This window comes from Manis javanica, chromosome 13 (genome assembly GCF_040802235.1).
Source record: "Manis javanica isolate MJ-LG chromosome 13, MJ_LKY, whole genome shotgun sequence".
Taxonomy (NCBI): Eukaryota; Metazoa; Chordata; class Mammalia; order Pholidota; family Manidae; genus Manis; species Manis javanica.
In genome coordinates, this window is record NC_133168.1 from 90,171,708 (window position 1) to 90,275,877 (window position 104,170).

General features: G+C 52.1%; 3 protein-coding genes across 8 annotated transcripts; all 3 read left to right on the forward strand.

Moving 5' to 3' along the window:
* The first annotated feature begins 7,729 nt into the window (after positions 1-7,729).
* On the forward strand, positions 7,730-54,968 carry SIN3B (SIN3 transcription regulator family member B). 5 transcript variants are annotated; one of them, XM_037022204.2, is made up of 22 exons: positions 7,730-7,886; positions 8,138-8,244; positions 9,467-9,620; positions 15,947-16,147; positions 17,477-17,590; positions 20,224-20,367; positions 34,448-34,531; positions 35,029-35,151; positions 36,315-36,404; positions 36,756-36,874; positions 40,340-40,547; positions 41,372-41,488; positions 42,687-42,925; positions 43,557-43,740; positions 45,685-46,288; positions 46,401-46,570; positions 50,648-50,821; positions 51,158-51,250; positions 52,366-52,460; positions 52,678-52,882; positions 53,100-53,343; positions 54,208-54,968. In XM_037022204.2, the coding sequence occupies exons 1-21, from the start codon at positions 7,779-7,781 to the stop codon at positions 53,328-53,330; spliced, it is 3,564 nt and encodes a 1,187-aa protein (XP_036878099.1). In that variant the 5' UTR covers positions 7,730-7,778; the 3' UTR covers positions 53,331-53,343; positions 54,208-54,968. The 5 variants fall into 5 exon arrangements, with proteins under 5 accessions (XP_036878099.1, XP_036878097.1, XP_036878100.1 ...); XM_037022202.2 differs by having other exon boundaries at positions 53,100-54,968; XM_037022205.2 differs by lacking the exon at positions 34,448-34,531 and having other exon boundaries at positions 53,100-54,968.
* Positions 54,969-57,859: 2,891 nt separating this feature from the next.
* Positions 57,860-60,437, forward strand: F2RL3 (F2R like thrombin or trypsin receptor 3). The gene is made up of 2 exons (XM_017659963.3): positions 57,860-58,318; positions 58,536-60,437. The coding sequence occupies exons 1-2, from the start codon at positions 58,210-58,212 to the stop codon at positions 59,600-59,602; spliced, it is 1,176 nt and encodes a 391-aa protein (XP_017515452.1). The 5' UTR covers positions 57,860-58,209; the 3' UTR covers positions 59,603-60,437.
* Positions 60,438-85,247: 24,810 nt separating this feature from the next.
* LOC108410041 (cytochrome P450 4F2-like) lies at positions 85,248-101,669 on the forward strand. 2 transcript variants are annotated; one of them, XM_073220215.1, is made up of 14 exons: positions 85,248-85,381; positions 85,452-85,593; positions 86,143-86,341; positions 88,264-88,408; positions 91,138-91,188; positions 91,277-91,404; positions 92,382-92,503; positions 93,333-93,603; positions 94,337-94,403; positions 94,607-94,736; positions 100,400-100,533; positions 100,648-100,712; positions 100,894-100,976; positions 101,397-101,669. In XM_073220215.1, exons 2-14 carry the CDS (start codon positions 85,574-85,576, stop codon positions 101,572-101,574), a joined length of 1,593 nt encoding a protein of 530 aa, XP_073076316.1. In that variant the 5' UTR covers positions 85,248-85,381; positions 85,452-85,573; the 3' UTR covers positions 101,575-101,669. The 2 variants fall into 2 exon arrangements, with proteins under 2 accessions (XP_073076316.1, XP_036878104.2); XM_037022209.2 differs by lacking the exons at positions 85,248-85,381; positions 85,452-85,593 and adding an exon at positions 85,756-85,763.
* Positions 101,670-104,170: the final 2,501 nt, after the last annotated feature.

Here is a 104,170-nt window from a genome sequence, read left to right on the forward strand (position 1 = left end):
AACTGTAACTAACCAGACTGTCACAAGAGGATTGGAATATACAGCCCCTCCAGTTGCAACAGGAAGGAATTTATATTACATTATAGAGAGTTTTAAACAATTGAGATGTAACTGACATACATTACATTAGTTTCAGGTGTACGAAATAATGATTCTATATTTATATATATTGCAAAATGATTGCTACAATAAGTCTAGTTAACATCCAGCACCACACATAGTTTCAAACTTTTTTTCTTGGGATGAGAAGGAAGATCTAGTTTTTTGGAAACTTTCAAGTATACAATACTGTATTGTAAAATTATAGTCACCATGCTGTATATTACATCTCCAGGACATATTTAAAAATGGAAGTTTGTACCTTTTGACCCCTTCACCCATTTCCCCCCAGCACCCTCCCACCTCTTGCCTCTTGCAACCACCAAGCTGTTCTCTGTATCAATGAGTTCAGTTTTTTTTTAATTAAAAATAATTTACTTTATAGTTGACCTTGAATAATGCAGGAATTAGGGGTGCCAGCTCTCTGTGTAGTCAAAAATCCATGTATAACTTTTGACACCCCAAAAACTGCTAACAGCCTACTGTTGACCAAAAGCCTTACCGATAAAAAAGGGTCGAGTAACACATATTTTATGTCATATGTATTATATACCATAATCTTATAATAAAGTGAGCTAGAGAAAAGAAAATGGTTTCTCACATTGTTGCAAATCTCCAGAAAGTTTTCCAATATATTTATCGAAAAAAATCCACGTATAAGGGGACCCACATAGCCCAAAGCCCTGTTGTTCAGGGGTCAACTGTATTTTATTTTAAAAGTCTAGAGACTTTTATTTATCTACTTACCTCAACTTGAAAATGTTCAAACAGAATATTTTCTTACATTCCACAGAGTTGCAATGTGAAGACAATGAATATGTATTTGCTCGCCGCCGTGGAGATTCAGTGAGTGCTCTCGGTGCCCTGTCACTGCTAATCTTCAAAATGCTTCAAGTGAGGGCTGGGACCAAGGCGAGGTGGGTGAGGTACTCATCTCAGGGACGAGTTTAAGGGGGCCCCAAAGAACTCAACTGTCAGATAAGTAATGTTCCATTCCCATATTTTAAAATCAATCAATGGAATTGAACGGCATATGAACAAAACATCAGCATTTTCAATAAAGATTTAAACAAGGATATCGTTTAATAGGCATCCTTAGTTTTCCTAATTAGCCCTAAAATGTCTTTTAGAGCTGTTTCTTTCAAACTCGGACCCTATCAAGGTTTGTTCAGGCTTTGCATTTGCCTATTTTGTAAAGCAGGAGTCACCAGTAAACTACGGCCGGCAGGGCCAATGCCTGATTTTGTAAATAAAGTTTCACAGTCGCCTGGCCCATACCCATTCATTTACATACTGCCTGCAGGCTGCCTTCATGCCACAGTAACAGCATGTATGACTCCAAAGCCAAAAGTATTTACAGTCGGGCTCTTTACAGAAAAGTATGCTGATCCTAGTCTTAAGGCTTGATTAGATACAGGGTAAACATTCTTTTAAACAGATTTTATTTTGTAAAGCAGTTTCAGGTTCATCATAAAATTAAGTTGGAAGGTACAGAGATTCCCCATGTACCCCCTGCCCCAACAACACATGCACAGCCTCCGCCGTTATCAAGTGTTTATTTGTTATACTTGGCGAAACTGCACTGACACATCTGTTTAAAAAAGAATCAGCAGACCCCAAGTCACTTGGGCCGAGCCCCATGTCAGCAAAAGACTGCACTTTTAGCTCCCTTCCAGGACCGCAGTCTTAACTGGTTTCAGGCTGGGATTTCCTGGTTAGCAAGAGTGAGATAATCTGCCTCATAGACCCCTTCCCTCCCTCTGCAAAAAATGAGGTAATCTGCTTCTTCCTTGTCCCTGACCCCTTCGGCCAATAAAAGCCTTCCACTTGGTACAGCCCCTGGGAGCACCTTTCTGTTTGCTAGATGGGACGCTGTCTGGCCCATGAATCACTGAATAAAGCCAATTTGATCTTTAAATTTCCTCAGTAGGATTTTGTTCGCACCTCATGATCACAGGCCAAACCTTTTTGACAAGCCTACTTCGTAAAGAGTATTAGTTATCTATTGCTGCATAACAAATTACCACAAATTTAGCGGGTGAAAAGAACAGCCATGTAGTATCTCGCAGTTTCTGTGGGTCCTGAATCTGGGCTCCGTGTGGCTGGGTTCCCTGTCCGGGTCTCACAAGGCGCCCACTGGGCTGGAGTCTCACTGAGCGGATCAATGGCCTCTCCACTTACTCAGGTGGGCAGCACTGAGCCCCTCCAGCTATGGGACTGTGGGCCTCGGCCCCTAAAGGCTTCCTCGCGCCACAGGCAGTTTGCCACTTTAGCTGTTTCCTCCATCAAGGCGAGCAGGGTGGCACCCCTGTGCTGCTTCGAGGCTCTGACCTCCAAACTCGTTGTTAAAGGATGCTCCTGATTAGGTCAGGCCCACTTAGAATAATCTCGCTTCCAAGGAACTAGAAATCAACTCGTTTGGGATCTTCACGACATCTACAAAGTCTCTTCACCTTTGCCAGGTGGTGTAACCTAATTGCAGGAGTGACATCCGTGATACTCAGGTTGTGCCCACACTGCAGGATGGGGGTCAGATGGGGCATGCACCAGGGGTACAAATTTTGGGTCCCATTTTAGCATTCTGCTCTGGACTTTATAGAGATTTTGGCCATGAAGTTTGCCACTTGGGAAGACCTAGATGAGCTCCAAATAGGACCTTTGGATCTTTTTAGCCAAAATACTGTCCAGCAAACAGCTTGCCTATGAATCTTACCTTAATGCAATCAAACTTGTGAAGTGGTCAGGAAATTTGTGCCTGCAGGCTGGTCTATCTAAATTGTCCATGCTAAGGTTTTCAGTTTAATCTGTGTAGATGAGAAGAGTAAAGAAGAAAACTTAGCTTAGCCATTTTTAATGCTTTATAAAAATAAGAATGAAAAGATGTGTATTAGTACTGTCCATATATATGTTGGCCACACGCATGCACGCATACGCTGGGGAACAGGCACACACGTGTGTGTGCACACCCAAGGTGGAAGAGGCGGCTAGTTTCCTGTTCCCCAGGGAGTGAGTGCAATCTCTGACCACAGGAGATCCATAACAAGAAAAAAAGGAAAACTGAAAATGACACTTAAAATTTGAACAGAAGAATCACACTCCTCGGAGGAGGAGACATTGTGGGAGGATCCTGTGCCATGTCAAATGGCCACACACTCAGCCGGTCCTCGAGGACAGTGTCTAGTAAGTTGCCAGGAGGTGTTGGTGTGAAAATGACTGTCCAGACACCTGGTGGCCTCAAAGGGTTCAGGCCATCTCGGCTGCTATTCACACAGGAAAGCGGTGAAACTAAGCAGGGTCCTTTTCTGGACTGGCAGCCATTCATGCTTCCTCCTCGATCATCCCTACGTGTATCCAGCACTACATCCTCTGTGTTTTACCTTCCAAATGGCACCCCCTTCCATCCCCTCCTCTCCACCACCACTGCTCCCATCCTGGTCTGAGCCACCATCACTGCCCTTTGCCTAAATGATGAAACAACCTCCCTGCACCATCCCCGGTTCTTCTCCAGCCACGTCTCCGCAGAGCAGCCAGAGCATTTGCTTGCAAATTCAAAACAGCTCCAGTAGCTCCTTGCGTAAACTGTGCAGGGTCTCGACCAACATAAAATGCCGAGACCAACATTTTTAACCTATCCCGTAAGGATGAATGGTCTGCCCCCTCCAGCCTCTGCATACGTATCCTGCACCCTCTCTCCCACCCCACCCCAGCCCCGCTCCTCCACAGTGAGAGAACACTGATCTTCTTATTTTTATTTTTTAAAGTTTAAATGTACCAACCTCTTTCACATTGCAGGGCCTTTACACAGCTGTTCCGACTTTTGTAGTGGACAACTACACGTCCTTCAGGACTCAGCTAGAATGCCACCTCCCATGGGAAGCCTTCCTAATCCCCTGATGGACTGGGCTAAATCCCCAGAGTGGTAGCTTGTATTTTTCAAAAGTGGTCATGGCATTATTTCCTGTTCCCTGTGCTGTTCCAGAACCTGGTCCTTCTGGGTTCCTGCACCCAATTCCAACGTGTGCAACCTTTTGAGGGTGTTTTCTTGTGCACAATGCCAAGCAATTCTCGAATACCAGCGGTGCCCGAGAATTCAGCTCAATCCTGACACTACCTGCCCGGAGACAGCACCAGATATCCCTCAGGTTAAGGGCTCCATCCTACAAGACTGCCTTCCACCCCCGACTCCAGATGCCAGTCTCGAGTCTCAGGCTGTTACTTGTGCTTCTGACGGACCAACTACAGATTGGAAATTCCAGTGACCCCCTCCTTCGGTTCCATTAATTTGCTAGAGCAGCTCACAAAACTCAGGAAAACACACTTATGTTTACCAGTTTAATAAAGGATACTGTAAAGGATACAAGTTAACAGCCAGATGAAGAGAGACACAGGGCGAAGTACCAAATAAAGGAGCCTCTATCCTCTGGAGCTTGGGCTGGACTGCATGGCATGCGGAAGTGTTCTGGCACCCCAAGTGTGGAAGCTCTCTCTGAGACGGGCAGGGTGCCTAAGGGAGCAAAATCCTCTGCTCTTGAATTTTGCAAAGGCTTCATTGCATAGTCATGATTGACTAAGTCACTGGCCATTGGTTGATTCAACCTCCAGCCCCAGCCCCTCTGCCCTCTCTCCCCTCCTAGGGGTTGGAGTCTGAGGGCTGAGTTCCCACCCTTTTAATTGTATGCTCGGTCTCCCTGGCAACCAGCTCCTGCCCCTGGGTGGGGTTCAAAGGTCTCTCTGTTAATATAACAACACATCCGTTTCACCTTTTGGCTCTGAAGCATTTTTAAGAACTATGGATGAAGACCAGATAAAATAGAGAAATATATTTTGGTCATTTGATTGATCAAATGTACATTTCTTATAAATCATTATATCACACCTGGTCACTTCTAGGATCTGGAGTCTGTTTACCCTCCTTTTATTTTAGTTTATTTATTTTTTTTAGTTGAAGTAAGTTGACATGTTTGCCCCCCTTTTGAACTTGGGAGGGACTCTGTAAAAGCTACAATAAAGAGAATGCAGTGGAAATAGTCGGCCCCTCCCTGCTTCTGACCTGCAGATAAGGGGGGAGACGCGATGAGATATCGAAGATCTGAAAGGACCAGCCATGGGACTCGAGGCTTAACCGCCCAAGAGTGGTGCTGAGAGGGGACCCTTCGTGTTTATTGAGCAAATAAATTTTAACGACAACAGAATTCTGTGGTGGGGGGGCTTGATACGCAACCATTAACTAACTCTATAAACTTAGTCTTCGGCAGTCTTCAGTCTCCTGGGGCGCGACGTCTTACGTGGCATTGAAACAATAGCAAGGGCAATTCGGTCATGGAAACTGTTTTGGTCTTGTTTGTTCTGTTCTTGATTACGTATCAGGAATTACAGGAAAAATAACCAAGTCATATATATTTATACATTTTATTTCTGTATTAACCCCACAGAGAATGATTCTGTTTGACTTCTGAGGTAGGATTGGAAAAGGCCGTGGCATGCACCTGGCTTGCCTGCTGCTCTCAGGGCAGTTGTTCTTGCAATGAAGCTGCCATGTTGTGAGGAGGCCACATGTAGGTGCTCCTGGCAGTAGCCCCAGCACGGGTCTCAGCCTACAGTGAGCAGCAACTGACAGACGCCTAAGTAAGTAAACCTTCAGAGCCTTCCAGCCCTGGCTGTCCAACCACCCAGCTGACACCAGGGGACCAGGCATGGCTGGCAAAGCTGCCCAGTTTGCAGATTGGAGAGTGACATCAACGGTGCTGCTGTTGGACCCCCAAAGATCAGGTTCTTGAGTTTCAGTGTTATAGACATGAACACTGAGCTTGAAAAAAAAGAAAGCAGGCCGAGCTTATTAGAGATAGCTTGTGTACAAGGGAGCAGACAAGAAAGAGGGATGTCGCATTCCTCAAGGGTGTTGTGCGTAAGGCTTATAAAGGCAGTTTCAGAGGGTGCAGGGTCGGGAGGAATTACGGATGGATCGTTTCGCGATGTCCTTTCCCTCACTCAGCTTCTGTTACCACCACTTCATGGCCAGTAGAAGCTGACTCACCGGCTTTCCCAAAACATGGTCAGGAACCTCCCTTTCTGGTGTTTTTATAAGATAAGCGGACATGACAGAATTTTTAAAATAATTTCTCTCTCTCTCCCAATGCAACAATTCTCCCTGCGAAACAGGGACTGGTCATTGATCCTTGGGAGGGTTTGCTCTGGCTTAAGACATGGTCGGTTGCTTGTTGACTATATGGCTGGATTATGGCTTAACATAAATTCTTCTTAAAAGACACTTTGGGAATTTTTATCTTTTAACCTATAAGCCCCAAGATGGAGGTTTAATTCAAAAGGGAAATCCTCTTGCTCTTCCCTGTGGTGGCTTGCTTTCATTGTCATTTTTAAGCCTCTGATTCTTGGGGGAGGTCTGTTACACAGCCACAGTAACTGGAACATAGTAACTGATACACACGGTGCCTTCTCTTTCAAGTATCTATTACAGCTGAAACTTTATGATTGTGTGTGTGTGATTATTTGATTCCCATCCTGCTTGAAAGACAAAGTTTTAGGAGAGCAAAAGCCTTGTCAGTTTTGTTCACCATCTTATTTCTGCCTGGCAAATGATGCACTCATTCCCAACATAGTCTCAGCTTTCCTGCACCTCATCACATTAAAAGACATGGCATTTGATTGGTTGTTCATTCATTTGATAAATACTTATTGATGTGGCTCTGTGTCAGGGATTTGTGTTCAAGGAGAAGCACAAAAAGAGAGGATGTCTGAGGGATTGTAGGAAGGCAGAAGAGGGGTCAGTTAGGCTGTGTTTTGAAGAGACAGAATGGGCTCTGGCAAGGGAAATGTGTGCTGATGCATGGGGCCAGGAAGCAGCAGGATGAGTAGCACTGACAATCTGCACAGCGAGAGGATGGGTAGAAAATTCTGCAAGAAAAGGTTTTAAGGGCCAGGTTTTCATGGCCTTCAATGCTGTGTGGAGGTGTTTAGATTTCATCTCAGGAGAAATGGGAAGACAGGGTTTGATCCCAGTTCTTGATAGCACTGGGGCGGAAAAACTGGTTAGGATGCTCCTGTACTGCTCTAGGGGTGGGGGGAATGGTAGAGGCAGGACTAGGTAAGTGAAGATAAGTGAAGAGCCATTTCGCAAAAATTCACGGGCAAAAGGCCCTGGGTCAGGGTGCTAGGGGCCATACCCCATTGCCACATCAACCGTACAAATCAGGGGACCACAAACATGTTTTAGTAAATACATCAGGCTCTGCAGATCTTAGAATCTGGTGCAGCTACTTACCTTGATGCTGTAGGGCAAAAGCAGCCACAGACAGGTAAATGAGTGGGCATGCCCGTGTGCCAATCAACTTTATTTTACAGTCACTCAAATTTGAATGTCAGAATTTCCATCCGTTACCAAAGAGTGCTCTCTTTTGCAATTTTTCCAACCTCAAAAGATGTGAGAACCGTTCTGAGCTTGCTTGTGGGGCCGGACAAAAGCAGGTGGCAGGGCTTGCTCGGCTCACTCGCGCCGTATAAGGCTTTCGTATTTTCGACTTCAAGGGGAGGATCCCCGGAGAGAGTCCCTCCGGAGCTCCGCCCCCGAAGCGTCGCCAAGCCCCGCCTCCAGCAGGAAGCTCGCGCATGCGCGGCCGGGCCCAGGGCGGGGGCGGGGCGGGGCCGCGGCTACGACTTCCAACATGGCGCACGCTGGCGGCGGCGGCGGCGGCGGCCCCGCAGGCAGGGGGCTGAGCGGCGCCCGCTGGGGTCGCGCGGGCTCCACAGGCCACGAAAAGCTGCCGGTGCACGTGAGTGGCGCCCCCGGTGTCCCCCGGAGAGTCCGTCCCCCGGCCTTCAGCAGGCCGACGCTCCTTAACCGGCCCCGCCCGGCCCCAGCCCCGGCCCCGCCTCGGCCTCCCCTCCGCACCGCCCGGGACCCCCGACGCGTCCCCTCCGCCCCTCGGGGCCCCGGTCCGCGCCCCTGAGCCCCGGAGCCCCCCGCCCGCCTGCGGTCCCCTCCGCCTCCCGCCACCCACCGGGACCCGCCCCTTCCCCGCAGGTGGAGGACGCCCTCACCTACCTGGACCAGGTGAAGATCCGCTTCGGGAGCGACCCCGCCACCTACAACGGCTTCTTGGAGATCATGAAGGAGTTCAAAAGCCAGAGGTACCCGCGGGGCCCCTGCCCCGCCCGGGGGGCCGCCCTGGGCCGAGGCCCTGTCCAGCCCCGTGGGAGCCCCCGACCATCCGAAACCAGCGGATCGGGTGACCTGACGCAGGTCCTGGGCGCTCCCGGAGCCTCAATTCCCCCTTCGAAAACACGGGAGTGGGGACGACCCCCCTGTGGAGCTGCTGCGGGGGTTCCTGGCAGGAGGGCAGGAACGGGGAGAGGCCGGAAAGGGGGGCAGGACGCGCGCAGAGCCGGATTCCGCCTTCGCTCAGAATGTAGATTGTTAAAATGATTTTGTTCATCCAGGATTTTTTTTTAAGCACCTCATGAAAATGTTTATCTTGATCACTGAGTGTTTTGGCACCTTCCCCTCCTAAACTCTTGTCCCCAAGGTGAGTGGGTGCCTCCTCAGCCTCATCCTGGTCCCAGGCCTGCTCTAAAGTCAGGAGCGTGAAACGCTGGGTAATGGACCTGACTCCTAGAAAGAGTGGGTTAGAGATAGATTGGGGGGTTCACAATTGTGCCCGTGTCTGTCAAGAGGCTCCCTTAGACTTAAAGTGGGCCAGGGGCTTGCCCAGAGCCACCATAGGGGCAGAGGCAGGACCAGACTTGGTTCCACCGACTCTTAGAGTCTCTTGTGGCACATCCCACCATGCTGCTTCCCTTCTGAGGAAATAAGGCAGGACCAGCCGGCCTGGTTTCCTTTCAGGGGCACCCTACAGAGGCCCTGGGGCTCTGAGAGCCACCATGAGGAGGCCCTCTCTCTCCCCGAGCATTTGTATGCAGCATATTTGCAGGGCCTTTGATTTTTAGGCCTTGCTGTCCATTGCTGGGATTGGTGTCTGTATGATGGCTAATCCCTAAGTCAGACAAACTGAGGGGATTCATTACATCACTTGGAGGGCTTTGGCCTCCTGCCACTTCTTGGAGTCCAGGACTTGGAGTTGGCCCTCCTGACGTTTTCAGAACTGAGCCCTCGTGCTTAGCGTATTCTGTTCTGGTGAGCTGTGCCGTGTAAATATTCTGTGGTCTCCCCAGGAGGTGAGACCTTCTGCTAAGGAAGTAGGTTCCCTTTGGCAGAATCACACTGCTCAACTTTTAGGGTGTTTCACTGTCCACTGGAGAAGCTTGTTAGGTGGCATTGCCAGGGGTGTGGGGAGTAGATTTCACTTTTTATTTGCTCCCTAAGATGCTTGCCCACTCCTGTTCTTCGTTCCAGCATTGATACTCCTGGGGTCATCCGACGTGTGTCGCAGCTCTTCCATGAACATCCTGATCTCATTGTCGGATTCAATGCTTTCCTTCCCCTCGGATACAGAATAGACATTCCCAAGAATGGCAAGCTAAACATCCAGTCACCTCTGTCGAGCCAGGTATGCTGCCGCAGTATGGGGAGTGATCTGGCCTTCGGCAGCCCGCCCTCAGGCTGGGCAGCAGTCTCCTGTATTGCATTGCCAGAGGCCAGTGAAGAGCTGATGATCTTCTACATACCAGTTGCTTCTGCCACAAATCAAAATAGATTGAAACGCTGACACGGGCAGGTTCTACATCCCAAATTCATCCATTTTGGAGGCTTTAAATCAAGAGAGGATGTGTTTGTGTGCGTCAGAGAGGCATTCTCCTTTTATGTCCAGTTGAAATAGCAGCAGCCAGACCAGCCACATTTGTACCTGGGCATGAGGTCTCTGATCATTCTGGGTGCCCCTCGACCAAGCAGTGGCCGGGACGCGTGGGTGGATACCTACCGTGGTCGTCGGTGTGCGCATTTAGTCACCATGAATTCGGCTCCCCACTTGGGTGACAGCTTGCTGCCTCCTCTGTGTCTGCTCCCTTCTTGCTAACCCCGCAGACCCCCTGAGAAAATGAAAGCCTACTAGAGCTAGACTTTTAGAAGGTAACCACTGTCTTTTCCTCCCTCTGGGCCATGTTGTCATTTGAGGCATAATACTTCTCTGCAGGGGATTGTCCAGTGCATGGGGCTGTCTCCACCCACTAGGCCCTCGCCCTATGGACACAGCCAAAAATGTCCCCAGACATTGCCAAGTGTTTCCTCGGAGCAAAATTGCCCCCATTGAGAACCAGGGGTCTGAGTGAACTACCTCTTCCAGCCTCTTCATCTCTGCCTCGGGTTTTAGCAGGGATGTAAAATTCTATCCCAGGAAGCATTTTGTAGGTTTCTTTTCTGATGAAGTCAGTTGCAGTGTTGTATCCATTAGGGAGTCAGATTTGGAAGGAGAGCAGTGGGAGGCAATGATACGGCGACTGGCCCCTGCTGAGGGGGACCCCATGTAAATTCTGCCTTTTTCTGTACATGAGGCAAGCCTCACCACAGGTATGTTGTCTTTTTAAAGCCAAGGAGTGCATCTCCCTTTATTTTTCTTGCTTAGTTTTTCTTTTTTTCTTTTGGTATCGTTAATATACAATCACGTGAGCACCATTGTGGTTACTAGATTCCCCCCATGATCAAGTCCCCACCACATACCCCATTGCAGTCACTGTCCATCAGTGCAGTAAGATGCTACAGAGTCACTACTTGTCCTCTCTTTGCTATACTGGCTTCCCCATGCCCCCTTTCCCCTCCACATTATGTGTGCTAACCGTGAGTGCATCTCACTTTTAAAAAAGGAACTTGTAAACTCAGCTCCAAAGAGCTTCCATTTTACATTTGCAAATGGAGCTCCAGGATCCAGATGTCACGCTAGTGCCTCCAGATGATGAAAGCCTTGGCAGGATTAATCTTGGGAAGTCATGGCCGGGAAAGAAAACCAAGCTCATTTGTAGCAGCAGAGCACTTGTCTGAAACACCAAGTAAGCCACGGGCGGTGTTGCCATCCTGCACGAAGGAGACAGAGTCGAAGATCTGACTTGCTCCCCACATGTGGAAATGACCTTTCTCAATCCCTGACTGTCAGTTTCTCCACACTGGGGACCAGATCTCAGCATGAACCGCACCACGGACTCGTTTGGAGCCTGCCCTTCCCGAGAATAGCCCCAAGGCCCCTGCTTTTCTCTGCACTCCGAGGGGTGCTCTTATACTGCTAACAAGACCAGCCCAGTCTGGTGAGGCCAGCCATTCCTGTGTGGCTTGGGTGGCAAGGGTCCCCTGACTCCACGGGGAATCTCCCCTAATGGCTACCTTGCAGGGCTTTACAGTCTCTCAAAGCCCAGAAACCACCACGTCCAGGGCCCCTTCCTCAGCTGTCCACTTGGTATCTGTCACCATCAGCCGACCAGGCCTGCTTCTCCCCAGCCTTTCACGCCAGGCCCCGAGGAGATGCCCTCTTGCCTTCCTTGAGTCCTGAGAGGCCACTATAGCCTGGGAACCTCACAGCGCCCTGCATGCACCAGGGCCCTGGTGGTCTTTTTTAATGGGTTTTTCTAGCTTCACTGTTCTGAAGTGCTGCTTTATTTTCATTTTTCCTTCCGTCAGCTGCAGACTGGGAGGGAGTAGCTCCTTGGTGCTGAGGAAGAGAGAGGAGGCCCAGGCTTTGGGGAGCCCCTCGCACAGTGTTCTCTGCCTTGGCACTTCTGCTGCTGGGCCAGACGATTCATTCTTGTGGGCACCACACTGCATTATGGGATGCCAGGCAGCACCCCTGTTCTTCCACCAGATGCCGGTAGCTCCCCCAGCACGACAACCTAAACTGTCTCCAGACTTCACCAAGTGTTTCCTCAGGGGCAGAGTCACCCCAGTTGAGAGCACTAGTCTAGAGGGGAGGGGGGCCAGGGGTGCATGGCAGGAAGGCAGATCCCTGCAGGGGCTGTGGCCCCCATGTCCCCGATGTTTCACAGCTGGTCATCTGGGTCTCAGTGGCTACATCACCTCCTCAGCCCGCACTGCACCTGCAGGTTATCCTCACCCTGCCCCATTTCATCTATTTTGAAACAGTAAACGGAGGAAAAGGGAAGAAAAATACACTGTTTTATGTTGGTTTGCCCTCCCTGGCAGACTGAGTCCTCCCAATTCAGCAGAATCCTCATCTGTCTTGTTCACAACTGTGTCCCTGCCCGGGACAGTCCCAGGCACCTGTTGGAGATGCCAGACCTGGATATTAGTGGGAAAGCGGGGAGTCTCCGCTCCTGGGTCCCGTTCAGGGCAGACCCTGCTTCCTGGGAGCCAGCCCTTAAATGGCTGGCTGGGACAAGGGCTGGCTTGGACACAGGCAAAGAAAAAGTCTTTAGGTGTACAGCTTGTGATATCGGTGATTCCGTAACGTACAAAGGAAGGCCTCTTTCTGCTCTCTGGGAGAGGGTCATTCGGATGTCCAGGAATTCCTTGTAGGTCACCACTTCTGTTTTTATCTTATATTTGTAAACCACCTTCTCCAGGCCAGGCCCTGGGGTTTATTCAGAGGCCTGGCTTTCAGAGGGTGTGTGCAGTAAAGGTAGGGACTTGTGAGATTCAGATGGACGGATAGGAAATAAGTGACAGTGTTCAGCGTGGTGAGCAAAAGGTGGTAGGGGGCAGAGTTTGTGGAGCTGCCAAGGGCAGATGCTGCATGAGATGTGGGGGCCACACCTTTGTCTTCAGCGGGAGTAGGGGGAGGTGGAGGTGGGGGTGTCCCCAGTGGGGTTGTAGAGGCCTGAGGTGGCGATGAGTGGTTGTGTGTGAGAAACAGCCAGGAAGCTGGTGGGATTTGGAGCAGAGGGCTAGAGAGCGAGGCAGGAGAGTGGGAAGCCAGTGGAGATTCCGGAAAGGTCCCTCTGACTGGGGTGCTGGTAATGGACTGAGTGGGCAGGAGTGGATCTGGGGAGGCACCCAGGCAGAGTGGGTGGTAACACAGACCAGGGCGGAGTGTTGGTGAGAGTGAGAAGCCGGGAGATCCCAGGATGCCTGAGCTTCTGGGTGAAGGTGCAGCCCCTGGGGGTTGTGGGGCAGGCGGGGGGCTGCCCTGTGTCTGGAGTGTGCCCCCTCATAAGGGGTCTCTAGTTTCTGGGTGGGGCTGTGTGTGGGCACTCCCAGGCATGAATTGGCTGTGCAGGGCAGCCCATCAAGGTCTGGGAGGTCTTTCTAAAAGTGACCAGACCAGGCCACCCAGGGCGGACAGAGATGAAAGAAGACTGGATTGTTCCAGAACGTTGAGAGCAGGGGTTCACTCATGACCTAAAGCCAGCTTGTGTTTCTGTTGCTGGTGGCTTTTCCATTTTCCAAAGATTACCTAAAAAAATGTCTCTAAAATAACAAAAAATTCACGTTTTCATTTTATGACCATTTAAAGTGTGCAGTTCAGTGGATTTTAGTATATCCACAGTATCTTGCAACCACCACCACTAATTTTAGAATATTTCTGTCACCCCCAAAAAGAAACCGGATCTCCCCAGTTCTCCACTCTCACCAGCCCTTGGCGACCACTAACCCACTTTCTTAATCTAGATTTGTCTGTTTGGGGTATTTCACCTAAGTGAAATCGGCACGTACATAGTGTTCTGAGCCTGGCCCTCCCTCCGGCATGGTGTGTCCGAGGTTTACCCTGCGTCGCAGTGTGCGTCAGGGCTCTGTTCCCTCTACAGCCGAGTCCTGTTCTGCTGTGTGCATGGACCCCATTGTGTGCGTCCGTCTCATCTGCTGATGGACCTTTCGGTTGTCATACCTTTTGGCAGTTGTGACTAGTGCTGCTGTGGACGTGTGTAGAAAGATTGGTTTGCACGGCTATTTTCAGTTCTTTGGGCAGATGCGTCAGCGTGGACTTGCCCGGTCACGTGATGACTGTGTTTCACTTACTGAAGAACTGCCAGACTGCCCAGCATGGTGGTGGCCCCATTACTGTCTGGCCTTTTTGGCCAAGCCCTGGTCTGTAGGGGTGGATCCCCATCTTGTCACAGAGGCTCATTCCAGGGCATCAGAAGCAGCATGTGCTGCCTGAAAATGCCCCTCCTGGTGAGCACACAGCCCCCACCTATGCCCCGGCTCCTCCTCATTCCTTCCACGGCCGAGCCTGCACACCCCAGAGGGACATGGTCATCAGTGGGCGCATCCCCAGAGTCTCTCAGAATAAACGCCACTGCTTGGAGGGAAATGGTGTTGAGAATTGTGGCTGTTCTGGATCTTCTGTGACTGTTTTCCTCAGCTCAGATTTCCAGAATCACCTCGGTTGTGGGCTGAACTGTGTCCCCCTTCAGTTCTCATGTTGAAGTCCTGACCCTCAGTGCACTGCAGTGTGACTGTATGTGGAGACGGTGTTTACAGAGGTAATGAAGGTAAAATGAGGCCCTTAGAATGTCGCTGAATCCAAGCACCTGTCCTTAGAAGAAGGGGAGGTCCGGACCCAGATACCCAGGTGTGTGGCTCAGAAGGATGGCCACGTGAGCACACAGGGAGGAGATGGCCGTCTGTGAGCCAGGAGGCCTCGGGGGACCGGGGTCCTCTTGGCAGCTTGGCCTTGGACTTGCAGCCTCCAGCGCTGTGAGGAAATAAGTGTCTCCTGCTAAGCTGCCCAGCCTTCAGTGTTCGGTTGTGGCAGCGCAAGCAAACTGGTACATCTGTCCAGGCGGTGGTGAGTGTGCCCGGTAGTCACCGTCCCATCGGAGGCTGCAGGCACCTCGTGCCGGGGACAGTGTGGCCACCACGGGCGGTGGAAACAGTGGGCGTGTTTGTCCTCTCTTCCATTCACCTGTCGTCCCCAGGAGTGGGTGAAGTGTGCTCTGTCCCAAGCACTGTCCCGGGCCCCGGCCATACAGCAGTAACAGAACAGTTTGCCCTGATGGCGTTTGCCATCTGGCCAGGGGTGAACAGATAATGAAATAGGTAAAATATACTGCACGCAGGAAGGCGATAGGTGCCGTGGAGAAAAACAGCAAGAAAAGGGCTCGGGGCGCTTTTGGTTTGGTGCAGGATGGTTCCAGAAGACTTGCTGAGATGGTGTCCTAACAGAGATCCAGGGCAACCCTGACAGCTAAGTGCTGTCTAGGGAATAGACTGTCATCAGAACTGCTTGTACTGTTCCAGTTTAGAAACAAACACCGCCTTCGGGAGTGTGACCTGTCCCACTGTGAGTTAGTATTCCACGTGCACAGAATAGAGCCATGCGTGTCTGTTGTCTGTTTTTGTTTGTGCTGACAGAGAAGCCCACAACAGTGGGGCATGCTTGGTGACTGGTCAGGGCCTGAATCTTTTCTCTCAAGTGACTTGTCCAGGGCTGCGTGCCCGAAGTCCCACAGTCCTGGCAACCTGGGCGGTGGGCGCCCCTCTCCTTCAGAGTCCCAGTTTTATACACCCTGACTTAACCATTGCTCTGACAGCTGGTGCTCTCACACCTGAAAAACGGTGTTGCTGAAACGGGCTGGCAGAAAGCGTGGGAAGACTTCTGACAAACAGCCCAAAACTCCACTCTGAAAAAGGCTTAAACAATCCACTTGTAAATTTCTCCTGAATGCTGATTTCTTAAAATGTAGTGTACATCAAACTTTAGTGTTCTCTGAATCGCTTCAGAAGGCTCAGGCGGAGATGAGCTTGTGAGGCTCTCTGAGGAACGTGCAGACACGCAGACTACCGAGGGAAGAGCTGTCTGCACATGCTGTGTGTGGCCCCCCTGCTGCCCCTCTCCTGGCCCCCAGAAGAAATCTCCCCCTGCATCTAATTAAAAAGCTTGGCTCTGTCCTAGCTTTCCCTTGTTCCCATACGGACAGCAGCTCTGCCTGGCATTTCTCACAATCTGTTCCCCACGTCAGGCCTGACGGTAACTCACTGTCCTGTTGTCAGGAGAATTTGCACAACCACAGTGACTGTGCCGAGAACTTCAAGCAACAGATGCTGTATAAGGAGGACAAGCCCCAGGTGCCCTTGGAGTCGGATTCTGTGGAGTTCAACAATGCCATCAGCTACGTGAACAAGATTAAGACCCGCTTTCTAGACCATCCAGAGATCTACAGGTCATTCCTGGAGATCCTGCACACTTACCAGGTATGAGGCCTCAAGTTGTTCTTTTTTGTGGGTGTTGGTGGCATCACCCAAAATTCAGGTGCATCTGAGGCATTTTCTTGTCTGAATTCATGAAATTCCATAAAACTGATTAGCTTTTCTTTGTGCATCAATTTTTTTTAACTGTGATAAGTGTCCATAACATAAAATGTAACCATTTTAAGTCCAGTGGCATTCAGAACATTCATGATGTGCAGCCGTCCCCACCGTCCATCTGCAGAATTCTTTTCTTTTTGCAAAATAAACTCTGTTTCCTTTTAACAGTAACTCCCCATCCACTCTCCCCAGGCCCTGGCACCCCCTGTACTTCCAGCCTCTCTCTGAGGGTGACTCCCCTAGGGACCTCACATACCTGAGGTCATACAGTATTTGTCCTTCTGCATCTGGCTTGTTTCACTGGGCACAGAATGTCCTCCAAGTTCATCCCCGCTGTAGCAGGTGTTGGGATGTCCTTCTCTTTAAGGCTGAATGATACTCCTTTGCAGGGATTCACTGCATCTGGTTCATTCATTAATCCACTGATGGATGGTTAGGGCTGCCCCCACCTTTTGGCTCTAATGAATAATCCTGCTGTGAACGGGGGTGTGCAGATACCTGTTGGAGCTCTGTTTAGTCTTGATCTTAAATTGCTTCTTGAGGCACCTCTACCCCGAGGAAGTACTAGGAGACACACATTAGAGGGATTGAAAAAACCTAAGAAGACAGTCTTCTTTTTACAAGATGACTTTGCTGTTGTGTAGACGATGCACCTACCCTTTATTTATGCTGACTACCACTGGGCTCTGTGCCAGGCACTGGGGCCACAGAGATGGCTGCTGCTGCTCAGGAGTTCTGTCTAGAGGTGGAAGAGACTTAGAGAAGGATCTGGATGGAAAAAGAAAGGAAGTGTGTAGAAAAAGTATGTTGGGGTTATTAGCAGTTGCCAACCCATGGGGCGTCAGGGAGGGTATATTCGAGTTATATCTTGACAAATCTGCAAGAACCATCAGCTGTTGGGTAGATTCTCCCAGTGCTGGGGACAGCCTGCGCAAAGGCCCGGGGGCCAGCAGACAACCAGCTCTAGGGGACTGGATGGAAAATGTAGGCAGGCCCGTGGCCTGGGACATCCATGTTGTCAGACAAGGAGCTCAGACATGGAGCTGCCGCCACCTTTTCTTTTTCTAAGCAGCAAAACCCCACTTGTAAAAATGAAATCTGCACAACCTTGATAAGCAAAACAAAGAGTTGGGAGTCTTTTTAGCATACACATTTAACATCAGCTTGAAAGCATCTGCACCCTGTAAACACAGTGGTGCTATTTTGATTTAACAGATGTGTGTCATCTGTAGCGCTGGTGCCATGCATGGGCCTCGTGGACTCAAGTCAGCATTGAGAACTTCCTGCTTAAAGATGAGTGGTTGCCAAGTAGCAGCCATTAAACCTCAGGTCTGTGTGGAGGGATGATGTTTGTGGTCATGGAGTTTATGGAGCCTTCACAGGTTCCACAACGTTGTCACGTCCTAGCAGCTGGATGGATCACTGGAGAGAAGACTGGGACATGTCTGTCCTTTTGACAGGAATCTGGGGGCCAGAGAAGTTAGACTGACTTACTCAGGGTCATAGCGATGGGGCAGGTACAGCTCAGCGTCCTCCGGCCAGAGGGGCTGGGAATCAGGTGGAAATGCAGGTGCCTGGGCCTCACCCCAGAGTTGGGACCTGCCCGGCCTGGCCTGCCATTTGCATTTTTAATAAGCCCCGGGGGGATTCTGATCTTTGGTCATCCATTTCTTGAGAGCTTGTTTGGAGGTTCTCCCAGGGGAGCGCAGCTACTCGTATACCCTTGACCGAAGAACAGTCCTCCTCTATCGGGGAAGGTTGTCCTCTGCGACCGAGCATGGAGCTTCGGGAGGGACACACATGGAGCCATGAGGGAGGAAGGGGACACCCGCTTGGCCAGCCAGATCGGCCGAGTCAACCCTGGCAATCAGTGGGGTGACAGATGTCGCAGCCAGATCGCCCTCACATCCTGGTCATCCATTTCTTCAGAAGGAACTGGAAGTCTGAATTCTTGTGCAAATTATACTGATTTTAGAACATTGTCTTGGACTTTCTAAAAGATACCTTAGGGCCAGATCAAGCAGCTCCAGGTAAATCTGGCCGTATGCCCACTGTTTGTCAATCTCTGTTTGGCTCTGATTCAGACTCCAGTCCTGCTGTCCGCCCCTTTGGAGCCCTCTCCTCACCTCCCGGAACCTCAGGGTTCTGACCGTGAATTGGTCCTAAATGCAGGTAGTGCTGACCCCTGGGTCAAGTGCACACAACTGAGGTCATCAGTTCAAGCGTAGCTCTTTCCTCGGGTCAGCCGTGGGCAGCTGCTCCCCGTTTTCCAACTTGATACGTATGTCCTGTGTGGGCCTTTTTTGCCCTGACCTGGCATGTATACAGGCCCTAAAAGTGACAGTGCTCTGCACATGTGCACAGGGCTCCGAGGAAAACAGGGTCAAGGCACAGCACTCAACAACTGCGTTAGTGATGTGGAAAAAAAGAGGTAAGTTCTTGCTATAAACAGTGCCATTGTGCACACGCCAGGTAACTGAGCATGACTGTGACGACACATCCAGCTCTTGACCTTGGAAAAGATCTGAGGTGTGCACGTGGGTGTGGGCAGGTTGCAGCCTACAGGTCACTGTGGGGACCAGGACACTGCAGCCCCGGACAGGCCGGGCAAGATGGCTCCCAACAGCTGAAGGAGTACACGTGGGCTCGACATGGCAGGTGTATTCCCACATGCACAGTTTTCTGCTTTCGGGACAAATTCCTGCCCACGCAAACGCCAGGTCCATCCCCCACTCACATTGCTTCCCAGCATGTGTTCACACCCAAACTGATGTGCATGTTGAGAACAAGTGTTAGAGCAGAGCTGGCTACCTCTGCTGGAAAATACCCAGTGGGTACGTCCCTAAATCAGGGTGTGCACCCGTCATGGGGCCATAGATGGTGCCAAGTTACCTCGGCACCCACCTTCCTTTTCACCTGTGCCTGAGGGTGCCTGGTTCCCCACATCTGTGTTAGAAATCACTGGAATTACCAGGCCTTTTTATCCTTGTCAGTCTGATAAGCAGAAGATGCTTGGTGCTCTTTTAAATTGTATTTCTCTAAATATCACTCAGTTTGATCATCGCTTTCTGTATATATACAGATCATTTGTATTTATTCTCTGAATTGAGTGGTTTTTGCCTGTTTTCTTGTTGGCTTTCAAGTGTCCCTGAGATTCTGTGGGGCAGGTTTTTTCCCTCCTAAGTAGGTGTTGTATGGGGCACTGGCCTGGAGGGGCGGGGGGCTCCAAGGGTTTTTGGTGGGCTCTAGAATCCCTTCTGCAGCTTCAGGGTGGGCCTGACCTGCCAGGTGCTCCGGGAAAGCCCTGGCACTGCCGCCTCTCCTTCAGCCACGTTCTCGTGTGTGTAGCCGACAGAGCCACCTCGAGTCCTGCTTGCTGCTTCCCACTGTCCCGCCCGCTCCTCTCTTGTCCTCTTGTTGCTTGAAGCTCGGGTGAGGCCGGGTTCCTTCGGCCCTTGGATCTTGGCAATTCTGGGTAAACAGGTCCCTTGCCCTGGACGTCTACTCCCTTCCATCTTCACCCTCTTCCCTTGAGGCCCAGCGCTAGCTCTGTGCTCCCCTGCCCAGTGGAACATGCTCCCTTACCTTTGGGAGGGCCATGGGTTCGTTGCTGACCTTGTACTTTCCCATTCAGAGGCCACTCCAGAGCTAAGACCAGGCCCGTCCGTGACCATGTCCCTGTCCGAGTGCCCTCCACACTCCTGCACTGGGCCTCCTCCGTGGCAGTGCCTCTGCTGTGACTGGGGCTCAGACTGTGCTGTGGGCAGGGCCAAGACAAGCACCCAGGACTGTCCTCCAGAGCAAGGACCCAGCACAAAGCGCCCTGACTGGTGGCAGGACTGGGCTCTGCTGGCCAGTTCTCTGTCTCTGAGTCGCCCCCCATCTCTTCCATGGTGGGATGCCTGAACGTCACACACTGCGTGTCCTGTTCCTGGGCTGCTGACTCCTTTTCCCTCTCCCAGAAAGAGCAGCTGAGCACCAAGGGCCGGCCGTTCCGAGGCATGTCCGAAGAGGAGGTGTTCACCGAGGTGGCCAACCTCTTCCGCGGCCAGGAGGACCTGCTCTCTGAGTTTGGGCAGTTCCTGCCTGAAGCCAAGCGGTCCCTGGTGAGTACAGAGCACCCACCCTGGCTTGGGGGCTGCCTTCTCAGCCAGGACCCTTTGCCTCGGTGCGGTCCCCATGGTCATGCCAGGCTTGCCTGCCCCCTAGGATGGGCTGGGTCCCCCCAGGAGCCACATGTGGTGCAGGCTCCAGTCCATGTCAAGCTGGAACAGATCCTGAAGAGAGAGTGTCTGTGCAGACAGTGTCTGGGGGGTGAGGACTGGTTTGGGAGGTGGAATGAATCCTCTGTCGGAGACCTGCCTGTAACCAGGGCCCTGTGGGTGGGTGCAGGTGAGGCTCAGGCCCACCACCTCACCCCCTCTGGAGGGACCAGGTGGGAGTGGGCTGAGGCTTGGCATGCCTGGCAGCAGGGTGGGGGACAGAGAGCAAGGGAGGGGCCTGGGGCAGGGAATTGGGGGCACAGCCTGCACCATTAGCCTTTCTTCGCCTACTCTGCCTTGAGGCCTGCCAAGCTCCTTATTTCTTTTTCTCTACTTTTCCATGAACATAAGGCTTAAAAAGTTGAAGTAAAATTTACTTAACAAAAAATTCACCATTTAAAAGTGTATGGTTCAGTGGCATTAGGTACATACACGGCGTTGTGCAACTACACCAGTTCCAGTTAGATTTCAGAACGTTCCTATCACCCCAAGAGGAAACCTGTGCCTATCAGCTGTCCCCCGCCCAGCCCCTGGCAACCACTGATCTGCTTTCTCTCTCCGTGGATGTGCCTGTTCTGGGCATTCATATACATGGGATGACACGACACGCGGCCTTCTGTGTCTGGCTTCTCGCAGTCAGCGTGATGGTTTCGAGGTCAGTCCACACTGTCATGGGTGTCAGGGCTCTGTTCCTTTTTATGGCTGAGTCATATTCCATCGTGTGGATGGACCATGTTGTGTTTATCCGTTCACAGTTAATAGATGGGCATTTGGGTTATTTCTGCTTTTTGGTGATTGTGATTAGTGCTGCTGTGAACATTTATGTGCAAGGATTGGTTTGAACATCAGTTTTCAGTTCTTTTGGGTCCATACCTAGGAGTGAAATTGCTGGGTCATCTAGAAATGCCATTTAACTTTTTGAAGAACTACCAAACTTTTCCACAGGGACTGCACCATGTTATAGTCTCAACTAGCAACATATTAGGGATTCATTTCAGTGTTTCCACATGCTTACCCACACTTGGTATTTTCCCTTTTTTTTATTTTAATTCTAGCCATCCTAGTGTGTGTGTGTGCTTTTGATTGGTATTTCCCTGATGACTTATAATACTGAACATCTCATGTGCTTATTGAGCATTTGTATGTCTTTGAAGAAATGTCTCTTCAAGTCCTTTGACCATATTTTTACTTTGTCTTTTTGTTGTAGTTGTCAGAGTTCTTTATATATTCTGGACATGAGGCCCTTGTTAAGTATTTTCCTCCAGTCTGTAGGTTGTCTTTCACTTCCTTATTACTGTATTTTCTTGTTATTTCTTATTACTATATTTGCTTGTTACTGATGCACATGAGTTTTAAACTTTGATCCCCTTACCTGTTTTTTTCTCTTGTTGCTCATGCTTTGAATCAAATCTCAGGAACCATTGCCAGATCGGAGGGCATGAAGGCTTTTTATACTTTAGCTTTTATGTTTAGGTCGCTGATCCAATGGAGTTCATTCTTCTGTGTGGTGTGAGGTAAGGTCCAACTTCATTTATTTGTATCCAGCTGTCCCGGCACCGTTTGAACAGACTTGTTCCCATTGAGGTTCTTGGGACATCCTTGTTGAAAATCAGTTGGCGTACACGTGTGGGTTTATTTCTGGGCTCTCAGTTCTAATCCATTGATCTGTGTGTCTGTCCTTAGCCAGTACTACACTGTCTTGATTAACTTTGTATTAGGTCTGAAATCAGGGAGCATGAGCCCTCCAACTTTGTTCTTCTTTTTCGAGATTATTTTGGCTCTTCAGGCCCCCTTGCTCTTCCATGTAAATTTGAAGATTAGCTTTTTCATTTCTGCAAAAAAGGCCCCTGGGATTGTGATAGGGAGTGCGGTGACCTTCAGCCTTGGGTGCTGTTGCCATCTTCATGATATTCAGTCTTCCAATCCAGGGAACACAGGCTCTTTCCATTTATTCAAATGTTTAATTTCAGAGGCACTTTCTTATAGTTTTTGGTTGTGTACATCTTGCACCTCCTCAGTTATAAATTTATTCCCAAGCATTGTTTTCTTTTTGATGGTGTCAGGAACAGAATTGTTTTCATGATTGCACTTTTGGATCGTTCATTGTGAGTGTCTAGAAGTAGCACTGATTTTTGTCTGTTGATTTTGTGTCCTACCACTCTGCTGAACCTATTAGCTTTAATAATTGTGGATTTGTTAGGAATTTCTATGTAGGAGGTCATTCCGTCTGCTGATACAGTGTTCCTTCTTCCTTCCATTTTGGATGCCCTGTGTTTTGTCTTCTTGCCTGGTTGCTGTGGCAGAACTACCAGCACTATGTGGAATAGAAGTGGTGAGAGAGTGGTATCCTTATCTTTTTGCTAATCTTTGTCACTTTTGAGTGTGCTGCAAGCTCTGATTTTTTTTACAAATACCTGTATGGGATTGAAGAAGTGTCCTTCTCTTCCTAGTTTGTTGAGCCTTCCATTTTCTTTTTTTATTTTAATTTTAATTTTAATTTAATCAAATGTACATCACAGTGGTACAGCAGTCACCCACCCCCTCCCCCAGCTCCCACCTACTTCCCTCTCCCTTGGTAACCGCTAGTCACTTCTCAGTGTCTATGCGACTAATGCTGTTTTGTTCCTTCTGTTTTGCTTTGTTTTTATATTCCACAAATAAGTGAAATCATGGTATTTGTCTTTTCTCCACCTGGTTTGTTAAACTGAGCATAATACCCTCTGGATTCATCTATGTTGTTGCAAATGGCAGGATTTCCTTTTTTATGGCTGAATAATATTCCATTGTGTATATGTATCATGTCTTCTTTATCCATTCATCTACTGATGGACACTTAGGTTGCTTGCATATCTTGGCTGTTGTAAATAGTGCAGCGATAAACATAGGGGTGCCTATGTCTCTATCTCTGACTTCCAGCCTGCTTCTTCAGGCCACCCTGGCCTGTGAGTGAGGCAGGGGGTGTTCCTAACTCTCTCTTAACTTCATCAGTTTCATGGAACCTGATGCACACCACTGCAAAATAGGAGATCCATGCTTTGCTCTGATTCCTGACTAAATGCTGAGTGCTGTGCTCTTTATCTCATAAAATGTGTCTGAGCACCTGTTAGCCACTTAAAAGACGATTAGCGTCAGCTACCAGTCTTAAGTCTCTGATAGAAAGGCTTGGCCCCTGCGAGAAGTATACAATATTGTAAGGTTATGCAGCTAAATTTATTTTAATGCAAGGAAAGAAAATAGTCAAAAGTCCTGGGAACTACTACAATATGGAACTAGTTTTCTAAATTATTTTGGTGGAAATCTATTCTTATGGGGCTCATCATTTATCTTAAAAAATTGGGAGGTTTTTAAACTAGACTCCCTGAAACAGAAGAAAGTTATCTTCTGCAATACAGCCTGGCTTTGAATAACTGGTGCTAGAATTATACTTGCGTTTCATTTCCAGCCCCCTGGACACACACAGTCCCTATCGGTACAGAGCCTTCGTTGGCCCTGTTTGTCTGGGGCCATCTGAACCTTAACCCAGTTATGTAAACTGCTCGCCCTTAGAATGTGTTCTTGAAAACTGAGATACTTTTAATCAAATAAGCTAGTAAGAAAGAAGGCAATTGAATATTAGTAACTCGAATCTTTGTATCAGTTTATCTGTCTGTGTATATGTTGGTATTCTACAAGAATTTGCGTCATAGAAATAACCAATCTTCTCACATTTTTCTTCTCTTTTCTACTTCCATAACTTTTCTTCCCTCTTCCTGAATACGACCCTTTTTCTAGAGTTTGTGTCTCATACATAGAATTGTAGTGCATCAGAGGCTTTCCAGCTAATGAAGATACCTCAAGACAAGTGCCGGGCATAGTAGCCATGAAGCATAAATCTTCAAAAAGGCAGAAAGCTAACCTTTTCAAGAATACTACCTTTCTCTCACTTACCAACTTTACATCTCCCTGTGTAGCCCCAGAAGATGGCTGGTTAGCCAGAGACGGGTAAGATTCCTCAAGGGAGGAACAACCTAAGACAGGCACAGTTGCAGGGGGGCCATCAGGTGAGAAATTGGGGGTCAACAGAGGTGAGGCTTAGAACCTCACCCCCCCCCCCCAGTTTTGAGAGAAAGCTTCTGCACCCATGGCTCTTTAGTTGCCATTGCCCAGCTCAGATCAAAATCCAGTCTATAGGCATAGACCTGATCACCTGCAATTACCCTCTGTTTGCACTAAATCTGTTTTCTGTCTTTATTTCACATCACATAAATTCAAGAAGCAGACTTTTATTTCATACTACAGATTTTGGAGAAGTAAACTATGTTAAAATCCTTCTGTTAGAAACTACTTGCTATATTTTTTATTATATCTATCTACTACTTAAAAGGGGGAAATGTGGGATTAATGGGATTAATACATAAATCAAGTAATACAGAAATCAAATGTACAAATACATATGACTTGATTGTTTTTCCTACAACTCTTGATGCGTGATCAAAAACAGAATGATTAAAGCCAAAGCAGTTCCTACAACTCATGACCACCCTCACATGGTTTCGGTGTCCTTGAGGAGCATCTTGCCCTAGGGCTAGACTCAAGGTCGGATAATGATTGTGTGTTGACCATGTGTTGAACCCCCTACTCAGAATTCTTGAAATGTTTAAGTTCATTTGCTCAGTAAGTACGAGAAGTGCCTTTTTGGCATTATTCTTGTGCTGTGGTGCCTTGAGTGCCCTGGCTGGCCCTTCAGATCCTCAGCATTCCGTCGCGTTCCCTCCAAATCTGCAGGTCAGAGGCAGGGGGTAGTTGACACCCTCTCTACCCATTTTGTTGAGAGTTTTCATCTTGAATGGATATTGAATTTTGTCAGATGCTTTTTCAGTATCTATTGAGATAGAAAATCATGTGATTTTTATCCATTTTGTTGATACGGTGTATCATATTGATTGATTTACCAATATTGTATCCCTACTTGCATCCCTGGAATAAACCCCACTTGGTCATGATGGATGATCTTTTTGATGTATTTTTGGATTTGGTTTGCTGATATTTCATTGAGGATTTTTGCATCTATGTTCATCAGGGATATTGGTCTGATTTTCTTTTTTTTTTGGTGTGTTTGTCTGGTTTTGGTATCAGAGCGATGCTGGTCTCACAGAATGAGTTGAAGTATTCCTCCTCCTCGACTTTTTGGAATGCTTTAAGAAGGCTGGAGACTAGCTTTTTTTTTTTTTTTTTTTTTTTTTTGAGAGGGCATCTCTCTTATTTATTGATCAAATGGTTGTTAACAACAATAAAATTCAGTATAGGGGGGTCAACGCTCAATGTACAATCATTAATCCATCTCAAGCCTAATTCTCGTCAGTCTCCAATCTTCTGAAGCATAACGAACAAGTTCTTACATGGTGAACGAATTCTTACATAGTGAATAAATTCTTACATGGTGAACAGTACAAGGGCAGTCATCACAGAAACTTTCGGTTTTGATCATGCAATATGACCTATAAACAATCAGGTCAAATATGAATATTCGTTTGATTTTTGTACTTGATCTATATGTTGATCCCCCATTTCTCCTACTATTATTATTATTTTTATTTTTAATAAAATGCTGAAGTGGTAGGTAGATGCAAGATAAAGGTAGAAAACATAGTTTAGTGCTGTAAGAAGGCAAATGTAGATGATCAGATGATCAGGTGTGTGCCTATGGACTAAGTATTAATCCAGGCTAGACAAGGGCATCAAGACATCCACGGATGCAGAAGATTTCTCTCAAAGCAGGGGGGGTGAGGTTCTGAGCCTCACCTCTGTTGATCCCCAAATTCTCACCTGATGGCCCCCCTGCGACTGTGCCTGTCTTAGGTTGTTCCTCCCTTGAGGAATCTTACCCGTCTCTGGCTAACCAGTCATCTTCTGGGGCCATACAGGGAAATGTAAAGTTGGTAAGTGAGAGAGAAGCCATATTGTTTGCAAAGGTTAGCTTTTTACTTCTTTGCAGATTTATGCCCTGTGGCTTCTATGCCCAGCACTTGTCTCAAGGTATCTTTACCACCTGGAGGAATTATGATACTCGGTAAATTCGATATGAGGCACGAATTCTATTTAAGGGTTGTAATTAGGAAGGAAGAAGAAAAGCTATAGATGTAGCATACGAAGGAAACTTGGGAGGATTGATTATTTCTTTGACATATCTTCTTGTATAGTACCTTAAGTATGTATAGGTTTTAAACTACTAACTAATTTGCACACATATATTAACATAATAGGAATACGGTGACATAAACAAAGCAAATCTATAATTACCATCCATCTCCAGTGAAGCCAAGAAAACCATTTAGGCACCCTAGGGATTTGTGAAAATTTATCTATGATATGATGGATATTGTCCAACTGTACTTGAACCATCAGACAAATTAAAGCAGCCCATTTCTGGGATCTGTTCACATCCCATATGTTCTTTTAACCATAGATAGTCTATAGTCATGAGATTTTGGAGTGCTACAACTTGCACCCCTCCCAACTCCTGGTTGAGTTCCAACAGTACAGATCCGGTCAAATTCGTTGTCTCACTGTATGCACATGCCAGCCTAGACATCTCCCTCCTCATTCTTATGGCAAGTCCAGGAGATGGTGGGCTGGATGCAGCCACAACCGCAGCATCGTCCGAATCCCTGTGGAGGCTTTTTGATGATCATCCCCCGGCACAAGTCCTCCAGAGAGTGCTGATGCCAGAAGCTCCTCCTCATATCGTATCTTAGTTCATTTTCTGGGTATCCAAGCTAGGCCTTGATCTCCCCCTTCGCAAGGCGCTGGTTCCTTGCAGGTGTGGATGTGGTCTGGATGTTGTCCTGTGTCCTGTGGTCTCTATTTTAGGAAGATTTTTCTTTGTTATATTTTCATAGCTCTATGTGTTTTTGGGAGGAGATTTCCACTGCTCTACTCACACCGCCATCCTGGCTCCGCCCCCGAGACTAGCTTTTTTAATGTTTGGTAGAATTCAGCTGTGAAGCTATCTGGATCTGGAATTTTGTTCTTGGGGAGCTTTTTGATTACTAATTTGATTTCATTGCTGTTAATTGGTCTTTTTAGATTCTCTGTTCCTTTCTGGGTCAATCTTGGAAGGTTGTATTTTTCTAGGAAGTTATCCATTTCTTCTAAGTTGTCCAATTTATTGATATATAATTTTTCATAGTATTCTCTAATAATTCTTTGTTTTTCTGAGGCATTTGCTGTGCTTATTCCTTCATCATTTCTGATTCTGTTTATGTGTGTAGACTCTCTTTTTGTCTTGATAAGTCTAGTGAGGGGTTTATGTTTTGTTTATTTTCTCAAAGCACTTGTTCTTGGTTTCATTGATTTTTTTCTATCGTTTCACTCTTTTATTTCTGTTCTGATCTCTATTATGTCATGTCCCTCTTTCTACTGACTTTGGGTTTCATTTATTCTCTTTCTAGATTATTTAATTGTGATTTTAGACTGCTTTTTGGGATTGTTCTTGTTTCTTGAGGTAAGCCTGTATTGCTGTGTACTTTTCCTCTTATAACTGCCTTTGCCACCTCCCACAGATTTTGGGCTTTTTTTTCTTTTCATTTGTCTCCATGTTTTGCTTAATTTTTGTTTTAATTTGTTCATTGATCCATTGATATTTAGAATCATGTTGTTTAGCCTCCATGTGTTTGCAACTTTTTTTGTTTTCTTTGTGTAATTTATTTCTAGTTTTATACCATTGTGGTCTGAGAAGCTGCTTGATACAATTTCAGTCTTTTTGAATTTATTGAGGCTCTTCTTGTGGCCTAGTATGTGATCTATTCTGGAGTACGTTCCATATACACTTGAGAAAAATGTGTATCCTGCTGCTTTTGGATGGGAGTGTTCTGTTAAGATATCCGTTAAGTCCATTGATCTAATGTATTGCTTGGTGCCTCTGTTTCCTTATTCTGTCTGCCTGATCTATTGATGTGAGTGGTATATTAAAGTCTCTGAAAATAAATGTGTTGTAATATATTTCCTCCTATAATTCTGTTAGTATTTGTTTTACATATTTAGGTGCTTCTATATTGAGCACATAGATATTTATAATAGATCCTCTTGTGGTACTGATCCCTTTATCACTATGTAATGTCCTTTGTCTCTTGTTATTTCTTTTGAAATCAATTCTGTCTTATATAAGTATTGCTACTCCTGCTTTTTTCTCTGTGTTATTTGCATGTAATATCTTTTTCCTTCCTTCACTTTTAGTCTGTGTATGTCTTTGGGTTTGAAATGAGTCTCTTGTAGGCAGCATATAGATGGGTCTTGTTTCCTTATCCATTCTGCCACTCTATGATTGGTGCATTCAGTTCATTTACATTTAAGGGGTTAATTTATAGATATGTACTTAGTGTTACTTTATTGTTTTCTGCTGTTTTTTTAGCTCTTCTCTGTTCCTTTCTTCCTCTCTTTTATTCTCTTGTTATTGATGGTTTTCTTTAGTGTTGTAATTGGATTTCTCTCTTTTTAAAATTTTTGATTTTTGTGTGTATTTATTGTAGGCTTTAGTTTTGTGGTTACCAAAGGTTCAAGGATAACATGTTTATTATATAATAGTCTATCGTAAATTGTTGATTACTCTAGTTCAAACACAGTCTAAAGGTACTTTCCTTTCCCCTTTTTCTTCCTCCTCCTCATTTTTTGTATTAGATGTCATAATTTGCACTTTTTGTTTATCCCTTGACTGATTTTGTGTATAGTTGATTTTGCTGCTTTTGTTTTAATTTCATACTTGCTTGGTAATTAATTGGTCTGTTTACCTTTACTGTGGGTTTATTTTCACTGGTGAGAGCTATTTAGCTATAGGGTCATTTCCATCTAGAGCAAGCCCTTTAACATATCATGTAAGACTGGCTTAGTGTTGGTAAATTCCTTTAACTTTTGTTTATCTGAAAATTGTCTAATACCTGCTTCAAATTTAATAATCTTGCTGGGCGGCAGATTCTTGGTTGGAGGTCCTTCTGTTTCAGTACATTAAATATATCCTGCCATTCCCTTCTGGCCTGAAGAGTTCTGCTGAGAAGTCTGCTGACAGCCTGATAGGATTTCCTTTATAAGTGATCTATTTTCTGTCTGGCTGCTTTCAACACTCTCTCCTTATCCTTGATCTTTGCCATTTTAATTATTATGTCTTGGTGTTGTCCTGCTGAGGTTCCTTTTGTTAGGGGATCTCTGTGCTTCCATGACCTGAGTGTCTATTTCCTTTCCCAAATTGGGAAGGTTTTCAAGAATTATTTCTATAAAGAGACTTTCTATCCCTTTGTCTTTCTCTTCTCCTTCTGGTACCCCTATTATGTGAATATTGTTTCATTTGGATTGGTCACATAACTCTCATCATTCTTTTAGTCCTAGACATCCTTTTTTCTCTCTGGTCCTCAGCTTCTTTGTTTTCCTGTTGTCTAATTTCTGTTTCATTTACTGTTGCCTCTGCATTATCTAATCTACTTTTAAATCCCTCCATTGTATGTTTCATTTCAGATGCTGTGTTCTTCAGCTCTGAGTGGCTCTTCTTCAGGTTTTCTTTTTGTTGAAGTCCTCCCTGAGCTCTTGAGTATCTGTGAACATGCTTTTTACTTTTATTTTGAAATCTTTATCAAGAAGATTGGTGATCTCTGTTTCATTTAGCCCTCTTCCTGGAGTTCTGTCTTATAGTTTTGATTGGATCACATTCCTGTCTGCTCATTTGTTCAGGGATTCTGTCTTTCTTCCATTGTATTAGATATTTCTGCTGTGCTTTCTGGTCTAAGAGTTACAGCTTTATGAAGAAGGTGTGCTGTGGTGCCCAGAAGCTGAATATTCTTTATTCTCTAGTGCCTGGTTCTATTTTGTGGGGACCCCAGTTGTTGGCATGCCGTGGGTGGGGCGCCTTTCTGGCTTCTGTAGTGGTCTCAGTCCGGGTGGGCAGTTTGCTTGAGCCGTTGCCTTCTGCTCAGCTCAGGAATCTCTGCTGAGCTTGCTGTGGGAGGGCCTCACTCTGCCTGGCCTGCAACAATGGCAGGGCTGCAGGGTTAATGGGGTGGGCAGGCCAGTGTGCCCCAGCTGGTCACATAGCACCAGCCCCAGCTGGTTTGGGCACCCACAGGGAGGAAGAAGCTCTTGGGGGTGGCTCCTCCAGGCACCCCTCTAGTTGGGCTGAGTTGGAGACAAGGAAACTGGGAGAGTGTCCGTCTGCCTCAGGCAGCAAAGTCAGGTGCTGCCTCTGGGCCAAGTGGGTTGGTTCCCAGCAGTGCACAGGGAGGTGCCTTGGGGCGGTGTTGCCAGCAAGGGGGATGGAGCATCTGGGGCTCCTGAGAGTTCCCGACCTGTTTGGCCGAGGAAGGGCTGGGGGGAGGATCTTTCTCCTGAGGAGAGAGCTCTGTCAGACCCTCACCCCTCGGGTCCCCTCCCACTGCTCGCAAGTGTTTCAGACCAACAGCTCTGCTTTGGGTCTCAGGACTGGTGGAGCGAGTGTGCCTGCCTTGCACACTGGCCGGGGGCTCCACCTCTCAGAGTGTTTCTGCCCTGGTGTCCAGCCCCACTAGTCACCAGACCCCAGTGCTCCCAGAGCAGAGCTCCAGGGCCAGGGGTGCAGCGCTCTTGGGCACCTACCTGCTCCCCGCCCCATTCCCCTTCCTCCCGCCTGTGGGCTGGTGCTGCAGGAGGGCTGGGGTCCCGTCTCCATGCTGCTGCCTTGCCCCTCCCTGAGTGGGCCTCCCTCCGCCTCAGGGGCAGGCGTCTGCCCTGTGGTCTTCAGGTTGTTGTCTAGGTGCATTGCTGTATTTTCTTCTTTTATGTGTTTTTGGGAGGTTTCTGTCTTGCCTTCCTGTTCTGCCATCTTTAATCTGATCAGACCCATTTCCTCTTTCCTCTTTCCATTCTTCCTGTTTGCCATGGATGAGGACTTTGGGTGTGAGCACACAAGAGCTCCCAGTCTCCAGGGTGCTGCTTCTGGATGAAGATACAGCCGGGGTGGGGGAGGAGGGCGGGGTGGGGCCTGGGCGGAACCCCGGGAGCACAGAGCTGCAGTGCTTGCTCTGCCTCCTTGGGCACTGCAGGCAGGCTTGAACCAGTTGCATCACCAGCTGGGCCTGGGTTCCTCTCTCACAGCGAGATGACTGGCCCTCCTGCTATAGTGGGTACTTGTTGAGCCATTGGCCTTCAGGTGCTCCCCAAAGGGGCCCGGCAGGTGCCCAGTGCTCTGGAACAAGTAAGGGCAGCTGGTAGGAGAAGCAGGCATAGAGTCTCTTCCCATACCCACTTGGTTAACTCCTCCTGGTGCCAGATCCCCCCAGAACGTCCACCCAGTGGGCAGGGCCTCTTCTGTGTGTCCCTGGGCCCAGTCTCCCATGCCTGGCCTGCAGGAGGCCCTGCGGGAGTGCCTGGACGCAGCCCTGAAGGGGAGCTCACCCCACCAAGGGTGTCCGCACCGGGCCTCTCAGTACACCCCAGCTCCTCACGGCCCCACCCTCACAACCAGCTTCCTTCTCCGAGGCCTGTGTGGGTGCTCTGTATTGCTCTGGAGTTCACGCCCCTGCTTGTTCTTTTCCCCCTTTTCCCAAACACCGTCCTTTGCAGTACTCTTGTTTTCCTCCTCTGCTCCTCAGAGGCCCTCATAACATTGGCTTCAGGGGCCCACCGCCTCCCTCACAGTGCACAGTCTGCCTGTGTTGGTGCAGCCTGAGGCTGTGGGCACTTGATAGCTTGAGCTGCATGCTGTCACCCACCTTGCAGCTGCATCTCGCCCCCACATACTCCTGGTGAATTATCTTTGGGAATCCTCTCGTATCTGGGACTTGCATCCCAGCTCTAACCTTGGTGCTAGTGGCTCCTCCCCACAGGGGCATGGGTGCCCAGTGGCATTCCCAGATGGCCTTTCCAGAGCCATTAACGTCAGCACTGAGCAGTCCTGGGGGCCAACCACAGGGGCACGGCAGCCCACCCGCTTGGCCTCAGGGAAGAGAGGCCTGGCCAAATCCTGGGCTAGCTCTCCCTGTCTGGGTGGAATTCACGGGGTCAGGGACCTGCCCTTTGTCCACACCCTGGGGAAGTTTGAGAGAGCAGCCCCATCCTGACGTTAGGTGGTGGGGGCAGAACCTGGAGCAAGGGCTCAGGACTCTGCCTAGTAGTCTGTGCTGCTTTGTCACCCCGCTGCAGGAGCCTGACAGTCACTTCCCCTAGCCTCAGCTCTGGGAAGTGGTCGTTGGGGCATCTCTCTCCTAGGAATCTCTAGGAAGCTGGAGATTCCTTAGAGATTGCTTAGTGAAGTGCCTGGCCGAGGCTGCATGGGCACCGGCCTTTGCTGGGGGTCAGTAAAGTGGGTGGAGAGCCCTGTCTGCTAGAGCTGTGGGGAGTGATCCACAGCCAACACTTGGCGGCTCATGAAACTGGCAGCCCACGCTGCCCTCCCAAGCTGTTTGCAGTTTTGCAGTGAGGGCTGCCTTGCCTAAGTCCCCTGAGTTTTCGACTTGGTGTGTCAGGTGGGCAGTGAGTAGAACCTCTCCTCCCCCAGTGGCCGTGGTTGCAGCCCACATTGTGGACATGACTCAGCATTTGCAGATTTTGGACACTGACAGAGCTGGCCCTAGAAAGAAAAGCATTTCACTCAGAAAAGCACCTGCCCACAGTTTCTGTAATTGGCATTTGTTATCAGTTCAGCCAAGTGTTTTAGTTTATATTGGGTAATAAGGCCTATCTTGTACATTTTAAAAGATTGAGTCCATTTCTTACTAAAAATGCCCATATACAATCTATTGTATAAATAGATCCTAATATGATCCTTCATAACAGTTTTTGGATTTCTATTAAAACTGCAGGAAAAAGAAACTGAAGATGAAACTTGATATTGTCCTTAGTAAACTCAACCATTTGGCCTAGACCAGGGGAGGACAAATTTTCTGTCAAGCCCTGATAGTAAGTAAGCATCTTAGGCTTTCCGGCCAGGCAGTCTCAGAGCAGGAAAGAGCCACGTATGATATGTCAACTAATGGCTGTGGCTGTGTGCCAATAGAGCTTTACCAGAAATAGGGCGAGCGTGGTGGTGAATATGCCAGCCCCCAGCTGATTGGTCTTCAGGGGTCTATAGCTCAACCGTTCACAAATTAGGACATTCAACTAAAAAGTAAGAACTGTCTGCAGTGTTAGGGGAAAGCTTGCCTTGCAGCTGGGGGAGCAGTTGGCTTTCCCCTTCAGGCCCCCTGTCCTTGCCCAGCACATAGTGTCAGTGGCCACCTCTTCCTGTTCTAGCATCTGTCAAAAGATGAGAATTTTTCCACTTCAAGTTCTTGGAGTAACTTTGAATCTTTACCTAACTGTTCTCCAAAGAAGTTTAACTCTGAAGGGACAGGTTTTGCCTTTATCATTATTATAAAAATTGTATGTGCTTGTGAGAAAAATCAAGCATTAGTAAAGTTAACAAGTATGAAGAGTGAACTTTGCTTTCCTCGGCTGTTTCCCAGCCATTACCCTCAGAGTTGAGCACTCACAAGGCTCTTATATTACGTATCTTTCTAGAAATTTCCTTTGCATATGCAAACAAATGTTTATCCTTTAAAAAAATGAGTTGGCATCCTGTTTATTCTACTGCTAGGGTTTGTTTTCTTTTTCCTGCAACAGTGTCAGATAGGTCTGTTCCTAGCAGGGACCCTGAAGACCCAGAGACCCAGAGCGAGCCAGAGCTTGCTCGTTTCTGGTAGCTGCTGGCTGTTTTGCTTGGATGCACCACGACCTATTCCCCGGCCCACGCTTAGGGCTAACAGTATGTGTCCAGGTCCCTTGGTGGGGTGGCTCTCATGTGCCTCCCTGGCCCTGCCCACATCCTGCAGAAAGCTGAGGTCTGCCTGTCTTCTCCCACCCTCTGGCTTTCTGGCACATTCACACAGATGTAAATCCTGAATAGGTACTTCTAGAACTATTCCTTGTAATTATTGTCCACACCCTGTAGATACCCACCTGGGACAAGTGTCCTGACCTGTCGATTGCTGGCCAGCGTGGAGCGTGGGAGGACCAGAGGAGAGCCCCTCATTGTGTAATGACACTCTCCAAGATGTGTTTTTTCATTTACAGTAAAGAACACCAGCTTGGCTGGGAGCTCCCCGGGGCTGTGACCTGGCAGCCATCAGCTGTTGGGGCTTTGCACACGCCAGTCCCTTTGCCCGAACCGCTGTTCCTTTCTGGGGTGTGTGTGAACATGTAGTCAGACCCCCCGCTGTTTGTGGTTGGCTGGATGCGTGCAGCATATTGGTACCGACCCTGGTGTCCACACCCCCTGGCTCTTCCCCACCTGCTGGGACCCACCCCTCGTCTTGGCCTTCTTTGTGTCTTCTGCCAGCTTCATGGGTGCTCAACTGTGACGACAAGGGTGCATGGTCTTTCTTCCAGAAAGTGTGAGCATCTCAAGTGCATGAGCCCCCTCCCCGGAGGACAGGGCCCCTGGCAGCTAGCACCTACTGGGGAACACAGGCTGAGCAGAAGGCCTGGCAATGTACCTGCAGCTCTGACCACCTCCTGTACTTGTGTCCTCAGTTCACAGGAAATGGGCCATGTGAAATGAACAGTGTCCAGAAGAGTGAGCACGAGAAGAGTCTGGAACACAGTAAAAAGCGCACTCGGCCCTCACTCCTCCGTCCCGTGTCTGCACCAGCCAAGGTAGCTGCCAGCCATGCATAGCCATCCACAGCCATCCACACGTGTGGGTGCCCAGCAGCTGGCCTTCTCTGTAGATGACCTGGGTGGCAGCCTACAGAGGCCCCAGCGGCAGGCCTGGGGCAGGCGGTTGAGTCTGGTCCCTGGTCTGGCTTGAAATTCATGGGCTGTGGGCCTTTGGGAAGTCAGCTCACCATCAAGGTGGTTGTCCACCCCCTTTCCCCGGCTCTCACACTCGTTGTGAGGAGGAGTGTTCCTTTCTCCTGGAGAGACAGGGCGTGCTGTTGAATCCACTCCTTTTTTCACCATCACGACTCTTTCCTAGGCAGGGATGCCCTGTACAGTTGTGCAGGTTGGGCAGTGCACATTGCCTGCTCAGGGGTGCCAGGCTGAGATCCAGCTCCAGTGGCATGCATCACCTGTGATGGTGATTTTCTATCTAGTTCCATCATTCCTCATGCATTTACTAGTTGGCTTTCTACTGTGAGGAAGAGCTTTCCCTTCACCCTTCATTTGGTTACCTGTATCGACATGGACTCAGGGTTGTGATCTGTGACGGTCCTTTTTTGTCTTCATGTCCAAACCATCTCAAATTTGGCCAGTGGGGCCCTTCAGGCTGGTTCCTGTGTACATGATTCTTATGGCTCTTGGGAGATGGTTTCAGCTGTAGAGTAACATCCCACACATCTTGGGAGTCCCGTCAAGTTCCAGCCTAAAGCCAGTGTAGAGACAAAATCTTCACAGAGATTTAAAATGGGCTTCTCTAGGATCCCCCCAGTACTGTCTCCTTCCGGTCACATCCCACAGGACAAAACAAGCAGAGGGGGAAGTTTCTGAAACTGTGACCATGCACACTTCTCCCTTGATATCTCGACTTTCTGGTGCCCCTACCTGTTATTAAAAGCCTAAACTGCCTAGAGGTAGGCCCCAGGCTGTCGGTGGAGTGGTCTTGTGACCTGCATCCTTCACTTGGTCACAGAGGCTGAGTTGGGTGGTCCTGAGTTCATCTGTGGGGGTCCTGGGCAGACTCAGCCAGTAGCTTGTGGCAGTTCCGGTTAAGAGAGCCCGGTATCGGCAATGCCATGACTCAAACAGGATTCTAACAAAGGTGAAAGGGGCTGTCTGTGGGGCGCATAGAGCATTCATCATGTGATTTCTCACCACAGAAGAAAATGAAACTCCGTGGTACCAAAGACCTGTCCATCGCTGCTGTGGGCAAGTACGGCGCCCTGCAGGAGTTCTCCTTCTTTGACAAGGTGGGCCATGGGGCTAGAGCCCTCTGGGCAGGGGTCAGCAGAGCAGGTGACGAGGGCAGGCCTCGGTTCCCAAACCGGGTCTGGGACACACAGCTGCCCCTCAGAAGCCACGTGGCCATGGTGCACCAGCGGCGCTCCTGGGGCCTCCCACCCAGGGTCACACCCTGAGGCAGCAACGTGGCCTTGTGTGCTAGCTGTTGAAGCTGCGAATCGCTGCATGGAGCATTGCCCTGCAGACCACAGCCAGTCATTAGTTCAGCTAGTCACTTAGCACTGCCTGAACTAATAAAAAGGCAGAGCAGAATGGGTCAGGCCTGGCCCCCAAAGGCCCCCAACCGGCTCCCCCTGTAGGTGCGCCGGCTGCTGCAGAGCCAGGAGGTCTACGAGAACTTCCTCCGCTGCATCGCGCTCTTCAACCAGGAGCTCGTGTCCGGCTCTGAGCTTCTCCAGCTTGTCAGCCCGTTCCTAGGGTGAGTGACCCTTTCTCAGGCCCCCCACATGGGTTGTGTTCCTATAAACTCCCTGCACCCCTCCTTTGGTTATCATTCTTAAAAAAATGATATGTGCTTTTTTCAATTTTTGTCTTTAAATTAAAATGGTCATGGGGAAGATTATAGATTCACCTGCAGTTATAAGAGAGAAACCAGAGAGAGTCTGGGATCTGTGCCTGCCCAGCAGTGTGTAGTCAGGATCCCAAGCAGGATGTCAGCTCACCCAGCCCACCAATCTATCCGGGTTTCCCCATATCCAGTGCAGGGAGAGAGAGAGAGAGAGAGAGAGAATGTGTGTGTAACTCTAATTACTAATCTCCTGTGAAGGTTTGTGTGTCCACCACCACAGTCAAGACACTGAGCCGCTTCAGAACCACATGATTCTTGTGTTGACCTTTAATGCCCACTCCCGTGTCCCTCCCTGCCCAGCCTCAGACCCTTGGCAACCACTAACCTGTGCTCTGTCTCTAAAACTTGCATGGCAGAGGTGCTCCAGAAACAAAGTCGTGCAGCACTGAACCCTTTGAGTTCCGGGCTTTCTTCACTCAGTGTGATTCCCTGGAGATTCAGTTGACATGTGCTTTTAAAAATCCTTCTGGAGGATCAGAAATGGCCGGGAGGGATGCAACTGCCGCCCAGAGAGAAACCCTGTCGGCATGTCAGCACCCCGCGTCCAGCAGGTCCTGCTGTGGTGTGTGGGCAGAGCAGCTGCCAGAAGGGTGGAGATGTTCTAGGGTAGAGAGTTACATGCCAAGCGTCCCTGGGAGGGAGTTCGGCGGCCGCCAGCATCACTCCCTGCCTGCCAGCCGCGTCACGTTGGGTGGCTTTCTTAGCCAGTCTGTGCCTGGGTTTCCCTGCTGTGCAGTGGAGATTATAAAGGCACCCATGCAGAGTCGCGGAGAGCTCCAGGTGGGCTCTACCTGGAGGACTCTGAATGTAGTATCGTGGACAGGGTGATCACACATTGTACATGACTATATGCAGGATCTTATGTAACCCCAAAGACAACCCAGGGCCAGTGCTTACTTAACCCCTCCTATTAATTAAGAAAAAAATTTCAAACTTCTTTCTTCTAATGTAAAATAAAATGCAGATTCCAGAAACCACATGCCAGAAGAATGGCCAGATGCACCATTATTAGGCAAACCCCCTCGTGCCCACGGCCACAAGTGAACCTCCACCAGCCTGCAGAAAGCCCTTTGTGCATCCACCTGCTGCAGGTGACCTGCACTAGTTACCGAGGGGGCACCGATGCACAGCCCCGGCTGGCTTTGCTGTTTAGGATTCCTGATGGGTCTTGTCTCTGCTTCCCATCAAATGCCTCACTGCTCCTGTGTTGTGCCCCCACACCTTGGGTGGGCTTTGCCCCCACGTCTTCATGGCGCCACTCACCACGTCCATCAGACGGAAGGAAGTGGCATCCGCTGACTTGTTTCTGTGGCTGGTTTGTTCATTCATTCATGGGGGATGGAAGAAAACAAAGACCACAAGAGTATTCACCATTTTTGGGGGGCCAGGGGTGGATGCCAGATTTCTCTCTTCATCCTAGGGTCAGGCAGTGAACTGTGTTCCTATCTCAACAGGACCAGCTGGGGACCAAAATAGGAAGGGGATCCATTTGCTTCCCCCCCCCCCCGCACTTTTTTGTTTTTAAGCATCCTATAAACTTACAGACTTAGACATATTTGATGTGGTTCAGTACATTTTAAAGATGAGGAAGCCCAGGGCCAGAGAGCAGACCTCTTGCTTTCTCTGAGACAAGCTCTTGAGAGATCTCTGCATGGTGACGGCTGGGCCCTTCGCTCACTCTACGTTCTCCGGACACTAGTGTGGCTGTTGAGTCACAGCAGCGGCCTCACACTGTCAGGCTGGCCTGCAGCATCCTTTCTTTTTTAACTCTGCATTTCTTAGACCTCAGGATCCTTTTTAGCAAGTATGTAGTATTCCCATACTTTGTGTGTATCGTGGTTTTCTTAGCAGGAACTGGAATGGTGGCCTCTTGCCTCCACTTCTCCCTATGATCAGTGCTGAGGTCGTGCTCTTGGCCTGGGATACTCAGAGGCTGAGTTAATAAGGTCATCGCCCTGAGAGAGCACACACATCAGGGTGACCTTTCACTTGGGTTAACTTTCTCAGGAGGCGAAAGATGTGTTACTACTCTGAAGAACCACCCCGAGCGGGATGGCAGTGTCACATAGTCACAGCCAAAGCACAGCTGGCTTTTTCGCATGGACTTGGGATGTGCCCACGTGGAGTGCGTCGGCAGAGCTCAGGGTCCCGTGCCCGGAGCCTGGTGCCTGGCTGAAGAAAGGGTGCCCTAGTTGGGAAGGTGAACTGCTGTGACCAGGGAGGGTCCTATGGAGCCGGCCTGCAGCATGTGAACCCTAGCGGGGTGCACGACCAGCCGTGTCCGAGTCAGTAGTCTGCTTCCTGCCAGCAAAGCTGAAGTTCCTTGGTTTGTAAGATGTCCATCCTCCTTCCTGGGTTGTCAGGAGGATGTGGGAGAAGCATAAAGGAACACAGAATGCTAGGTGCTGAGCAGGCACAGGTGGCCATTTTCCTTTAGCACGTGGGCAGCAGTGAGAGTTTCATAGGGCAGCGTGCACTGGAAAGTCCAGCATTTCTGCAGCAAAGGGCAGAAGTGCAGCGGACCTCTACTCTCATCTCCACATTATGTCCTAGCGTTCACTTCTTGAGGCCTCATTTTGCAATTGTAAGCTTCAGTCTGGGTTGTCCACCCAGGGGCTGCTGATCTCGGCAGCCCAGAGAGCTGCCACCTGGTAACAGAATTGGTCGGCATTGGGCTGGAGTTGGGTGTGTCATGGTTAACCATCCTCTGCAGTGTTCTCGTGATGTGCTTTTATCCCTGCTGTGACCTCAGGCATCCCCTGTACTGATTTTGTTGACATTTTCCATCCTGCTCTTCTGTTTGTGGTTTTCCTTGTGAAGCGAGTTGGCACAGAATGCTCGCATGTGGGGCACAGCCTGTTAGCAAGGCCAGGGTATGACTGCTCAGCTCTGGGTTTGCTGTGTTCCAGAGCAGCCATAGGCCATACAAAGTGAATGGACGTGACTGTGTGCCAGTAAAACTTTATTTACAAAGATCGATGTAGGCAAGTTGTCCATAGTTTGCCAATCCCTGGCCTGATGCCCAGCCTTCTTAATCAAGGAGCATCACAGACCCTAGTTGCTGCCAGTCCGGGGTATCCTCCTGAGTGTTCCAAGGCCTGGTTGGTGATGGAGGTGCAGGGTGGGGCTGGGATTCACTCACACACTGGAGGGCTTGAGGCATGTCTGACCACGTTCCGCTTCTCGCCTCTCCTCCCAGATGTTGAATTCTGACTATCTCTAACTGCCATTGTCTGTGAAGCCATTCTAAAATCCCTGGACCACTCTCAGAAAGCCCCAGGGATGCTGACTTACTGTTTGTTTCTATTTCTGAAGGAAATTTCCAGAACTCTTTGCACAATTCAAGTCCTTCCTGGGTGTGAAAGAGCTGTCATTCGCCCCACCCATGAGCGACAGGTCTGGGGATGGAATAAGCCGGGAAATTGACTACGCATCTTGCAAGCGCATCGGATCCAGCTACCGGGCACTCCCTAAAACCTACCAGCAGCCCAAGTGCAGTGGGCGGACTGCCATCTGCAAGGAGGTAGCACTTCCCATGGGTTCATGTCGGCCTATGCAATGCATGCTCCCTGCCTGCCCCGTAAAAACACCTGTTACCCTTGTATTTTGGATAAAAGACTGAGTGTTGATCCCCCAAATACTGAATAATGGATTGTGCCGGGACATAGAGAAACAGAATGCCTGAGCAGAAGTGATGGTTTCTTACCCAATTGGTAGTCTTGGCAAGTTGCAGGCACATGGCACTGGTGTAGGGCTCGGCATATGTCGCCATCATTTACAGTTAGCTTGATTTCTGCCATGAGCCTGGGCTGCCCCAGATTCACTGCCTGTGTGTGTTTCCATTTAGCTTGACCGTTGAGCACTTTTTCAGGGTTAACAGACAAGCTGTTAATGCATTTCCAGAGTTCAACAGCGGCTGCTGGGTTTTAGAGTATAGCACAGAGGTCAGCAGACTACAGCCCAGGGGCAGATCTGGCTCACCCCCTGTGTTTGTAAGTAAAGTTCTATTGGCCCACAGTCATGCCTGTTCATTGACACACAGCCTGTGGCTGCTGAACAAGGCCAAAGGCAGAGTAGTCCCGACGGACCTTTGGCCCACAAAACCTAAAATAAATGATCATCTGGCCTTTTACAGAGAAAACTTGCCAACCCCTGAAATAGAATGATTTGTTCACTTTACCGAAGTTTTATGTTCTCTGGAAACCACTTTAATTTTACTCTCTGTATGGTAAGGCAATTTCTTGTAGAATTGGGATTGTATTGTCTTCTCCTCTGTGCTGGACAGCACGTGAACGGCTCTGGCCACTGGGGCCTGCCACACCGGTCTCAGCGTCCCCCTTGGTGCAGGTGCTGAACGATACCTGGGTCTCCTTCCCGTCCTGGTCGGAGGATTCCACCTTCGTCAGTTCCAAGAAGACGCCCTACGAGGAGCAGCTGCACCGCTGTGAGGACGAGCGTTTTGAGGTGCGTATGTTGCCTTCACAGGGCCCTTCTTGGCTGGGCCTGGGTCCTGGTCGGGAGAGGGGAGGCCCAGTGTGTGCACCTGTCCCCATTCTCCTAGCTTCTCTCCTGCTTGTCTCCTCTCCGCTCTGGGACGGATCCTGATCCTCCATAACCGCTCCTTCTCTGGATGGCCCATCCCCCAAAAGGAGATACTCAGTCTCCTTTTGAAAGTTCCAGAACCCCCTTTCTTCTGCCTCGGTGGCCTCTGGTGGCTAGGTGATGGTATTGTCTTTGTTTTTAAAAGATATACATTTAAATTTAGTTAATTAAAATAACAATTTCTTTATTTAACTTTTTACTGAGATCATTGCAGACTTACATGTGGTGTAAGAAATAACATGGGGTTATCCCAGGTCCCTTTCTCCAGTGGTAACAGCTTGTAAAATCTATGGCATGAAGACATAGCCAGGATGTTGACGCTGACTTAGCCCACGATCTTACGTCTCCCCAGCTGGACTTGTACCAGTGTGTGTGTGCCTAAGTGGTGAGTGTGTGTTGTATTATGCACGTGTGCGTGTGTGTTTAGCTCTGCACAGTTCTCACTGGTGAAGGTTTGTACCCTCTGGCTGTAGCCACTAGTTTCCTTCCCCCACCACCGGGATCCCTCATGCTGCCCTCATGCCCCACCCCATCCCTAACCCCTGGCAACCGCGGCCGCCACCATCTCTGTCACTTTGTTGTAAGTGGAATCACACAGTGTGTAGTCTTTGGGGACTGGCACTCCATCAGCTTGTGCCCCTGCGGAGTCATCCAAGGGTGTGTAGACCACAAGTCCCTCGTTATTACTCCCAGGTGTAAAGCGCCTTTGATGCCCATGAAGGGGGCCCTGCGGGCTGTTGACCTCTGCAGGTGGGTCCACAGGTGTTCTGGCTACTGAGCACTCACATGGTGTCAGGACCCACGAGTCTCAGTCCTGGGAGCTCTGAGTCCTGCGTCTGTGCCTCCAAGTGCTGGGGTTGGACCCAGCCCTGGAATAGCCATACTGGCTCTGAGTCCCAGGACCCTCATCAGGCTGCCGTTTCCTGATGTCCATCACCCCCTCAGAGATGTGGGACTTACTGTCAGCTCTGTCTGGGTGCCCCTTCCACCAGCCCAGGCCTGTTCCTGGGCCCCCGCTGACTCCACCATGGCCGACCCCTTCCTGCCTTCCTTTTCATAGTTAGATGTTGTCCTGGAGACCAACCTGGCCACGATCCGTGTGTTGGAAAGCGTACAGAAGAAGCTCTCCCGGATGGCACCCGAAGACCAGGAGAAGTTCCGGCTGGATGACTGCCTGGGGGGCACATCAGAGGTGATCCAGCGCCGTGCCATCCACCGCATTTATGGCGACAAGGCCCCGGAGATCATTGAGAGCCTCAAGAGAAACCCCATCACCGCTGTCCCCGTGGTCCTGAAGAGGTGCGCTGTGGGTTCCGGCTACCCCACCTGGCTCTCAGTAGTGCTGTTGGTCACAGGTGTAGTTGTGAGGGGTTCCCTGGGGCCCCTCGCTGGTCTGCCATGCTTTCCAGTCTTCATCTCCCTGTCCACTCCCCGGAGGAGAGCAGAATGTTGTCTGTGTCCTTCCAGAACATTCTGCCATGCACGCCATCATATGTACACATAAAAAGTAGCTGTTTCACAAATGGGACCGTCCTATACCACCGCTTGCTTTTTATCAGTAACACGTTTGGGGAGCCTTTCCACGCTAGTGAGCTGGTGGTGGTGAAGTGGGGGCCCTGGAGTTTGGGGCCCAGCCCCTTCCAGGGCTCAAAGCTGAGCCAGGGAGCCCCGTGGTGAAGCCAGGAGCTACACCGAGTGCTCAGCACCGTAGGCCAGGACAGGGATGGCGTTCTGGGGCAGTGGAGTTTGAGAGACCATAGCACTGGCCTGGGGATTGTGTGAGGCTGTTGGCCCCCGCCCTCCCTCATCCACCTGCGCTAGGAGCTGGCTGCCCTGAGCGTAGAACACGCTTGGCTGGTCCTGCGCCGGGATGCTGCGGGCAGGGGGGCGCCTGGGCTGTGCCTGTGCTGAGCCCCCTTGGCCCCTGTAGGCTGAAGGCCAAGGAGGAGGAGTGGCGGGAGGCCCAGCAGGGCTTCAACAAGGTCTGGCGGGAGCAGTACGAGAAGGCCTACCTCAAGTCTCTGGACCATCAGGCCGTGAACTTCAAGCAGAACGACACCAAGGCCCTTCGCTCCAAGAGTTTGCTCAACGAGATCGAGAGCGTCTATGACGAGGTGAGGGTCAGGGGGCCGGACCTCTGCCTCTGCCCAGCAGTGCCTGTGGAGGGGTGAGGATGGATGTTTCTGGGCAGGCTGGAAGAGGATGGCAGCCCCTCTGCCCTTGTCAGCCAAGGACTGTCCTTCCGCATCCCTCCCTGCTTATCCCCGGGACCTTGAGCACCATTCAAACCCCCAGAGGGAATATCCCTACTAATCCTGCCCCACAGACCTTACTGTGTGGTGCCATTATCATCCTGATTTTAGTGGTGAGGGAATCAGAGGCATGCGAGGTGGCCCCTTGCCAAGATGGGTCACAGGAGACCAGGGCTCACCTCTCAGCCAGCTTTGGCATGTTGAGGTTCAGGGTTGGGCTCTCAGGCTTCGGGGATTTGAGCCTTTGAAAATGGTGCAGGGAGTGAGTTACATGCAGGTGCCTGCCGTGGGCAGCCCTTCTCCCCCAGGCTGCCACTGCCACTGCTGGGCCCACCCCGCAGCTGGTCCTGCCCCCTCACTTTAATTCTCAGGTGGGTCCTCGAGGCAGGAGACACCATCTGCCCATGGGCTCTGTGGTACGTCCTCAGAATGACAGTTAAAAGTGTGGCTGTGAAATTTACTGTGGTCATTCCCAGCAGAGTTCCTCGGCTCTATCCCTGGGGGGTGAGGAGGAAGGGACGCACACTCAGTTCAGGACAGGAGGTGGGCCCACTGGCCTGGCTGTTCAACATGTGCAGGCCCTTTGTGCACAGGAAAGTGAGATCCCTGTTCCGTTGTGAATTAGCAGAGCATAGTTCTGTGTTATGAACATCCAAAAAAGGACTGAGAAAGGGTTTTGAGGGTGTTGGCATAAATGAGACAGGGCTGTGGAAGCAGGTCTTGCTAACAGGTCAGTGCGTGCTTGCAGACCACCTGGAGGTCCCCACCAGCAAGGAGGAGATATCTTGGTGGCTGCAGGATTCACAGTTAATAGGGGAGCACAGCCTTTGATGGGATGAGATGCGTGCGCGCCCTGGGAAACTGAGGCCCTGTGGGACAGCAGAGGAGAGCCCGCTTCCCTGTAGTCATTGATCCTGCGGGTGCTGGAGGAGCCCTGTCAGTGCCGCACCTGGGCTGGTCACCCAAAGGCCGAGGGATGCCCAGCCTTGCCCTTGGGAGCTCCCTCCTCTGCAGGGACGGGGACCCTCACTTTTCCTAAGAGCTTGAGTGTGTCAGGCCTCTACCTGGTGCTCAGGATTGGTGCCACCCAGGAGAGAGCAGGACGGCGGGTGGGGGGAGGGCTAATGCCCTCGGGCAGCTGGAGGTGGTCCAGAGGAAGTGTGATTGTCTTCAGGATTGTAAGGAGAAAAGTCAGGAACTGGATAAAGACCGGGGGGATGAGTGGAACCCAGGGCGGCGGTCTCCCAGGCAGGAGAGCAAACGGGAGCAGGCAGAGGCCCGGCACACAGCAGAGGGGCCAGTGCCGAGGTCCACTGGAGGTGGGTGCGGCAGGAGGTGCTGCAGGGTAGGGTGCCGGGCCGGGGTCCCCTCCCATGCAGTGTGGGGCAGCCAGGAAGGTGCGGTGGGCTGACTGCCCCTGGCCAAGGGGCTGGTGGCAGGTGGGGAGCCGCAGGGGTAGGGGGTGTTGGGGGTCAGGGCGGACCATGTGCGAAGGGCCGAGGGAGAGGAGGGGCTCACATTTAGGCAGTGGGAAGACTGAGTCCAGTTGAGTGACTGAACATTGAGTGACTGAATATTGGTGGGTGGGGAGGCCCATGGCCCACCGGGGCCCTCCCCACCCCCAGGGGAGCCTGGTCGGCCGGCCCCTGGTAACAGGGGTGCTTCCCCCTCATTTGTGCTGGCCTGTAGGCGGGGGGAGGATGGCCCCGGTCAGGCCCAGGTCCGACCAAAGTGCAGTGCCTGTGGTGCCTGGCTGGCGTGTCTTGGCGGGTCGCCTCCTGCCTGACAGCCTCCCCATCCCCCCAGCACCAGGAGCAGCACTCGGAGGGCCGGAGTGCTCCCTCCAGTGAGCCGCACCTCATCTTCGTGTACGAGGACAGGCAGGTCCTGGAGGACGCGGCCACGCTCATCAGCTACTACGTGAAGCGGCAGCCCGCCATCCAGAAGGAAGACCAGGGCACCATCCACCAGCTGCTGCACCAGTTCGTGCCCAGCCTCTTCTTCTCTCAGCAGCTGGACCTGGGGGCATCCGAGGACTCAGCCGACGAGGGTCGGGGCAGCCCCCCGGGCCAGGGAGCAGACCCTGGCGACCGGAAGAAGCTGGTGCCTGCGCCGCAGGGTACCCCCCCAGAGGAGAAGGGGGCCACGGGTGAGGTGCCCGTGGCCGAGCAGCCGCCACAGCCGCACAAGCCCCTGGATGATGTCTATAGCCTCTTCTTTGCCAACAATAACTGGTACTTCTTCCTGCGGCTCCACCAGACCCTGTGCTCCAGGCTCCTGAAGATCTACCGCCAGGCACAGAAGCAGCTGCTGGAGCGCCGGACTGAGACAGAGCGAGAGAAGCTGCTGTGTGAGGGCCGCCGGGAGAAGGGCGGCGGCCCGGCCATGGAGCTGCGGCTCCGGCAGCCCAGTGAGCCCGGGCCCAGGGCTGGGCGGCTGACGGGAAGTGCTGGGCGGGCGGTCACTCCCCACGGAGGCTCCTGAGGCCTGGCCCCGGTGACCGTGGTCCCCGCCACCCACAGGTGAGGTGGAGCTGGAGGAATACTACCCGGCCTTCCTGGACATGGTGCGGAGCCTGCTGGAGGGCAGCATCGACCCCACGCAGTACGAGGACGCTCTGCGGGAGATGTTCACCATCCACGCTTATGTGGGCTTCACCATGGATAAGCTGGTGCAGAGCATCGCCAGGCAGGTGAGCCGTGCACCGGCCCCTCCCTGCACCCCCACTGGCCACAGGCCCTGAAGACTGCCCCTCCTTTCCTTCACTCCCATGCCATATGGTTGGCCTGCGGTTGGCTTTTTTTTTAGCTATGTCACAATTCAGTAGCATTTAGCACATTCTTAAGGTTGTGCAAACACCACCTCTGTCTAGTTCCAGGGCATTCCATCCACCTGCAGGAGACCCCATCCCCATGAGCAGTCACTCCCCCTCCCCCTCCCCCAGCCCTGGCAGCTACTGATCTTTCTGTCTCTGGATCTGCTTGTTTTGGACTTTTTCCTTAAAATCACACACTACAAGGACCTTCAGGTCTGGCTTCTCTCACTCAGCATGATGGTTGGGGGTTCGCTCGTGTGTGGCCGGTCAGGACCCCACTCCTTTTCATGGCTGAGTAATAGTCTGCCATCAGGATAGATCACACCGTGGGTATCTGCCCACCTGTGGGTGGACACCCTGGGTTACTGACACCTTTTGGTGACTGACTGGTGCTTATACAATCAGCCATACAAGGGCTTGTTTGAGCCTTTGTTCACAAGCCTTTCTATTTTATTTTGGTATCATTAATGTACAATTACATGAGCAACATTATGGTTACTAGATTCTCCCCATTATCAAGTCCCCACCACACACCCCATTACAGTCACTGTCCATCAGAGTCACTACTTGTCTTCTCTGTGTTGTACAGCCTACCCCGTGCACCCCTCCCCCATTTTCCCCCTTATCCCTCCCGCCCCACCCCTCCCCCAGTCCCTTTCCCTTTGGCAACTGATAGTCCATTCTTGGGTTCTTTGAGTCTGCTGCTGTTTTGTTCCTTCAGTTTTTGCTTTGTTCTTATACTCCACAGATGAGTGAAATCATTTGGTACTTGTCTTTCTCCGACTGGCTTATTTCACTGAGCATAATACCCTCTAGCTCCATCCATGTTGTTGCAAATGGTAGGATTTGTTTCTTTCTTATGGCTGAGTAATATTCCATCGTGTATATGCACCGCATCTTCTTTATCCATTCATCTACTGATGGACACTTAGGTTGCTTCCATTTCTTGGCTATTGTAAATAGTGCTGTGATAGACATAGGGGTGCTTGTGTCTTTTTCACACTGGGTTGCTGCATTCTTAGGGGAAATTCCTAGGAGTGGAATTCCTGGGTCAAATGATATTTCTATTTTTAGTTTTTTGAGGAACCTCCATACTGCTTTCCACAATGGTTGAACTAGTTTACATTCCCACTGGCAGTGTAGGAGCGTTCTCCTTTCTCCACATCCTCGCCAACATTTGTTGTTGTTTGTCTTTTGGATGGTGGCCATCCTTACTGGTGTGAGGTGATATCTCATTGTGGTTTTAATTTGCATTTCTCTGATAATTAGCAACGTGGAGCATGTTTTCATGTGTCTGTTGGCCATCTGAATTTCTTCTTTAGAGAACTGTCTGTTCAGCTCCTGTGCCCATTTTTTAATTGGCTTATTTGCTTTTTGTTTGTTGAGGCGCGTGAGCTTTTGTATATTTTGGATGCCAGCCCTTTATCGGATCTGTCATTTATGGATATAGTCTCCCATACTGTAGGATGCCTTTTTGTCCTTCTGATGGTGTCCTTTGCTGTACAGAAGCTTTTCATTTATGCTTTTGTCCCACTTGTTCATTTTTGCTTTTGTTTCCGTTGCCCAGGGAGATATGTTCATGAAGAAGTTGCTCATGTTTATATTCAAGAGAGTTTTGCCTATGTGTTTTCCTAAAGGTTTTATGGTTTCATGACTTTACATTCAGGTCTTTGATCTATTTCGAGTTTACTTTTGTGTGTGGGGTTAGACTGTGATCCAGTTTCATTCTCTTGCATGTAGCTGTCCAGTTTTGCCAGCACCAGCTGTTGAAGAGGCTGTCATTTCCCCATTACACAAGCCTTTCTTGAGGGAACTTAGCTCACTTCTGCTAGAAAGTGAATACCAATGACATTCCTTAGTACTGTTTGTGGTGGTGAAAAGTCACCCGCAGCTGAAGGTCAACAAGGGGAAGTTTGTCATGTAAACAAACAGCAGAAGCCCAGGCGAGTCAGGGTGGCCAGGGGACGTACGTGGGTCTCACGCAGTCGCCACTGGAGCTGTTGTCCAACTGGGCTTTTGTTTCCTGCTTATCAAGTGAGGCTGATCACCGTAAAGTAGAAAAGAAGCTGGAAAAACAAGAGCATAATTACTATCCTACCCAGATAAGGTCACTAGAAATACTTCAGAAATGGCATTGTCTTCCAGAAGCTCCGTAAGAGCTTGGAATAAAGTATATACGGAAAAGTGCCACAGTCCTAAGTATGCAGCTCAGCGGGTCTGCACTAATGGACACCCCTGCCTGTACCCGTCCCAGCCACTCCCCACTCATGGGCACCCACTGCCCTTATTTTTTATGCTGAGATAGAGCCTCTGGTATGGAGCTGCACATGAATGGTATGCAGCATGTCTGGCTGTGTCCAGGCAGCGTGGTTCTGCAAGATTGCTCTCTGTTGAGACACCCGTGGCTCATGTATCCTCTGCCTGGGATGGATTCCCAGGAAGGAGCCCCATTTGGGCCCTTGGGGCTTGTGGCCTGTGTGTTTGCACTGTTCCCCTGTGGCAGGGTGCAGACCACAGGCAGCCTCCACGGAAGCTCTGCATTCCCGCCAGGTGCTCAGCATCAGTGGTGCCGCATCCCTCAGGGATGCATGGGCAGTGGGATGCATGTTGCAGCTTTCTTGCATCTCCCTGTGGCTCCTGGGGTGGGACCTCCCAGTACCCCTCCAGCTGCGTGGATGTCCGGCCTACCTGCACTGTTTGCCCTTTGCCTTCTTGGTGAGTGGGAGGCTTTGCTTCTTCTGGCCAAAGGCACACGAGCACTGACCGCTGTATGCCGACACCCTGACACTTGTGTTTTGGGCTGGCCTGCCTGCTTCCCGTTGCACGCCAGGCCAGGTCTCTGTCCCTTCCCGTCGTCCTGTAGTCACAGCTGCTGCAGCTGGGTGGCAGGGAATCAGGCCCGGGCAGCATGGAGAGAGGATACCTGTGGCCCAGCCTGTGGCTCTCGGCGGCAGAGACACTGGGGATGCCCGAGAGCTGAGCATTCTGTACCCCAGGCAGGGGGGCAGCCTGCCCACAGGGCCTCATCTGTAGCGCCAGGAAGGTTGGATCACGGGGCACTTTGATAATGATTTTTTTAAATCCTCCTCTCCACCAGTGTGCCTTCTAGAACCTGTTTTAAAATAAGGGAAAAGGACCAATAAAAACGGAGGTTTAGCTGAAGGCCTGGTTGGGACAGGACCCCAGCTGAGGCACCACCAACCTGCCCAGAAACCCACGGGGCCCTCCATGCCCAGTCTGCAGCGTGCCAGCTCCGGCCCTGCTCTGTGCTCACTCTCTTCTTTTTAATCAGCATTCCTTGTTTCAGTGATGGCAGCCAGTGCCTCCTGGGAACACACTGTGCCAGGCACTGTGTGAGACCCTGTGTCTCCCCGTCATATTTATTCAACAAAGCAGCGTATGGAGAAGAAACTGAGGCCACAAGTCTGGCGGCCTGCCTAGGCCCCAGCTAGAGCTCTGCTCAGACTCATGCCTGCCCAGCCTGCCCCACCCGCCCCTGCTGTTCCCATTTCTCGTCTCTTCCTAAACTTAAAAGGCTTAGAGTATGTTCATGGAAATTAAAGGAATTACTTGGGTTTATAGGTAACCATTTTGAGAAAAACCACCACCTAACCACACCTGTCACCACATGACCTTTAGGTGATTCCCATCCTGATTTTGGCACATTTTCCTCAGTATGTTTTCTCATGCCCAAGTAGGGTCTGCTGCTCTGGTCTGGACTGGTTTAGACCAGCTTGCTCTGGTCTGGTCTGCTCTAGCTTGGTCTGCTCTCGTCTGGTCCAGTGCACAGCCAGCACAGGCCACCTGCACAGCCCCGTGGGGCCTCGCCTTCGACCCCTGTGTGGCCTCCTCGGGGAGGTCGGGGGGGTGTTGCAGCAGGCAGTGGGAGTGGTGGCTGTGCCTCCCAACCCTGGGGGTCTCATGCCTGGCCCCCACTGCTCTCCTCCCCACCAGCTGCACCACCTCGTGAGTGATGACGTGTGTCTGAAGGTGGTGGAGCTCTACCTGAATGAGAAGAAACGGGGTGCTGCTGGTGGGAACCTGTCTTCCCGCTGTGTCCGTGCTGCGAGGGAGACCAGCTACCAGTGGAAGGCGGAGCGGTGCATGGCTGACGAGAACTGCTTCAAGGTGAGGCAGCACAGCGTGCCTGGCCCCACACAGCTGGGGGCAGGAGGGCGCTGGGCCCACGACAGGACAGGACAGTCACTGTGCCGGTGCTCGGTCTGGACTATGGCTCAGCCGCAGGCCGGCCTGGGACCTTGCACACCTTTCACTAGGCTCCTGGATGCTGGCCTCAGCCTCAGGTGCTGCAGGGCCTGAGGTACACACCCAGCACATGGTCCCTCAAGGATGGGGGAGCCTTGGAGGCTCGTGAAGAAGGGCTGTGGATGATCTTTCAGCCCTGTCCTGTGCCAACCTAGGCTGTTCTCACAGCTTCTGCTGTTCATCTCTCTCCATCCCTAGGTGATGTTTCTCCAGCGTAAAGCACAGGTCATCATGACCATCGAGCTCTTGGACACTGAGGAGGCCCAGACGGAGGACCCTGTGGAGGTCCAGGTGAGGACCGTAGCCCTCTGCTCTGTGCTCTGTGCTCACTGTGGGTGCTCCCACCCCTTGAGCCCCGTGCACACACTGGTTAAGTACAGGTTGAAAACGTCCACCCAGAGACGCTGCACCATGAGGCTGAGTGCTTTCCTTGGAAACCCAAGATGGGGTGGCAGTTGCAGAGGACCCTTCAGGAGTTGCAAGGAAACAAGAGCCAGGCCACCCTCCCCCAAAACTCTGGCTCCCCGCTCTTCCCACCTGCTGCAGACATCAAGATATCCCCATTGGACCGTGGCCCCATCACTCAGACCCTGTGGCCTGTGGTGACCTTTGCACTCCCTGTACATAAGACTCTGAATTCTGGGTGTCTATCCCCCACCACCAGGGAAACCTGCCTGGCGCACTTTCTGAATTGCATGCTCCACCTGTGCCCTTGGCGGCTAGGAGCAGGCCCAGGAGGCCCTGGCCCCACCATAGCCACGGGAAGTCCCTTGCAGCATCCTTCCCTGCCTGCTTCAGGGCTCCCCACACAGCAAAACTGTCCAAGACAAAGGAGGGCAGAGGCCTGCACACCCTGCCCAATTTGGGAGTTCCCAGCAGATCTGGGTTTGTGAAGCTCAAGTGTGGAGGAGCCTCTGGCTTTAACAGGGTGGATGCAGGGTCCCCTGGACACAGGGAGCCATGCCCACCCTGGACCTGGGTGGGCCCTGCGAGCCTGCCTTTTACCCACTCCCACCTCCTGCCTGGCTTTCCCTCTGCCTACCTGCTGTTTGTTTCCTTTTGTCTGTCCGTGTCCCTTGGACCCTGCTGTCCTCTGTTGGGGGAGGGCATTCCCTGTGTGAACTTGTTACATGATAGACATAGAAAGGCCATTACACAACAGGGGTTCAGCCCCTAAAAGCACTAAAGGCTGTGAGTTGAGTTGTCTGCACTGGTGTGCAGGTCCTGCTCTCACTGGGTCGTTTGTCAGGAGCTGCAGGCTGGTGGTTTCCACCACGCATCAGCTGCCATCCTCCCAGTGCTTTGGGATGATGGGGACAAAATCCCCAGGAGCCCTTGAGCTTGGGGTCCTGCTGAGAGGTCTGCAGCTCTGATACCATGGGCCGTGTGTCCCTCCTTTCCCTCAGCACCTGGCTCGGTATGTGGAGCAGTATGTGGGGACCGAGGGTGCATCCAGCTCGCCCACCGAGGGCTTCCTCCTGAAGCCCGTGTTCCTGCAGAGGTGAGAGGGCCCGCAGCACCGGGGAGGCCCCCTCACCATCACCGGCACTGGGGCGGGTGTCACTGGGTCTTAGAGTCTCCAGGGCTGAAGGGGTTGGTCGCATTTTCCATCCCTTCTATGTGCATTTCTCCAACCCCTGGGAAGCTGGATGTCTCCCTGATGTTTGTGGGCCACCAGGATTTCCTGGTGTGCAAATGCTCTCCTCTTCTGGCCCCAGGAACCTCAAGAAGTTCCGGCGGTGGCAGTGTGAACAGGCGCGCGCCCTGCGCGGGGAGGCCAAGAGCTCCTGGAGGCGGCTGGTCGGTGTGGAGAGCGCCTGCGACACGGACTGCCGCTTCAAGCTCGGTACCCACAAGATGGTGTTTGTTGTCAACTCCGAGGACTACATGTACCGCCGTGGGACCCTCTGCCGGGCCAAGCAGGTGCCCCTCCCTGCAGAGTCCTGGGGACTTGGAGTTCAGCCTGTGGCCATCTGTAGGGGTGCCTGGGCCCCCTAGATCCAGCCCATAGCCATTTTGGGGTGTCTGGGCCCCCAAAATCTATCCCATGGCTGTTAGAGGGTTCCTGGGTCCCTCAAGATGCAGTTACAGCCATTCTGGGGCACCTGCGCTACACTGACTCCCATCCTACTCTCTGCAGGTGCAGCCCCTCGTCCTGCTGCGCCACCACCAGCACTTTGAGGAGTGGCACGGCCGCTGGCTGGAGGACAATGTGACCATGGAGGCGGCTGGTCTGGTGCAGGACTGGCTGATGGGTGAGGAGGACGAGGACATGGTGCCCTGCAAGACACGCTGTGAGACGGCGCACGTGCACGGCCTGCCTGTGACCCGCTACCGAGTGCAGTACAGCCGCCGCCCAGCCTCGCCCTGATTCGCCGGAGCGGGTACCTCCGCACAGCTTGTCGTCGCTCCCTGGGCCTCAGTGTCTGTCAGGGGCCTTTCCACGGATAAACTGAGGGGAGCCGAGCGTCCTCCAGCCTTGTTGCTCGGGTTGTGAGCTCCACGGAGGGTGGGCTTGGGTTGGCTTGTGGCCGCACGCTGCCATCCTACTTGGCTGCCCAGCTTCCTCTGGGCTCAGCCTGTGCCAAACCTGAGCTCCCCTGCACTTGAACTCTGGGGTTCAGTCCCTGCATGTGGGGGGAGTCAATGTGCTGGCCACGAAGTGAGTGAGTGTATCATGCACCTGCTGGGCCAATTTTTCATGTGCCAAGTCCCCAGGGGGGCACCTCTGGTCCTTTGGCCTACTAGGTGTCTGGAGAAGTCAGCCACACGAGGACATACATTTGGGAGGGGGTTGGAGTGGAGTCAGGTCTGGAGGGACCTGCTTGAAAAACAAGCATGTCCTTTCCAAATGGTTCTGAGAGCTTCTGAAATCATTGTCCTTGCTTGGTGATGCCTGCATCTGGTGGCTTAGGCATCGGCTTGGTCCAGCCAGTGCTCAGGGGCCTCCATCACTTAGAAATAGAGAAGAACCCTTTTAGCCAAATAGCAGGATTACACTGGGACGTCAAGACGTGGAGTGGGTAGGCAGCAGAACTGCCTGCAGGACCCCACTCTGGAAGAACGACCCCACACCCCATGTTGATCTGGCAGCCAGACTCCAGGTTCAAGAGGGGAGGGGCTCAGCCTGGCACTCCCCTGAGCTCCAGAGGTCCCCCCGGGAAGGGCCCTGGGGCTCAGCCCTGCACCTAAGGTGGATGTTCAAGAAACATGTATGCACATGCTTATTTATTCCTTTATGCTCTTAGTGGTTGTACCTACTGCGACAGCGAAGTCCCTGCTTTCCAGAGGGTGAGACCCCTCTTCCTGGATCTCTGTGTGCTCCTGACCTCGCTGGCCCTGCATCCTCCGCCCAGGGAGCGCACGGGTGTGAGGCCAGTGTCCTGCCGAGGCTTCCAAGGCTTTCTGTGCTGAGAATGCCAAGCAGTTCAGACCGGGGACCAGCTCTTTATACTGCTTGCACTGTGAGAAGCCCTGGACAGGCCGACACCTCCAGACAGAGTGGAGTCTGCTGATGGGTGGGCTGGGAGCTCCCCCAGATGGCTTCCTCTTTGTCCAGCCACAGCCCCTATCCTCCTGCAGCTGAGCTGTGCCAAACCCACAGTTCCAGGAAGTGGAGACATGTTTCTAGAAGTTACCTGTGGAACTCGAGGTTTATGAAGCCTTTGACTCTTGGCCTGGCTGATTCCAAGGCCGGCTTGTCCCACCCAGGGTCTCCTTGACCCGGTTTTCTCAAGTGTAATCCAGGCACTTTGTTGGCACCCTTGTTTTATAAGAAGGGAACTGATCACTGGCATTCCTGACCCAGACCCTCCTGGCAGGCAGCTGTCCTCCTCTGGGGCCTGGGGTGCAGGCCAGACCCCGCTGGGCCCCCACCCTGCATGCCGCTGGGGAGCCTCTTCTGTTTTTGAAGAATCTGTTCCAGGGCTTGTATTTCCTTTGCAGCTGTTTTGAATGTAGTTTTCCTTTTCTATTTATTTGCACATTAAAGTTAAAAATTAAGTATTGACTCAATAAGTACAGACAGTCTTCCTGTGCCCATGCTGGTCGGTTCCCAAATCCTGCGCGCAGATCCCGTGTACAGAATCCTTGGCAGCCTCCTCCGCACCTGCATGGTGGGCACCATTTCCCTGGTGCATTCTAGAAAACCTCAGTTTTTCTGTTGAGTAGAAATGAGTGTTGTGTGTACAAAACCCAGTGTGAGGACTGCCATGTTTGCTTCTGCGCATTCTTTGCAGAGGCCTGCAGTGCCCACCAGCCCCACAGCCCTTGAATCTCCCCTCCCAGATGGACACCCCCTGTCCTTCCCCTCGCCCCTAGTGTGACACACCATCACTGTGTCCCCTGAACATCTGGACCCCTTCCCACCTGGCCCTGCCCCCACCTTCACCTCCAGGTAGGTGGGAGCTCTGTCTGCATCCTAGCGGACACCCCAGGAAGCCCCTGCCCTGGCCCTGACTCAGCGCCATTCCCAGGTCTTACCTTTCAGGTCTGTGAGTCCAGGCTGCTCGCCCTCTGCCAGCCCACCCTACCTACCTGGCCAGTCCTCTCACAGGAGTTGTCCCCAACTTCCCTGAGTGGCTACTGCTGCTGCCCATATGCACCCCATGCCCAAGAAGCCCCTCATGGTGCCCACCTCCCCTGCCAGAGAGGGCTTCTGAGGAGTTTGGTGAATGAGGGTTGGTGCTACACCAGATTTCTCTTGCCTCAATCCCATGTTGGAGGTATCTAGAGCCCCCTCTAAGCCCCAAGACTGGCCTGCCTTGCTCAGAAGCGCTGGGAGTCCTCAGTGCACAAGGTGGCTGCTGCAGCTCCTAGGAAGGACACCCTGTTCCAGGAGAGCAGACAGGAGCCAGTCCCAAGGGACCTGTGTAGTGACCCCAAGATTCCCACCCCTGTGGACACCCCCGAATGAGTCCCTGCCCTTGGGTGGGTGGGGCCCGTGACCTGATGAGATTTCTGGATGGAGACAGGCGGGTCTGCTGACCATGTTGGGGAGGGGGTATGGCCTGTGTGGGTGAGGACCTGGCCCTGTGGACACCGAGACTGCAGTCTGGTGGGGCCCTGAGCAGAAGACCAGCTCACTGTGAGGGTCCTCACCCGTGGAAGTGCCAGATCCTAGGGACGCATTGTTCCAGGCCACCACGGCAACTAAGGCAGCAGTAAGCAGCAGCCCTAATCAATAAAGCACCCTTCAGCCTCACTGCCCTGCACCTGCCCTTCCCGCCGCACTCAGATCTGGGGAGGTGCAGAGCCGCAGGACCAGCGTGGTTGGGGGCGATGATGCTGGGGAGGCGGTGGGGGGTTTAGGCAGAGCCCAAGGAGCAGTACTGCTTCTGTTACTCGCAAGGTGGTGTATTGGCAAGATAAACTAGCCCTGTACACCTGATGTCCTGACTGAGAATGAGGCTAATTATCCCAAAAAGCAAACTGACCTAAAGGGAGTCTCAGGAGGCCTTTGGTGGGTGGGTGGGTGGCGGGTAGGATGTGCCCGGTAGGAGCCTGCAGGGGCTTGGGTGTGGGGTCAGGGCCCCCAAACCCTCCTGGCGCTTTGTAAGTGCAGCCCTTTGGAATCCCAAGTCTGCCCCTGCCCTGGCTTCTCCAGCACCTTCCCTGTGCAGTCCTGTGCTGGGGGTAAAGGGGAACCCCAGCCCATGGTACACTTGAGCAAACTCAGATTTGGGGTACCAAGGAGGAAGTGCCCAGCAAACAGGGTCACAACACCCTAGAAATCAGGAGAGGGGGAGGCACACCTGTGGGTGCCTGTCTGGCTTCAGCATAGAACGTAAAGAACAATTTGCACAAAGGGGGCTCCCCTGAGAAGCCTTGCACTGGAGGGACTCAAGGGGCTCTCACTGGAGAGGGGGGCCCGGTAGGCTCAGGGTCGGGGAGGCTTCAGGTCCAGGTGGAACTGCAGGGTGAAATCCAGTACTGACTGCTGACTGAGCTGTTGGCCATTTTTTTCCCCACCATTTGAAACCGGTGTACAGGGCTAGTTTATCTGGCCAATACACCACGTTGCAAATAACAGAATCAATAATAAAACAAGTGAAATGCACACACCGTCACACTGAGCGCATGAACTGTGTTAAGCACCCGGCTCCGTGGCACTGAGCATGCTCCTGTTGCTGTGAGCTGCTACCACCCGCTGGCTCCAGAGCTTGTTCTTCTCGCAAAACTGAAACTGTCCCCGTGAAACCCCGGCACCCAGCCCCTCCCCCGGCCCCCACCCTCTGCTTCCTGTCTCTGTGAACCTGACAATTCTAGGGACCCCGTATAAGTGGACTCATGCAATATGTGTCCTTTTGTGTCTGGCTTAGTTCACAGCCTGGTGCCCTCAAGGTTCGGCCATGTTGGAGCAGGTGTCAGAACCTCCCCCTTTTTAAAGCTGCTATTCTGCCTCTTTTTAAAACATGAGTTCTTATGGAAGTGGCACACGATACAGAGAACACCAGCAATACACAGAGCAGAGAGAGAAGTGGGTGCCCGAGTGCCTCTCCCTAAAGGCAACTGCCCCTAGCGTCTCCCAGGAGATGCCTCCGTGCGGCTCATGGCCCAGCTGGAACAGCAGCCCTGCACCCCCACATCTGGGGTCCCCCATTCCCACAGGCATAGGTTGCTTCTGTTGTGGAAGGCTGTTGGTGCGTGTCCCCGCCTCTGTGCCGCTGGGAATATTTTGGTACAGAAGTCTTCCTGTGCGTGTGTATCTGCCATAAATTTCTAGACATGGAACTCCTGAGCCAAAAAACCCTCTGCAGGGACACCGGTCCACTGCGCCCCCATGACAGCGCGCTGCCGCCTGCCCCCAGCCTTCCCCACACGTTTCCTGTTCTCCTGGAGGGAAGCAGGGTCTCACGGCAGCCGCCCTGTGCGCTGGGGATGTCATCAGTCACAGTGGCCGAGAGATAGGTGTGGGGCTGAATCTGTCCTTGGTGTCAGTGGTAGAAACCGCTCAGAAACGGGGGAGGCTTCTGGCTGAGACCGCTGCACAAGCCAGAGGTCTCCTGGCCTCGGTCCCTCCCCGCCTGGGGCTGGGGGCAGGGACCTCAGCATCTCAGCTGCCAGCTGCACAGACTGCTCGGTCACTTCCTGGCTAGTTCCGTGTCCCTGAGTGTGTGACTAGATTAGGGCTCGCTGTGCCGGGCCACAGCCACATCAGACACCCCTGTCCAGTTAATTTCTTCTTCCTTGAGTCCCACTGCCGAGCAGGAAGTCACAGCCCAGAGCAGCCGGCGCCAAGCCCCGGTGGCATGTGGGTGCTCCTGCTTCTGTGGCCCCTGGTGCTGGGTCTCAGCCTGGAGAGTGACATCCAGAACCCCATCAGCTACGACGAGAGTGGGAGTGCAGGAGGAGGCGATGGTGAGCGATCTGAGGCCCTGCCTCAGGACTGGGGGGAGCCCAGAGCCGGGGGGGTGGAGGGGGAGATGAGACCTGGGGAGTTCGTCCACCCCAGCCCTAAGCCCATGAGGCTGGGGGTGTCCGTGTCCAGCTGGGTCCCATCAGCCCTCGGGTGTGGCGCTGTCCTGTAGGGCGGGGGCAATGTGCGGGCTCTCAGCACGTCTACCCCTCCCCTTAGGTCTCTCTCCCCCAGATGGCACACTGGGATCCTGCACCAGGCCCCAGGCGGCGCCCCGCAGCTTCCCCGGCCAGCTGTGCTCCAACCACAGCGATATCCTGGAGCTCCCGGACAGCTCCCGTGCGCTTCTGCTGGGCTGGGTGCCCACGAGGCTGGTGCCCTCCCTCTATGGGCTGGCCCTGGTCATAGGGCTGCCCGCCAACAGCCTGGCACTGTGGGTGCTGGCCACACGGGTGCCACGGATGCCCTCCACGGTGCTGCTGATGAACCTGGCAGTGGCCGACCTACTGCTAGCCCTGGTGCTGCCTCCGCGCATCGCGTACCACCTGCAGGGCCAGCGATGGCCCTTGGGCGAGGTCGCCTGTCGCCTGGCCACAGCCACGCTGTATGGCCACATGTATGGCTCCGTGCTGCTGCTGGCCGCCGTCAGCCTGGACCGCTACCTGGGTGTGGTGCATCCACTGCGGGCCCGCACCCTCCGGGGCCAGTGCCTAGCTTCTGGGCTCTGTGCCATGGCCTGGCTGGTGGCAGCTGCCCTGGCGCTGCCCCTGGCACTGCAGCAGCAGACCTACCGGCTGTCACACTCGGACCACGTGCTCTGCCATGACGTGCTGCCTGTGGGCACCCAGGCCTCCTACTGGCGGCCTGTCTTCATCTGCCTGGCCGTGCTCGGCTGCTTCCTGCCTCTGCTGGCCATGCTGCTGAGCTACGGGGCCACCCTTTGCACGCTGGCAGCCGGTGGCCGGCGCTATAGCCACGCGCTGAGGCTGACCACGCTGGTGCTGGCCTCGGCTGTGGCTTTCTTCACCCCCAGCAACATCCTGCTGCTCCTGCACTACTCGAACCCAAGTGCGGATGCCTGGGGGGACCTGTACGCCGCCTATGTGCCCAGTCTGGCACTCAGCACGCTCAACAGCTGCGTGGACCCCTTCGTCTACTATTACGTGTCAGCTGAGTTTAGGGACAAGGTGCGGGAGGGGCTGCTCTGCTGGAAGCCCGGCCCCTCAGCGGCCTCCAGGGAGGGGGGCAGCCCTGGGTTGGGCACCCGGTCCTCCTCACTCGTGTGATGGCCCCTCAGAGGGGGGCCAAATGGGAAGAGGGTGTCCTGGGTTGCATAGGGTGCCCTCCCCATTCATGTCCACTAGGAACCTCTGAATAGGATCTTATTTGGAAAGAGGATCTTTGCAGGTGTCATTAGTTAAGATGAGGTTGCATTGGAGGAGGATGGCCCCTAAATCCAACATGACTAGTGTCCTAATAAAAGGACTCAGAGACACACACACAGGGAAAGCCATGTGGCCGTGGCACCAGGCTGATGCTCACACAAGCCAAGGAATGCCACGTCTGTGAGAGACACACTCACTGGTCCAAATTCAATAAGTGGACATGGAGACAGAGAACAGCGGAGCGAGGCTTTAATGCTGGTCCTGCAAGATCGGGTGTCTGGTGGGCCGGCACATCTGGGGAGTTTGGTGCCAATAATTTATCTCCTAGTGTGTGAGTCCCTACCCTGGTTCCTCATTGGCTGAGTCCTACAGGGTTCACAGTCTTCCCCAGAAGTCTCCTAAGCCCGTTATATCCTTCCTTTACATTTCTCTTATTCTTATTGGTAGGTTTAAAAAACTCAAACAGGTATAGCCAGGCCCTTATCAATTCCCCCACCCCCACTCTCAGCCTGAGCAGCTTCCACCACGTGGCCCTTTGTTAATACCTTACTGTTAAAATGTTTAAACATCCTGGTGGGAATAAATCACATTTAGGTTTTATGCGCTGTCCTAACACAGCCCCCTGGCAGCCCAGGGAAGCCGGGAGAGCGTCCTGGCGTACACTCCCCTTGGGAGCCCCCAGATCCCTGCCCACACCTTGATCTCAGACTTTTGGCACCCAGAATTGTCAAATAAATGGCTATGAAGTCACCCAGCACTTGGTAGAGCAGCCCCAGGAAACTCAGGGATTAAGTGCAGATTCCTGGGCCCCTTTCCTCTGCAGTGCAGCCGGGGCAGCCCTGGGCCTGCTGCGGGACCCCACTCAGGCAGACGCTCAGGCTCCCTGGCCCCTGGTGGCCCAGGCGGCAGAGAGCCGATTTGGAGGTCCTCCTTCCCAGAAGTCCGGAGTCCAGCAACAGGAGGGGCTTCCAGATTCAGGGCATCTCCTGAGCAGCCATACCGGAGACCCCCCACTCCACTCCCCAAGGCCTGCTGCAGCCCATTGTTGGGAGCCATTAGGCCCAGCCTGCTGCTGCCACCCAGGCTGCAAAATGTCACTTCTCACCCCTCACCTGAGGTCTGATTCCTCTGCTCACTCTACGTAAGCCCCCACCCCTGGCCCAGGACCACGTGGCAGTAACTTTAGGGTGGATGGTGCACTCCCTATGGGGGGGTTGTGGCCCTGCGACCCCTGCCCCAGCCATTTGCAGCCTGCTCTGAGCGGAGCTGGAGGAGGGCACTGTGTGAAGAGCAGCTGCGGCAGCCCAGAGGCGGAGGCAGCACCTGGGGTCAGCAGGCGCCCTATCTCGGTGACCCTGCTCCCGGGGCCCAAGGTGCCTTCCTCTCCTGCTCTGAGCTTTGGTCACCTCTTACAGGCTTGCCACGTGACACCACAATGTGTGCCCACTTCCACTGGCCCCTACAGTTTTCTATTGTCTCAAGCTTAGAAACATGAATCGAACTTAATCTCGTAAGAGGCTGCAGGAGGGGCAACCAGCCCAGCTCACACACAGGGAAACTGTTTCCTCGGGCATGTGCCAAGGTGCCCAGCCCTCTGAGAACATGGGTGCGTCCCAGCCACAGCTCACAGCCCATGAGCCTGCGTCCCTGCTCCCACTCTGACAACAGCTGGGTCACCCCCACCCCTGGGGTCCTGGAAGATGAGGCTGCCCGGGCTCAGCCTGCAGTGTGGGCCACGTTGCCATTGAGTATGTGGTGGGGGCTCCAGGGGCCATCCTACCATCAGGTGCCAAGGCCGGGCAGGGGAGGGCTGGGGTGCAGCCTTGCTGTGCCTGAGGCAAAGCAGTTGAGCTTCACCTGTAGAAGCCCCCCTGCCGAGGCCCACGGCCACACCCATGCACAGACTGGACCAAAGTCACTCCTGCCCAATGTCTGTGCTCCGTGGATGCTCGAGGTGTCCTCTGGGTCCTGTGAACCTGTGGGTGCGGTCAGCTCCTACTGCACATGGCTGGAGTCACCTTCTGCTCTCACCCTGCCTATACCCCCGAGTGGGTGCATTTGTACACACAGGGCTCCCATGAGGACAGCCAACAGGTATGGTGGACGTGGGGAGGGCCTCTGGGTCCTGCTCCACCTGCTCTGGGCCCAGAGCTGCGTCAGACCTCCAAGCTCCCACTGGGTGCCCCAGGGCACTGGCCCCTAAGTCCTACTCATGTGCAAGGCCACACACCCTCCCCTGTGCCCTGATGGGGGACCAGACCTTGAGGTGCCTCAGTCTTTAAAAGACCTGTCCCCTAAGGAAGGGAGGAGCTGAGCCATTGTGAACAGGGCTGGTCCCACCCTGACCGCAGGCTCCTCTTCTGTGGGGAAGTGATGGGATTGGGCTCCCGGGACTCTTCCTGTCAGTTCTGTTCATATTTTTCTCATGAGGCCTTTGGGCTGCCTTCTGCTCAGAGCAGCAAAGCTTCTTTTATGCAGCACAAATGGTGCGTTTCTCACATGGTCCCCTGCTTGGTGACCAGCAACCACTTTGTACATCTGCTGCCACATGGTAGGGAAGCAATGGAGCCCCCTGCGCCCTCCACCAAGCGGCCTGGAGGACAGGCTGCAGCTGAGGCCTGCTCGCTCCACGTCTGGCCTGTTGGCAGGTGTCTTCCTGACAACGCTTATTAGCTCTCACGCCGGGGGAGCTGAGCGTCCCCGTGGCCCTCACCCTGAGCCCCTCCACGGCCCACTCCCGTGCGCTGGGGGCCTGGTGACCCCAGTGGGAAGCAGGCAGCAGGTCTGGGACCCGTCAGCCCAGCCTGTGCCCCCTGGAGAGGGGCTGGGTCCCCATGGCCCTGAGGGCTCTCCAGTGACTGAGGACAGGCTTGACCTGGTGCTCCAGGGGCGGCTACACCCAGAGGTGTTTCAGAACTGACAAGGAGACCAGCAGTGGCCACTGAGCTGGGGACTGACGCCGCACCCATGGTCCCCACCCCTGGGAGGCCCCCAGGAGAACCTCCTGCTCCCCGTGCAGGTGTTGATCCAGTTGCAGTGCTGGTCGAAGCCGGAGATGCACTTATTATACTCGCTGCAGTGCTTGCTTTTCGTGCTCCAGCAAGAATGTCTGGGCGGCTGTCATCAGCCTCTGAGGGCGGGAACAGGGTGGGCTCAGAGCACCTGGCCTGGTGGGGAGAAACAAGGATAGTAGCCTGGCTGGAAAAGAACCGGGGGCCAGCGACAGGGTCTGCCCTCGGCCACACCTCCACGTGGTCCAGGGGTGGGGGCCGTGCTCCTGTGCAGGAGTCCGTGGCTGGCCAGATCCCCTCCCAGGCCGCCCACTGACAGCCCGGAGCTGCTGGCACCCCTGGCCCTGAACAGCTCTGGGCTGTGATCTGGGGGGAACAGGGTCTGGGAGTCTGGGAGGCCCAAGACAGACAGTGCCCTCCCTGCCCCAGGTTAGGGGCTCCCCCTCTGGAGGGAGAGGTGCCGTAGGACCCCACAGGCACAGGCCCAGCAGGCATCCCCCGGCCCTGGCTCTGTGTTGGCCAGAGGCTCAGATCCACCAGGTTGCCAACTCCCATGCCCAGGCACTCACATGGTGACTTTACACACGTGGCAATACTTGTCCTGAGTCACGTGTGCGTGTTTAGCTTGGGGGAATATCGGTATTGGCTCGCTGCAGTTCTTGAGGCGGATGCTGGTCTCAGCTGGGTCCATAGACACGACCAGCAAGTGGGCTAGCCAGTGCAGGAAGGAGAGCCCACCAGTCACCTGGGAGCATCAACGACAACACTGCCTGGAAGGTCACGGGGCTCTAGGTGCACCTTGAGGCCTGGAGCTGCCTGGCTGCCGCAGGGACGGGGAGAGCCTGCACCCCAGGGCTGCACCCAATTACCTCCAGCCACAAGGGACAGAGCAGAGCGTGCTGGCAGACACCTCAGCCTCAGGGCGCCTTGTGAGGTGACGGTGAACCCATCCTCCCGCTGTGGCCCCATGTCCCACCACGGTACCAGTGGCTCGCGTGGCCTGGTGGCACAAGCCGGTGGCTTGAGGATTCGTGGGGGCCCGCTGGGTGTCAGAGACCCTTGGAGCCCATGTGTGTGGGCAGTAACAAGAGCAGCCCAAACTCCCTGCAGTGGGCCTGTGGTGTGGGGCTGTCCTCCAGCTCCCCATGGAAGAAAGCTCTCACAGGCCCCCTCCCCACCCTGCTCCCTGGGGCCAACACAGGATCCCCGTGGAAACCAAACAAGGACAGGACGCTGCCGAGGCCCTGCCCTGCGTCCTGCCCGGTCACCTGCCTCCCACCCTCGTCCCCCCATTACGCACACCCATCCAGGAAGGGACACAGCAGTGCAGGCCATATCCTCATGGGGGGAGCCAACAGCTACTTCCCACTGTAAGGATGTGGGTCTCACACCGGCCCTGCTTGTCCCTGGCTCCAGTGTCAGGCAACCTTGGTGGGGACCCAGGGTTCCCTGGTCAAGTGCTGCAGACCCAGGATGGGGTGGGTGTGACATGGGGCCCCACACACCCGACAAGGCCCCCAGGAAGGTCTCAGGTCAGAAAGCCCACCAACCACGAGGGTTGCCTCTGACAGTCCCCAGGAACGACACAGTCTTGAAATGCTTCCCTATCAACTCTCCTGCCCTGTGCCAGGCGGCACACTCGGCAACCTCTTAGAGGGCCTCACAGACCCACTGTGCAAGTCCTCCTCTCATGGGGCCTTCTGCCCTGCTGTGGCCCCGTGCTGCCCCGGGCCCCTCATACACTTGCCCCACACCCAGGGTGGGTAAGGGGCCTGCACTCCCCAGTGAGCATCTCCACCAGCACCCCAAGGCCATGAGCCGCAACGGACAGGTACAGGGTTTCGGGTGCTGTGGCACTGGGCGTGTGTGGGGTGCAGTGATGGCACGAGGGGTGGGGAACAGGTCAGGCCACTCCCGCTGGTGACTCTGTGCAGAGGACAGAGTAGCAGAGGGTCACATAGCCAGCAGGCAGAGGGCCTGGAGCCGGCAGAAGCCCCATCCCACTTCAGGGAGCAGGTGCCCCCATAAAGGATACACCATAACCAATATATTTCTAAATCTTTGGTAGGAAGGAGATGAAGATGCCAAAGCTGGTGACAGCAAAGATGAAGAACATGGCCCAGGCCACCGCCTGCAAGGTGTTCAGGGGCCTCAACCAGCTGTTCACTCAGGACAGGTGAGGTGGTGAGGTTGGCTTCCCCCAGCTGACCGATCTCCATCTAACGCTGCACGTGTTCATCTGCAAGATAGAGCAAGGGCACGGCAGGCCATGGGCCTCCTGTCCACAGCCTGGCATGGCTAGGGGACCCTGGGGGCCAAAGATGGCCTTTGGTGGCAGACCTGGCATGGGTCAGGGGTTCCTGCAGAGCCTACCCTTACCACAGTGGTGGTGTGGCTGTGGACAGCTCTGGAAGGTGTGTAGCCCACAGGACGAGCAAGAGGGGCTCCCGTCTGCCAGGACCCCAGGTGCAGGCAGCTTCCAGTGGCTCCCAGCCAGGGGACCACACCAGCAGAGTCCCAGGACTTGTTTAAAGTGCAATAGACCCCATGATGTTGTGCATAAAAACCATAAAGAATCCACTCCAAAACTACTAGATCTAATATCTGAATTCAGCAACATTGCAGGATACAAAATTAATACACAGAAATCTGTTGCTTTCCTATATACTAACAATGAACTAGCAGAAAGAGAAATCAGGAAAACAATTCCATTCACAATTGCATCAAAAAAGAACACAATACCTAGGAATAAACCTAACCAAGGAAGTGAAAGACCTATAGCCTGAAAACTATAAGACACTCATAAGAGAAATTAAAGAGGATACTAATAAATGGAAATTCATCCTATGCTCTTGGGTAGGAAGAATTAATATTGTTTAAATGGCCATCCTGCCTAAAGCAATGTACAAATTCAATGCAATACCTATCAAAATACCAACAGCATTCTCAACAAACTGGAATAAATAGTTCTAAAATTCATATGGAACCATGAAAGACCCAGAATAGCCAAAGCAATTCTGAGAAGGAAGAATAAAGCAGGGGGGACCTCACTTCCCAACTTCAAGCTCTACTACAAAGCCACAGCAATCAAGACAACTTGGTACTGGCACAAGAACAGACCCATAGCCCAATGGAAGACAATAGAGAGTCCAGATATTAACCCAAGCATATATGCTCAATTAATATTTGATAAAGGAGCCATGGACATACAATGGGGAAATGACAGCCTCTTCAACAGCTGGTGTTGGCAAAACTGGACAGCTACATGTAAGACAATGAAACTGGATCACTGTCTAACCCCATACACAAAAGTAAACTCAAAATGGATCAAAGACCTGAATGTAAAGTCATGAAACCACAAAACTCTTAGAAGAAAACATAGGCAAAACTTCCTTGAATATAAACATGAGCGACTTCTTCATGAACATATCTCCATGGACAAGGGAAACAAAAGCAAAAATGAACATGTGGGACTATATCAAGCTGAAAAGCTTCTGTACAGCAAAGGACACCATCAACAGAACAAAAAGACATCCTACAGTATGGGAGAATATATCCATAAATGACAGATCTGATAAAGGGTTGGCATCCAAAATATATAAAAGCTCATGCACCTCAACAAACAAAAAGAAAATAAGCCAATTAAAAAATGGGCAGAGGAGCTGAATAGACACTTCCCTAAAGAAGAAATTCAGATGGCCAACAGGCACATGAAAACATGCGCACATCACTCATTATCAGAGAAATGCAAATTAAAACCACAATGAGATATCACCTCACACCAGTAAGGATGGCCACCATCCAAAAGACAAACAACAACAAATGTTGGTGAGGATGTGGAGAAAGGGGAACCCTCCTACACTGCCGGTGGGAATGTAAACTAGTTCAACCATTGTGGAAAGCATTATGGAGGATCCTCAAAAAACTAAAAATAGAAATACCATTTGACCCAGAAATTCCACTCCTAGGAATTTACCCTAAGAATGCAGGAGCCCAGTTTAAAAAAGACATATGCACCCCTATGTTTATCACAGCACTATTTACAATAGCCAAGATATGGAAGCAACCTAAGTGTCCCTCAGTAGATGAATGGATAAAGAAGATGTGGTGCATATACACAATGGAATATTATTCAGCCATAAGAAGAAAATGAATCTTACCATTTGCAACAACATGGACGGAGCTAGAGGGTATTATGCTCAGTGAAATAAGCCAGGTGGAGAAAGACAAGCACCAAATGATTTCACTCGTGTGGAGCATAAGAACAAAGCAAAAACTGAAGGAACAAAACAGCAGCAGACGCACAGAACCCAAGAATGGACTGACAGTTACCAAAGGGAAAGGGATTGGGGAGGGTCGGGGGAAAGGGAGGGATAAGGGGGAAAATGGGGCATTACTATTAGTACACATAAGTAGGAGAGGGGGGACACGGGAAAGGCAGTATATACAGAGAAGACATGTAGTGATTCCATAGCATCTTACTACGTTGGTGGACAGTGACTGTAATGGGGTATGTGGGGGGGAATTGATAATGGGGGAGTCTAGTAACCGTAATGTTGTTCAGGTAATTGTACATTAATGATATTAAAAAAAAAGTTCCTGAGATTCATGTGTTAAAACCTTCCATGGTGATTGTGGATTTGTGTTACAACCTTTGGCTCTGCTTTTACACTGTATAGTCAGTCTGTCAGCAGGTGCACCCAGATTTAGGATGCTGAACCCTCCTGGTGGGCTGATCCTTCATCACTGTGGAGGCTTCTCTCTGTCACCACGAGTGGCAAAGTCTGTCTCTGGTTTTGAATCCGAGCATCTGGTTCACCTTCCACGAAGGCTGTCTGTCCTGGAAACGGAGTCTGAATCGGCAATCCTTTTCTTTAAGCACCGTAAGAGGCAAGTATGTTCTTCTCTGGATTCCATCATTTTGTTGTTCCTGGGAAAGTGACTTTTCTGTTTTCCCTCTGGCTGCTGTTTTCAGCAGCTTGCTGGGATTTATCTTTGCATAGTCCAGCTTCCAGTGGTCATGCTTCCTGGCTTTCTCTAGGATTCCAAATACATACACGGTGTCAGATTTTCATCAGGTCTTCCCCTTTTAAGCTGTTTTTATTTCACTCTGTGTTTGAATGCATTTTCTCTCCCCCTCACCATCCTGCTTTTCACCTCCTATCTAATCTGCTCTTAAACCTGCCTGAGAAGGTTTGTCTTTCTGTAAAACATTTCTTACATCTCTTTGGAGGAATGATTGACATACCAAAATACAGAAGATGATTACATTTAAAGTGTGCGCTTTGGTAAGTTTCGGCAGAGAGACAGATGCCCGTGAAGCCAATACCACCACTGGCTGCACACAGACCCCGGACCACAGTCCATCCTCCTGGCTGCATGCGCCCCAGCCCAGTTCCTGCCCAGTGCTGGTAGTCTTGAGAAGCCGCCACCCTCTCAGTGTCCATTGGCTTCTTTTCAAATGTTTCAAGCGTTTTCATCATCTGCTTTCTTGGGGCTGCAGGGGCAGGGGGTCATTGCAGCTTCACTTTTCTCTTCCTCCCTGAAACCCACGAAGGCCCGCAGGACCTCTGCCTCTCCCTGTGTCTGAGCCTCTTCCGCCTTCCAACCTTTTTCTCTCAGAATGAACATTGTGTCTTATTTTTTCAAATCATGATGTCCAGTTTTCTCTAATTTGTTGTTTATCCCATTCTGTGTGTTTTTAATTTCAATGATGATGTTCTTCATTCTTGATGGACTGAATGTGTCCCCCAAATTCATGTGCTGAAATCCTACCCCCCAGGATGGTGGTGTCGGGACTGGGGGCCCCCTGGGAGGTGAGGAGGTCACAAGGGTGGAGCCCCCAAGAGGGACTGGTGCCCTGAAAAGAGGCCCCACAGAGCCCCCTCGGCCCTCCCACCACTTGAGAACACAAAAGATGCCGTCGTTGAGCCGGGAAGAGGCCTCCTCAGAGCTTGACCACGCTGGCACCCGATCTCACTTCCAGCCTCAAAGCTGTGAGAAACGAGGGACGTTTAAGCCGCCTCGTCTGCAGTATTTTTGTTATAGCAGCTGAACTAAGAAGACAAAGTTTTATTTGTTCTTTTAAAAAAAATCTTCCTGCTTATTTTTCATTTCATGTTTAGTTTTCAATTTTTGTTTTTTCTTTTGTCCTTGATTCCTCCCTTTATAATTAACTGTTTTAAACATAGTCATGAGGTGATTACAAAGGGCGAACCCCACCGGTGGTCCCGGCCAGCCTCCCAGGCTGCCTGTTTCCCTGGGCACCGCCAGCAGGGCTGTGAGCTCACTTCAGTGGGACTCGGTCTGCAGCCCCACTTGGGGCATCGCGGTGCTGCTGCTGGCAGAGAGTCTTGGCTCATCACCAGCCCAGGACCTTCTTGGTTGTCATTCTATCTTGGCAGTTCCTGGGTCACAGAAGTGTTAAGTCAAACACCAAGAACAGCCTTGAAAATCCCCTGAGCAAACGAACTGGTTAATCATACGTGCAAAGCTAACGTTAGCTTGTTTTGCAGTACAAGCCAGGATAACTTAACCTGAGTCACTTCTTGCCTGTGCCTCTGAAAATCATAAGCAAAACTTGAATCGTTCCCCCAACTTGGTACGAAGTCACCACCGACCAATTCCCTTCCATTTAAGAAGATTCTGACATTGTCCCCGATCGCCTTGCAGAAGCACGCTCACTGCCTGCTCACCAGGCGAGCTGCCCTGGAACAGTACATGCCAGCCTCAGCCCACGTTTTGGTCCGTGTGCTCCCAGCTCACAAACGGTCCCGGTGTGCACACGGTAAACTTTTACGAAGCCCCACTTCAGTGATTCATAGGTTTTACTTCCGTTTTTTCCTGAACTTTTGACAGAAGTAACTGCAGAGAAAACGGAAACAGGAAAACTAATGTGATATTTTGAGTTCAATTCTTAGAGAAATTGCAGGCCGGAAGAGAAGCTGGGAAGCATCCCGCCTAGACCCTGAGAACGTCCCTGGGGCTCCAGTCCTGCCCACCAACAGGCGGAAATTCCTACACCTGTGTCCTGCCCACGCTGTTGAGAACATCCGCTTGGCTAAAGACTGATGGCTATAAAAAGCCAAAGCTTTTCCCTTTTGGGGCTGTGGGCTCCCCGTCTCAGCCCTCAGCACCTCTGCAGGGACCTCTTCTGTGAAATCTCCGCCATCCCCCATCGGCCTTCCTGCACTTCCCTGGCTTCCTTGACCTAACGGTAGTGACCGGCCATGGCCCCCAAACTCCTGGCAGCCTCCGCGATGTGCATTCATGCCATTTTACTGGGAAGCAGTTTTCTGAGTCCGTGGTTTCTTTTGCAGCGTGACGGTCACTTAAACTTTCTCCTGGGTCTGCTTTGTTTTCTCAGCATTCCCACCAGGGTGCACCATGTGGCCCTTTCTTTTCAGGGTCACAGCCTCTTGTCGGGGAGTCCACTCAGGCCCTGTGTGGGCTCCTCACGTTCAAGCCCTGCCCTCCCAGACCTCACAGTCTGATGGGAGAGGCGGATGCGAAGCCTCAAAACCAGACGGAGGTGTGACAAGTGACCCTGCAGGGAGGGGCCGGGAGGGATGCCTGCCACACACAGCCTGTGTCCTCACAGAAGGAGAAGCTTCTACTAAAACAGTCTGTGTAAATTGCTATTAATGTAGTTAAAATGTCAGGAAAGGAATTTGATTATTGAAGAGAAGAAAAGCCTATACAAGTCCCCGTCAAGAGGGAGGAGAGGGCGTCGGGGCTGAGAGGCGGGGTGGTGGGGTGCACACTCGGGGCCGTTTGCGCCCAGAGGGCCCTCAGCCGCCCCGCCCTCGGGAGGTGTGCATCTGTCCTGCTCTATGTGGTAAGGACTGATGGACTGTGCAAGCGTGTAGTCTTAGGGAAGGAGGCACAGTCTGGTCACTGGCCTTCAGCTCAGGCACTGTGTCAGGACTGGGCGGGGCTGAGAAGGGGCTTCCCGCAATCCTGGAGTGCTGTGGGGTCCCCTATCCACACATGAAAAGCTTTTGTCGCGTCCATGGGGAGATGCAGAGGCCATAGTGCCTGTGTGTTTCTGGGGGAGGTTGGGGTACTGGGGCACGTCGTCCAGCCACGATAGCAGAGGGAGGCAGGAAGGCAGGCCACGAGTCCACCTTTGCATCCAGAGTTGCTTTTCCTTGGGTGCACCCACCTGGCTTCCACAGTGACATTTCACTGACACCCCATCTGGGACGCTCACGAAAAGCTGCTCCTGCTGGAGTTGGGCCCATTTAGGGAGCTAAAACGTCAGCCCACGGCCTGGGGCGCCTGGGGCCCAGCAGTGCTTGCGTGCTCAGCTTTGTGGTCTGCCTGTTGGAGTGTCTGTAAGTTAAGGCAGAGAAGAGCCATCCACACCTATGCCCCCAGCCCCGCTCGGTTCCTGTCTGGTTCCTGCTCCAGGAAGCTGCCTGAGTGACAGGCCCTCAGAGAGGGGCCTGCCAAGCCCGGGCTGTTTGCAGCCAGGACACCAGCCCCATCCCTTGATAGGCACTGCCCTCCCAGCGATGGGCCCTAGTTCATTTCTGAGACCCAGAAACAGTAAATGCCAAGAATTCTCCACGCCTGCAGCACTGTAACCAAGCTGTGTGGCTTGGGGTCTGACGCACAGCGGCTTGCGGGGCTGTGTCCACGCTCACACTCCCGGCGTTGGTGGGGTTGGGTGCGAGCCCCATGGCAGGGCCTGCATGGACCTTCCCACACAACTCCGTGCAAATGCCACTGCAGCTGCTGCCTTTAGGTTTGATTTCATGTCCTCTCTAGGTTCCTGTCTTTGTATGACTTTATCAGTAGGAGAATAAAATTCTGTTACATGAAGAATGTTTGAGAATCTAGTGTCTCATTCAGCGTGAAAACTAGACAGTTGGAGAAAATGCCCCACCCTCTCTGGAGTAGTTTGTTTCAGGTCTGAATTGGCCCCAAGAAGTTAACAAAACCACAGAGCCCATAGGGAGCAGCCCTGCCCGGTGCCAAGTGGAGGGACCCCCACATCTGCGAGGGTGGACCCGCCCAGGAAGCCCCACCAGAGGTCCTTGTGCTCGGCCGCCAGAGTGCCTCCACCAGCAGGGCACGGTGCCCACAGGCAGGGGTGGCATGGCAAGATCGTGAGGTCACATCCCTCTGCCGCTGGTGGTGCAGGGGCAGCCTTGGTGGGGGCCTGGAAGGGGACCTGGGATCTGTATCTGGCTTTGGAGGAGCAGGAAGCCCTGCACGCAGCAGCCAGGACCAAGGAGACCAACTGCAGGTGGTGCAGGTGAGGCCAGGGGGTGGGATGGAGGGGCAGGGTGGAGGGTGTGTGGTCCTTGCTTAGATGCTCAGACTCCCTCTGGCGGGGATGGGCAGGGCGTGAGTACCAAGCAGGTGGGGGACAGCAACCTGGGAGGGGTTGCAGGAGCACCCCAACGCGGCATGGGAGGTGGACTTAGGTGCACCGCCCCGAGCCTGCCCAAGGCAGCCCGTGGCCAGTGGGCACCGAGGAGTGTACCGCCCCTCTCGCCCATCTTCAGGGAGCAGGCGACCCCCGACCCTCCTGCAGGCCCACCTGGAGGGACGTCGGCAGAGCCTTGGCCACAGAGCCACATCAAAAGGAAAAGGTGAGTGAATGGGATGGGGATCAGCAGGTAACAAGAAAGAGCAGAGACCCACATGACCTCCAAACCCTCCCTGCGTGGAGGAGGAACCTCCTTCACCCAGAAGAGTGAACGTGGGCCGTGAGGGAGGGCAGGAAGGCCTCATGCAGCCACATACTTGCACGCGAACACTGGGCTGGAAACCACAGCCTGCATGCTGTGTGTCTGCAGAAATTTAAGGCGCAGGAGTGCTGCTTTTCATGCTGGTGGAGGCAGGAAGACATAACTTCCTATGAGGGAAATTCGTCCCTGGTGGGAAACGAGCTATTACCCAGTCCGATTCCATGTGGGATTCCTGCTCAGCTGGTTTTGGCCTCCCCTGCCAGCCTTACCCCTGCACCTGGCACCTCCGGGGCCCCTCCTGTCCTAGGGCTGCATCCCCTGCAGCCGCCCCAGCCTGGGCAGAAGCTGCTGCCAACTTCCTCCCGAAGCCCGTGCTCCCAGCCGGACCCACTAGGTGCCCGGGAGACACGGGGCTGCCCTGGCCGCTCTGCCTCCCGGCTGCCCTGTGGAGGCTCCCGCCCCTGAAGAGGAGGCCAGGATGAAGAGGAGTGAGGTGGGGAGCAGCGGGCCTCGGGGCAGACCCCACACCTGCCACCACAGCGCCGGCCACAGGATGGAGAGGGCGTGGACTCAGCGTGTCTAGGGTGGAGGCGGCTGGTTGGGGCCAGTATCCTCATCTGCAAAACGTTCCTGAGAGCACCGCGGGTAGACAGGGTGTGGACTGCTCTCCTCTTCATCGTGGATGTCAGAGAGCCGCACCCCGAGGCAGGAGCCCGGGGCCGTGCAGTGAGGGCTGAGCCTTGGGCCCCTGCCTGCCAGAGTTAGCCGCATCCCGACTGTTGTCTGCCTGCAGGGTGGCACAGGTGGGGTGCTCCCCGAGGCCTCCCTGAGGCGCAGTGGCCCTGCAGTGGCACCCCACTAGGCGAGTGTCCACGATTCGCCTGCCCATGGGGCACCCGGGTGGCCAGGTTGTGGCTGCTGTGAGCAGAGTGTGAGAAGATCTCTCTGGGGGGCACGCTTGTGTCCCACTGGGTGTGCCCAGGAGGGCAGCTGCTGGCCGGAGCATATGCCGGGCACCCCGGGCAGGAAGTGCTCCTTGTCCAGGTGCTCATCTGGGGTGGGCTTGCACCCATAGCACCCTTGGGACCCTGGTGCTGGCAGTTGGCACCCGCATCCAGGGAAGGCAGTGTGCCTCACCACGGAGGCATGCGTCCTCCCGGCTGCTGACGGGTGGGAACCATTGTTTCCCAGTAGCCAGTGTTAAGGTCCTCCAGTAGTGTGCCCCGGGATCTGTGGGCCATTTTCCTGTGGAGCTCCTGGTGGGTTAACAGATGGGTGTGCACACATGCGTGTCCGTGTCAGCTGTGGGCAGGTGCTGTGTCCATGCCCTGCTCCAGCCGTGGCACCTGTGGGTGAGTGGAAGGCCATGCTCTCACGTCCACTTGCAGCCCCAGCCCCCAGGGCCTTCATGTCCTGTCCGGGCTCCACAGGCCGCCTCCCGTCTCCTCCACGAGGGGCATCGGTGTGTGGTCCACTAGTCTGCCTGGCGTGGAGCGAGGCACTGGCCAGGTGTCCATCTCTGGCAGGGACCTGCCTGGCCCAACACCATCTGGGGAAGCCGTGGCTGCTGTGAATCCAGAGACTGTATTTGGGGGCTGTGTCTGTACCTCCCATCCCACTCCGCTGGCCACTCTGCTGGCTTCACTGAGCCGGCACCGTGGCCACGATGCCTCCGGATGCTTGGAGCATGTCTTCAGCCTGCTTTCCACACTCAGCCCTCTGATTTCCATCAATTATAGCATCGGGTGCCACTTGCTACAAAGTCACCCCGCTGGGATTTTGGTGGGACCACACTGCTGCCTTGCTGAGCAGACGTCTCAGGAGCTGCGTGGGCCGCCCTGTGGACACTGTGCCTCCACTCACACCTGTCCAGGTGGCTCCCAGTCAAGTGCACTTTGTACGCCACCATGTGGGGGGAACAGGGGGTACCTGACCAAGTGCAGTGGCACACACAGGTTGAGGCAGAAATGAGGCGAGGCAGGGAGGCTCTTGGGTGAGGGGTGGGGGCCCAAGAGTGCTGGGGCCCCTAGGGATGAGGGGAGGAGCCCCAGGGGTGAGGGGTGGAGGCCCTGGGGGTGAGGTTTGGGACCCAGGGGTGAAGGGTGGGGTCCCAAGGGTGAGTGGTGGGGCCCTGGGGTGAGGGGTGGGGGCCTGGTGGTGAGGGGTGGGGGCCCTGGGGTGAGGGGTGGGGGCCCTGGGGCTGATGGGTGGGGGCCCAGGGGTGAGGGGCGGGGGCCCAGCGGATGAGGGATGATGGGTCCTGTGTGTGAGGGTACAAATCACTCCTGAGCAATGCAGCCCTAACCGGGTTTCCGCGCAAGTCTCGCAGTCCGCTGGGGCTATCAGGGCTGCGCCAGACCAGCCACTACGATGCTGTGGGGCACCCAGACATGCACCCTGCCCTGAGCGGGGGCCGCTGACCCCCTTTGCCACACCCCACTCTGATCCCCCTGCAGGAGAGGCACCACATGCTGGCGGCCCCACAGGCAGGAGCCGAGTCACCTTGAGGGGCAGGGCGCACTGGGCGGAGCCCACCTGGACGTCAGTGTTGGGTTTGCTGGTGCCCCCAAAGCTGCCTCTCACCCAGCTCTCTGCTTTTCAGTCCACTGAGGGCAGGCGGCCAGCTCACTTGGATTCAAAGACCTGATGACCTTGCTTCTTGGGTGACCCCATGCAGGCAGTGATGGGCACCCCGGGCAAAATGGGTGTCAATGAGAGCCGCCTGGGGTTGGCAGCCCGGGACCAGCAGGAGGGCCAGAGAGGTGCAGTGAAGTGGGTGGAGATGGGGACCCAGGGCCAGAACAGGCCCACTGACCAGCTCAGTGAGCTCTGGCACCTCTGGCCATGCCCTGGGCCCGGCTGCCTCTTGATGAAGTCAGTGTTGAACTCCTGGAGTTTTAACCATTTCCTGAGCCCCGACTGGGCCAGCTGCTGCACTAAGCTCACAGGCAGACACACACACGGAGTGCAGACACGCCAGCAAGCAGAGTCACACAGACACGCAGACACATATGTAGAGACATACATATACACACCTGCAGACACACACAGACATGCAGGCACACAGAAACACAGGCTGACACTTTGCATCTCATTCTTGCATTTTAAACACACAGCCAGGATAAGTCCCTCCTGTTCTTAGTATGCTACTCATGGCATTTTTTTAGGAAAATCAGTCATAAAGCTTGTCCCTTGTCTCCGGCCTGTCTCACCTGCATTAGCTGAGTAGCCCCCAGGTCAGGCCAGGTTCAGGGTGCATGGAGGGAACTCACATCGCAGAGAGCATGACCCCTTCTAGCTCTGTGTCAGCTGGATTGACTCCCTGAGCTCCTGGCAGGCTCCACCCTCTTAACCCTGCTCGTATCTGTCTTTCTGCTTAACAATATGAATGACCACATATGCATTTCTTATGATGCATTATATCATAGGGGCTCACTCGGTTAATCCAGAATCATCTTATCTCAAGATCCTTCCCTTAACTACATCTGTGAGGACCCTTTTCCCATATAAGATCACGTTCACAGGTAAATTAGGACACGGGCAAAGGTTTTTGGTGGGGACAGCACTGGGCCCACTGTGCCTTCCTGTCCTTCCCCTGCATCCTCACACTCTGCTTTTGTTTGGCTGTCTGCCTCTGCCTGCATCACCGTTCGCCGCTCTGTGTGGGCCCAGGCCCAGGGCAGAAGTCATCTGCTTGGTCAACCACCCTCTGCCTGAGCCCCTGCCTGAGCCCCGTCTATGTATCTTTTCTTTTTTTTATTTTTATTTTTATTTTTATTTTTTGAGAGGGCATCTCTCATATTTATTGATCAAATGGTTGTTAACAATAAAATTCAGTATAGGGGGTCAATGCTCAATGTACAATCATTAATCCATCTCAAGCCTAGTTCTCGTCAGTCTCCAATCTTCTGAAGCATAACGAACAAGTTCTTACATGGTGAACGAATTCTTACATAGTGAATAAATTCTTACATGGTGAACAGTACAAGGGCAGTCATCACAGAAACTTTCGGTTTTGATCATGCAATATGACCTATAAACAATCAGGTCAAATATGAATATTCGTTTGATTTTTGTACTTGATTTATATGTTGATCCCACATTTCTCCTATTATTATTATTATTTTTATTTTTAATAAAATGCTGAAGTGGTAGGTAGATGCAAGATAAAGGTAGAAAACATAGTTTAGTGCTGTAAGAAGGCAAATGTAGATGATCAGATGATCAGGTGTGTGCCTATGGACTAAGTATTAATCCAGGCTAGACAAGGGCAGCAAGACATCCACGGATGCAGAAGATTTCTCTCAAAGCAGGGGGGGTGAGGTTCTGAGCCTCACCTCTGTTGATCCCCAAATTCTCACCTGATGGCCCCCCTGCGACTGTGCCTGTCTTAGGTTGTTCCTCCCTTGAGGAATCTTACCCGTCTCTGGCTAACCAGTCATCTTCCGGGGCCATACAGGGAAATGTAAAGTTGGTAAGTGAGAGAGAAGCCATATTGTTTGCAAAGGTTAGCTTTTTACTTCTTTGCAGATTTATGCCCTGTGGCTTCTATGCCCAGCACTTGTCTCGAGGTATCTTTACCACCTGGAGGAATTATGATACTCGGTAAATTCGATATGAGGCACGAATTCTATTTAAGGGTTGTAATTAGGAAGGAAGAAGAAAAGCTATAGATGTAGCATATGAAGGAAACTTGGGAGGATTGATTATTTCTTTGACATATCTTCTTGTATAGTGCCTTAAGTATGTATAAGTTTTAAACTACTAACTAATTTGCACACACATATTAACATAATAGGAATACGGTGACATAAACAAAGCAAATCTATAATTACCATCCATCTCCAGTGAAGCCAAGAAAACCATTTAGGCACCTTGGCATTTGTGAAAATTTATCTATGATATGATGGATACTGTCCAACTGTACTTGAACCATCAGACAAATTAAAGCAGCCCATTATGGGATCTGTTCACATCCCATATGTTCTTTTAACCATAGATAGTCTATAGTCATGAGATTTTGGAGTGCTACAACTTGCACCCCTCCCAACTCCTGGTTGAGTTCCAACAGTACAGATCCGGTCAAATTCGTTGTCTCACTGTATGCACATGCCAGCCTAGACATCTCCCTCCTAATTCTTATGGCAAGTCCAGGAGATGGTGGGCTGGATGCAGCCACCGTCTATGTATCTTATATGTGCCAGTCATCACATCTTCAGAGTGGAATTCCATTTTGCAGAACAGGAAAACAGACTTGGAGATATTAGGACTGTTGCCGTGGCTTCAGAGACAGCAGGTAGGAGAGAGTTTGGATGGGGTAAGTCTGGCTTCAGGGTGAGTGGATCTTGGAAGAGGGAAAAGAACCAGTGGGATGGGACAGTCAGAAATAGTGGTCCAGGAACTTAGAGACTCTCAGCTTCCATGAAGACCTTTGCCTATTGCCACTCTCATTTGAGCTCAGTTTCTCCACCTGGGGGGAAAATATATGTGTATATGTGTGTGTATCTCTCTCTCTCTCTCTCTCTCTCTCTCTCTCTCTCTCTCTCTCTCTCTCGGAAGGGGTTGACCAGATGACTATTGTCAAATGGGCTCAATGAATGACACCCACTGGGGGCCTTAAGAGCCTTGGAATTAGAACCTCACTCACGGAGAGTAGGGCGGGGGTCTCCAGGCACTGGCCCATCTACCCAGGGATTTTATGGGCGTCCCTTTACACAACTGGGACCTCAAGGAACTGCACAATAATGGAACTCTCTAGGTTCTGACTTCCCAGAGGTAGCAATAAGCAACATTTCTCCAAAGCCCAGGGTCCTTTCCTGAGCATAAGACTTGCTCCCGTTTTGCCTCATTCCTTGCTTTTTGCTGAGCAGAGGACACGCCCCAGGAACACTCCCTGGCCTGTCGTAGAAGGAGTATAATCCTCACCCCCATTAAAGCTTATCTATCAGAGTGGTAATTCAACACTATCTAGCCTTTATTGAACTGGTACAAAGTGCCAGAAAGTTGACTCACACTGCCTTTGGCAGGCGCTGTGACTATTAGCTTGCCTGTTTTCAGGGGCTCAAGAGAGATCAATTCAATTTGCCAGAGTCACACAAGCAGGAAGTGGTTGGATCGGGAGTTGAAGTCAAGTCTGTGGGATTACAGTCGGTGTCCTGAGGCATGAAGCCATCCAGGCTACTCCACAAATCTGCTCTTGCCTTTCCATTTGTGTTTAAGAATCTCCAGAGAAGGGAACAATTCACAGATACAAGCTAGTCTTTGCTTAAAGTGAACAAGCCCCCTGGGAATTCAACTGAAAGGCTCTCCTGTGGTGGCAGGCAGTTACCAGAATTCATCTGAACCCACCGCCTCCAGCCTCATCCCCATCCTCTGAAAGCCCATCAAGCCGTGGCTCTGGGGTGTCCTTCCTGGGGAACACAGGGAGACAAACAGTTAAGACTCTTGGCTGGGATTACAGAGCCCAGGGGGGCACACACCCGGCACAACCTGCCAAACCCCACTGGCACACATCCCTGGAAGCCAATTTCGAGTTTCCTTAGTGAACAAGCCATGGATCTGACCATCTCCTTGTCTGCAGCTTGTGAGCACAGGCCTGGTACTCAGCAGGGGCTGATGAATGTTTGGGGGAAAGAAACAACTGAACCAATAATTATTGATCATGCCCTGGGTCAGACCCAGTGGAGAGACCCAGAAATGCGTGGGTCTGGCCTGGGAGAGAAATAGAGAAATCTACGAGGCTGCGATTCAAAGGGACTTCGGTAATTCATCGTTGTTTCTCCAGGGGTCACACACTGCTCAGCACGTAGTAGATGCCTCCTTCCCTTACTGCATTACAGGCACATCTGAACTGATGCAGGGGGCTGTCCCGGGGTGAGCAAGCGAGGTGAGCTGGGGTTAGCTGGACTCATCCTGTTGAGGGGTTTGTCTGGGGAGATGCAGAGAAAAAGGACACACTTATTTTTAAAATATTTGCATGGTTTAGAGGACATAAAGGACTCTTACTGCTCAATAAAAAGAGAAAAAGTCCAATTAAAAAAGTCGACAATGCTTAAGTCAAGATTCTTCCCAAAAAGATGCATAAATGGTCAATGAGCATACGAAAAAATGTTCATCATTAGCCATCAGGGAAGTACAAATCAAAACCCCAATAAGATATCACTTCATACCCACCAGGATGGTGGTACTAGTACTACTGCTGCTACTACTACTACTAATGAGAACCAGCCCCTGGAGACCCCCTGGAGAAGGAGCAGCCTGTGCCTTTCTGTGCGGGGCTCCCCTCCCTCCAGCGCTGGCTGGGGGACGATCCGTACTCCAGGCTTGTGTGATTTGGCAGCTGAGATGTACCTCTGGATGGGAACTGGGGATGCTCCGGCCCCCTCTGGCTCAGAATGCCCCTGCCCGCCACCCCGGCTCCCTCTCCCTCTCCATCACCTGATCCGGAGCTCAGGGGAGGCCCGGCCCCCATACCCTGCCCCTGTGATGGCAGCAGAGGCCCTCCGGGGCTTGAGTCCTGGGTACGGCTCAGCAAGGCTCCGGGAAGTCCAACACCCACTCACAGCTTCAACATGGGGCCTTCCCGAGGGTCTGCCGTGTGCTCCTGTGCGCCAGTGCTCTCGGCCCGGCACCAAAGGGACAGAGACCTACTGCCTTTTTGTGTAGCCTGGGGGTCCCTCCACATGCCTCCCCTTGGGGACTCCCCCTCTTCCTTCCAGGTCTTGCTGACCCCTCCCCCTGGCCTAAGGCAGGACCCCACCCACCATGGTCTACCGTGTTCCCGATCCTTTACCTGATCAATCCTCATCTCTGCACACGATAGGAGCCCCTTGACAATAGGTTGGTGTCTGCTGTGCTCACCGCTCTATCCCCAGAGTCTAAAATAGTTCCAGCACATAATAAAGGTTCAATTAACATACAACTGTGAAGAGTCCCAGGAGGTATAGATTTCTCTCTTTATTTTATAACGGAAAATAACAATTCAAGAGGTGAAGCCTCCCTCTCCCCCTGCTCCCCATCCCTTGCAGAACCTAGACCTGCATCTGAAAGTGACACTTCCCAAATCTTGAAGGAATGTACACAGTTCCCTATTGCATCCTCTCAGATGCGATGCTCAGTCAGAATTTCTAGGCGGAGCACAAGAGTCTGCCTTTCCTGTCAGCTCCCAGGCGATACCAGTGGTGGAAGTCCAAGGACCCCACTCTGAGCAGCTACTCTTAGAGCTCATGGCTGCAAATCTTTCATCCCCAGATATTTAATGAACAGCTACTATGTGCCAGGCTTTGCTGTCCCTGTACTCTCATATTTACCTAATTTACTGTGGGGCTGGAGCAGGTGGATCACCTATCCCAGTCTCTGTTTCCCCCTCTGTGAAAACACGCCCATGACCGTGACACTGCAGGGCTGTTGGATGGTTACCCAACAAAGACAACGACACCAGCAGCAGTCAGGTGAAGAGCATTTACTGCGCCTTTTCATCATTCCCACCATCCTGGGAGGTGGCGCAAGAGAAGCGCCCAGGTACTGACGCAAAGAGGGCAGCACAGTGGTTCGGGGCCCCCAGTATGAAGAGGGGCTGCCTGGCTCCACCAGCTGTGTGACTTTGAGCAACTCACTCAGAAAGCTTTCAGCCCCCACATGGGGGGCTCTTTCTCCTGTGTGTCCCGGGACTCTACCTGGCTTCCCATACTCGGGCCTTGCCCCAGACCCCGAGGTGGATGGACCTGCCAGCAGGTGAGGTCGGCCCTTGCAGAGGGGCAGGAGGTTCTGGGGGTGGGGTGCACCTCACCCCATGGAGGGTTTTAGGACCGGCCACCTGAGTTCCCTGGCCAGTGCAGGTTGTAGAGAGGGAGATTTGGAGTCTCCCCACCATCCCACCAGTGTCAGGAGGACTGTCTTGCCTCCCCTTTCCCGCTCAGTAGCCCTACTGGGATTCCCATCTTTCTAGCGCTCTCTTACCTGAGACCACCCTGCAAGGCACTTCTGGACAGGATCAAGGGCTGCCAGGTCCACTGGGTGGTGCATCCCAGGTGTGGGGGTGATTCGAGTGGTGATACAAAGGCCCCAAGCTGCCTCCCCTCTGGGGCCAGCACATTGCCTGAGAATCCACCAGTATAAATGCTCCTGGATTAACAGGGCTTTGTCTCTTAAGGACGCGGGTGGAGCAGCATGGCAGAGGGCAAAGGCTTGGGCTTGGGGATGTAACAGACCTGGGTTCCTTTTCCAGATCTGCAGTTTGGGCTGGACACTTGGCCTCTGCAAGCCTCATCTTGCTCTTCTCTTACAGGTACCTCCCTGAGGACGCCGTTGATGCCCGCGTTCTTGTTCGCAGAGTCGATGAATGAACTTAGCGAACACCCAAGGTAGGAGAGCCAGGGAGAGGCTTTTGTTTAGAGAGAAAGTGAGAGGACAGAGCTCCTGGCAAGAAAGCCCGAGGTGGTGTGTTGTCTAGGCGATTTATAGGCAATTGAGGACTTTTGGGAACTGATAAAGGGTTTAGGGGTGTGAACTTGTTAAAAGTGGCCTTAGGATGTTTGTCCTTGATGAGATATTAAATTCCTTTTAGCATGCTAAGGTGAATCTTACACATGATTACAAACAATTAGCATAATAAAAACATGGGCTGCTTTCCTTTAGCTGGGGAATATCAACTGATCTCACTGAAGAATGACTAGAGCTTAATGTTTAACACAGAGTTTTGGTTGGGGGTTTCCTTGCTTGTAGTTACACTGCTCTGACTGTAAATATCCTGCCTTGCTTTTTCCAGAGGCCCCCACCCTTACTCTGACTACACCCACGGTCCCTGTCTCACCATCAGCTGGGTCTCTCTGCCTGATCCCAGGACACCGGCCCAGAGAGCTGAGGGGTGGGTGATGTATTATCTTGCTGGCAGAACATCTGCACACAGTAGATGCACTTTATCTACAGCATACCAGGCACATAGTAACCACACTTTATGTAGAGATCCCAGCACATAGTAGGTACACTTTGTGTAGATTACTTGGCACACAGTAGGCTTGCTTTATATATTTTGCACAGAGTAGGATTTCTGTGTAGAGCACCTAACACACAGTAAGTGTGCTTTATTTAGGCTACCTGGCACACTGTGTGCATGTTACACAGGATAGATATGAGTGCAATGAGAAGAGGGTGGAGCCCACCAAAAACTCAGGGAGTTAATCAAAAGAAGCCAGAGAGCTAGAAGGGTCTCATGCCCTTTGTGATGTGAGTTCAGTCCACATGCTCTGAATCTGGGCTGACCTGGAGACTTGCTCCAGCTAATGCAGGTGAGATAGGGCAGAGACAAGGGACAAGCTTTATGATTAATTTTCCTTAAAAAAAATGCAGGAATTAGCATCATAAGAACAGGAGGGACTTACCGGAAGGCTAAGTTTGCACTTTTGAAAGAGAATTGGGAAGTTAGATTCAGCCCATGACTTAAGGCAAGTCAAGTAGTCTTAACTGATGTGTCCCCATTAAGGAGTGGCTACTATCTTACAGAGAAACAAAAGGTTTTTCTTACAGAATTACCTAGAGGACTAAGTCATAGACAATGACATATTGTCTCTTACCAGAGACAGAGTCAGGAAATGAGACCTCCTGCCAAACCTACACCCTTGACCCTTTACCTTTTTCCCATTCTTGAGATCCTTAAAAGATAGCATCCCAGCCTTTGGGTGCACCTCCTCCTGTCTGAGGGTGTCTGCACTCCCCTTTCTTAGAGTGTATCTCTTTAAAAGAATTCTTACTGCTCAACTTATCCCAGTGGTGTCTGTCACTTTGCTATTTCATTCCATTTTCCAGACTTGAAGCATAAGTCTTCACTCTTTCCTACTCCAGATAAGCAAGTAAACCTGCCTTTATCTACCTTGATGCTAGCCTGTTCCTCCCTTTGCGTGCATTCAAATAAAACTTTCCTTCTGCTTCACGACTGTGTCTCTGCCTTTCAGTTCTTTGTTGTGGTGGGGACAAGAACCGAGGAGAACAGACTGATCACCCCCAACAGGCACACTTTGCATAGAGCACCACACACGGAGTAGGTGTACTTTATGAGGAGTGCTGGCACACAGCAGTGCAAGGATGAGTTGCCAGCCCATCATTCCCTTTACTCGATTTTTTTTTGTGGGGGCAGGGGTGGTGGTTCCTGATCTGTCCCACTGGTGCCAGGCAGTCCAATCTGGAGAGATGTCCCAGGGCACTTGGTGAGACCTCAACCCAGGAGGGGGCTCTTGACTCCCACTGAGAAAGAAGTCAGGAACAGGTTGGACTAGTATGGGTAAGGAAGGAATTCACTGAAGCGAGAGTAGTAACATAAGGCAGCTGCCCTCCAGGCAGCTGAGATAAGGGAGGTACAGAGGAAAGGAGGGAAAGGTCATTAAACTCCTACTCAGCCTAAGGCCGATTCTCTTGCAAACTCCTGAAGCCAGGGTCACCTGGTATCTTTTGTTTGCTTGGATCTGCACGGTGTGATGAGTATCTCCTGCCATCCCAGGATCTGGGGGAGCTGTGGAGCACAGGAGGGAGTGAGATTGTGTTCTGAGAACTTCCCAAAGAAAGAAGATTTTCAGGCAGGCTGCCAAGAGTGGATTGCACAGCTGCAGTTCTGCCTGGGTTACCGAGGTGATGGGAGCTTGCAGGCCCAAATCAGAGCTCTCATCGGCCCCTCCTTACCTATCAGGAGTTAAGCAGAGACAGAATGAAGGTTTGGAAATAGAATGAAATAGCCAAGAGTCAACAAAGACATTTACCACTGGAAAAGCACAGAGATAAAATGCAGTAAGTTGAACAGTGAGAAGGCTTTATTTTAAAGTATGCACCTTAAAGGGGAGTGCAGACGACGTCAGAGAGGAGGTACACCGAAAGGCTGGGGGTTTTGTCTTTTAAGGCTTTCCAGAATGGGGTAAAGGGCAGTGGGGCAGTGGAGGCGCTGTAGGCTTGACATGCAGTCTCATGTCTGTGTCTAGTGAAGAACACTATGTCCTCATCCACAGTCAGTCCTCCAGCTAATTCTGTAAGATAAATTTAACACATGGAACTCATTGACCTGGTTCCTCTCCAAGTTAGTGGTCACCCTCAAGCTGTGGGGACAGACCGTTTAAGACTCCTTGCCCTTCCCTAAGATAGGCTGTTGGCTGATTACTAAAGAATACGTTAGGAATCTTACTTCCCAACTCTCTGCTTTTAAAGTGGAGTCCCTCCTGTTCTTACCCTACTGTTTATATCTTGGCATTATTCATCACAGGCAGGGAAAGTCAATCATGATGCTTGTTCCATGTCCCAGCCCAACTTCACCCCCTTCCTGTGGAATCTCCCTCTGTCTGCTCTAACGCCCTCATCTGATCATTTCCCAGCTGGGAAGACTGTGCCCAGAGACGGCCAGCACAGCCCATGTCAGAGTGGAATATGGCAGAACTCCCCTCCAGGTCTCCCAGTTCCACTCTCCCCTGTCTGGACCTCCTAGGAGGGCTCACCTTCCTCCCAACACCTCCAGGTGCCCCCCTTCACCTGGGCCCTTGTCCCCGGCGGTGAATCTGAGGCGGGTCATCCCTGGCCAGGCTGGTTGCTGTGTATCTGCTCTCAGCCTCCAGGTGTCAAATCAGGGCCTGGGCTGCTGGGAGGTATGGGGTAAATCACAGAATTTCCCGAACCTCCCAGGCCTTAGTCTGTTTACATATCAATAGTTGTTTACTGCTTCCTACAGCCTCCTGCAGCCTCCAGGGCAAGGGGTGGAGAGAGGACAGCTGTTCTCTCCTCCCCTTCATTTCTGGTGCATAACTGGTCTGGCACCTGCCAGTCGCCAGGGACCGCCTGTGGGTTCCTTCCCATAAGCAGCTGGCAGGGAAGTGAGTGTGCCCCGTGGCTGCAGGGACACAGGGCACCAAGCAGGTTTGCTAGCAGGGACCCAGGAGAAAGGCAGAGAGCAAGCCGGGGCCAGAGGAGACAGATGGTGCCCAGCCTGACTAGCAACGGTAAGGCATAAAAGCTTTTCTCCTAACCTACTCTTTCCCTTGACTTATTTCGGTTTCACTGGTTCCATAGGTGACTTACCCTGAGCTGGGAACACCCTTTGCCCCGGAGTTACCGAAGGCAAGACTGGAACTGCTGCCAGGCTGTGCAGACCAGAGGCTCTGAGCTTCCTGATTCCACCCTAGAAAAGGTGCATGACACCCTCCTGGTCCAGGTGAGATGGAGTCCAGAAGTCTGGGGACAAGGCCAGCCCCTGCTCTGTGCACATGTCTCTTGAAACTTCATGCTTTTGCCTGCCTCACTTTGGCTGTAAGCCTGAGGGCCAGTCAGGTGTCAGGGCAAAGACTTCCCAGGAGGAGGGGAACAAGCTGCTCCTGACAGAAGGTGCCAGGAAGGGGGCCGGGGGCAGAGGATCCTGTCCCTGGAGGGAATGGATGGTGTCCAAGGTACGGGTGGCTCCAGGGAGTAGCAGCCTGGGATATGAGTGGCTCCCAGGGGGTCATCTCTCTGTCTCTGTCCGTCTCCTTGTCGCTCTCTCCCTCTGCCTCTCCCTCTGCAATTCCCTGGAGCCCCCTCCCCTCTGAGCCCCCGTGTGCCCACCCCTGAGCCCTCCCTACCCCATCGCCCACCCTCACCCACCCTGCCCCTCAGACCCTTGGCCCTCTCCCCCTCCTGGGAGCTGCCCTGTCTCTCCTCCCAGCTCTCCATCCCCGCCCCCTTCCTCGGCCTCAGGGGCTCCCCGTCTATCCCGTGTGCCCCCCAGGATGCCGCAGCTGAGCCTCTCCTGGCTGGGACTCCACACAGCGGCAGCCTCCCCATGGCTGCTCCTGCTGCTGGTCGGGGCCTCCTGGCTGCTGGCCCGCCTCCTGGCCTGGGCCTGCACCTTCCATGACACCTGCAGCCGCCTCCGCTGTTTCCCAGAGCCCCCAAGGTGGAGCTGGTTTTGGGGCCACCTGGGTCTGGTGAGTGTGGATGCAGGAACGGTCTGGGCATCAGGTGGACGGGCTTCCGGGGGAGTCAGGAATGAGCCCCGGGTGGGGCTGGGGTCTGGGAGAGGAGAAGCCAGGGAGGCTGAGGGGAGCCCCTGCTTCCTCATCCATCCTCCTGCTCTGCCACCCCAGGCCATCCCTGCATCCTTGGCCCCTGACCCCCAGCCTGCTTTGGACCCACTTCCTGCCTGCCTGCCCCACATCAGTGCACCTCTGCGGGGCTCCCGAGGGGCTGAATGGAGGCAGATCGCCTGGGATTCCCGGTCTCCTGGCTGGCCTGGGCCTTCTCAGGGGCGGTGTCCAGGGGCTGCTGCCAGCCTGGCCCGATTCCTTTTGTCTGCTCACTCTGGGCTGCAGCTATTGAGCCCCACGCCCACCCCTGGGGCGCTGCTCCCCGCACCCTCTGCTGCCAGGACACCGTCCTCTTATTTGACTTTATTCCATAAAATGTCCCATTGGGTCCACTGCCCACCTAGATCAAGTTGGCCACTCACTTTCCTTTGCAGACGGGTTTTACTTCTCACTGCGCTCCACACCTTGACTTTTAATTTGAACCTGCTCATGCTTAATTAAACAGTTAATTGTTGAATATCTTACTATCTGTCTCTCCAACAAGAGAGAAGTTCTGGGAAGTGGACACTACAGTGCCCAGTCCAGGGGCTGGCATATAGGGGGCATTAAACTGAAAGTTTGGCAACCTAGGTGGTGAACTTGCCTTCCCCTCCCTGGGTCACAGCTGAAAGGATGCTGGTCCAGCTGCTCCCCTCCCCCAGGCCCCCTGAGGAGTGAGCACAGCTGCTCAGTCTGGGGACGGACTTTCTGTGATTTTACTGCTCATTATGGCAGAGTTCAGACCACGGACATTCCTGAGCACACTGTGAGGGTCGCCTGAGATTCTGGGTCTTGGAATGTTCCCAGTGAGCCCTGGGGGCAGTGGGAATGTTCTAGTACTGCAGGTCTGCCTCCTCCTCTGAGGTCTTGGCCATGGGGGCTGGTCTTGGTCACTCTCCCCTCCTCCAGCCACTTTGCTGTGTGACCTCCACTGAGTCACTCTCCCTCTCTGGATCATCCTCTTAGAGTGTCTGGAATCTTCAAATCAAGGTACTTGGTAAACAGGGAGGGAGTCCCAAGGTGAAAGTGACTTATGTTGTGACATCTGTCTGGAGCACCTGGGAGTAGTTGTCAGGCTCCCATGGGACATGTCTGGAGACTGGAGAGGCCACCTCACCAGCAGGCCACCTGCTGTCCTTCACCTTTGGGGCACATGGCCTCAGATTCTTCACTATAAATGGCATGTCTGACAGGCAAGTCCATAGGCTCAGGAGAGATGATAGATGGATATTCAATAGATAGTTGGACAGATGATGGGCAGGGCACTCTCTGCCAGAGGCGGGCCTGTGGAAGGGGCCCATAGGTGGGGGCCGCCCGTCTGATTGGCAGGCAGAGCTTGTGGCTCCCCTGGGGCCCGCAGGGGAGGGGCTGCCGGCTCAGGTCTGCACACCCTCCACTGTGTGAAGAACCAGAGACCACGTGCACCTGTCATGACATGAGAGGATGTGGGAGCCAGCCCAGGGACGAGTCCCGAGGACACCCTGCTGCCCACAGCCTCCCCCACAGGCATCTCCCCTTGCGGGCGGAACCACCCCCAGGAGGAGAACAATCTGACTTCCCCAGCCCAGGCCGGCCTCTGGGGGCAGAGAGCTCACCTCCTCCCTGAGTCTGGGAGGCACCGTGGGACGTGGAGAGACCTCCCAGGCCCTCCCTCCCTGAAGGGAAGGTGCAGAGGAAGCAGAGATTCCTCCCTCTGTGCAGATCCGGAAACACTGTCCCCGGGGCTGCAGGGGAACATGCCGAGGCTCCATCAGGGGAGGTCACAGCCCTGGTCTTGCCTGCAGGTTCCCTCTGATGAACAAGGCTTGAAGTTCATTGCTGAGCAGGTGGCCACCTACTCCGAGGGGTTTAAGATCTGGCTGGGGCCCACCATCCCCCTTGTGGTCTTCTGCCACCCCAACATGATCCGGACTATCAGCAATGCCTCAGGTACCAACACAGAGCTTGTGGGGTGGGCCCCTGGCACATCCCAGGGCATCAAGCCCCTCCACACCCCAGCCTCCGTCCCGCCCCTGCAGGACCCGGGCCCCTCCTTCCCTCTTCTCTCCATCTTCCTTTTTCCTTCATGTAGTCACCAGCCCTCATCTCACCATTTCCTCCTTCCTCTGCCATCTGCCCCTGGCCCTGGTGTCCTGGGCACCACGGACACCCAACAGGCCTCCATCCGAGGCCCTCTCCTTGATTGAGGTGGGTCTGGGCACAGAGATACTCGGCCTGGTGTGCTCAGGAATTGGCTAGAGGAAGATGGGTTCTGGCAGCCCAGGGGAGAAGCAAGGTCCCTGCTGGGCAGGCTGGAAGGCTTCCTGGAGGAGGAGTTGCTGGAACTGAGTCCGGAGTGATCAGTAGATTTTAAAGCACAGGTCGAAGTGATGCAATGGGCATTGATAGCATCTGGCCCCCATGCTCAGAGCAATGAGGGCTGCTACTGGTGGAGTGTGCAGGCTGCTATTTCTGTGACATCCTCCTCTGGTGGGATGGATCCTTCTAGCCAATGCTATGGCTCAACTACTACAACTGCATTGTTCTACTCTTCCAGGCACCTCCCAGAAGAGACCCCGCACTAGCCTGGTTCCCCTCCCTTGTCCTTTGCCCCGACAGACCAGGCAGGATAGTGGAATTGACAGCATCTGATGGAGACCTTGACCCTGAAACCAATATGCTGGGTGACTCTAGGAAAGGCCTCCACTGTCCCTGGTTCCTGAGGTCTCTTACAGTTTTCAGTGGTGGCGACTCAATCCTGTATTGTCTAAGCAGATAAAAATCTACTGACTGATTTATCTTCAGATTTATCTTCAGGCACAGCTGGATCCAGGTCTCAAACAATGTCCTCAGGAAGCTGTCATCATTTTTGGTCGTGTTTTTCTTTGTGATGGCTGCACTCATGCTGGCAAAGATAAGTCCCAGAAGCTCAACCCCATGGAAAAGTGAGCTCATTCCCAGAAGGCCAGACAAAGTCTGAAGATTCACTTTTATTTGTGTGCCCAATTCTCACCCAATCACTGTTCACTGTGACTCTGACTGCCCCTTCGTGAAGGGTGTAGGGTTCTCAGAGCTGTTGTTCTGGGTCCCAGAGCAGTTCAGGGGCTGAGAACGCAGGCCCTGGATTCAGAGAGCCCCAGGCTCGTGTCTCAGGATGCCACTTACTGTCCAGGAGGCTGTGGACAAGTGACGTCATTGCTCAGAGCCTTGGTTTCCTTGTCTGGATAAATGGGGTCAGAGGAGAAAGAAGGTGACCCAGTGTTTGGGATCCAAATGGGGAAACATCCTTACTGTCCTTGTCAGCAAGGGACCCCTATGTGTCATGTCAAGGATCTGGGGAGGGATTCCAGGGGAGGCTGAGCGGCTGCAGGGGAGTCACAGGGCTCAGGTCTCTGTGTCTGCCCTGCAGGTCCTCCACTCTGGTCGCCTAGAAGGGTCTGAATTGGCTTCCCTTTGTTCCTCTCCAGATTGGGAGCTCAGAGGAAGGTCTCCTGTACACACAGGGCCTGTTGAGCACTTATGGGGATTTGTGTTGCTGGTGGGTGGGGCCCTGGTATGCGGTCATCCGCATCTTGCACCGGGCCTGCATCAAGCCTGTGCCCTTTGCCCCAGGTAGACGCCCCACGGGGTAGAACTTGCCTGCTGCTGAGGTTTCTGTGCTGCCTCCAGTAGGGTGGGTGACCCGGGGGTACAGGATAGGCTCTGTCTCCCCTGGACCCCCATCTCCCGGACCTCTGGTCACAGCTGCTCACACGTGGGGCAGTTTGTATGACGTGTGCTGCATGACCATGTCTGGTCACGTTTATGTTTCCACCTGTGTCCTGGTTACATTGGTATATGTTATCCCTGGTACACCTGGCATATGCTTACACGTGGGATCCAGCAGAGATGCCTCAGGCATGTCTGTGGCCCAGCTGTGGCCACAAAAATGTCTTAGAGGCATGTTGGTGTCTGTCTGGCTTTTGTCTGAGATGCCATTTAAGTCACATCTGGGCCACGTTTGGTGTCTGTCTGAGGTGTGGGACCCAGGGTCCCTCTGGAAAATGCCTGAGACCTTATGTGAGTCTTGTGTAAGGCAGGTCTTAGGGTACGGTTGGGTCACATTTGGTCAACGTCTGTGACATTAATGGGATTGTGTTTAAGTCCTGTCTGGAGCCCATCTGTGGGACATGCCACAGTCACGTCAGATCGTCTTTGGGTCCACGACTGAGCTTATTGCACCATATCAGGGTGTGTCATGCATGTTGTGTCATGTCAGGACATGTTAGCACATGTTGTGGCCTTGTCAGATGTCCCAGGATGTTAGAGAGGGCTGGGGCAGACACAGTGTCCTGGCCCCCATTAAGGTGTTTGTTGAGTGCTGGCCTGAGCTCGGGGGTTTAGGATGTGTTGGACCATGTAGGGGCCGTGTCAGGTGGCGCAGGGCGTGCTCTGCCACGCGAGGGTGTGTCCGAGCCTGGAGGGTGTGTCTGCGGGCTCTGCCTTTGCTCTGCTCTGCTGAAGCCTGGTCTGCACCCTGCTCGCCTCCCCCTCCTTCCTGTTTCCTCTGCTCTTGGCCCCATTCCTGCTGTGCTGGGCGTGCAGGGGCGGGATGCCGACCCCTGGCTGGGCGCCTCCAGACCCTCCAAAGACCCTCCCCTCCCCCTCCATGGCCCCCGATGGTTTATCTCTCATGTCAGCCACCATCGCACCCAAGGAAGGCTTCTACAATTTCATGAGGCCCTGGCTGGGTGAGTACTGTGGGTGAGGGGGATTGGGGGCAGCTTGGGGCCTAGGGAAGGCGCTGCCCTTGCCCACTCCCCACGGCTGCCTCTACAGGGGACGGGCTCCTGGTGAGTGGTGGGGACAAGTGGAGCAGACATCGCCGCCTGCTGACACCCGCCTTCCACTTCAACATCCTGAAGCCTTACATTAAGATTTTCAATGACAGCGTGAATGTCATGCATGTGAGTCTTTTGGACCCAGAGTCAAAGCTGGCTTCTTGGAGGAAAGGGGGCTCCGAGACATCTTCTGTGGAGTGATGGCTCTTTTGGGTGGTTGTGGGGCCACTGGCATTTCTTTCTGAGCTTCGTTTCCTCAGTTGTAAAATGCGAATAACGGTCCCTGCTTTGCAGGGTGTTCTTGATGACCTCGTGGAGTCACGTCCCTGGCACACAGTAGGTGCTCAGATGGTGTTAGTTTCCGTATTTCTCTCACGGAATCCTAGGATACAGTTGATGATAATGATGAATACTACATAGCAGTTATTGCTGAGCAACAAACAGAGCTCTGAGAAGTCACCCAGGGAAAGGACATCTGGGGCTTGCAGGTTTTGGCTTAGCAAGTATGGAGGAGGGGGTCTGGTAGAAGGATTTTCCTAATCAGTTTATAACAATGAAGTGGATGAAAGCTGACATTTTTTAAAACACTAACTATATGCCAGAAAGTATGTGCCAGTTCCATGACACATGGAGTCCAAGTTGATTTTCAAAGCCTTCAGATGTGGGGATTATTTTATCTCCATTACAAATGATGAAACTGAGCCTCACAGAGATTAGGAAGCTGGCCCAAGTTCTCACAGCTGCAAGTGAGCTAGTAATTCCGGGATGGGCTTCTAATCTGGTCTGTCCAGCACCAAAGCAGGTCATCGTAATTGTTACTGAACATTTGACAGGTGGACCCCAGAGGAGGGCAGTGAGTTGCCCAGGGCACTCAGAGTGTAGGAGGCAGAGCCAGGACTTGAACCCAGGTCTCCTGACTCGGAACCAGGGGGTCTTCGTGACCTAAGAGGAATGGCTTCGATCCCACCGAAGGCCGGTCCCCCCTGGGGATGGGTGCCTGGGGCCAGGAGGCTGGGTGTGGGGCAGTCCTTCTTGGCGGTTGGGGTGCGGGGAAGCTCCGGAGAGGCAGCTCTCAGCCGCAGCTCTGCCCTTCCTCCGTCCAGGCCAAGTGGAACCGCCTCATCTCTGAGGGCAGCTCCCGTCTGGACATGTTTGAGCACATCAGCCTCATGACCCTGGACAGTCTGCAGAAATGCGTCTTCAGTTTTGACAGCAATTGCCAGGAGTGAGTGCTTGCCGGGGGCCTGGGCACATGAGCCAGGGACCCAAGGCAGTAGGTGGGGAGGGAAGACTGACGGGCAATTGGGAGGGATACCCTGGAGGAGGTGGACCAGGGCTGCACAGTGAAGGCCGAGGAGAGGACAGGGAAAGTGTGGTCCTTTTGATAAAGGACAGAGAATGTGTGTAGGTAGAAATGTTTGATAAAGGCCAGGAGGATGGAATGAGTGCAGGATGTGCAACAGTGAGGAGAGCCTTGGAATGAGGTTGGAGGAGGAGGAATAGCCAGATCTCAAGGACATTGAAAAGCCAGGCAAAGGGCAGGAGCTGTGACCTGAGGTTCCCAGGAAGGCATGGAGGGTGTGAGCAGGTGAGGGTCATGGTCAAAGCTGAGCTTGGACATCTGGCTCTAGGGAAGACCAGTTGTCATGTGGACAGTGGGTGGTACTGAAATTGGACCCAAGAATATTGAGGGAGGGGGAAATTGATAACAATGGACCCAGTGACCAATTGGGAGCGGATGAACTTGTGCAATACGGACAGTTTTGGGAAGGAGAGGGGCAAATACTGGGGAGGAGAGAGAGGAGAGAGGCATGACGCCTCAGCTGTGCTCTGGAGCCTGGGGCAGGGAAGCAGCTCACACAGATGGGATGTAGGGAGAGAAGAAAGTCGGGGCATCCTGTCCCTGGGTCATCTGCACCGCGTATGTGCGAGGGCCAGCTGTGCCTGGATGCTCGGTTTTCTGGTTGGGGGCAGCTGCCATCTTCTAGTGGGACCTGCCCTTCAGTCTTCAGGGGAGCTAAGCTGTCGCCTCCCCTCATGCCCTCACCCTGCAGGAAGCCTAGTGAATATATTGCCGCCATTGTGGAGCTCAGTGCCCTTGTGTCAAAACGAAACAGACAGATTTTCCTGCACACGGACTTCCTGTACTACCTCAGCCCTGACGGACAGCGCTTCCGCAGGGCCTGCCGCGTGGTGCACAACTTCACAAACGCCGTCATCCAGGAGCGGCGCCGCACCCTCCCCAGTGAGGGCGCTGATGAGTTCCTCCTGGCCAAGACTAAGGCCAAGACATTGGACTTTATTGATGTGCTCCTGCTCTCCAAGGTGGGCTTCTCTGGGACCTGAAGTCAAGAGGTTAATGGGCCTTGATCTCAATTGCCAAACTGAATGAAGAAACCAAGCTTGATCAGGGGGACTGTGGAGCCACGGAAGGTGCTTGAGGAAGGGAGGAGGCGTGCATCAGGGATACACTTAGAGTTGAGTGTGTGGAATGCAGCCTGCAGGAGACTGCTAAGTCTGAACCTGAACGGGCTGAGATTTTATTCTACCTCCAAGCTTATTAGTCTCCTATGTGTTAGAAATGCCCACCAATGTGCCAGAACCCTGGACCAGAGCAGCCCATTTATTATTCACAGTGTGACGGTGGCCAGAGTAGGGTCACAGCTCCGGCTCCCATTCCTCTGAGGCTGCATGATGCTCTTACCTGTATATGCAGCCATGCTTGCATCACAGTAGAGGGAGGTCTGTTATGAATCTTGGGACTCATGTAGGACTGCTGACATTTCTGTCTCTTCTACCCTATGAGAGCACACGGGAGATTTATCTGCAGTATAAAATAATCCTGTTCAGAGAGAGGGCAATGTCTATATGCTGTGTAGATTTATTCCAGGGGAGATACAGAATCTGGATTTACCGGCCTCGTGATAGTGGCCAACGGGGGTCTAGGAGTACAGGGTGGGCCTGGGCTTCAGGATGGAGGACGGGGCTTCACGCATTGTCTCAGGAGCCCTCACATCTGTGGTTTAGTTTGGGCTGCGGGGCTGTGTTTTCTGTCCAGGATGAAGACGGGAAGGAATTGTCAGACGAGGACATCCGAGCTGAAGCTGACACCTTTATGCTTGCAGGTTAGGGTCCCAGTGTGGGACTACAGAGGTGGCAGGGGTTTCTCCATCCCAGGGACTCAGCAGTGCACCCTGGCCGCACCCCCCATCCCTCCCCATCCCTCCGCATCCTCCCCATGTTCCCTGAGGGCCTTAATGTGAGGACGCTGTCCACTTTCTGGTGCTGAAGCAGCCCAGAGGCCCAAGCCTGTCTGCCTGCCTCTCAGGCCATGACACCACGGCCAGCGGCCTCTCCTGGGTCCTGTACAACCTTGCGAAGCACCCCGAGTACCAGGAGCGCTGCCGCCAGGAGGTGCAAGAGCTCCTGAGGGACCGTGAGCCTAAGGAGATGGCATGGTGAGTGCCCGTGGCCACGGCCTGTTCCTGAACCCGTCGATGGCTCTGCTGCCCAGCTGGGGAAGGGGGCAAGATGTTTTTGTGGATTCCTCATATTGCTCAGTGGGAGTATGAGCAGAGCCCAGAGACAGGGTCTGGTACTCAACCTGGCTGTTGTGGGAATGTTTGTTGGCTTTGTGGACAGTAAGACCCGGGCTGCTGAGAGAATTGATGACAGTGCTTTAGAGCGTTTGATGCCACTTAGCACATAGGCAGTGAGCACACCTCCCCTCGACTCCCTGGCTTTTATCCCTGAAATCTCATTTCTCTTTAAACATTTTTGTTCTCTGAATGTTTGCTGGTGTCCTGCCTCCTAATTCCTTCCATTTTGTTCAGTTCAAAATTCAGAGGGGACTCCTGGGAATTAAAGTCAATCAAGTCGTGTTCAGGAACACTTGTATTGTCATCTGTTCAGTCCCCTGTTCAGCAAACTCTGCCGCACTGCCTTCCCATCCCCAATTCTATGCCCAATTTTGTATCCTGCAAGTTTGCTGAATGTGGTTATTGGTTCTAATTGTTTTTGGTGGAGTCTTTGGGTTTTCTATGTATAATATCATGTCATTTGCCAATAGTGGCAGTTTAACTTCTTCCTTACCAATTTGGGTGCCTTTTATTTCTTTGCATTGTGTGATTGCCATGGATAGGACCTCCAGTTTGTTGAATAAAAGGGAGAGTCTCTTTCCTTCTCTTATTCCTGATTTTAGAGGAAAAGCTTTCAGCCTTTTGTTAAGTAGGATGTTGGCTGACAGTTTATCATATTATGTCCTTTACTATGTTGAGGTACTTGCCCTCTATGCCCATTTTGTTGAGAGTTTTTATCATGAATGGACGTTGAATTTTGTCAAATGCTTTTTCAGCATCTTTTGAGATGATCATATGATTTTTGTCCTTTTTGTTGATGTGGTGTATGATATTGATTGATATTCAAATATTATACCATCCTTGTATCCCTGGAATAAATCCCACATGGTCATGATGGATGATCTTTGAATTTGGTTTGCTAATATTTAGTTGAGTATTTTTGCATCTATGTTCACCAGGAATATCTGTGTGTAATTTTCTTTTTTTGGTGTATCTTTGTCTGGTTTTGGTACTAAAGTGATGCTGGCCTCATAGAATGAGTTTGGAAATAGTCCCTCCTCGTGCTTTTTGGAATACTTTAAGGAAAATGGGCATTAGCTCTTCTTTATATGTTTGATAAGATTCAGCTGTGAATACATTTTGGCCAGTGGTTTTTTTCTTAGGTAGTTTTTTGATTACTGATTTGATTTTGTTGCTGGCAATTGGTCTGTTCAGATTTTCTTGTTTCTTCCTAGGTCAGTCTTGGAAGGTTGTATTTTTCTAGAAAGTTGTCCAGTCCTTCTAGGTTGTCCAATTTGTTGGCACAGAATTTTTATAGCTAATAATTCTTTGTATTTCTGTGGTGTCCATTGTGATTTTTCCTTTCTCATTTCTGATTCTTTTTATGTGTGTAGACTTTCTTTTTTCTTGATAAGTCTGGCTAGGGATTTATCTGTTTCATTTATTTTCTCAAAGAACCAGCTCCTAGTTTCATTGATTCTCTCCATTGTTTTATTCTTCTCAATTTTATTTATTTCTGCTCTGATCTTTATTATGTCCCTCCTTCTACTGACTTTGGGCCTCATTTGTTCTTTTTCTAGTTTCATTAATTGTTTAGACTGTTGATTTGGGATTATTCTTCTTTCTTGAGGTAGGCCTGTGTTGCAATATACTTTCCTCTTAGAACTACCTTTACTGCATCTCACAGGTTTTTGGGCTGTTGAGTTGTTGTTTTAATTTGTCTCCATATATTGCTCAATCTGTTTTGATTTGGTCATTGATCCATTGATTATTTAGGAGCATGTTGTTAAGCAACCATATGGGCTTGTTTTCTTTGTGTAATTTATTTCTTGTTTCATACTTTTCTGGTCTCAGAAGCTGCTTGACACAATTGCAATGTTTTTGAATTTAATGAGGCTCTTCTTGTGGCCTTGTATGTGATTAATTTTGGAAAATGTTCCATGTACACTTGAAAAAAATGTGTATCCTGCTGCTTTTGGGTGGAGTGTTCTATAGATGTCTTCTAGGTCCATCTGTTCTAATGTATTGTTCAGTGCCTCTGTCTCCTTACTCATTTTCTGTCTGGTTGACCTGTCTTTTGGTGTGAGTGGTGTGTTGAAGTCTCCTAAAACGAATGCATTCAATTCTATTTCCCCCTTTAATTCTGTTAGTATTTGTTTCACCTATTTTGGTGCTCCTATTTTGGGTGCATAGATATTTACAATGGTTATATCCTCTTGTTGGGCTGACTCCTTTAACATAATGTAATGTCCTTCTTTGTTTCTTGGTATTTTCTTTGTTTTAAAATCTATTTTTTCTGATATAAGTACTTCCACTCCTGCTTTTTTCTCCCTACTATTTGCATGAAATATCTTTTTCCATCCTTTCAATTTTAGTCTGTGTGTCGAGTTTGAAGCGAGTCTCTTGTAAGCAGCATATAGATGGGTCTTGTTTTTTTTTAATCCATTCTGCAACTCTCTGTCTTTTGATTGGTGCATTCAGTCCATTTACATTTAAGGTGATTATTGATAGTTATGTACTTATTGCCATTTTATTGTTTTCTGTTTGTTTTTATAGCTTCTCTCTGTACCTTTCTTCCTCTCTTATACTCTTGTTATTTGTTGGGTTTTTTTAGTGCTGTGGTTGGATTTTGCATTTGTAATTTTTTGTTTATTATAGGCATTATGTTTGTGGGTACCAAAAGTTCAATTGTAGCTCCCTGACTATATTACAGTCTATATTAAGTTGCTGATCACTCTATTTCAAGCACAATCTAAAAGTACTTTTTTTTCCTTCATCTTTCACACTTTACATATTAGATGTCATAATTTCCCCTTTGTGTGTATACCTTGACTGATTTTGTATATAGCTGGTTTTACTACTTTTGTTTTGTTTTAATTTTGTAGTTGCTTGGTAAGTAAATGGTCTAATACCTTTACTGTGGATTGATTTTCATGGGTGAAAACTATTCAGCCTTAGGAACATTTCCATCTGCAGCAGTTCCTTCAAACATATCCTGTAGATGCCTTGAGCCTTCATTTATCTGGGAATTGTTTAATCACTGCTTCAAATTTGATTGATAGTTTTGCTGGGTAGAGGATTCTTGGTTGTAGGTTCTTCTGTTTCAGTACGTTAAACATGTCATGCCATACACTTACGGCCTGTAAAGTTTCTGCTGAGAAATCTGCTGATGGCCTGATGGGTTGTCCCTCATAAGTAATCTTTTTTTCTCTCTGGTTGCTTTCAATACTCTTTCCTTACCTTTAATCTTTGTCATTTTAATGATTATATGTCTTGGTGTTGTCTTCCTGGGGTTCCTTTTGTTAGGGGCTCTCTGAACTTCCATGACCTGAGTATCTATTTTCTTCCCCTAATTGGGGAAGTTTTTAACAATTATTTCCTCAAAGAGACTTTCTGTCCTTTTGTCTCTTTCTTCTCCTTCTGATACCACTATTATGTGAATATTATTTCGTTTGAATTGGTCACAGAGCTCTTATCATTCTTTCTCTAGAGATCCTTTTTTCTCTGTTCCTCAGCTTCATTGTGGTCCTGTTCTCTAACTTCCATCCCATTGATTGTCTCCTCTATTTGCAGCAATCTATTATTTGTTTCCTCCATTGTGTATTTCATTTCAGTTACTGTATTTTTCAGTTCTGAATGACTCTTTTTCAGCTCTTGTATCTCTCTGTTGAAGTCCTTCCTGAGATCCTCAATACTTTTCTGCAGACCAGTGAGCATATTTATGACTTATACTTTGAAGCCTTTATCAAGAAGATTGGTGATCTCCATTTCATTTTTCCCTCTATCTGGTGTCTTATCCTGTCACTTTGTTTGGAACATATTCCTCTGCCTCAACATTTTGTCAGGGTGTCTCTGTTTCTTCCTTTGTATTAGATGGATCTGCTGTGTTACCTAGTCTAGAGAGTAATGGCTTTATGAAGAAGACATCCTGTGGTGCCCAGAAGCTCAAGATTCTTTACTCTCCAGTGCCTGGTTCTCCTTGGCTGTAGAGCTCCAGTTGCTGCTGGTGGCCCCTGGGCAGGACTGCCTTTCTGTCTGCCGGTAGTGGTTTAGCTCAGTCTGCTGAGGCCACAGTTTGCTTCATCCACCCCTTCATGATCAGAGCAGTGGCTTCTGTTGGGATTGTTGTGGGCAGGTCTGCCCTTTGCTGCCCTCAGCAATGGTGGAGCTGCTGGGTTAATGGGTGGGTGGTGTGGTTGCACAGCAAGTTGCCTGGTGGAAGGGCAGGTGGACTTGTGGCAGCAGCAGAATGTGTGCCTGTGGGAGGGGAGCAGGGAGCGGAGGTGGCAAGTCATGCGGGTGCCCCCTTGTGCTGGTGAAGCATGCAGCACTGGGCTGGCTACCCCTGGGGACGAAGGAGATCTTTGATCTGGCTTATGTAGGTGCTTCTCTAATTGGGCTGAGACAGGGCCAAGAAGGCTGGGAGAGCTCCCCTCTGCTCCCCAGGCAGCAAAGCCCAATGCTGCAGGGAAGAGTAGGCTGGCACACCAGTGATGCACAGGAAAGTGCCTCAGGACTAAGATGCCAAGGAGGGGGATGGAGCACCTGGGGCTCCTGGGAGTGCCTGACCTGTTGGGCCAAGGGAGGGCTGGGGCAGTATCTTCCACCTGTCCTTTTGCCTGAGGAGAGAGCTCAGTCTATCCTACACCCCTCTGCCTCCCCCACAACTGCTGGCAAGTCTTTCAAACTACTGCTTTGGTGTTGTGTCTCAGTGCGACCTGCAGAGCATGCCTGTCCTCCACAAAAGGCTGAAGTCTCAGCCTCCCCGATTGTCCCAACTGTCCCTGGTGTCCAGTCTGGCTGATCACCAGAACCCAGTGCAATATTAGACTCATATTCCAGGAGCAGATATCCAGGGCCAGATGTGCAGAGTTCCTGGGGGCCTGTCCCCTCCCTGCTCTGTCCCTCCTCCTCCCACCTGTGGGATGGGTTAGAGGAAGTTCTTTTGTCACCACTGATCACAGCTCTGCCACTTGACCCATTACTGTAAATGCTTCTCTCCCACAGGGATAGGTGGTCTGTCCTGCAGTCTTCAGGTCATTTTCAGGTTCAGCTGCATCGGCTGCGGTGGCCCCCCTGGTGTGTGTGTAGGATGGGGTGCCCACCATGCCTTCCTACTTGGCCATCTTTTTTTTGCAACTCCTCCTATATAATTTTTTAAGATGCACAAAAGGGACTCTGAAAGGGCACATAGAAATAATAACCTAGGCAAACTGTGAGGAGGGTAATGAGTGGTATTGAGTCATAGGAGTGGATTTTATAGTTTTCCATTTTGAACCAGTTAACTTTATCAGCTACTAAGAATTTAAATCACCACACAAAAAGAAGGGGATTAAAGAAAAAGAATTCATCCCCTTTACTGGATCTTTGATGCTTATGAAAGTTTTCCAGTGAATTCTCTTGTGTTTTCTAAGTATGAAACCACTGTTTGTCAAAAATGACATGTTTACCCAATATTTTGCATTAAATTGGTTTGTGGGAGGTCTTTAATGGGGTGATCTCTCTTTTTTTCTCCCTGGGTAATTGTTGGGGGGGTTCCCTAGGGACGACCTGTCCCAGTTGCCCTTCCTGACCATGTGCATCAAGGAGAGTCTGCGGCTGCACCCCCCAGTCCCAGCCATCTCCCGCTGCTGTACCCAGGACCTTGTGCTCCCAGAAGGCCGAGTCATCCCCAAAGGTTTCCACAGGGACGGGGTGGAGGGATGGTGGTTAGGATGGGTATCCTTCTGGGCAGGAAGAGGGGCCTATCAGAGGAGAAATCTCTTCCTGACTCGCCCCTCCTCTCCCACAGGTGTTACCTGCTTCATCAGCATTTTTGGGACCCACCACAACCCATCTGTGTGGCCAGACCCCGAGGTGCTGCCTCCCCTGACTCCCTGTTCCTCCTTGTCCACACCCTTAGGGGTCCCTGAGGAGGGTACAGGGCTGTGGCCTGGCAAATCACATGTCACCTCTCCCATCATACACACCTTTGCCTCTCCAAAGCTGACTGTCCTGGGTGACCCTGCCCAGCAGCCCTTTCTTGGCCTCCCCGCAGGTCTATGACCCCTTTCGCTTTGAGCCAGAAAACATCAAGGACAAGTCACCTCTGGCATATATTCCCTTTTCTGCAGGGCCCAGGTGAGGCCAGCGGGCACCTGAGGTGGGCATGGGGTGGTGGGGACGGGGGTCTGGGGCTGAGATCCCAAGCATGACTGTGGGGGCAGGAAGGGGGACATGGAAAGTGGTGGCACTTCCCGGTCTCCTTCCCTGCCCTCCCCTAGGAGTTATGGGTGAGGATCCGGGGCATGAGGACTGGGCGGGGCTGAGGATGGGTCCCAGACATGCTCAGAACCCTTTTCCCCATCTGCTGGTTCCAGTTTGGGGCTGGAGTCTGGGTCGGATTCAGGGCCTATGCGAGCCCCCGTGGGGGTCCCAGGCATGTGAAGCCCCATTCTCTGTCCCTGCTGGATGAGATGGGGGTCCCGGACCAGCATCCACGTGCAGTGGGGCGGGGATGAGGTTCCGGGGTGCAGTCAGAGCCACCACTCCCCTCTGCAGGAACTGTATTGGGCAGACGTTTGCCATGGCCGAGATGAAGGTGGTCCTGGTGCTCACACTGCTGCGCTTCCGCGTCCTGCCTGATGACCAGGAGCCGCGCAGGAAGCCGGAGCTCATCCTGCGCGCGGAGGGCGGACTGTGGCTGCGGGTGGAGCCACTGAGCGCTGGTGTTTGCTGACAACCTCCCCCTCCTGCACACTCCACCACCTGCCCTGGGTGGGTCAGTCTGCTGTACACACCCCAGTTTGCAGATTCCCAGGAATAAAATTGTTGCTGTCACCTCTTTCCTAGCCTATTCTACAGTCAACGGTGCACATGGACCTGTGTGCTGGTCAGGTGGTGGGCGGGCTGGTGACTCTGAGCACAAGAGCCTGACTCCCTCCGCCGCTGACCGCAAGGCCGCCATAATGATTGAGAGGTCGCCCAGAGCCCAAGTGTGGATTTTTTTCTGTGGACAGTAAAGAGCCATGGGAGGTGTTTGAGCATGAGAGCAACCAGGCTTAAGGATGTGCTTAAGAGGCACCTTTGAGGCTCAGAGTCAAAGAGGAGCTCCCTCTGTGGTAGACTGATTCTTGGCGCTGCTAGTGCCTCCCCCACGGAGGCCCCTGGCAGCCCAGAGCACTTTGCAGGGAGCGTCTGCAGCCCACGCCCTGGCAGCCTCTCCAGGAACCTGTTTCCTTCCCGCTCTTGCCAACAGCCCCACTCCCGTGTCTGCTCCTCCCAGGCAGTCCCGCTGACCACCCCCTGCCCTGTCTTCAGGAAGCCCGTTCTCTTTCCTTCTCTGGGGCCCCTGAGACCGTCCAGGCAGCCTGGCCCATAACCGATCCCGGCTGAGCCCCGCGATGTGCTGGGTGCTCCCACAAGGGTGTGAGGAGGAGGCTCATCTCCAGCGTCCTCCCCTGTGCTCGTCACGGGCCCTGCGGTCCATCTCTGGTGGGGCAGGGCCAGGGCCATCCGCGGCTCTTGACGTTCAAAGCCAGACCTTGGGCTCTGGTCTCGGCTCTGCCCTGTGACCTGGGCAAGTTAATTCCCCTCTCTGTGCCTCAGTCTCCGCAGCTGTGTAACGGAGACCACAGCAGCTCCCATCTCAGGATGTCTCTAGGACTGCACGAGAAGGACTTGGAGGTGTGCTCCGCACAGAGGACAGGCTCAATATTTGTGGCTGCAATGGCTTTTTCTCTCCAAAAGCCTGGCTCCTAAGGCATGTTTCCTTGAAGACTGTAGTTTCTGTGATGAATCTTAGGAACTCAGAACTCCCAGCAAGCCTTGTAAGGTTTGTGCTCATGGCGTCGGCTGCTTCCACCTTGGGGGCCATGCCCAGCGGAAGCTCACAGCAGTACCCTGCTACCGGTATTGACTTCCTTTCATAGCCGAAGGGACTCTGCCCCACCGAGCCCCTGCTGAGCCCTGGACCCTTCTCTCCAGCTTGTCTCCCCCTCGCTGTACCCGGTCGCTCTGGCCTCCCATCTGCTCCCCAATCCACCCGGTCCTTCTCCACTCAGGGCCTTTGCACATGCTGGTCCCTGTGTGGGGTGCTCCGTGCTCAGCTCTTCTGTGACTGATGCTCATCATTCAAGGCTCAGCTGAAACATCACTTCCTCAGAGTTATTCCTTCACTCCTGAAGTACTACCCGACCCCAGTTCATTTCTATCCCACTACGCCCTTTATTTCCCTTACAGCTCTTATTGTCATCTGAAATGATCTTGTTTACTTAATTGTGCGGACTGTTTACTAAGGTTTAAAATATCAAGTTTCATTGGTAAGAAGCTGCAATGGCTTTTGAGGCTGACCTGGCCCCAGAGCATAGACAGTGAATAAATGGCCCAGTGACTCTATATGCTCTCCATGAAAAGATTCAGTGCAAGGAGGAATTTCACATGTTCTGTGGTAGGGTGGGCCCTGTAAAACACATCACAGCAAACAACACATCAGTGACTCTTCTGGGAAAGAAAAAAATGGAGCTGCAGTTACAAGTTTAGAACCCTTGAGTTTGGCACAGGTGAACAGACATTTTTCTGCAGGACTTCTCAGAGCATTTAAAATTTGAACATGGCTGAGCATCTTGAAAAAGGCCCCAAGTATGGACTGCTTTGCAAATAAGGATGCTAACGCAAGGTGATGAGAATTTCCTGAGTGTATATTATGCACTAGACCCCCAGTGACATGGCAATGGAGACCCAGGTCTCCAAGCCTGTAAGAGGAGCTTGGATTTGAATGTGGATCTGAGGGGAAGCTTGGTACAGAATCATGCTTCCAAGGAGGCCTCTGTAGAAATTATAAGCTTAAATTTAAACCATGGGACTAATAGGAGTGGACAGAAAATTAGTTAAAGAATCTCCTTTGGGACATGTGGTGTAGGTGGGCTGCACCCATGCACAATCAGTAAATCAAGCCCTGGGTTGCGCCAGCTCTCTGATGAACAGAGAGAAAAGACAGCAGAGCATACTAAAGCCCTAACCTCTCCAAGTAAGGTTTCTCTAAATCCAGCAACTGGGAAGAGCCCTGCAGACTGGCCAGCAGCTCCCCACCCCCAGTGTCTCCTGCTCCTACCCAAGCACAGCCTCCCTATCGACATCTCCCATCAGAGTGGTACTTTGTTATAAATGATGAATGTACATGGATACATTATTACCCAAACTCCACACTTCACATTAGATTCACTCTTGGTGTTGTGTAATCTATGGATTTTGGCAGATGGATAATGACGTGGTTGAGAATGAGACTTGTCTGCATAAAGGGAGAATGAAATAAAATCACACATGAAAATTGGAAA

Excerpts from the sequence above, each read along its gene's own strand:
- SIN3B (XM_037022202.2), top strand. The coding sequence starts at position 7,779 with ATGGCGCACGCTGGCGGCGGCGGCGGCGGCGGCCCCGCAGGCAGGGGG. Across the intron at positions 7,887-8,137 it reads ACGAAAAGCTGCCGGTGCAC|GTGGAGGACGCCCTCACCTA; the intron begins GTGAGTGGCGCC and ends CCTTCCCCGCAG. Across the intron at positions 8,245-9,466 it reads AAGGAGTTCAAAAGCCAGAG|CATTGATACTCCTGGGGTCA; the intron begins GTACCCGCGGGG and ends TCTTCGTTCCAG.
- F2RL3 (XM_017659963.3), top strand. The coding sequence starts at position 58,210 with ATGTGGGTGCTCCTGCTTCTGTGGCCCCTGGTGCTGGGTCTCAGCCTG. Across the intron at positions 58,319-58,535 it reads GAGTGCAGGAGGAGGCGATG|GTCTCTCTCCCCCAGATGGC; the intron begins GTGAGCGATCTG and ends CCCTCCCCTTAG.
- LOC108410041 (XM_073220215.1), top strand. The coding sequence starts at position 85,574 with ATGACACCCTCCTGGTCCAG. Across the intron at positions 86,342-88,263 it reads TTTGGGGCCACCTGGGTCTG|GTTCCCTCTGATGAACAAGG; the intron begins GTGAGTGTGGAT and ends TCTTGCCTGCAG. Across the intron at positions 93,604-94,336 it reads ATGTGCTCCTGCTCTCCAAG|GATGAAGACGGGAAGGAATT; the intron begins GTGGGCTTCTCT and ends TTTTCTGTCCAG.